The 132,728-nt window shown below is 39.4% G+C and overlaps 1 protein-coding gene across 3 annotated transcripts; it reads right to left on the bottom strand.

Moving 5' to 3' along the window:
• Window positions 1-19,015: 19,015 nt before the first annotated feature.
• NRP1 (neuropilin 1) lies at window positions 19,016-127,855 on the bottom strand. 3 transcript variants are annotated; one of them, XM_030445779.1, is made up of 18 exons: window positions 127,662-127,746; window positions 126,969-127,452; window positions 123,521-123,695; window positions 81,870-82,051; window positions 76,924-77,151; window positions 70,031-70,186; window positions 68,281-68,447; window positions 50,848-51,003; window positions 47,900-48,044; window positions 46,200-46,531; window positions 41,592-41,736; window positions 38,599-38,703; window positions 35,679-35,738; window positions 28,384-28,521; window positions 26,194-26,468; window positions 25,600-25,693; window positions 23,994-24,050; window positions 19,016-22,749 (listed from the first exon to the last, which is right to left on the bottom strand). In XM_030445779.1, exons 2-18 carry the CDS (start codon window positions 127,033-127,035, stop codon window positions 22,460-22,462), a joined length of 2,772 nt encoding a protein of 923 aa, XP_030301639.1. In that variant the 5' UTR covers window positions 127,036-127,452; window positions 127,662-127,746; the 3' UTR covers window positions 19,016-22,459. The 3 variants fall into 3 exon arrangements, with proteins under 3 accessions (XP_030301639.1, XP_030301640.1, XP_030301641.1); XM_030445780.1 differs by having other exon boundaries at window positions 26,194-26,465; XM_030445781.1 differs by having other exon boundaries at window positions 19,087-22,749; window positions 26,194-26,465; window positions 38,620-38,703; window positions 127,662-127,855.
• Window positions 127,856-132,728: the final 4,873 nt, after the last annotated feature.

Here is a 132,728-nt window from a genome sequence, read left to right as displayed (position 1 = left end):
GAGCCCCACAGGAATTCAGCAGTAGGTGCCAATTAAAAGATCAAAGAGCAGAGATTCAAGTGCCAAAATTAGGTGATGATATTTGAAACAAAGAGTGATTAGAATTGTGAGGTGTTAATTTATGCAGCTGAAAAAGAACTTTAGAGAACTAATGGGTAAGGGTGAAATAAAAGTAATTAAAATTATATTTAATGAGGGAAGCAGGAAAGCAGGTTAGCACTGTTTGGTCTCTGAGGAAATTAGAAGGAAGATAAATGAAAGTGGATTGAGAAGATAAAAAAGCAAAAAAAATAGTTTGTGGAGGAAAAATAAAAATCACTAATTTGTTTCCTTTGTCTAATTATTAAAAGAAAAAAGAAAAATATAATTGTGACATTAGGGGAGTTTCATATTCCTTGCTGATACATCAGTCTCAGTTCCAGGAGTATTTGATCATCTGGATAGCTATCAGTAGGTAAAACATTTGTCAAAATTAATCAGCTTTAATAAAGCAAGATTTAAAAATAGTTCTGTAGAGGCTCATGTGTAGTGGAGGTAAAGTTTGCTTTCTCTGGCTGTGTAGCACCATATTTCTGCCAATATGTTGTGGAAAAACATCTGGCTTACTCTTGCTCACAGAAAAGGACACAACAGTGCATTGTATTGAATGGTTAAACTACTGATTTGAGCATTTGTTGTAGTTAGGGGGGTATTTATTCAAATGTTAATATCAATGCCATATGGCAAATAAAGAGTTCTTTGCTCTTAAAACTCCTTGTATTTATATGGTGCTGGTCAAATGTAACCAGCAAGTTCTTCCAATCTGTGCAAGTGCTACAATCTTCTGTATGCAGGAGGAAGGTGAGAGCGGTGAGATGATGCTGATGGCACAGAGGGAGGGAGTGCCAGAACTGGGATGAAAAGCTCTTGGTTTCCTGACTACCATGTATGGTATTGATTGACTTCCTACCTTGGGAAAAAAGTGACACAAAGATAACTGGGAGGTTGAAATAGCAAAATCAATGCACTATGGCAAATTTAAAGTTATTAGTATGAGAAGGCAGTGGGAGAAATGTCAGGAGACAATGAGCTGTTGTACATTTCTCGGAGGTAGATAAAATCCTTTGCAGACACACAAAGGTGTCCCACATAGCCACAGACACTCTTCCACATCTCATCCTTACGCTCCCAATAGCTCCCTATACCCTGAGGTCTCATCTCTGGATACCACCTGAAGAAGGTGTCTTATTCATCAGAGGAGGCCGTGAATTTCCAGTAGTGTCTGGCAATGCACTTGCTCAAAGATAGTGTGGTACAGGCAGTGGTGTATGCATACGATTGCTCAATGCAAATCCTTAGAAAGCATATCTTGTTTTTAGCAGTGTCAGTAGCTGTCCTTATCTCTTAAGCACCAGAAGGCTCTGCAGCTCAGGCTTCCAGCAGCATGGGCTGACATTGCTGCCTGCCAGCTGGCCAGCAAACAAGGAGCACAGAGGCCTTTACAAGAACTTCTTTGTTTTTTATTCATATTCAGCTCTCTATGAGGTGACTTGCTGTCTTCTCCACACTCTCCTGGCTCGGCTGCAGCTGCCTGTCTCAGGCTAGATCTGATGTCTTCAGAGAAGATATTTGGTGCTTCTAGTGAAACACCCTGTGTGTACCTGAAACATGGTCATCCACAGTGGTCTGTTTGTCCAGTAAGAATCAGTGTGTGGGAGAAGGAAGAATAACTAAGATGAAATTCATGAAACATGAGGCACTTTCCTTGAGCTCTGCATCTATGTTTTACTTGGTGGCTTCCTGCCAGTGTGTTACCTCATGTCTCTTAGGAAGAACAGAGACAAGTGCAACATACTCTTAGCTTCATTAGAATTATATAAAATTTATAACTGGCATGTTTTAAAGTATAATTCAAGATCCAATGTGATCTGTCAATGATCTGTCTAGAATCACTATGTCTATCACAGAATAGCCTTATTAATATATAATTAATAAAGTTAGATACTAAAGAACCATGAAGGCTTTTGTCGTGGCTAGAGGATTCTGAAGAAGGAAAATGTTTGCAAAGTTAAATTTATTATTGTCTTTCCTGCTACAGGAGCTTATCAGGTGTGAATACAGATTGTCATACAAAAATACCAGTGTAAAAACCACAGTTTAATAACAACTATATGCACACGTGCATTTTTGTATGTATGTGTGAAACCATACCAGTGATCTTAGAAGAACAAAATACAGTGTAATTTCCTGTTTAGAAGTAGGACAACTAAGGGGCTATCAGTCATATACAATATATATGCACACAAATACTTTACATTAAAAAAAAATCAAACATTTTAAAACTAGAGTAAAATGCTTGATAATTGCAGGTATTTTACTTTCAGGAAGTATTAGGCCATATTAGTAATAGGAATTGGACTGTGTACAATTATAGTATAATGTTGTTACATTGATGGCTTTCTATAATTTTAGATGAGATCTCAAATTTAGATCTCTTTGATTTTAAACCTACAAGAGCCTTCTCCATTTCCTCTCTCTCACAACTGAATTTACCTTGCTGGGTTAAATAACAGCCTTTACTGTGTTCAGAAGAAGGCAGTGAGTCAAAGTTGACAGCTTGTGGATAAGATGGCTATCTCTGTGTACAGTTCCATGGCTGCTAAAATTAAAAATTCTTTGCTTTTTATTTTTTTTTAAATTTAATTTTAATTTAATTTAAAATTTGTTTCTAATTTTAATGCTTTTTAATTTTAATGCAGATGAGCTTGAACACAGTTTCTATTTATCATGATAGTTTTTCACCTGCAATAATATTTTTTTTTTCAGAAATGGAGAATGATGGACATAGAGTACTGTCCACTTCAAAACACTTTGGCCAGTTAGAGGGACAGAGGTTGTTCCCAGGTCTGCACCCTTATGAAGACTGATTTCTCTCATGCTCCATTTGGCACTGATAAGTTTCTCATGAGTCCTCAGTCATTCTCTGCCTTTCCCATGTCTTTTTCCATGCTCCTGCTGATGCTAAACCATCTTCTTACTCAGTCTGGCTTCCATGCACACGTCTTCCGTGTTTCTACTAATGCGTTTATTGGCCTTTGGAGATTAAATGGGTCACAAGTAGCACGTATGACTTTTGGAGATGTATTCCTCTATTTTGGCACCATTTAGACCAAGGTTTATATATCTGAGCTCACGCTGAATCAATTTAGCATACTGGTATGAAAAACCCCACAAGAAAGCAAAATTCTATTGTTACTTTACTGACTTGATTTGTTAACAAACTAAAGAATCTTGTTTTTAATTTATACTTTTTTGGTGCTCATTTGAGTCTTCAGGTGAAAAAGTCCATCTTTCCTGGGGTTTCTTCTCTGCCAGGAGATCTGGAAGTGTCCCTGTGCAGTGTCCTAAGTCCAGCAGCTGAGATCCAGGGAGAAATGCCAGATGTACGAGGCATGGTAAAATGGAGAATGGAAAATGGTACTAATTAGGCCAATTTAATTAATACCTTATAAACCCCAAGAGTTTACAAAATGAAGTATGTAATTAGGACTAATACCAGTCCTTTGAAATCCTGGCCTTGAGAGGCCTGGTTGTTCTGTGGTATAACTAGAAAACAGGACTAGGATCATTAATAATATTCCTAAAAGAAAAGGCAAAGCAGTGAATGGCAAAGTCCAGGCTCAGAAGGTGGGTACAAGTGCCTAATGGTCAGGACTCAGAGCCCTGCAACTGTGTTCAGTGAGTTGAGCAAATTGAGTGTGGGAGTCAGTATGAGGCAGCAGTTTCCTTGTGTCTTGGAACTATTTAAGCTGTGAACATTCAGCCTGAAAAATACATGTTCACAGGGATCCTGTGGGCTTTGAGTTTATCATCTGGGAGGTGCAGCAGGTATTGCTGGCAGGAAGCTGTGGTATCCTTTCTAGCTTCAGTATGATTTAATGGAGGCAGAGATTTCTTCTGCAGAGGTTTAGGCTATCAGTGTTTGAGTGGCAGCGAATTGGGCCGAGATTTTTGTTTTAAGTAACACTGTTGGTAGGGTAATTCACAGTGGAAATCACTGGTGCAACAATATTTTCTTTTTGACACCTCTCAGTGCACAGCCTGAAAACTGAACTTTGGTTCAGTTTCCTTGAACTGCCATGATAATAAACTAGCACAGGAAAGTCCTGTCTTTGGCTATCTCTGCTGCAGAATCCTCTGTTTCTAGGATGCATGTAAAATACATAAAGATCCAAACAACCATGGGCTTTTTCTACTCTGTCAGTCCTTGTCTTTCCCACACCAGATCACCTCAGTTCAAGGATTTCCTACCTTCTTGGTGCGGAAGGGGAGCTTTGCCACTCTCCCTTTGCAGTTGCTTAGCAACACAAAATAAAGATCTAAACAAAAGGACAAAGCAATATGATTTAATTCACAAGACAGCCTGAACTGCTTTGGAGATAGTTACTTGGTACTAGTCTTTCTGTGGTTTGGCTTATGCTGCAAATTTTGTTCAAAACAGTGAGACACTCCCAGTTACCACCGGTATGCCGAAAAACCCCTTTGCTGCAGACACACATATGGCTACGGAAAAGACTGTTTCCTGGCTTGGTTCTTGCTGTCTGGGGAGGAGGTGTAAATAGATCAACAGGAAAATGCAGCTTGGTGGCATATATTGCCCCTATCCCGAGGGCTCTGACAGCAGAGTCCTCAGCTACTCGGTGCCAAATCGCTCTCCCAAGCATGTGCCTGCTGTGACCCCTCATGTCCCTGCTCCTCTCATCTCTGGCCAGGAGAAAACATCAGAGGCTGATACATTCATGTCTTCTTGCTGTCCCCAACGCGGGGTGACATGTCTCATTATGTACCCTGGTGGCACTTGGCACTTCCACTCAGTGCTGGAATGAGATGCAAGTCCTCACAAGGCACGTAATGTATGCGCGATCGGTGCCAAAGTGGAGCCTATCTCTTGTAAAATGGCTTTGATACGTCGATAAATGGAGCTAGCTGACAAAATTCCTTAACAATGAAGTATCATTTCAAATCCAGTATTTTTTTAGAGTGCTGAAGGTAGAAGGAGCCCTAATGACTAACAGAGGATCGTTATGTATGCAGGTGAAAAAGAAAGATGACAAGGATTTTAAATCAATCTATCACATTATGCATTTACCTGCCAGCAGTGAGTTTTTCACCTCTTTCATTTTCCACTGCCAAATACCACAGATTCAGGCTGGTAAGCAGAGCATTTGGGGGCAGAATTTACATTAAAAATGAACCTTTTACATAAATTATGACCTCTTTTGTTTCCCTGCTGACTGATGCACTTTAGCTGTCACATGCCCATTGTAGAGGGACTATTCTTTCCCTGATGTGTGCATGTAATTCTCATTAACATCAAAGCGACTTACAAGTACTCATTTGGGAAAGACAGAACCCAGAGTGCCTTACAATGCTTATGACAGAGGTGCCCAGATTTCCAGGTCCTACGAGCCACAATCCAAAATTTTCATCTGTCTGAGAGCCTCTCCCTCCCCACTGTCTCCCTCAGCCACCCCATGAGGCCCACTGCCCTAACTCAGATGTCCCTGTATGCTCAGCTGCAATTCCCTACTGCCTCCCGGAATCCTCCCGAGATCCCGAACTGTCTCTCTCCGTCTCCCACCTCTCCAAGAATCCTGGGACATCACACCTTGCAGCTGCCAGCCCCACCACCTCTGCTTAGATCCCTGCTGCTGCCTGCTTGGTCCATCAGAGGCTGTGGCACCAAGGAGCAGACAGCAAGCAGGAGGGAGCAGGCAGGAGGGCGAATGCAGCAGAGAGCAAGGAGCAGGCAGCACCTCCAGCACCAGCTGTGCCACACCTGGGTCCCTTCAGGTGCCCCATGGCTCTGGCATGCTTTGCAATCTGCCATCTTATCTCCCTGTGTGACTCATGGAGCTCCCTGAGCTGAATGAGGCAAACCCATGTGAACCCCTCCTGCTTCCAGTGGGCCTCCATGGGCAAAGGGGCTTCCTTACCACCTGCAGCCTTCCTTGTCCCATGGCCTGAGCCTCTGCTCTCTGCCTGGCTGTGGTACATCTGGTGTAAGAAAATGTGAGTGAGCTGGGGGTGGTGGCAAGCAGCGTGTGGATCACAGGGTTGTTTGGCCACCCCTGAATCATGGTCCCAAAGTGCTGGGACTGCAAAGCAAAGGTGTCACTGTGGGAGGTTAGCTCTGAAAGTGTGGAGATAATTTGCACTTCGAGAAGTGCTTTCATCCTCATGCACAGCAAGCACAATCTCTGTGTTAGGCAGAGGCAGGGAATCTGGTTGTTGGCGAATTTTCTCATTTCCACATCCTCTTGCAGCATGAGTGCTGCCTCAGAAGGTGTGGGACCAAACCCAAGCCTCCTGCAGACATAATGGAATGGGTAAGCAGGCAAGGAGTGGAAACCAGTGGAAAATTTCAAGAGCAAGAGAAGGATGACTGATGAAAGTTTGATAGGACTCATGCTCAATGTCTGTAACTTGTTCCATGGTCTTGGTGGGTCGAAGATCACAGAGACTTCTTAGGTCTTCATTTGATTAGGGTTATCTGTTTCTCTTTTGTGACATAAAAATGCTTTGAAATAATTTATCTAGACATAAATGATAAATTGAGAGGGGCATTCAGATGGTCTTCCAGCCTGAAATCTAGTCATAACAATAAAGTAATGCACAAAGTAACAAGATGTTTGCAACACAGTATGGAGGAGGGAAATGCTTTGCTGAGGAAAAGAACTTCCTGACACTGGCATTGGTGTTGAAAGGGTCATGAAAGAGAAAAGTATAACAAAACATAGACATGGATCATTGCAGTGAAATAACCACTCTCTGGACTATGTGTCAATATGGAGTTCAGGGTGTTTCCTGGCAGCGTGGGGTTATTGGCCACTTGAGGTTCAAATGAGTTTACAAGGTACTTTCCGATCTCCAGAATTTGCTCAGTGTGAAGCCTTGTGCATCTATCAGCTTTTGCATACTCTAAATTAAAACAACAAAACAAAAGATACCTCTTGCTATTTTGTAATTTTCTATAAGGATGAATCTGGGCGCATACAACTTTGAGTTAGCCATTTGTCTCCTGCCAGGTAACTGAATGCATTTAGTTTCATAATGCTGGACTCAAGTAAGCTCAGCAAGCCACAGTGCACATTGTGGTATGATTCACCACAATTACGCAGTTATTTTCAGTAGGAAATGTCTTTTCTCCTGTCCCTCCCACCTCAACCCTCCCCCCCAATATCTCCTTCTTGGGCACTAATGTTGCCTGGCAAAAAGTCTTTTTAACGGCAGAACTGGTAGAGAGGGCAAACCGAAAGGGGCAAATGCTTTTCAGAGAATGAAACTGGCAAGTGCCTGAGAGGTTGTACTGGTATTATGTGGCAAAACTTTCAGGCTGGTAAACATGTGCATTTCTTAGTATTTGCTTTCATGTGGGGAGGGGTGTAGTCTCAGTATCTTACATATGCCAACTAAGGGGAAACAGCCATCATATTGGTACAGACCAGTATCTGTGTTCAGATGTGTCTCATTTTCCATAGTTCTAAAATCTAATGGATCACATGCTCTGTGCTCTCTCCTTCCCAGCAGTATTTTCTCCAGAAGTTCAAATGTTTCAACAGTTTTTTTCCTATGCCTGAAGAAGGGAGTGAAAGGATGAGCAGAAACAGCAAGATGTGAGAGAGGATTAGGGCTGTGGGAGTGGTGAGCAATGCGGATGGTGACATTTCAACTCTAATTAACTAAGAAGCTTGGAGTCAGTGGTGGTGTGTAGCTACATGGCTGCTGGAGTACACTGGGGATTTGTCATTTCCTAAGATAGAAATTCAAGAATTGTGAGCTGAATTGCCATCTGGAAGTGCCCATCTCTACTCACAGAAGGAAACTGGCTGGCTAGCTTAGGCCTCACTTTTGGACGACTAGAGAGAATGCAGATGAATCTCATTGCTGTAACTCTGCACTTGATTTCTTTCTCTGGTGTTTAGCAGAGAGGATGTTAGCTTCCTCCTTTTAAGTTTTCTGCTTCGAAGCCTCTTTGCTTGCTTCCTTCCACCCTTGTCCTCTCCATTTCTCCATTGATATGCCAAAGCAACACTTTGACAAGAGATCAAATGACCAGAGTTTTTGTTACAAGAATAACGTCAGGGTTTAAAAATCATTGCACTCAGTGGAACAAAATGAAACCTCCATTTTGTGTAGCTTTATTTTCTTTTTGGTGAAAGAATGACAGCCTGGTGACTATACTTATCTACATGATTCCGAGCTCTTTCCACCATTACATCAGTCAAACTACACCTTGGGTCATGCTCACTTCCTCTCCACTACTTGGAAGTTTACGACTCCTAGACTACTGGCATGACTTTTAATAGCATTAGTTTTTTAACTTCCTTGTTACAGCCCCACCCCCAAGAAATCTACTTCTCTGAAAGCTTTTGAGTTTAATTAGTTACATTTTTCAAAGATGAGTAAAATGAAGCTGCAAAATACTTCCCACCTTCAATGCATTCAGGATTTTGACTTCATCCTTTCTGCTACTCCAAGTGGGAAATCTCTGTTCTCTCTACAATTCCTAATGAAATCACTGCAGATTGTATAAACTTGTCCAGTACAGTTCTGAAGTGATACCTTTGCTCTTGGTCACTGTACAGAGGATGCCTTTCCAAACTACTTGTAGTAATCTGCAGTGAGGTCCGTGCACTGCTGCACCATCACACTCAGTATGAGATCAAAGTGTAAACACAACTGCCTGCCTCAGGCAATTTGAACACGTAAATGGTGTGACACTTCAGGCTTAAATTGTAAGTTTGATGCTACATCCCTTTATTTAAGAGTCTCTCTGTATTTGAGGACTGCCTTTATTTGTGCTGAAATGCAATGGGAGAACCAGTGCTGTGGTTCAGTGGGAGCAGGCAACAGTAATGTCAGGAGCAAGATGGGAGGAGAACTATATCCAATTGAATCCAGACAGGTGGATTTATGCCAAGCTAGAATTTAATTAAAACACTGGGATTAAATCCACTTCTCCAGTAGCACCCTCTTTAATTAAGTGCTGGAGGCAGTAATATGGCTAAATTGTGTATCTTCTTGTTAGGCTTTCAGTGCAGTCTTCAGAAAAGATACAGCTGAATCTGTACACTGAGCAGTTACAGAAACTGGACAATTTGCCACAGCCAAATATTCTGTTTTAGTGAAAAGCCAAGAGTGTTGATGACAACTGTTTCTATTTCACAAGCAAAAGAAAACAACAGAAACAGAAAATAGAAATAGTTGTCTGTGCAGAGATGAAGACATGTTAGAAAACTGCACTCAACCTCTTTGCTTAATGAATTACTTCACTTTTCTTTAATCATCCTGTCCATGGAGAACCTAGGGTCACATATAAAATATAAAGTATTTTATTTGCTCTTCAGTGAATCCTTCAATATACTTGAATTTGTGTTCTCACACGTTTTAAACCAAGCTTTAAAAATGTTCTCAGAATGACAAACCCCTGCTTCAGGCGATCATTTAATCTTGATTGGCTGACAAGATATGTTTTCATTCAGTCCACAGAGCTAGCTTGTTTTAAAGGTCTAAAAATACCCATGATCTTTGGAACATTCATTCTCAGAGTTGGTCCTGCGTTGCTCTTCAGTGTTTGGAAAAGAGTGAAGTCTTTACAATAAAAGGATAATGATGTCTCGGAAAGTAGAACTTGAGCTTCCAGCAGCTGCACCAAAGTTCAATTACTCTAGAGATGAGATGAAATTTAAAAAGACAAGTCCTGTCACTACCAATGGCCATCAAATACATTTTACAGTCACATAGTTTTGTTGTGTGTGAAATATTGACATGATGCCAAATCTTACAGATGTATTTTAAAATGTTACTTATTTATGCTGCTGCACATGATGGCCAACAGGTTCTTGGGTCAAAAATCTTGAACAGATCCTATGTGCACATTAATCAATTGCCTATGTTTTAATTCTTTCAAGTGCAATTAAGAGCAAAAGAGTTAAAGAAACCCTGAAAAACTGCTAAATGATCACAATGTATTTGCCAATAGCAAACAAGCCAGCAAGTTCTTGAGATTTTGGCTTACACTGAATAGTAATTTACAGCTGAAGTTGAGCATTGGAACTGATTTGGGGTAGAGGAGAAAAGTAAACTTGTATTATAACATTTCTTTTGTATTGAGAGAAATAAACTCTCACAGACCACAATTCAGAACAGCTAAATTGAACATTTATTGAGTTGTATGAGTTAGGTGCCTCAAGTGAACCAGTATCTGCATGCAGTTATGCACCTAACAACATGTTTAGGGGCCAGAAATTATTTCAGCTGCTTGAGGAGTGAAAGCTTTAGGAAATTATATAAAAAGTTGCTATATGTATATTTGTTAGTAACAGTATTTATATGAAACTTTTTGTCTGAGGTTTTCTCACATTTTGGATGTCCCATACGAACTTACAGGTCCTGGTTTTCATATGGTAGCATCAGCTACTATACTGCATTTAAAGTAAAAACTAGTTTCCATGCTGGAAGCTATATGTAAGGTGTTATGATAAAAACTGAATTTGTGTCCTTTGCAAAAGTCAGTGAAAAATGTGTATTTGAAAACGTGTGTGAATGACTAATGACCAGTTTTTCCTGCTTCTGCAATTGGTTAGCATTTATGTTGCATTTCAAAAGTTTTTCTCCAGTCTCCTTTTCCTGTGTCCCTTATTACCTGTCTGCTAATAATCCTCTAAGACAGTGGCCTTGTTTTTCAGCTGGTAACAGTGGGCAGTGTCCCTGAACATTTCTTCTTCAAAGTTCCATCTGATTGTTTTGGCTACTTGAGTCAGGCCCATGGAATTGGTTCTGGCAGCACCATTAGCACAAAGAGCAAGGACATCTTGATTGCTCAAAGCTTTTCCCAGTTCAGCATGGCTTGGCAGATTTTGTGATGTCTACTTAGTTCTATTTAAAGGATTTGGAAATGATGGGCCATTTCCCATTTCTCTATCATTTGCATTTGTTTATACAATATCTTCCAGCCATTTGATAACATATGTACCTAGGGGATCACAGCTGTCTCTTGTATGCATTTGTATTTGTTATAGAACTTGCACTGACCTGAGGCAATAATTATAAAAGAGAAAAAAAAGACATTTTTTTTAGAATGATGGAGGAGAGCAGCAACAAATCAATATCTTCATTCTGCACAGTGAAGATGGAAAAACAGAAAATGGGCTTGGAAGTGATGAAAATCAAAGCCCTTTGAAATGTGGAGATTCCTAGATATATTGAAAAGTAGCATGGAGATAATATTCTTGTCTCTGTCTCTTTGGTGTAGCAAGCACTAAAAAATCAGAACAAACTTCATGAAGATGGTGATTTAAATGACATACTGGGGCTTGTCCTGTTTGCCCACACAAGTGCAAAAAGGGGGAAGATGTGTCATGACCTTTGTGTTAAAATGCATATTCAGATGAGAAATATGAGTTTTCCTAGTATGAGGTTATAAGAAAAGATCTTGGGGTTCACTGCAAGCACAGTGGTGTCAATAACAATTTCTATAATAATGCTTACTGACACTTCTGATTGTTTCTTCCAGGTCATTTCAAGGTTCTGTCAGGTTTCATTAATATGTCCTGTATCAAAAGCAGATAGTGATTTTGGGTCATCCTTCATGCTGCCTGTCATGTGTTTCTTGCTGAGAAAAATACTTAACAAACCATCTAAAATAATGTTTGAAATGCATGAGAATTTATGAAATATAGCTATAAGTTGCAGAAGTTTGAGACTTCCTAGAGAGAACAAAGAGGAGCACTTCTGACAGATATGCTTTGTATTCACTGAGTCAGAAGGAGTACCAGAGAATAAAGTCGCAGGTAGATCAAATCTCCTAGAAAAAACCCTATAGCTGTGTGTGAAGTTATACATGTAGGTTAGAGTGAAACCAAAACACAAGATGGAAGTAAGAAGATTAATAGATCTTGAGGTAGGCAACGATCAGTCTAAACTGCAGCACAGTAGGAATACAGTATAATTAGCTTGTAGTCGCCAGAGCAAAACCATTTTAAGAAGCAAATTTAACAAGCCCTTAAAAATCCTTGTTTAATTCTTATTTCTAGACTTGGAATAAGACACAGCCAGATCCAAGTCTGTCTAAGTATGAGGATTGATTAAGACTTCTTCAAGGCATATCATAATGCTGTAGGTGATAATTAAGGAACCAATATTCTACCTACTCCCACACTGTGTATTTGCCTCCATTACTGAAATCAAACCTGTGAGTTTTGAGAGTCCTACTGTAACCTAAATGGTTTTCTTCTGCTTCTGCTAGTGGGTTAGCAGGTGGACCAATGAGAAAAATCAGTCAAAGTGATTCAGATTTTTGGGAAACTGAACAAAACCACAACTATTTTTTGATAACTAGAAACAGTAAGGAAATTATTAATTTGATTTGACCCACCCAAAATATATAACTTTAAATCTGAACTATTAATTTAGACTGTTCTATACACAAGAAACTGATACTCTAAGAGAAAATTGCACCCCATCCTGAGACAGGTGTCAGAAGCAGTGCATATAATTTACAATTTGGAGATGATGTCCAACTTAGCCAGTGGTAGATGAGCTGAATGCTACCCTTAAAGGCTAATTGGTCACATTTGTACTACATTCCATACTTTCCATGTATTGCTCTTAAAAAAAAACCAACAAAAACAAACAGCAACAGCCCTAGAAGATACATGAGACAGAGCTGGCGATAAAGGTTGCACTCAGAACCCTCTATGCTCATAGCAGCCACATTACAGTTCCTGCCTGTGAGGCACATTATCTGTACATTAGTACATTTTCTGTAACTTTTCATGTTGTTTTGCACTACAGGACCACAATTTTGTCATCCCGTAGGCACTATCCCAATATAAACATTAAATACAAGTTCCTTTAGCTCAAAAAATGTTGTGTGCATGAAGTAGCGGGGGAAAATATTTGCTGAATATTAAAGATTGTTTTCAGTCTACAGAATCTGAGCTAGGAACTGAGCTAGAAGTGCAACATGAGAGCAACTTGAAAATAGTTCTGCCTGTAGAGAGCTCTTTGCATTTCTAAGTGCATTACCTTGTCTCAAGGAATCCCCAAACCTGAGTATAACCTTCAGATGTTTGATGTCACAAACCTTTGATCACACAAACCTTTACCTTTAGGCAAACTCTCTATGCTAGTACTTCTTCACTTTCTGTTGTAGGATCGTGGTTGTGTCTCAGGAGATATGTGTATCTGTGTGCTTATTGTATTTAATATGCACACTGTTATTGCTTAGAATTTATCTATTGCCAATCATCAGCAGCTGAAAGCTCTCTTGCTGTTGGTACCTAATGAAGTGCCTTCAGTGAGTATGTGCCCATATAGAACCACAAAGGTCAGACTTGTGCTGAGCTGTGCATTATATCTGAAGCCCAGAAGAAACTGCAATCTGTATTACAGTTCACAGCCTGTGTGAAATGAGACTTTATTAAAATAATATAAGCTGTTAGCTCTGAGATGGTTCTTTATATGAAGAGAACAAAACTCGCCACACATAACTCTGCAGTATAAAAACCACTGAAATCTGCTCATATGCATTTATAGCAGTGCTTAGCATTGCAATAAAACACATGGTTCAGTTATAATGCGGGGTCAGTAATGCAAGGAGCAAGAAGAATAGCGTTAAATTAAAGAAAATGAGAGATCTGACTGACTATCAGTTTAGCACTATTACTCATGATGAGAAGTAAAATGAAGTTCATGACCCCATCTACTCTGCTTCTACTCTCTGCTCCTTCATGTCCTTTATCAGAAGGCACTTCCTCAAGGAGATTCATAAATCCATAGTTTTCTCCAGTGAATTGACACACACTTATTCTAACTGTTCTAACCACCATACTTCTATAAACAGAAAAAGAAGAGCTGCTATTCTGAGGGAAGTTACTACATCCCCTGCTTTTGACTTACAGATGTTTGGTGTTTTTCTGAAGCTACTTGGTGACAACTTCACACCTTTTCTTCAGTCTTGTTGTCTATGTAGTGCCATGCACATTTACAATATTACATACAGTACATGACAAAGAACCAAAAATAGTCCTTATATTCACGTAAACTGTTTACTACACAGTGTAATAAGCTGGTACCAGTTTATTTCAGCCTGGAGAGTAACCTGATCTTTTCCAGAAGGCAGCTACCACTTGACTTTTCAAAAGCAAGAGTGCTAACAGGATCTGTAGTAAGACACTTATGCTATAGAGAAATCCATCTTCTGCAATAATAGCTATTAAGAGCCATAAACTAATTGTAGATAATGGCCTACCATTCAGCAGCAGTAATTCAGCCACTTTATCAAGATATATGGGTTTAAGTTGACCACTTTAAGACCTCAGGATGCATGAAGAAAAGGGAATAGATTGTGAAAAGACTCATTAAAAGTAGTAAAGATGATCCTTAGTTGCCTACAGATTATGGCACTGAAATAAGAGCCTAGATTTAAAATGAACTTTCAGTAACCTCCTAGAGCAAACAAGGTAGTGGTGCAAAACAACCATCAGGGCAGGGGGGCTGGGGCAACAGAGCAGCATTAGCTGAGCAAAGGAGAGGTCTGGTCCCTCACTTGCATGGTGCAAGAAAGAGAATTTGGAGAAGCATGGCTTATTTGGAAGGCTTTTTCATAAGAAAAAGAAGGGCCAAAGACATAGAAAAGGAAGACAGTATGGCAAGAAAAAGTGCGTTTTAATATGTGGGCAATGGTATTCAATATGTGGGCAAAGTGGTATCACTTCCTGCATGTAACTGTTCTGAGGACATGCAAAGGACCTGGCGTTGAGGGTCAGAGATCTTTCACACAAAGGGTGGTGGCAACCAGCTTCTTGCCTCAGTCTCAGAGCTGCATGATAACAGTAGGACAGGAATTAGTCAACATGAGCTGTAGGTGGGACTGAGTTGTACTTGAATTCATTCCTTGCTTTGCTTCCTGCCTTTTGAGGAGTGGTTAAAAAGGAAACTAGTGGAACCTAATATAAGGAGGTCCTTTCTCATCTGTTCTTAACACTAAATATTTTCCTGCTTTTCTTCCAGTTTGTCAGCCATTCTTGGACTAAACCAATATCTTCATTGTCTGACTACTTCAATGATCCTTTGCTCCCATCACTTTGTGGAACTGTTGAACCTTTCCAGATGTTGCAGCACAGTTTTCAGAAGGCTCCAGTGGCTGATTCCTTACTGCTTCCCAGGGATCTCAGACACCAGCTCCAACCAGTCTGGTTGCTTTCCTCTTTAGTTCACAAAATAACAGTCCAGGAGAAAAAAAACACTGTTTTTTTTTTTTTTTTTTTTTTTTTGCATATTCAGTTGATCCTTTCAGTCACATAGATAGAAAGTGGACACACCTATGCCTTCATTTTAAGTTTTCTCAGTTTTTTTCCCCTTGCTTATAGAGCTATGGGAAAAAGTTATATTAGAAGGTTAAAAGGAGAGAAAGATAAAACATTGGGATCTAGTTTGTAGACTTGAAATGAAAAATGAGTGTGACTCCCTCTGGTATGCTAACAGTTATGAAGCTGGTAAGTAAATATTTGGTAGGAAGATTGGTATTAATATTTAATTAATGAATTAATGCAAAGATATCAAGACTGATGTAGAAAACATTGAGGGCCCCTGAAAGGTAGATTATTTATTAAAGTCATAGTGTCTGGGTCCCTAACTTAGAAAACACAGCCCTGGCAGGGATGTGGAAAAGGAGGGGTGGGTCTAGGTGGGCTCTTCTCTTATCTCTCACAGTGTGTGAGACACTGGGTAAGGCTATTTCATGCTATGCATACCTTAGTAATGCACAGGGAAATATTTATAAAAGTATTTGAGCACTGAGGGAGAATAAATTGCACTAAGGAAAAATATATTAACAGTAGGAAGTAATAAAAACCCAGTAGTTCAGCCCAGGCAATTTACTTTTGAAACAAATGGCATAAAACAACATGTTAGAGATGAAAGGGAAGGGAGTAGAGGAACTCAGGATAAAAATGGTGCCTAAAGAATGCCAATCGTATAGTCCTGAGGTGCTGCCTGGGTCTTCAAAGACATGTCCACACCTGTTGCATCTGAGTGTAGAAAGCCACCATGTAGGTTCAGCTAACAGGAGGATTGGTACCAACACTCCCTTCTTCTGTGCCTGAGGATGTAAAAGTACATAACAGTTGCCAGAGACATTTCTATTATGAAATTTTTTTATAATTGTCAAGTAATTTTTTTTTTGAGGGAAAAATCAAAGTACTAAACATTGGAGTTTTCTGATCATTACATTTGCAGCTCATGTTACTTGAAATACTTGTTTCCTCAGGCAAGCGTTTCATCCTCCAATCTCTCATGATTAAATCCCTCATTCTTTGTCATGGAAACACTTGCCAAACCCTGCAAAGCCTCCTCCATACCTTCTTCCCTTGAGAGCACTGCCTGACCTCTCTGTCTGGTACCAATGATGCTCCAGTAAGACTGTAATTCCTTTTTCAATTTGACCCACCTCACTATGGAAACACAACTGTCTGTAATAAAACACAGTGAATGGTGCACGGTGATGCTGTACAATGACGGGGACATGAATCAAATGTCTGAGAGATGAATAAAAACAATGTAAATTTAAATAGGAGAACATGATTATTGAGGGTGGAATTAGGTTTGGACACATTATAAGACTCCATCCATCTGTGAAAAATACCAGAAGATTTTTTAATAAGATTTTCAGTTATAAATGTTGAGATACCATCAGTCCTCAGGTGATAAGATTAGAGTTTGATTGTGTGTAGCAATGAGAATAGAAATGTATATAGAGAACTGACCTACTGTAGAAAAGTAATTAGGGTCTGCAGGGGGATTAATCTGCAAATAAAACAGCTATACACAGTATCCCATAGCAAAAAAAACCCAGATAAATTTTATAATTTAACAAACACTTGTGGATAAATTTATGATTATGGGTGACTTGAGGAATCAAATAGTATAAAGAAATTCAAGCTCTAACAAATTAAGGTTGCTTGCACCAATATGCTATAATGCACTGCAAAAGAAAATTAAGGAATGGGAAGAGTAATTTCTTCCGGGATCTAACATCCAGATGCCATGATCTGAAAATCAAAACTAACTTCAACATTTGACTTTGCAAAAAGGGGTAGGGGGTTGGCTTGGAAATAGACTAATTGTACAGAGGAAAAAACTTACAAGGGTCAATTTTAGTGCTATACTAGTATGCATCTGCTAAGTCCTCATGTGCCTCATAAAATGTAATTTATGAGGACTGAGGAGCCTTCATCTCTACTGAGACAGGCACCTCTGGTCCAGCAGCACGTTTGTGCAGTCAGGCACTGCTGTTGTTTCCATTATGCCAGAGGGCCTTACATCTGCTGTGCTGCCCTTGCCTCTCCCATGTATCTGTGTTTTGTGGTATAATTGTATTTTCTGTACTGTCAAAAGGCAAGGAAATGGGTCTGGGCTCAACACTGTGACTATGTAGCTACTGGTATATTTGATTGGTGAAATAATAATAGACTTTGTTTGTCTCTTCCTGTCAAAGACCCTCTTTACAGGCTGTGACCCTAATATTTGAGCCTCAGACTTATACACTCCTGGCACTCCTGTCTGTAGCAGACCCACCTGTTAATTCCATCTTCCCTTCTTTTTCTTTCAGCTTTACAAGGTACGTTCTGAAATGTACTTCAGATCTCACTGTACCACTTTTGTCTTTCCTTTATGCAGCCTATTAAGTGTGGAAAACTGCAGGTTTAATGCTAAGTAGTTGTTAGCTTCTAGGCTAATTAATTTAGCCTAAATGAAAGAAAGAGAATTTTCTTATCTTAAAAATACTTGTCTCTCCTTTCTGAACTTCATCCTCAATGGATTCACTTTACAGATTTATTTTTTTCACTAACTAACTCCATTGCCATTGATTTTTCCTCAAAGAGCCCCATGGCTGATTATCACAGAAACAAAGGGCAATGAAGTGGATACTAAGGAATTTGGATTTATTGATTATATGGACAGCAACCTTCACTTCTGTCTTCTGAAAGCGATCCCTATACTGACCACAAAGCCAAGTTTTGCTCAGGAACATTGCTGTAGTTCCATTTAATTCTTCAAACAGGTGTCCATGGCACCACTATCTTGAGGAAAAAAGGCTTCATACTTTGTCAGCAATCATCAAATCAGTGCTAATAAGTACATTATTTTTTGCCAGGAGATTTAAAGTAGCTAAAGTAAAATTTTTGTTCATGAGAATTTAACCTAGTCACATACTGACAATATTTGCAGTATTCATATGTGAAACATAAAGAAAAGGCCTGACAAACTTTAATGTGGAGATTGCACAGTATTGAAAAGAAACAAAAAGGCAAATATTGCATAAAACTAGAAATGTGCAATTTAAAACTTCTGGTCTGGGTGCAAAATCCTTGACGGTCTCCCTATCGATGAGCATATGTTCCACAAATTAGTTCAGTACCCAGCTGAAGGCCAAATTAGTCCCAGTGGATCACTCTTGCAGCATTTGCTCCCAACAGCAACTTTTATGCTTTGTGTTAGGAGATTTGGCCATGGTTGGGTAAGTCTTGATGACTTCAGTGGAAATTTGGGGGAGCTCATCAGTACAAACATACTAGTAGCTACCAGTATTAGTACCTACCTACCAGTACTGCTGGAGCAGAGGCTCAGTGGAGCAACTTGGCAAAAATGGACCTTACTCCCTAGTAAAAATCAGCCCTCTAAGAGCAAGTCACAAGGGGTGTATATGACACCCAGAGGGTGGAAGGTTTGGGCTGCTTGTGTCAGTGAGGTGAACTGCAACCCAAGAGTGGTGGTGGCAGATTTGTTCTCATAAATCCTTCCTAAAAGTAAGGCTTGTAGTGGGAATGTCTTCTATCAGGGAGAGAGAACTGGGGAGGTTGAGGGTGAATTCCTCCATCCTAAACCCTGAATGGTCCCACCAAGGTGTCTGTTGGAGTTGCCTACCAACAAATGTAACTCTGAATAAAACAACAAGCTTGTTGCAAGATGGTAAATAAAACCAGCCATTTAATAAAACCAATCCATTTTACTATAATAAAATACATCAGGTATGGGATATTTTATGAAAATGTTTAATTCAACTGTTTCTTTGGAATGTAGTAGTCATAGTTTGGAAATTTAAGTTACAGTTCAGTTCTATGTGATTTTTTTATGCTACTCAGTGTCTGAGAGTACAAATGTCATTTAAAGTTAAGGCTTCGCTGTTCATTTTGAAACAATTTACAAGTGTCATATTGTCATAGAAAATAAAAATTTCTGTAAAAAAAATTTGCACAAATTTTTATGATGGTACAAAACATGAAGCAATAATATACCAGTAAAATGAAATCATTTTACTACAGAAGATTTTTATAGTTTTTCAATAAAGAAAAAAATATGTTATTTTACACTTTAAAAATTATGAAACAATCTAAAACAATATAAACTGAACATTTTGTAACACTGCCTTTACAAATTAATAACTTTATAAACATATAATTTTCTTAAATATATTTATCAGTGCAAGATACTTTTCAATGTAAAGTTGCAGTATCATTTTTCCTTTATTTGAAGGGCAACTTTCATTCTCTTACCTTCAGAGAAATCAAATCTTCAGTGCTAGATCCTCATTATTATAGTAAGGTCTGAAGACCACAAAGGAGATATATTTCTTTTACGTTCCCTATTATTAGTATGTTAAAAGAAGAAAAAAACCCACCAGCCACCATCTTTACTGTTCAAATAGATAAGACCAAGAGCTGGTCCAGAATCTATTGAAAACCATGGGAATATTTCAAAAGGTTTTGGCCTTGGGCTTTCAGTGGGATTTTATCTTCAAGGCAACATCTGCGTGTAACTCACAGCCAGGTTAGTGGACTAGAAGTTTCCTTCAGCTAAGAAGAACAGACCCTAACACCTGAATCACATGGTGGTGGTGTGCTGAAAACAGTTTTGAAAATCCATGTTTTCTTTGGGTTAATTAACTAGCTGCTGCGATAACATTATGGTCAAATTACACTGTTGGATACAAATGAAAATTCTGCCTCTGCCAAAGTGAGTTCATCACTTGGGACATTTTGTGGGCTAACTTTTAGGCCTAACTTTCAGGCCTTAGCTGCTCTGTCTTACCTTATGGAGGACCTGGGGTCCAAACCCTGGGGTAGCTCTTCCAATTCAGATATCTAAATGGGTGTTTGAATATTCATTATAGTCTCTGCCTTTAGAACCCATTTGAAGTAGCAGTTGTCCACTGTTTTTTCAATGAAATACTCTCGGTTTCCAAACTCATATTTTAATTTCCAACTACCCTCCCTATTCTTAAATTTCTAAGTTACTGGTGAATTTTCTACATGCTTTGTGGGTTCTGTTGCTTTAGTAATGCAAGGTTGAATTAGCCCTTCTTTAGTCCTAATCCTGGACTGGCTTCTTCCTTGCTCTACTACATAAGCAATTTTGGAAAACACTAATTCAGAAAGTCACAATCAGTTCCCTGACTCTGTCAGGGGATTCAGTGAGGAAACAGGAGTTCAGCACTTTGCAGGAGATTCCTTTCCCCATGTTTTCACTGTTTTTATATGCTGGTTGGTAGACACCCAGGGGAAGGTTAAAGCTGCCTTTTTCCTCCCCAGTTATGGCTGTGCTGTGTGTGGGAGCCCACAGAAATCCAGGGGCTCCCCTTGCATCTGTGGGAGGAGAGTGATCCCTCTGGGCCCCTGCCCTCTCTGCACCCTGGAGGGCAACAAGATCTTGTTTTTTTTTACCCTGTTGGACCAGCTGCATAGGCTGTTGAATATTATTTGTCCAACAATATTTGCTCTAAAATATTAAGAAATTGCCACATAATTGCCAAACACATTTTTCTGTCAGCTTGCACTACTCAGCTCACTGAATTGTCACTATCTGCAGTTCTGGTCAAACAAAAACCTCCTGGTATGCCAATGGGATGTATCAGGATGGTAAAACATATCCTACATACACTGTGGGATTTTATTCTGCTCTCAGTACTCATGTGTAAGCCCAATTAGCATTGATTAGCATAAAAATACATGTTTACTGAGAGAACAGAACTCTGGGTTCAGGTAGGGGCAGGAGGAGGAAAGTTTCTCATTTTAAAGGCAATCTCTGCTGTATGGGAATAATTTTCCCTCGTGTAATTAACAGGAAAGCTGTTCAGGATAAAAGAGATGTTTCATGACTTCAGGAAAAAAGATACTGTCACTTTATGCTGTTAAGAAGAAACCCAAAGTTCGACTTTGGAGGGTAAAGTTAAGAATTTTCCCTTATTTTTTATCACAAACTCTAATAAAATCCTTTGCCATTACCAACAAGTTAAAGCTGCAGTTTTCTTTCCTTGGCAATGGCAAATGCTTATGCAAACTACTCAGAGAGAGGAAGAGAGAGAGAGAGAGACGAGAAAAGGAGAGAAATTTTACATTTGAAAATACATTCTATATGAAAGAACAATAACAGGGGCTATTGCAGCTTTATACAAAAGGGTCAAGAGACATGAAGTTGAAATACAGAAAGCAGAACAATCGAGCCATGTTGTCAAATGTGATCATTGCCTTGCTGAGGCTGCTTTCTTACACTAAAATATACTTTTCTTTTAGTCAATGAGCCACCAGAATATGATTAAAGACAAGGGCGCAACTGCCGAGAAGCAGAGCTGGAGTTAATGTTAACACAATGAGAAGCAGTACAAACAAAAAGGCACTTGAGAGGACATACACTAGCCAGTGCCAAGGACTTCTTGTTTAGTTTTTAGGCAGTACACTTGGTTACCAGTTGTGTCTGATGATGGCACATACTCTTTTATGGAGTTCACAAGCACAAAATTTAGTACAACACTGAAAAACATCAATAAAATTTGACTGTATTGCTTCGTAAACAGAGCTGACACACTATACCAGTACTGATGCAGCAGTACTTTCAAAAACATCCTAACCCTTCTTTGCCTATGCACAACACGAGCAATTATACACAGATACAGGTGCAGGAGTCCACTAAATTGTTGTTACTCCATATTTTCTGGGCACTGAGCTACAGACAGCATGTCCATCCAAAGGACCCCACTGAATAAATTTTGTGACAGCATCTTGGATTTTGCACAGTAAAACCAAAATTATCCATTAATGGAAAACAAAAGAGAGGGAGAGAAAGAAAGACAAAATGAACTCTAAATCAATCATACTTGGTCTCAACACCAGCGTTTGATTATTTCAAATAAAACCAACAAAAAAAGCAGACTGTACATGATTCAGATTGTTAACACAAATTGTTGTCCATGTTTAATCGGTTACACACTCATTGAAGCTCCTGAGAAAAGCTTGGCTCAGTGTCATCAATGCACTTTTCAGCCTGTACAGTAAAAGAAGATCAACAGTTCCCCAGCACGACCGAGCTATGTCCTTCCATCCCGATTCTCTGAAATGTCTCCAGTTGCTTTATACCTTCATGCTTCCGAGTATGAATTCTGTGTGTTTAGTTTATCTTTTTTCAGTTTTACACCATCAACCAGTTCAAAATTGTAATTCTCCAGTGCAGACAAGTTCCTCTCTGACATCCCATTGTGCCAACAGGCACAGTACAGGACAACTCCACAGATGGCTCCTAAGAGCACCCCGAGGGCACTCATGGCTATGATGGTAATAAGGATTGGATCTAAGGTCTTCAGGACATTGCCTGGTTTCCTGGAGATGTTATCATCATAGTCATCACCTGTATTGTATGGAGGTGTAAACCCTGAAATGGAGTAAAGAATTGCAAAATGTTCAGAACTGGTTCTAGTTAGTACTTTGATGAGCTGGGATTTAGGAGAAAGGACAGAAAGCTTTTTGACATAAGTTTCTACATAATTTGAAAGCCTAGCATCTTGGAGATAGTCATAAATAGCTAAAAACTATAATGTGACCCAAATAGTTGTTGATTTTTTTCACACTGTTCTCCAATCCTTGCATCTGCTGCTTGTTAGTGAGGGTCTGATTCTGCCTTGGATTAAGTGGGAGTCTTGGGAATGAATAACCAGACTTTTTGATTATATTTTGCCAGCTTGCAGTATTTAGCTCAAAAATGTTAATTAAATGTTATTTAGCTCAGGCTGAATGTTTATAGCCTTAGACATTGGTTTGGAACCCCTAGCTGGTTTACATTCATCTCCACTTCACTGACTTCAGGATTGGTACTTGAAATGGAAATAGTGACAGGACTGACACAGAAGAGCCCTCTGCCCCCTTGTGTAAACACTCACTGGGTATTGTAACATTTTCCCTCAACCCTTTCAGTTTATGAAATAGATCCAATAAGCTTGAAAACTCTGCTAATCATTGGCAGGAAAATCCAAAAAGCCTTTTTGGACAAACCTGCTTTCACTGAAATCAATGATGTTGACTGTAACAGGAAAAAAATTGAAGTTCATTGCCTTACAAATGCAAGCGTATTTTATTATTGGGACAATATGAGAATTATGATCTATTTAATGATCCGTTTACAGCTATCATCATTGAAAATGATAATGCTTTGGTAGACTGGTCATAAAATGACATTTTCAGCCAGGTCTGTGAAACAATTAGCCTAAGGAGTATTCAGCCTAATTAACTAGACACTGCATGGGTCATAAATCATAAGATATAATGATAGCTGTTTCTTCAGCTGTTGACAAGCCTTCTAGATAACAAAATATTAACAGGCCATAGTGTGCATGGATATATATATATATATATACAATGTAACAAATGATGCATATAAAATCAGAAAGGTTTGAGACAGGTATAAATAATAAAAACCCCAGAAGCTTATAAGACACAGAATAAAACTATTGCATCCTTCAAATTAATGTAAGCCTTTTTAGCATCTGTTCTAGATAAAACAAAAAACCTTAATACAATATTCAGTTAGAGAACCAATCTAAACATAAATAGAATACACAAATTTGCATGAAAATGCACTTTAGAATTATTTTCTTTTAATAACAACAACAGATTTTTTACCTGTTTGATTACTTTCTGAGTCTTCTTCATTTATTTCATTCTCCACATCAGTTGATTCTAATGAAGCAAAGAGAATTGACATTGATTATTAGGGTTACAAACACTGATTGACTATCATGCTGGCAATAATGGTATTGCAGATTTTCCTGTGTCAGAGCATCATTATGTTAGCTTGACAGTACTGCTCATTATGAAGGACTCTGAAAATTAATGGAGAGAAAAGAAAGATGAAAAAACTCCTCTCCACCTAGTCTTGGCACAGTTTTAGTTATCAGCAGGGGTTTCCCATGCCTCAGAAAGGGAAATCAGTGTGATGAATTAGCATCTCATTCATTGTATTTACAAATTTGGAGCCCAATTCCATAACACTTCATCAGCATAGACAGAGTTAATCACAAGAATAGTTTCACTCACTGCAGTGAGACCACTTGTGTTTGGGCTTCCGACTGAGCTCCCTTAGGCTTTAGCTCCCTTAGGCCAAATTTTTTTCTCAGCATTTCATTTGAACAAGCAAGACATATGGAGGTAGAAATGAAGTTACTTTCTTCTCTCATTGTGGAGTCAGGTAAATACCCTCACTGTGTTCCCAGCACCCTTCTTGTCACTGAGGACATAGAAGGAGGACCAAGCTATGTGTCCTGCTTCTCTTTCCTGGTAATTGTCACTCTGGTGACATATGATGAACCCCAGGAGATGTACTGTGTGATAAAAAGAGACTGTGCAGCCTTTTCATCTTGAGGTGAGAAATCTGTCATATTACCTTCAAAATGATATCAGCGACAAAATGTGAGGAAGAACCTCTACTATTGCTATCAGTTGTGCTGTAAACTTGCATGGTGTAAGTTTATATTTGTAGTGCTGAGGGTTCCCATTTCTATCCTCTCTCCTACATAAGTCATTGCTTCATTTCCATCATGGAGGACAGGGTTCAGTTGCTTGTGTTTATCTGGGGTTGCTGCTACTAAATTACGTGCAGTATGCAATGCACTTGTGATCAGCAAGACTGGCCAGAAATAAGATATCTCAAGTAGTACCACAGGAATAGCCTTGCTTAGGTGTGGAAAAGGCCATGTTGTAACTTTAGATCCTGTCCCATGTATCTAGGAGGTGAAACCCAGCAATCTCAGAATTACAGGGCAGCAGAGGAGAGAGCATAGGCCATTTCACCCTATCTGTGTATCTTGTAAGGGTCCTTTAAAATAGAATTCAAGTAGGTCTGGTATTAAGTGATGTAAAAAGAGTGAAGAAATAAAACTGAATTTTGAGCACTAGTTAAAACAGGGAAGAGCATTAGAAAAAGCAGAGAAATTTAAAAAGGGCAGCAATGTAAAATATAAGGAGACATGAGAGAATGTCAACATTCTCTGACTCATGTCAGTAGGATGCCAGTTCTGATCCAAAAGATGACTGTTGCTGTGGTGCTGAGGTAACACCAGTGGCACTTACTATGAATAAAGCTATGGGCCAGGTCATGATGTTTTAGGTGCAAAACTTTTTATATAGCCAGTAAGTATCCATCTCTCTCTCACAGATAAAAACAGCTATTAAAACACAATAAATAATATTTTGGAAGAGATTTCTATGTATTTTCTCTATTCATACTTACTTTTGCAATCCTCTTGTGCTACGTGACTGTCAATTTTAATATCATCCACAGCAATTCCTCCAGTTCCTTTTCCAATTTCTCCCTCAATAACCACCTGGCAAAATAAGATAAGGTTCACATTGTTTTCCTATTAATAATACAATTGCAACATTCGGGATATCTTAGTTGTTAACACATATATTCAGTTGTCATGATGCTACATCTACATGTTCTTTGATCATGGCCTGCCAATTTGCACTGCGAGCCTTTATGAGTTATTTCTGCAAATATGAATTTATATAATGTCATAACTTCACTGAAGACTTTTACAGCTGCAGCAAAACTGTGGCAAGGATGTAGTTTTGTGACATATGAGAAATGATTTCTAAACTCTTTATTTGGCCTTCAATAACAAATGCCCTGTATCACTGTCATCTGAGACATCATGAAATATATCACTATTATTACTGTCACAGCAACAGTACCTCATCTGTAGGAATAATACTGTCTACATAAATCCTTCAGTGACATTTTCTGCTACGGTGCATGAAACGTGACCAGTAAAGTCTTACTGGCCTTGGCTCTGTAGTTTTCAGTGGAAGCAGCCAAGCTCACCTGGTAGTGTTTCACTGACTTATGAAGAAGAACACGTCCTTCCTTCCAGCAGTTCGCCTGATGCCCACTTAGGGTCCACAGCACCTGGTCATATTCATCGGGCTTTTGGTACCGCAGTTTGATCTTCAGGGTGCCAACATGTGCACCCGACATGTGGTACCAGAAAGTCATGCAGTGGGCAGAGTTCTGTGAGTAAATCACGGGGCTCAGCAGTCGGGCAACTTTTCCTTTCTGGCTCTCGTCAGCTTGCGAGTAAATGAAATTGCCATCTCCTACTGTGACAGAAGGACTGTGTTAGGAACAGCAAACCACTTCCATATTCCTTGTTTGCCTAAGAAGCCTCAGCCACCTCTGATCATTTTACCTTCTCTGGTGTTGATGGGTCAAACCTCACAACTCAGGGAGTTGGAGGTGTTGGTTTGAGAGCTCTAGAAAAACTGATGTGCTCTCAGGGGCTTATTTCTTTGGACGGAAGATCATTGAGATGTTTTGTGCTGAGAGTGAACTGTAACATGTTCACTGCATGGCACACACAAGGCATTTTGCTCAGGGAAGGAGGCAAAAGCATGTTAGGTGTGACAGCGTATGCTCAGTTAGTCACCCTGCACCTCCTGGAGAGAGCCAGCGCTAGTTCAGCAGGCTAGACAGAAGCTAGCCTGCTGAATTATTTTTTCCCCCCTATTTTTCTATCTTACTGCAGTATCAACTTGTTCTGCTTCCTCAACAGCAGTGTATGTTGTTTCCAATTTTGCTTCTGTGCAGAGGGCAGCATATGTGCAGACCATAAAAAAATGGTGATAGGGAAATCGAAAGGGAGGAAAAAAGAAAAAGGATCACAGCATTAGGATGGCTATCTCAGATGGAAGACCTAACTCTGGCCAGATTTAATCCAGCATATCCCGCTGTCACAAAGCCATTGCTGTTGGACAATACTTCTATGGAATTTCTTCAGATTTATACAAGTGCGGCAGAGAGCAAGATGTGCTGGGAATTGCTCTTTTGATTCTCTCAGCATCCAGGGTGGCCTTGATGTCTAATGGTGGGGCTGAGGGGCTCGTTTGGGACAGCAGCGCTGATCAGAGTGCTTGTGGTGTGTGCTCATACCCACTCCCCTCACTCTGTACCTGTTGGAAGGCGAATGGCAAACTCAGCAGGTGAAGATGCCCTTACAGGTGAAGGAAAATTTTGTCAGGTATTTCAGGTCAGCACAGTAAGCATCAAAAGGGGCTGCTTGTAAGACTTACTGAGTGAGGCTACAGCTACTGGATCAAACAAGTCTTCTGCACTACTAGTACCCATCGGAAACTACAAAATCTCATTTGAAGATTATAATTTCTTCATCTCTTGATGGAAGATAGGTTCAGTCCCTCTATAATCCTTGGTGGCAAAGGGCAGATAGCTCTTATTTCCAGAGTATTATTGCAGTGCTAGGTCAGGAACTCTGTCTTCATTGTCTTAATTAGAGCTTTACTTATGCATGCCTTTTAGATTTTGTCAGTCTCTGGCTAGCATAGCTTTTAACCTCCTTTCAGTGTCAGATCCTACTGAGCCATTTCACTTTACATCAATTTTTCCACCATTACAGCCTTCATTTCAGCTAACTGCATTTAGTTAATTTGATGTCATTTATTTGTACAATGCCATTTATAGTCAAAGTATTGTAAGTTTTTTTTTCCCTGAAACTACCGTACTTGTCTTAAAATTCAATTTAAAGTGTCTTAGAATTTTAAAAGTCCAATTTTATCTAATTTCCTTGTCATTCTCATTAGGCAAAGGGGTTGCAGAAGTGGGAAGAGGGATTAATCTCAACACATTTGATTAATCTGCACATATGCAAGAGAGAATACTAAAGCAAGAGGCTGTGCAGGTCATGCAGTGCCCTCCATTCTCCACTAGCCAGCAGCATATTTATTGCCTAATTATGCAAAGCTAGGAGTTAAGATACTACAAAACTAACCAATCAGTTTCCCAGGGTGATATGTCTGGGAAAACCATGTGAGCAAAGGGATGGCTATAATTTCCCAACTCCTGCTGGATACGAGGAAGGCATGGAAATACATCCACTTGGGATGTTTCACTTAAAAGACCTACACATATAATGAGTATAGCTCTGGTTTTGAAAGGCACGTTTACATGAAACACAACCACCTCTTCCTGTGTGAAATGGCTAAATCATAAAGTCATGATTACCTGTGTGGTCTTGGATCGGTCCAGTTTTGCTGGTCAGGATTGCCCACTTTAAATCCACCTGGTTGTCATGCTCCCAGTGGCACAAAGTCTTTTGGGATCCCCAGCCAAAGGCACAGTTGAAGTTGTATAGTGGCAGCTCTGCAGGGGAAGAGGGAAAAGGAGAGAAGAAATGTGATTAGCAGTTGCATAATTCAGATTTTGTACTTCAAAACTGAATGCATGCATTTGGCCACCAACAGAGCCATTCCTACTTGAAACTCTGAGGAGCTCTAGCAAGAGCAGCCCTGCTGGGAAACAGATGAAGAATGACTATTTCTAGTAATTGATGTGGTTGTTTCTTGACTCCTTATGATCCAAATTTGTTTTTTTTTTTTGGTTATATTAATTCTTCTGTTTTGCCCATATTAGCTGATAACTGTGCTCTAACATACATGACTCAAAAGGAAAGCTCTGCCTTATGTATCAAATATATTTGCTGGTCATTAATATCTATTTGTACCATCACTGTGCAATGTTTTGCAACAAACCACAATAAGATTTGGACAAAAATAAGGCTGGGCAGAAATACTAACTGAATGTCCTTGGCAGGAAAGGATTTCTGCTGAAATGTGTACTACATAGCTTCAGAAAGGAACTTATTTCAAAATCTTCCAGACAGTTGAGTAGGCCCACAAGATGGCAGCATTGAAATGGACAAATCGAGACAGAAAAGGGACAAATGTGGCTGATTGCCAAATGAACTCAAAATAAGCTTCAAAACAAGCTCCGTGTAAAACAAGGGAAGTCTGGTATTATGGTCAGGATGAGATCATATCTTGATTTCAGCTTCAAATCTGCCCAAAGGTTTAATACATAGTAGCTTATTTTCTTCATTAGAACTTGGAATTTGAGAGGAAAGATTATACAAAGATAGCATATAAATCCCTTGCACTTCTTATTTTCAGAAGCAGTTTGAAGTCTTCTGGGCTTTTGGTTCCTACCCTATTGGCATGAACATTTACCTCACCTTGAGGAATGGCAGCTCCCAGAAAAGCAACACCCTTCCCACAGCAATGTGACCAAATCCTGAAATCTTTTCTCAGGCATGACGCACGCCTTATTAAAGCAATAACTTAGGTTTACTTTAATGGGATGTTTTGTGCAAGTATGAACTAAGAACAAAGGACTCTGTGCTCCCATCAATATCAGCTCTAGGGGAAGAACTGTGTTATTTTACTTTCTTGCCCATTATTTAAAAGAGCCAGGAAAGATAATGTGGCCCCTAGAATGTGTTTTGTTTTTTGTGGGAAAATATGAAGAAATATGGGAAGTGTGTTGGGACCTGTGGCTGGCCAGAGCTTTGAGGTGGAGCGGTTCCAGTCTGAAGAAACAAAGAGCTCCAAGCAGTGAGCTGCCTAGGGAAGGCTGGAAAGGCTTTTGAACTCACAACCCAGATTTTAATGGAAATTAAAGCAAAATAATAATTTTATCAGCACAGAGAAAACCTCAGGTGAGAAGGTTGAGACAGGGTGGATATAAAAAGGGTTCATCTATCATTCTCTCCTTGCCTGCTGTGTCCTTGTTCAGAAGGTCTTTGCTCCCAGACACAGTTTAATCTCAACTCACTGGATTCCTGCATCACAGCCACTGTGCCCTCTCCCCTCTGGCCCCTAGAAAATTTCTTTCTGTCAGCACAGAGGTCTGAGCATATGGCAGCTCCTGCCCCTCTCCTCTGCCTGTCAGTGCCTCGGCTGTGCTTGCAGCATCCCTCGTGCTGAGCCCTCATTCTTTGCTCCTTCCTTTCATCTGCCTCCCCCTCCCTCCCGCTGCCCTCCAGAGGGGTCTACTCCACATTGTCACGAATACAGCATCCTAGCTGGGAACAAATGAATTAAACAGATAATGTCTGGCACAAGAATTCAATGTGGAGAAAACGTGTTTCCTGGAGGACTCTGAGCCTTTCTAGGAAAGGGGCAGATCGCAGTGAATAATCTGTCTGTGGCTCAAAATGTTGAAGAAGCAGAACCCAGTCTGTGCACACATGAGTGCAGGGAGGCAATCCATTATGTTTCTTTCTTCAGTATACCTTTTTTTTTTCTTTTCTTTTTTTTCTTTTTTTTTTTTTTTTTAGACAATAGGGCCATGATCAAAGACATCTTGCCCAAAGGGGGACATCTGAAAATCAAGGGGAGTTTTTAAAGAAACAGAGTGACATTGAAATGAATTAAGGGGTTTTAAATTTGTGAAAAATAGTCTTTCATTGTCAAGGAGGCCTAGGGAGAGCTATATTGCATGGCTTTGACATCAGAGCCATGAAACAGAACTTTAGAAAGGTCTTGGAAAACATAAAACAAAATTAATCTTATTAATCCCACAGGATTATATCATGCAAAGGTAGTGATAGCCTGTGTGGTATTCAAAGCACAAGAAAGGAGAACAGTGGTAGATAGATCACATCAATCTGAAGATATCACACAGCATAAATGAGCACAAAGCAGAAAGAAATTGAAAGGACTGGTATTGTTCAACTTTGAATAATAATAAATAGCAGAAGAGACAGTAGAAGTATGTAAATGGGTGAAGAATCCAGAGAAGGAAGATTACATATTCTGTTTTCTTCATTTCATAGACTGAGAACTGTGAGATATCTATTGAAGTTCAGTGTGGATTAAAGGAAAAAAATTTCATATATGCTGTGAGCGATACTTGCTTCCCTTGAATGCTGCTAAGGCTGAACACAATTCAAAGAGAACTGGACACTGAAATGGATAAGGAAATATCCAGAACTTAATTGTTAATTCCAAAGCACAAGGAGTGACAGAAGCTTTTTGCTTCATGGTCTGAAGCCAACTCTGAACATTTAGATTAGAAGGAGAGTTTCAAAGCCGAACTAAATTTCACAGCACCATCTATTAAAGAATTTCTTACACTTTCATTTGAAATATATAGTGCAGGAAATTGGCGGAGAGCCTAAGTCTGATATGCTTTGGCCATGCCTGTGTTCTTTTGGCTTTGGACTCAAAGACAGCATGGTGTAGCATAAAAATGAACTTAATTTCCATACAGAAGTTAATGATAATCCCCTGAAATCAAGCAGATTTTGACCAATAACCTGCTTGTTTTCTTAAAGGTGATTTAGTTAATATGTTCCTGAGACAAGCACAGCAACAGGACTGAAGGTCAAAGGCAAGGCATTTCAGAATGCTTTTATTGTATGGGTTCCCTAAACATGCCATCTCTTACTGTCTGTTCTTATGTCTCTCCCAATGCTTCTCCCAGGGACCCATAAAAATTAAAAATAGACCTGCTAGTCAATTAGTAATAGACACTTGTAGCATCAGGATGGGTTCTCTAGTTGTACAGATGACAGATCTGCCCCAGCAAAAGACAGAAGAACTCAACAATAGTTGAACCAGTTGAATAGTTCAACCAGGGAGCTGCTGCAGTAGCCTGAAGTACGCTACAGGCAATCTGTTCTCTTCTTTGTCCTTGAACTATAGCTTTGGCAGCTCTGCTAGAAGGAAGAAAAGTAGGGACAAGCAGAATTTAGTGGGCTCTGTAGCGCTGGCCCATTTCCCTGCTAGCACAACTCTCCTGCCAATAAGATGATTGATCTCTGGTTTGTGCATATCAAGACAATGAAGAAAACCAGCTAGTATGTAATCAAATAGCAGTGGTTCAGATGAGAATCTGAGAGGGAGGTGTGACGAAATCCCATATGGCTTTTTCTAAATGTAGGGTACGTGATACTGAATTAAAACAGACTTATCATCTCAAAGAATAACCAACAGCTGTACTTCTTGACCACATCTTGCTCACAGCTGGAACCATTACTGCACATGAACAAGAAAGTCATTTGAAAATCTAGTTGAGTGAGTTTCTTGTGAGTCCATTAATCTTTCATGGCCCACAGACTTTGACATAATTTTAAAACTCCTCCAACAAGAGGCAAGAAGGAGCATGATGGCATTAAATATGCTATGAAAATTCTCTACAGGATGCTTCTGCCAAAAGGTAAATCAATATTAAAATGGGAAATTACAAACATAATTTGGACCACTTCAAAGTAGTACATTGGGTCTGATTTCTATTTGCATTTCACCTCTTTATACCGTCTATGCTGGCAGAACAGAATTACCTTAAATGATAGTAAATGATAATTTAAACTGCTTTAATATCCCTTTCTTGATGCAAAGTCGTCCTACCATAAATGAGACTCAGATCTATTTTGTATTTAAATGATTTCTTAACATAGATTTTAACCTCACGATTTCTTAGTTATATTTTTCTGAATTAGCTATTACATGTATGAAACCCAAGATACTTTAAATTTTGAAAAGTCTTCTCTACAAAGGGCTGAGCTTACACGCTGAGAGCACATAATGTAAATAAACAGCTTGCTTTATATGTAAATAGCTAAGAGTCAAGCATTTCAAGTAGTCCTTTGGAACTGAAAAAGATGTATTCAAAAAGACTAGATGCTGGTGACTCTTAGGACTGAGAACTGAATGGTATTTACCTCGACAGACAGATTTGCTATCAGCATCTTTTTAGTTTTGAGGAGGAAAGTAGATAGATCCTTTCTTAAAAAAAAAACCAAAAACAACAAACCCCAAACCTTTTAACATTAGCAATTTGAAATCATTATTCTTTTTTATTTTCTTTTAGTTCAGTCCCCTTGAAACTAACTGCAAAAGTCTCCTTGATGGAAAGCTTGTTTATACACGGAGACTTTTCAGCTATTTGTTCTTGACTGCTTCCATAGTGTAAGAAAGCTGTCTGGAATGGGATAATCTCAGGCTTTGCCACACACAAGCATGTTCGTCTGGGCTAATAAGATTAGGGGTGTTTGCAGGCTTGAATGCAGGCAAGAGGACAGCAATACATGACATTAGGACCTATTGCAGAAGTGCCTGGGCCACAGCAGGTGCTACTACTGAGAGGGGTGTTAAATCTCTGTCCCCAGCCACCTCGGCACAAGATGCTGCAGCCAGCACTGCCATGGTGTAAATCATGTAGGGTTACCTGCAACTGACCTGGAATAGCTCTTTGACTTGGAGCTCACCATGTACCCCAAGTTGTATTAGCATCTCAAGGTAAACAAGCCTGTAGAGGGAATTAAAGCTGAAGCTCAATGCTCAGTTCTTGGTGTGTTAAATTCATTCCTTGTTCAGACTGGGAATAGCTGAAAGAACTGGAGTGAACTGATCTTCAGCTAGCGGAGGACCAGGGGAGCCCTGAGCACCTCTGTAACTTCAGGGACAGCTTAAGCTGTTATTCATGCTTGCTGTAGAGGTCCCTGCTGCATGGCCCCTCCCTCTGAGATGCTGCCTTGTGCCAGCCAGGTCCAGCAGTGCCCCTTCAGCGGAAGAAAATGCTTCCACTTTGTGCCAGTGGGGTTTCCCCATATTGAGTGAGGGTAATCCTGGTTCATTTTTGGGAGTTTTCTGGCAGCTTTTCAGTGAGGGATTAAGAAGCAGCTGGAAACCTTTATGTCTTGAACTGGAGATTCTGGAAACCTTATTCTTATCTATTAGCATCTGACTGATCTTTCTCTCTGATCTTTCCAATGTACTGCCATGTGGGAGACTGGAGCCTGGGATGTGAACTTGTCCCTTATTCCCCGGAAGGAAACAGTTCCTACCAGCACAATGCAGGGAAGTAGCATGGGCATGCCCTGAAGGGAACTCAGAAACTCTTTTAGTAGAGAAAACACTTGGCTCATCATGGAGTAAGCGAAGGTGGTGCAGGAGGGAAGTAAGGAGAGAAATTGAAGATGTTTTAATCTCTGGCAGAAACAGCCAATCTATTGCTGAAGAGTCCCATCCAAGCCAAAGGTGTTAAACACAACCTGCAAACGCAACTGGCACCAGGGAGGAGGGAGGAAAACTTGCACACAGGTACATCTGGAATTCACAATTTGTTTAAATGCAAGAAGGTAGTTAAAAAAACTGTAAAAAAATCCTTTGTTTCAGCAAAACAGAAAGCTACAATATTATTTCTGACACAAAAATGTAAATGTTCTACTCTGAATCCACTGCACAGCATCCTTTCTTTCCTCTGCATCCCCTACCTTTTCCCAGACTATGGGATCAGCAGCAGCCCTGTAGCCCTTCAGCAGCCCTGGCTGGGGAGGAGCAGTGGGGAGCAGCTGCCCTCCTGGTTCTCACTGCACCCCTGCTCCACAGCCTCCCTCTGCTCATAAAGCAGGGCAGAGCTTGGACCAGTGTATGCTGACTGAGGCAATGGAATGACCCTGGGGACAAATTTTTAGGGGAGTAAAAGTCTTTGCCTGTGCAATATCAGAATACAGAGTCTGAGTGGGCATAATGTCTGAAATAAGTCAGTTCTGTCTCTTAATCAGGCTGACACCACCAGTGTCCTTTAGGAAACTTTTGCCTTATTAGTTTTTTTGTTTTTTTGTTTTTTTTGTTTTTTTTTTTTTGTTTTTTTTTTTTAACTTCAGGCAGGAGTGAATTGTGTCACATGGCTGAGGAAACAATGATAAACACTTACCCACCCTGTTAATAAATCACTTGCAAGACTGTGCCTAACTGTATTTAATGGAGGAAATGGGAGTAACTGAAAACTGACCTCTTTACTGCTCCACAAGTATGAATGCAAAGGATTTTAAACTAGTGCTCGTAGTTTTTGGAGTCTGGGTTTTCTGCCCAAATCTGTCCCCTCCCACACTCCCAGTAAATTGTACAGGATATTAAAAAATGGTATGAAAGCTGTGGAAGCAGCAAACTAAGGATTTTAAAAGCTGCTAGTTATTGTATTGATTAAGTAAAAAGAACCTGCTGCCAGTGACAACTTGTTTTTCCCTTTTCAAGTTCATGGTAGCAGCTTATGTAACCCCATTTTGGGAACACGTGCTAGAAAACAATATATTAAAACTGCCAGCTCCCTGGTGGAGAAAACTGGCAAACTTACTTGTCTTACTTTTGTAAAACCATGGATAAAAATAGTGAGTAGGCCTGTGTGGCTCTGTTTTTGTTTTCCCAGAGTTTGGAAACACACTTTTTGTCAATGACATGCCACATTTAAACAGAGTGCACTATGTGATTAAGTTAGTTTAATTTTGTCAGTATTTGGCATTTGCTGATGCAGAAGGAAATCTTGTTCTCTGCTGTGTCTACATGTGGATGAAAGGAATAAAATATTTACTGTACAGAGCTGAGAGACCAGATGCTTCTTTACTTCAGAGACTTTTAGGGAATGGGAAGTCAGGAAGTGCTTTAATTCATGATTTTGTCTCTGATATGAAATTCGGGTATGGAATTTATTATGTTTTTGATAAGAATTTTTTTTACCTGGTTGTAATGTATTGTCTATTACAGTTGGCTTTTCTGTATTCAGCACCGTAGTACCACCTGCAAAAGAAATTATGCATATCATGATACATGGGACACAACAAAGGACACATCAGTCATTAGGAATATCCTATATATAAATCTGAAATATTGCCATGTACATCACTGAGTATGTGAGCTAAAGCATGAAAGTATGACAACATATGGTTTCCTTTATCAAAAGAGAAAGCAAGAACTCAGCATTAAATAAAGCTGTATATCTTTGGAGACCTTACAAACACCAGTTAATTAATGATCACTATGCCCCTGAGGCTGTCCTTGTTTTATAGTCCCAAATTTGCTCCAAATCACATGGGAATTCAGCATCTGATCTCTGTAGCACCATTCACCCCTGATATGTTTCTGATATCAGGGACATGAGACCAGCTCACAAGCGAGGTGCATGGGAATTGCCTGACTTCAGGTTAAAGTCTAAGGTAGGTTGCACTTCTGTCTCAATGAGCAGGAGGAATTAAAGACTTCCTCTTTGTCTTGTCCCTCAAGCAGATGAACAAGAGGTGAATGGGGTCATGGCCCCCTCCTAAGATCATTAGTTGATATTTTAAAAATACTTGACTTTTTAAAGCAAGCCTCATATTGATAAAGGAAACAAAAAGTAAATTAGCACAATTATAAATGCACAGTGGGATGCTGATTACCAGTCAATGGCTTTTCTTTTCTCCAGCAAGCAAATGCTTAAAGCATTATAGAAAGGGTGACTATGAAAGCTTCCAATGAGAGTGAATGCCCAAGCTGTATCAGCTTTATGTTTGTGAGAATGATCTGATGGGAAATGCTCTATGCCACGCAAATAGAGCAGCGCTGTATGGGGTCCAAATAGAGCAGGAAGGAATCTGGCCTACAGCACAATTACAGTTAATTGCCAGGGAGGTTTCATTGTCATATTAACATATGTGCAAATGCTATTAGGGAAGTGACTCTTAACTGTTGTACCCATGAGGATGCAGGCACTACACTCACAGTGGCAGTGGATAAACGAGGACAAAGCCCTAATGAAAAGCCCCTCTGCCCTGCCCTGTTGTCCTTAATGGGTCACAAGATTTACATGCTTTGATGAATTTGGAGGAAGAAAAGAATATTTACAATGAAATGATTGGCAAAATCATTCTGGATTTTAGCATTTTAAGTATCATCATGTGTGTAGCCCAGTGTTTCTACAGTGTCCAGAACAACTGGACGTGTACTGCTTGAGATTTCCAGGTGGTGTAGTAGTAGACGATAGCTGAGTGTCCACACTTTTGTAGAAGGACAATGTAGTAACTTTCAATTTTAGCAATTGAAATAGATTTAGATTCCCAAAAGAGCTGATGCTCAGGAAGGCTGATGGCTGTTGCCTTGTCCTAGAGATTATAAACTGCTCCCTATGCACAACCTACAAAATTTGCCAGAGGGAGTTTCTTCTGCTCAATAAGCTTTCCCTTAGGAACGTGTGGGATGCAGTTCTAAGCTCCCTGAAGTGCAGAGGCTATGAGTGAATAGAGAAGGTGCTTGCATAGGTATATCTTCTTCCTCTCACACAACCTCCATCTACATGAAATACATCTCTACCTACTAGGCTTTGCAAGCCAGCCTTGAGTGCAGGGTTTTGCAGGAAGACACAGTGTTTCCTGACCTGGCTCTTTCCTTTCAGAAAAAATAAATAAATTACTATGTTTAGTAACACTGAAATCTTTCTGAGATACCTTAACACAATATAGACTTATTTTATCAGAATCCCTGCAAGGCTGTTTTGAAAAAGAGTAAGATTCATCTGGGACACTGATTTGAAAAGCAGTGACAGGGAATGTGCAGTGTCTTTTCCACTCAAGAATTTTTCAGTTTATGGTTTGCAACATGCATTTACAGGAGACACTGGCAAAGCTCAGGATGGGTTTGATGCTGAAACCACACTTTCATTTTCATCTGCTGGCAGATGTTCTACTTGGCTGCTTCCAAAACCCCAATCTTTAACCTGCCCAATGTACTCTTGGACAGCTATTGCCAGGTTCTAATGCTATTTTATATCATGCGTGTAAGAAGAAATAAACATATATGAGATAAGCATGCCAGGCAGCAGTGATGAAATAACTTGTGTCACTGTGCCCAGATATAAGCTCAATTACTGCAGATCTGATACCAGAAAGTCTCATCAAACAGAGCTTTGTGGAGCAAGTGACCTCTAAGAAGAGACCAAAAACATAGTGGTGCAGTGTCAGCTGCAACAGTGGGAAAACATGAAAACTAGCAAGCTTCCTCCCTTCCAGCTGCAGACCCTGTTATGTCTTTCTCTCTGATTTTTCTGCTAGTGATGGCAGCTTGGAGAACATCAGCCCCCCTTGTGACTGTAATGCAGTGGTTGTGAGGAAGCTCACGGGAATATTTCTGTCCATGTATGTGGATACATACTTTGATGAAACAAATCTGCTTTGATGATGTCTGGGAAAGGTTTGGGGCTGAGATTTGAGTGCCTATACTAAATTTTAGATATGGAAGCATATACCTATCTTGAACCTGAAAAATATTTCATTTTGAGTTCTTCAGTCTCAGACAATAAACCTTAAAAGGTTTGTCCAGCTTTTTTCATAATAAAAGGAAGTTTGATTAGGACATTTGATTAGACACAATTCCTGCTCAAAGAAATTGCCCTCTCTTCCAGCTAGTCACTATGATTTGCTTCAAAAATTACATAGCTGAGAAAACAATCACAAGTATTGTCATATGTAAAAGGCAGATGCCTATGTTTTGACAGCACTGACAATACAAACTGCATACCAATGCCCACTTATATTGAGTGATTGAATCGGTGCAAATGTTTAGCTGATAACTGGTGATGGATATGAGCTACAGTGAAGCTGCAATGGAATGAGGATGGTTTCTGCACCTGTCAGTTGGTAGTCATCACCTGTGCCACTGTGACAGTTTGCCTGGTCATCATCACATTCATCCACGGGTTTGCCTTCAGAAACAGTAGGGACAGCAGTAGGAGCTGAAACAAAACCCAGTCATTCAGTTAAAATGTGCTGGAGAATCAGCATGCAATTGGCAGTAATATTTTGATGAGCACCATATGCTGCCTTCATGTGTTGTATCTGATGAAAGGAGCAACTCTACTTTGCAGGTTAGCTGGTACTTCTTTGCAACAGGATGTGTCTGTTCTGCCTTCTTGCTCCAAGGTGCTCAGCTGTATTTGAGCAAAAGAGCAACTCAAGAGCTGGTCAGCAAAGCTCTGGGCTGTATATTCACTGGCTGATGAGTGTTTCTACCAACGAAGAGCGAATGCCTGGCAAAGCAGAATAGAATAGGCTTAGGGTGGGGTTGAAAACCCCATCATTTTATTGCAGGCCAAAGTGCCTGTGAATGGACCTGTACAGAGAAGCAGGAGAGGTGCATGCTCAGAGTGGTAACTCTCTAGCACCCCCGGCTTTCCTGAAGAAACCTTGCTGCAGAGCACTTGTAAGAGAGGAAATCTCTGAGCAGAGTCCTGGTAACAGTGGCAGGAAGGCGGTGTGATGTAGAATCCCTTCGTGCTCAATGAGGAGATCTGGAAGGAGTTTCTTTTGTTTGCATTGAAGTTATAAATAAGGCATCAGTGATGTCAGTCATCCCTCCCGGCCACCTGCCTGCTTCTCATTGGTGATGACTTTCCGGTAGCTGCTGCATAACCAGTAAAATTCTGACCTTTGTTATTAGAGTTGAAAGCTTGAGAACTATGCAAGGTGCCAGAAAATATATCTATACCCTCGTATCTGCAAAACACACCACATCTGGAAAATCAGAATGCAGATACTTGAGGTTATGTTTACATTTATGTTTTATGCTGCAAGTATAGTTCTCTGACTTAAGATAACCACTGTGGGAATTCAATCCAAGCTTTTGTCCATTCTCACCTACTGTTATTTTCATTAACAATGTTTTACTCTCATTATGAACTATACAATAATGCATCCCTTCCTTGGATTCTTCTTTGCTCTTCTGCTGACCCCAGAGCCTGCTGGCCACAGATCTTATGCACTAACATCATGCCTGAAAATGTCAGGAGGGATGGTAGTTGCTGAAGTAGCTGTATTCTGAGATGAAAGACAGCCCTTTAGGACCCTAACCTAGGCTTTACAGGCACAATCTAGCCCTAGTTAAAGAAACGGGGCTGTACCTACTATGAATTATGCAAAATTTCTGTTACCCACATTTCTTAAAAATCTCCCCTGGGAGCTCCCTCTAGCTTTCTGCATCAAGTTAAGTTTCTTACCTTGATCTTTTTGCCCCTGTATAGCCTGAAGCTTGCCTACATCTCTGCCATCATTTCATATAACCCCCCTGAGATGCTTTGAGCAGACAAAACTTCCCCTTGCTCGTTACTGCTGGAGACCCGATTTCTACTCCTGTGACTACCTCCATGCTTCTTTTCTCATCTCAAATCCTTTTCTGCTCAGTAAATCTCAAGTGACTTCTCTTCATTCAATCTCCTCCTTAAGATACAGTTATACTACAAAATTTTCCTATTATGCTTTTCCCACAGGTAAATGGGAATTGACCTCACTTGTCCATGGGTGACCTACAGCTGGTCACCTTTCAGAAGCATACAAGACAAATGCAAGTAGATGTTTCCCAGGGAAAAAAGTCATACTTGCTGCTGCAGTTTGACTAAAAGTAAAGGTACTTTGACTGTCCTGTCTTCTTTTCTGGTTCCTCCATCTTACTAAGCAATGTATTCTTCTAAGATGGTCCACTGACCCAATTCTAGATGCCTAGGTGGCTACTGCAGCCCTGTGGTGCAAGAACTTGGCCCACAGGTTGTGAGTTTACATAAAGCAGGTGCTGGATTTTCTTTTTTCTGAGCAAGTAGCACAATAGTCTGCAGGAACTAAATATTCCCACAGGAAATGAAGGCTTCCTGCAGGAACTGGGAAGTTTTTTCAACCTCCCCACTTTCCGGGCTAAGTAAAAAGCACACTTATTCAATCTGGCCTTCACTAAAAAACAACTCAGAACTCATCAGTTCTCACAGTTAATGCATCCCATTCTTCCCCCTTGAGGAAGAAATGGTGTGAAAGAAATGGAGGCAAAACAGTCAGTTCTGTTAATCTTGGGAGCCTGTTCAGCTACTTCTATGCAAGGTATCATAGGAAACCCTGAATAACATGGTTTGTTATTCTGTGTACTGTTAAACTGTGTGGTTTATAAACCATGGTACTACACCATCATTCATCAGATAAAATAATAAAATACACAGTGTGATCTCTAGTTACCTATGAAGTTAAATAATTATTGTTTATATAGCAAGAATCAAAGCTTGACTTTGTGTTGCAATCCAAGGATAAATGTCTAAACTTTGCTTTTCTTGGTCTTTTACCACCTACATACTCTTGCAAAATTAAAGTTTGGTAATGAACAAATAGGCCCCTGCCTGCCCCTCCCCCCAGAAAATATCATGGAGCCTGCCCAGCCAAGTACTCATTGCCTACTGTAGTGTTATGTTTATTGCAACGCTCCCTCTGCATTCTCAGAAAACATTTCTTTCAGGGCTGTATCACAGTAATACAAAATATAAGTTCCTGTCTTTATTCTCTCTTAATTGCTCTATGCTTCTAGAAAGTATAATCATAAGGCTGCTTAAGGGAACAGAAAACCATGTGGAGACTATCACCGTGATTCAACAAAGGAATGGGAGAAAGAATAATACTTGTGCCTTGGGCATATTGAAACGTCTGCAGAGAAGGAACTGATTAGGCCAAGAAACAGCACTAATGGCATTCATGGACACAAGAGCCCGATGTGCTGCCTGTACAGACACAGCAGTATTCAGCAACAGTAGTCCCAGTGGAGAATGCATTTATGAAAATAATAAAGCCCATTCATCTCTAGCAGAGCAATTACCTTCGAGTTCACAGCCCAGCAGCTCCATTCTCAGCCCCAGTCCTCCGTGTGTGGCTCTCTCAGGGTAGACACGGATGAATCTCGTCGATACAGGTTCAAAAGTCCTCAGTTCAGGTGTGTCATAGTTGGTGTTGCCTTCAAAAGTCTGCAAAACATGACAAATGCTACTTGTTAAAAATAATCTTTTACCCTTCATTCTTAAGCCTTTGAATTATGTGAGTAGTGGACCAGGTTCTAACTGCTTAACAAGTGTCAGGCATTCCTGTTCCAAATAGGAATGGAAAATACATGGTTAAAGCTTCTCAGAAAAGTAATGCATTTCATTTTTAGAATATTCAGTAGCAATCAATCCATCAGGGTCATAACAAGAGCTAAGTGTTTAATGAGACATGTTTTTAAATGACACTCTGATCTGAGGTTTAACTGGGTGACATTTGCAACACTTCTCAGGGAAAAAATGGCTGAGGTGAAGATTCTGTCACCTTTAAGTGGTTACAATAATAATCCAACTATTCAAGAGAAAATTTCAATCTGATTTCCCCCAGTGATGGAGTTTCACAAGTTGTAGTTATTTCAAAAGGCATAAATTAAACTCCAGGAACAGTAGCTGCAAGAGTTCTTCCAGTGTGCCTGCTATTGAATAAGAATGAAAAGAAAGAAAGAAAGAGGAAAGCTGCTTCCTGACAAAACTGCAATATAATCTAATGGGAAAGACAGGTCAGCAAATGTACATTTCAGACAAAAATCTCTCCTCTGAGTTGCACTCCAGGTTCTTCAGCCATAATGCAGCTCTCAATGGCATTTGTTTGATACCTTCAGCTTCTCTTGTCAGTGATCCTTTGCATATAAAACAAGTTCTAATTTGTACTTATAACACCACCTCAGGTGCCTCCACAGAGAAGATTGGTTCTAAGAATGAATTAACTTTACAAAGAAACAGTCCTTGCCAAGAAAAGTTTATAATCCAACAGAAGCAAGAGGAGCTATTTTACCCTATTTTATGAAAAATTCCACAAAACTTTAGAATATCATGTAGAGAAAAGTACTCTAAAGTATAAAATCTGAAAATGTATATAACAAAGAAGTAAAAGTGAAGTATTTTCAACATTTATTTTCTATGAATTAGGTAAATGAAAAGAAAAAAAAAAAAAAAGGATTAGAAGTGCTATTTGATACTTCCAACACATAGCTGCAAAGCCTGAAGCCTTCTTCAGATAGAAACCACCACTATGAGGGTGGTAACACTGGAACAGATTGCCCAGGGAAGTTGTGAATGGTCCCTTCCATCTTAAACTATTCTATGATTCTACAATTTTCAGTGCAGTCCTAAAAGCCTTGCTTGTTTCTGCTCTGTACCTCTAATCATGGTCCACAACCCCTTCTGGCTTTTGGTCAGAGTGCCAGTCACAAAAGCCCAATAATGAGAGGAGACTACGACCAATTATACTAAAAAAATAATTTCAACATTAATACTTCTGGTCCTATTTCCCAGGGGAGATTGTACTTCCAAGGTGGTGGCTTCAAGGGGCAATGGCTGACCTGGTCTTCTGCCAGTGCTTGGAAGACAGTTGTCAAGAATTTACATGTAGGAAGCCTACATGTCAGATCTAATTAACATGCAATTATACACTATTATATTTGAATAGCAATACAGTGCAAAAGATCAGGATCAGAAAAGCTAGCTACCATATAGGAGAGAATGGATGCCATTTTATGGGTAAAAAGTAGACAGACACATGTATCTGAGGAATCTTTGCTTCTTTTTTAATAGTAGTCTTAATAGCAACATATAATAATGAAAACTGTTTTACAAAAGACATCAGTACTGGAGTACTGACACATAGACATTAGAATTCAATAGGCATCTAGAGTTATATTGAATCATAATTATATTGAATCATTGTCCTTTGTGGTGCAGAGCTGCCTCTGATTCAATTTTGACTGTTCATTTAAAACACGTACTGCTATTCTTTGTGGAGGAGGAGAGAGGAGCATATAGCAAAACTTCATTTTGTGAGTGTCTTTTTATACAGGTGATGCTTTATTTTTGTTAAAAAAATTATAATAAGTAATAGCTAAACAAAAGAGAAGCTAAACTGGTGAGAGGAAAAAATATTTTCAAAATTAAAAAAAAAAAATCAAAAATAAAAATGGTAGAAAAATTTAAAAAGGTTGTTCTGAATGGCAGGCTAGTCAGAAGTTTGTTGTACCAAAAATGATGAGAGGAGGTATAAAAAATCAAAAAAAGTCATCAGTAGATAAATGGAAAGAGGAAAGAAATATGAAAGAGAAACATGGCTTTATGGAGTAAGCTTCAGTAAGACTATGGAGAAGTAATACAAATTGTGTCTTGAAATGAATATGGGGTTCTGCATGGTTGTTTGAAGATTTGAGTGATGTTCATTTCTTTGAGTGTTAGAGCTAGGCTAAAGGGGGAAACTAGCTGCACATTCAAAAATAGCAGAAAATGGGTCAGTCACAGAGGAAAGAGTAGTAGTAGTCTTAGTGAAAGGAGCTGCAGGCATGGATGACAAGATCATGTTGAGAAACAAGGTGATCTTTCATCCTTTGCACATATTCTGTTATGATCAGCTTGAAATTGCTCTTTCTTTTCCCAAAATGCTGTTGTTTGTTTATTGAAAATCAAGACTTTAACCAAGTGAAACGATGTGTTTCATTTCATGTAACAGGGTTGCTCCTAATCCACGTTCCTGCTGTGCCTCATTATAGCATGCTGTCCCATCCAGCTCTACTTATGTTTAGAAATATTACATTCCATTATTAACATTTTAAATCTCTCAGACTCCCAAATCATAGGATTTATCTGATTCTCTTTAAAGAAAACTTGTGCTTTGGAAGAAAGTTTCTTAAATGTATCGAATTTTTTGGAAGGATTATAATTATGCCACAAGAGATTTGAATTCCAGCCCTCTCCATTCCATTAATCTTGAAAGTTAATTTCTGGTAGTGATGAAAGCTGAGGATGGGCTCAGTGTGTTAGCACACGAGTTTTCTTGTCAAACTGCTAACTTCTGACAATGATGGCAAGTGCTTGCATTAGGAAACAGAAAGCCATGCAGCAGACGGCACACTGCTTTGAAAGCATATGGCATTATTTTTTTCCCTCGTTGAGCCACAGTGTAGAAGTACATGTCAAAACAACATCTATTTTAGAAAGAAAATGGTTAGATCCCATTGTTGATTTACACTCTCTTCACACTTTATGATAAAGTCAAAACTCATGGTAACAAGAGAAAGGAGCTGACTGCAAAGGCTGAATTAATTTAGTTTTAATCCCTAAAAACAAATGATGAAAAGTGATGAGAAGTGAGAAAATGCAGACATATTCAGTGAGATTAAAACAGGAGAGAATGAAGTCCAATATTTACCAAATGTGCCTGGAAAAGCTACATCCATGGGCCCACTCAGCTTTTCCTTTAAGGAAACACAGGTTTGTCCAAAGGATGAGTCTATATAGCAAAACAGCTTTTATATCTAATTTTCAGACTAACTCAGCTGAGATACAGAGCCACTCTCAGGATACCCATCTGCCAAGCCCTACATCAAGCTGTCTTTTGAGACAATATTTTTGGTATATGACTCCCTGGTCATCCCAGTACTACAGCACTGGCTGCTGAAGAGGATTCTATGCCCACTGGTTTCCTCAAGGAACAGGATATATATAATTATATATATAAAACTAAACATTGGTTATGCTTCTCAAGGCAAAAATGCACTTACTGAGCAAGTATAACAGAAAATCTAATGAATGAGATTTGGGGTAAATAAGCTAAACAGTCATGTCCTTGAAAGCCTACATTCAAAAACAAACCAAAATGTTTACATTCCCAGAAAATTTTCTGGGCCATACTCCTTTCCCTTGGCATCTAATCTAACAGTTCATTTGTCCCTCCTCTGTAAATGTCTTGCAGGTTCTGCTTTGGAGCTATGAACCAGCTGATCTCTTTTTCCCAAGTTACCTCCAAAGTGCTTCACTTGTGGCTGCCCAATAGTATTTCTCACTCAGGATGGTATAACAAGTCAAAAGAAGAGTCACTTTCCCTCAATGGGGCTTGGATCAGATCATTACAGAGGAGCTGTGAAGCTCTCAGAGCAATCTACAGGTAGCTCAGAAATGCAACAGGTACCCCATTGAGTTAAATAACACCATTCTCATTATACAGCTCAGGAAAAAAAAAAAAAGAAGCAAAGGCAAAGTGTTCAGTGTCTCAGTTAAGTTCATTCAGTGTCAGTGGAAAAACTGCAGATCAAACTCTACATTTTTGTGAGTGTTGCATATTACTTTACATGGGATTTTAGAGTAAACTAGGGCCATAGAGGCACTGCCCTTGTCAGAAATGAAGTCACAATTAGCTGTTGAATGAGCAAAAACTTTGCCACAGAGGGGCAGCTCCTGCCCTCAGGCATGGTACTTTTCTGGGAAGTACATGGGCATGTCCTGGGAGTCCTGCTTGGCTTCACCTGAACTGTGTTCCAACGAAGGTCAGAGGTAGAAGTGTAAAAAATTAATGGAAGGTGGGGTTTTTTGTTTTTCTTTTGTTTTTTTGTTTGCTTTTTTTGTTTTTAGTGCAGGTCTGTCCTCCTTACCTTTATCTTTTTCTTGCTGGAATCCATGATCATTTTCCAATCTGATCCATTATTGCTGTATCCAATTTTGAATTTTTTCATGAATACTTTGTTTTCTCGGTGCTTGCCTCCTTGGACAATTATGCCTCTCACTATTTTTTCTTCACCAAGGTCAATTTGAAGCCATTCATTTGTATATGGATGAGTAGTTGGTGGCAGTGCCCAACCTGAACGGCTTGTTATGAGGCGAGCATTTTCTGGGATCCAGTTTCGATCTACTTGAGTAGATGCAGTAATCTGAGAGTCAGGAATGAGCCCAGATACCATACCAAGCATCCCAGAGCAAGGGTAATCTACAGAAGAAAAAAAAATAAATTAATCTGAACAAGCACCAAAACAGAAACAGGACATATCAGTCAGCTCAACCTTCATAAGCAATTACTTCTTTCTTGTATCCAAAATAATCTTTTTGGATTTGTATATACTTTTCATTTGCTCAAACTTGCACATCCTAGTTTTGGCAGGAAGTACCAAAATACCACAAGTATTTCTGGCTTCATGGGAACCAAAAGGATCACAAAACTCTATTCTATTCTTGTTTTTTGTTATTCTTGCTCAGGCAAAAAGTGCAAGAGTCACATCTGAATTTGTGAATATTGCCCTAGAGAAAACTTCCAAAATGAGTCAAAGCTTGGTTGCAGATTACTTAATTTTGGTAACATTGGAAATTGAAATCTTTTATACATTCTGCAAAATACAATTTATTGCTGTGTTTGATATTTCCCTATTGTATTTCTTTGGTTTATATATGTGTCCCATGGTCCCAGATAAATAGAAATTAGAAGCTGAAAAAGCTGCTAATGAGGAATGAAGATTTCCAATATCGGATGTAACAGGAGTTCTCCTGATATTACCTTTATCTAATCTCAAAAGATTTTATAGAATGACCTCGATATCTATAATGTAGTAATCAATAATTTCATTTTCCTGCTTCCTGGAATACAGTCCTAAGAGACATTTCTAAGACTAAAGAACCACTTTAAGGGAAAAAAAATTCCATAGAACTATTAAAATTTTGTGCAAATGAATTCTATTGCTATAAAACAGCACTAGATACATTTAAAGAAAAATCAGCTTTGTAAAAAATATTAAATAATGAACATTTTATTTAATCTAAAAATTGTATTTTTTACTTTAAAAATGCATCCATTCTGTAGGAGTTACAGAAATCCTAAACCTACAAAAGGACTTATAAAAACTTTCTACTTCTGCCTACTTCCTACTTTTTTTTTTTTCCTGAGATAGTATTTTGATGATAATGAATGGCTTCTGCTGTTACTTCAGGAAGCTCATTTGAGTTATTTTGGTACTTAACTCTTCAATATAAAGGAGATACATTCCAATACAAGTCACTAGCTGGAATCTGACTATAAATGTCTGCCTGCTTGACTATGCTGCAGATCTAAGGGTTTGTACCTGGCAATGCTTTTAAATCTAATTATGTATCTTTGTTTCTTTAGAAACCCGTTGAGAACTATCTACAAACAGAAGGCATGAGTGAGGGACTGGAGGGTTAGGAAGGAAGATAAGATGGGAATTTGAAAGATACCCATATATCTCATGTGTTTTGCACAAAGCTGTAAAATAACTGCAAGAAAAAAACCTTGTTTGTTTTTCACATAAGAAATTCCCTTGGCATTCAAATCCTTCCCAAGACCTACCTGTTATCTTGCAGCCATAAACTTCAAATCTCAGTGATACTCCATTTTCCCAAGACACAGGTCTAATTCGCACAAACCGAGTTAAAACTGGTTTGGCAAAAGGTCTGTAAACAACATCAGTGGGATTGCTATTCCCTTGAAACACCTTTGCATGGAAAGAAAAAGTATGTATTTGTTAGGGTTTCTCTTTAATGGTGTTTATAGTTCTGTGCTTTACAAATAGCTATGTTTCAAATCTACCCAGGGCTTTTTTTTTTAGGAGGGAATGAGACAAAAGATTGCAAGGGAAACTATTTCATTAAAGTCCTATCACAAGTTTTACAGACAGATAAGCTTTGTTTTGAGAAGAAAAAAAGAAGACGTAAGGTAATGATACTAAAAAATACTTGACACTTGCAGAGCCCCTTAATACACCATAACACTGCAGAGTGGACCAGAGAGATCAGGGACATTTTGAGAGCAGGAGCTCACATGATTGCAATAAGATTCTGTCTACTCCCTATGCTGGTGTGTTCCTAATGCCCAGATGTATAGGCAGGAATGGCATACACTGGTCTTTGCCACCCAAGGACTGTCATATGCTGGAAGAATCCCTCAGTGCCCAATTAGGACACTTTTATTCCCTGTAATTCATAGAATGGTGTAAAAAAGCTACAGAGCCTCCAGTCTGAACTAAAGGTTTGGATTTCAACTAGACCATGTAAAAATCCTATATGGAATTAGGATAAAAACAAATGTTCTTTTGCTGTCCTTGGGCTTCGGAGTTTGCAGAGTGTATCGTGCAAACCCTTCTTTGTTAACCTTCCATTTTTATGTCCTTCTTAACAAGTGCTCAGTCTTTCTTTCTTCTTGGATACTGAGATGGAAGACTATTTTAAATCTACATAGCAGGCTCTATGATTTTCTTTGTGTCCCCTGAGGCTAACAGTCAAATTATATGAACAATGAGACTTCCACAAGAAGGGACAAGATTGTGCTGTGCTTTCATGTTGAGGATCCTGCAGACATGCTCCTTCCTAGCAGAGCTGAAAGCTTGCAATGTTCTTGTCCAAAGAAGGTGATTCAGTTTCCTGCTTCTTCCTCACGTAGAGAGTTCCAATTTCCTGTTGTTTGCCATGGATACAAACCCCTCTCCTTTTATGGGAGATTCTCCCATTTCTTACACATGCTGTCTACTTTCCTGTTTGTTACTTGCAATAACTGCACTAATTTGGAGCAGGGACCAGCAGCACACAGCTGTCAACTCATCAGGTTCAGTTATATCTCAAGTAGTTTAATAGAGTCTCCTATCCAGAAAGAGATTTTAAATTGAACTACATTTCTTTTCAGCAACATTTTTACTCTGGAAGGACCTGCTATAGATTTCTCAAGGTCTGTATCTGACAGAGGAAATGAGTCTTTTCTCAGAAGTGCAGAACTTGTCATGCTTAGTGCAACACTCTTCTGAGGCTGCCTTGAAGAGATCTGGGCTGCCTGACTTTGTTGTTCCTTCAGTAGCCAACTCTTCTTAACATTTCATTTGAATAAAGATAGTAGTGGGTTTTTTCTTGGTCTGATGAATAGCAAAATGTTTTAGAAACCTGTTTTTTTTTATAAACCCACTGAACAAATAAGACAGGCTTAGAAACTGTTCTTAATAATTAAGGACATCATGTACAATATAAATGAATGTAAAATACACTCTTGGAAAGTTTATAAAATGAAGCTAGTAATGAAAATCAGGCATGGTCTGCTTTTGAAAGAGGCATTTGTTCAGATTACTGGAACCAGCCACAGTGTTGGCTCCTCTTGTAACTTAGGGCAAGTCAGTTATTTTACCTTTATACATCATTACACAGTGCCCACATTGTGGCATTTGACCTCCTAAAGTTCACTCTCTGTAAAACCAGGATAATACCTGTCAAAGAGAAGCTTTCAAGATTATTTTTTTTACTGTTTGACAAAGGGCTTCAAAGAAGAAAGATGTATGTGTTAAACACTGCTACCATTTTGATTAGATAAATGTGGTGAACTTGGCATAGCACTTACAGATGAATCAGGGACAAACCAGTAACCAAATATTTAGAACTAGATATGGTTGCACTGATAAAGTTTGATATGACAAATATCTGGGTCCTCACAGAAGAGTCACAAAAAAAGGGTGTTTTGAAGGGAGGCACCACAAAACCTTTCCAGTTGCACCAGTCCCTAGCAGTCTCTGGGGATGCTCCTGATCATATCCTGATTGAGGTGGGATGGGAGGGAAAGCCTCACTGGGACTATTTATATAAGAGTTGGAGCAGCATTGACTTGTCAGTAATGAACTGTATTTTCATGGTAATGGATACAAGGATTTTTATTAGGAGTGTCTAAAGCTGTTTCACTGGGAAGTCATAAAGAGCAAATATGATGATGAATGGAAAGGTGATAAAAATCTATAAGGATGGAAAGATATGCCTAATTATCTGCCTGCATGACCTCTATCATTAAGATACTTGAAGTCTAACAAACTTTCTAGCACTTCTGCAAGACAGCGTGGCTATGGGCAGGGAGCTGAGGTGCTGACACACTGTATATGCAGATGAAAAGAAGAATTCTTATGCATATTTTGCATATATGCATGTTTCAATTTTTTTCCCTGTAATGTTTTTCTCAAGGTCACACAGAAAATCTCTGGCAAATTGGGATTGGGTCCAGGGAAAAGACCCAATCCACTCAAATTGCAAAGGGTACAAGAGATAGGGCAGCATCTTGCACCCTTTTTAGCTGCTCTGGTCTTTGGACAAACAATTTATGTGGCCCAGTGCTACTGACACAATATCTGCCTTTTAGATTTGGTATATTGTTAACCCTGATCATGCTGATTCAACCTGTGATACCTTAATTGTCTTTTTAAAACATCTTATAGTAATTAAACTGGTCAACATCTTATTTCTTGGCTGAAGAGAGGTAAAAGACAAAAGACTTACAACAGGTTTGTTTCCCTCCTTCAGTGTAATCCAGTCCTCTCCATTGGAGCTGACATCCACACGGTATGTTTTCAGATAATATTCTTTCTTTGTTTCTTTTGAGATGGCTCCCTGGGTCCCAATTCCAGAAACAAAGCGGAGAAGGCCTAGATCTACCTGTGGCAAGGAACAAATTGGGACATGAGGACAACATGGTAAGAGAAAAACAGTAATGCAGAAGAGACACGCCCTCTTCCACCCCATGTTTTACAGAGATAACAAGGATTTCATATGAAGGGAATTGCAGCATATTGTTGGTAATAACATAGCCTTATTTTCCTCTTTTGTAACTAGCTTCGTCACAGGAGACAAGGACATTTGCCCAGAGAATCTTTCATCTATGGTGGAGGAACCATAGAGCCTGTCAGTGCGAGCAGGAACCACCAGGCTCCAGACAAGTTACTAGAGAAGTTCCTCAAGGACCAGTCTGGTGAACAATCTTACTTAATGCTTCCATTAACTACCTTGCATAGATGCTGAAGAAATTCACTGAGGACACAAAGCTGCAAGCAAGGTATTGTGAATACAGAGAAGAATCAAGCAGTGAGAACTGAATGACACTGAGGTCTGGACAACTAGAAATAGGATGAAACTTTATATTAAAATATCAAAGTCATGCCCTTAGGGAATGGTAACAAGAATTCTGCTAAAACCCAGGAACTCATCACTTGCAAACAGAAGAGAGAACAGAAGAGGAGAAAAGAATCCTGTGGTGTATTAGTTAGGCACAAGATAATCAAGAATCACGGTGTGATTTTGTTGATAAAAAAGCAAATGACCTGCATGTACCATATGATGTATTTGAAGAAAACAGAAAGAAGTATTAACACAAGTTCAGTAATTCTGTTCCAACTGTCAAAGGTAGTGAACTTCACTTATTAGAAAATAATGGCATTTTGAACTTGCTGGAGAAATGAGTGCTGTGGTGTGCACATGAATGTATGTTAGAGACCTCCTTTTTTCTTCACTCATTCTCCACCTTTCTCCTTCTCACATGAAGTTACATTGCAACTAAATGGACAAGTATTTTGGTTTAGCCTTATCTCCCATCTCTGTTTCTTCATCTGGTTTATCATGTGGTATCACAAAAGATGTATTGGCATAGTTGGGAGGATGATGTAGAGTGCAGGAGTGCAGCTACTCAAATCAGTTCTGCTGTCAAAAGAAAGCTTTGTCCTTGTCCACAAAACCAGATGCCAAATGCCTGAAACTAGGCACAAAACTTCCTCACAGCAAGGTTGGTGACCATAGTTTTGAAACACCTGCCATTTCCTTAGAGCCTTTCTTTAGCCAGAACAGCAAAGCAATTATAATAAAATTTGTCAACCTCTTTCTCTGCAACTAGATCCTTCTGCTTGTTTCCTAAAGCAAATAATTTAATTTCAACATAAAACGACAGTGTCCGCAAAATATGAATCAGAGTAATTTATTCTTCATTTGTCCAGTCTTTGGTAGGATAATAATATGTTGAATTAACTCTTCTCAAGTGAGTGTCCCAGGAATGTTTCAGGCTTTTTCATTGTTTCTAAAGTAGGCAGGATGGAGAATATACATCCCCTGTGTCCCACAGGCATCCTTGTTCCTGGATATATGTCATATATCCAAAGGCAATGGAGCAGTTAAATCAACACACTCTGCATTCTCTTTCAAAAAGCTGAAGGAAGTGCTATTGAGGACAGACTGGCTGGTCTCTCAATGCCCATGTCATATGCAAGGCATTTTGTAGTCTTCCAGCACAAGAATAACAGCCTTGTGTGTGACAGAGACAGTTTTTAGGGCAAAGCCCCTGCCCTGGTTTTAAAGGCTGGTAAAGCCTGGATAAAACATTTTATCATTTTATCCCTTGTCATTTTGTTGTAAATTCAGTCTTTAAAAAGAATAAAAGATATATATATATATAAATCTCAGCACCACCTTACAAAAACAATCAAGTGATTTAAAGTAACTAGAGAGTCTCAGATGTTAGATTGTTGCAATCTGAAAGTTAATGGGGGAATCTGGGCATCATTGCACTGAGCAATCTCAGCTTAACTTCAAATGCTCTCCAAACTGTACTCTGCTGATTATAAAGTGTGCTGCACTGAGTTATGTCCAATACCACATTCACTTCCAGGCTGAAGTGCACTTGAAAATCTGGAAGTCTGAGGGAGTGCAGAGCTAAGTTATTTAAATGATCTGCTTCTCTTACAATTTGAAACAGCTCTTCAGTTTTGAAATGATTAAGGTCCCAAGCCTGTACTGTTCCAACTGATTTGAAATGATTCTAGTAGGGGCTTTTTAATATACAGTAAGTACTTCATTGTGAATAAAGTCAAGCAATGGTCTATTACAAGAGTTCCAGGTTTTTGAAGCCAAGTTAAAATTTAACATCAGGGGTTTACAGGAAGGTTTGATTAGCTTATACCCGAGGTAAAAATGACAACTACCAGCCACTGACTGTTCAGGCAACTCAGACTTGTCCCATCAAAGAACTCCAGGTACCCAAATTTTTCTCAGTCCCAAATGCTGATATTTCATATGCTCCCTTAACTCTTCGGGTACTGAATAACCGACAGCATCTACCCCACTGCCCAGAAGCAAGTCTTGGACACACGAAGGATTTAGACATCACCTTCATGCCTAAAAACTGGCAGAGTTCAAAAAGCAGGCAGGAATTCTCCAACCAGATGTTAAGAGCTCACTGGGAGAGAGAATGATTCTGAGACCTTTAATTTACTGCAGATAGTTTGGAAAGAAGCAACCTCATTAGTGCTTCTTGTTCCAGTAACTGTTTAACCCAGTACAGAAGGAAAGGGCACCTCGTGTCACTGGGGAGAACATCTCTTCACATAGAAGTGCTCTCTCCAGATCAGCAAATCTTTACGTGCATCTTGCAAACTGGAGCTATGTCAACAGCAGATCTCTCCTGGAGCCCCTGGAGGCTGATGGCTCGAGTGTTCATCTGCATGTAACTGCTGTAAACTCCTAGCAAAAGGAGGCTGTGACCCCCAACTTGCCACATGCCAGGGGGTGTTTGCTCACAAGCTCATAGAGGAAAAAAGAACAACCTTTGCCCATCAGTGTTTTGTGACAAAGGAGCAGCACAAACAAGCAAGGTGGGGCTAAGCAGCAGAGAAGCAGAAGGGTAGGAGTTTTTAAGTACTAACTCTGTCTTGGTTCAGGGGTCCACTCAGGAGAGAGGTAGAGCTTCCTCCCTTTGACAGTTCTGTGCAGTGGCCTCTAGAGTAGCTGCTCCTCTCCAGGTGCAGACAGAATTGCAACACTGAGCACCCCTCTGAGGTACCTAAGTATGTTTGTAAACCAAGCTCTAAATTTACCAATCTTCTTCTCTAAGTAAGGTGATAGAAATAAATTATATAGAAGACTAAGAAATAAATTATGTAGAAGACTGCCATGGAAACTGCATGACACATCTTAAGGGGCTGTTAAATTCACCTTCATTAATCACTTTGTGATGTATTTTATTTTCTTTGCAATGTCTTTTGAAAATTACCTTCTGTGAAATGCAAAATTGTGCTTAAAATATACATTCTAAATGTCACAAGGGCTGCTCAGAGCTGACCTTCAGCCATATCAAAAGCCATTAACAACTGAAACCTGAAGGTATCAGAATGCAGCTGTGGTAAGGCACAGCTCTTCTGTACTAAGCTGAGAGGAATTGTTGCAAAGGATAGCAGCTCTAATACAGATGTCTCACCAAACAGCCAGGAGCTTACGTTTTTTTTGAGGTTTATGCTTCTGGACTCCAGCTATCTGCATAATTTCACATCAGCTTAGTATGTCCTGCCCACAGAGGTCTCCAAGTGTTAACCCCTTTTCTTCAGTCTAGTCTTCTCCAGCTGAGATTATAATACAAATCTTTAAAAACTATTTTTTTCTTTAGGGATTCTTGTCCTTCTTTGTTTCAAGCACTTGTGTTTCATGTTAAAATGAACTATGGAGAGAGGTGGTGATGAAATAGAGCACTTTTGAAGATGAACATCAAATGCATATCCCTGCAATTATTTGACATTTAACTTTCTGCACATATGATGAACAAACATCTGGCATTTATTTAAGAGGATGCAAGTGATTTTGTGCATTTATTACATGCTGTATGGCTGAGATAGGCAGCTGTCTCCAGACCTGAAATCTTGCCATTTCATTTCAATGACCAGAGTTTTAGCTTTGACTAACTGCAGTGTGTTGCTATTTCTTTTTTTCACATTTTGTTCACTTTCATTCAGATTAAAAAGCATCATTTCTTCTGAAAATTATGCTCTAGGGCCTTATCCAAAAACACAGCCTTTGATAATTGCCTGTATTGCAATGTAATCGCCTTTATTGGTTAGTGCAAGACTGAGAGCAGACTTGCCTATAGGAACTAGCCCCTAACTTACAAGAAATGAGGAATATCTCAAGTGTGCATCTTTTTCCAAGGGAGAAGTGTTCATATAAAAAAAGCCCTGTTTGTTCCTATTTCTAAAATCAATTTCTGTGAAAGCATATTGCAAAGCTCTCACTGTTTCTTCATTTGAATTACTTCCTCTCTACTTATTCTGCAATGTATTTTAGCATCCAGGGAAAATATTTTTATTGCTGTCTTACTGTCTCTGAAAAATGTGGGTGGGTGACACATTTTTAAGACAAGGATATGGAAGGAGTGGCATACACATTTTATTAGAGAGCAGTTAAGGAGAAGGAAAAAGAATTAGCTCTGCACAATACATCATGTAGCAAATCTAAGCAAATTGCTGGATAAGGAACAACATACAACATGCACAACTTGAAATTAATCTTGCTGGTTCCTATTGTCATACATAACCATGTCATAGTATGGAAGACCTTATTTTCTGAATGAAAATCTGCCTTGTTAAATGAAATAGTCATTGATGGAGCTGCAGCAAGGGAGCAGTTTTACTGGCTCTAACACTCCTAACACAGATCTGTTCAACATCCTGAGAAAATAAAGGACAAAGTGCTGGAGTTTGATTAGCACCAGGAAGCTTTTTGTTGTGGGCATCTCTTGTGGCTTGAAAAGCTGTATAATCCATCATTTGACACAACATACCAAAGTAAATATTTTTAGAGAACTGTGTCATTTCCCTAGATAGCATACAGTGCTCTGGGTCAGATTAACTGTTGTGATGCTTCACTGCTCTTCTGTCAAATATTTAATTAAGCAAGAGTTGATCTTTTTTATTAGGTGTTGCTGTTGATTTAACCAATCATGCTTTCAAACATACAGCTGTCACTTCATTCTTTCATTTACTGGGGTGCATGTAAAAAAGATTAAAATGCTGGTTAAAAATGACACACGTTCTAGTAGAAATTCCTAAAATACTCTAATTAATATGCTTGGAAATTTATTTCCAAAAGTCTTTGTCCTTGAAATGAGTAGTCTTTAGAAAAGCACAACTTGATTAATAACTGGGTGCAAATATTAATCCTGAGCTTAAGTGAAAACAGTTAAGGCTGTAAACCATCTCAGATCTTTGTGCAAAATTCACAGTGATGTTTGTGGCAGCTCCATCAAGAAAGTGAAGAGAAAATAAATTAGTAAGATCTCTCCTGAGTCACTTAAGTCTTTTTCATTGACCTTGATAGCAACATCCTGAAATTTCTGGAAGAGGAAGCAGCTAAAACATACTTAACTTCTAACACAGGTCTGTGCCTGACAACTGTCCTCAGCCAGTGTGCTTTACTGAACTGCTGCTTATGGGGCTTGGCAAAATGGGGAAGCATGAAAGAGAAGATGAGCAAACATTAATGCCAAAGAAATAGGAATGTATGGCAGGAAAAAGGAAATGAACTTTCTTTAGCAGGTGTATCTTTCTTTACAATCTTCACCTTCTGCCCAAATCCTTTTCTGCAGCAGAGAAAATATAAGTGTTAAGATTCCCTCAACTGAAACCAAATAGACTCAAAGGATGCTATCACACTGAGATACTGATACTGGGATCAGACAATTGAGCACATAATCTTTTTTAGAGGCAGATCATTCAGTTTCTACAAGAGAAAACTTAAGATATGAAAAAGTGTGACTAATGAGCATTAGAAAACCCCAGTCATCATTATGGAGGCAGTTCAAAAAGGAAAGGATGCAGAAAGTGTAAAGGAAATGAAAGGTAGAAACAATAAGGAAAAAAGAAAAGACAAGAAAAATGAAAGAAAAGGCCTCTGTGTGTCTGACAGGGAAAAGATAATGCTTGTGTGGGCTGTGTTGCATCTGGATTCATGGCACATTCTCCCACTCTTATGTTAATTTTTTTTTGCATAAATCAGAAGCAACTAATTAAAAAAGAAATATTTAATTCTGACATGTTCTTTGAACTGGTGTTCCATCTGGTTCTGTTTGAATAGTAAAATCTGCTGTAGTTGTAAAAATTGGCAAGCAGCACTCTGGTAAAGAGAAACAAAAGAGGCTCAGTACAGCAGGTTAATACACTAGCATTTCAACTTGAGACATTTCCAGAATCCAGCAAACCAAATCGCTCCAGTATGGAAACTATAAAGATCAAATGAGAAAGAGAAATGCTGCAAGAGGGCTGGGGGAAGCACTGCCACTGGTACACATTAGTTGTGTGTGATATTTTTAGTGTGAGTCTTTGAAGGAATTTGGTTTAAAAGCAAGGGCAAAGCAGTGCTCCCCTGAAATGGGCTCCACTGTACTGTATGAAATGCATGGGGTGCACACACAGAGATAGGGAACGATCCTTCTGTTACCCACCTTACAATTCCTGTGTTGCTCTGATGTAACATGGTCATGATTCAAAAAACTCAGAAAATAACTGCTTCCTAATTCATTTATTTTTTTACTTGAAAAGTGTTTAAAAGCTGAACACCATGATACAATAAACTCTTGAAACAAAAGGTGGAAAATGCAATTGTATTGGGATTTCTGTAGGCTCTGGGATCTAAGTAATCAGCATCTTACACTCTTTGAACCCTCACTGTGGCAATGGTGAGAAAGCCTGATTAACTCCTAGTGCTTTAGGAAAGAATTGCAAGACCGTATCTTGCTGTGAAATATTACTTCCTTAAAATGAAAACCTTTGCTTTGGCACTACATTAACTTGCAAATGGATAACCTAAGACACGTACAATAACTTGGTCAAAAAAGGAAGAATGTGAATGGCCCCTTTCTCCAGCTAAGATATTTAGGAACCCTTGCTGAGCAATAAACGAGTCAGGAATGTAATAGTTTTAATTAACGTTTTCTGAATACTTATTTGTAATTTACATTTAATTTTAAACCTGAGCTTAATCCTCTGATCTGGATTGAAGACAACTATTTAGTGCAGTTTGAATGTAACCTTTCCCAGTTTGTGTTAGAAACTATAGAAAAGGGAAACTCTATAGCAATACTTGCAGAACCACTCTTTTCTGACAGAAGGACATAATTGCAGGACTTTTTTACCCCAAGTGTACTGAGCAGCTAATGCACAAATGGGGGACAAGCTTCTACCTCCCAAGCTTCTCTGAGTGCTTCACGTGTGAATAACTGGCCTTTGAGTAGAAAACACTCAATTTTTGCCTTCTGCAGCTTTTTTTTTTTTTTTTTTTTTTTTTTTTTCCTGGCTACTGTCCTGCTGGAATCAGAGGGCAGAGGCAGCAGGGCTTGATTTATAATACATGTTGGTATTTTGAATATAAGTACAATATTACACATTCATAAACATACAGAAATAACCTCTGCTTCTTCCTGTTTCACAGCATACCTATGCTAATTGGCTAGGAAGCTGGGAAGGGAGGGTCTGATATACTATGCAGAATTTAAACTTCTGCTGTTTCAGGCTGCACATCTTGATGGTGTAGGTAGATCTGAGTGTACAACCACTGCATTCAGAGAGAGTGCCACTAAAATCACTGGAATTCAATACACTTAGATATTTTTGAAAGCTTAGGCTTTGAGTTTTAATAGCAACAAAGGGGAAAAAGTGCCAGGGTCTAAGATTTAATACTTTTTAAGCCTAATTTAACTGGCAATTGGAACTGGTGTATAACCTGTGTCATTACAAATATATTTACTTTCCTATGATCAGGTTTCTCATCTTGGAAAATAGTCACAGTCTCTTTAAATAAGTCAGTCATCCACAAGAGTCTGCATTCATTTATTCTCTGTTAAATGGAACTGTCAGTTTTGTTGTACCAAAATTCGATTTTCTATTTCATACACATTGTGTATGATGATTCTAATTTACTACTGGGTCACCAGGCAAGTCACTGCTTTTTTAAAATATGAGTTTCTGCTACCTTCTAGAAAAATGTGGTGAGGATACTGTAAATGCATGGGGAAAATAAGAGACAAAGACTATGTACAAAAAGATCATTTGGCTTTTTCCTTGGCGTGTCCCTCACAGCTCTGAGGAAATGCACACGTAGAGATGAAATACTTCTGAGGCTGTGATTTGGAAGTCTGGCTGCTGAGGGCAATGCTCTTGTCTCGTGCCAGAGGAGGAAGGGGGACAGCAGAAAGGATGGTGCAGGCCAGTGACTACAGAGACAACTTCCCCTCTGGTGCTAAGACAAAGCAGGGAGAGTGGCTGCACCTCTCAACAAAGTCTATTCTATCTTCAGTCATTGGGTTTTCATTTCCAGGGTATTTTTTGAACAAGGAATAGTGTTTGGTTTGTGTAACCCTACTTGGCCTCTCTGAAAGTTACTCTATCTCCAGCTATGTAAAGAGCAAAGCTATCGATTTTTAAGTGCTGTGGTTTTTTAAAATAAACACAGGATGTATTTTCTTAGTTAAGCATATCATGAAAGGGAGGAACGTTCCTATGGAGAGTTAATTTTTATGGTCTGATAAGAACATTTTAGAATTACTCTGTGCTATGTTAGGTCTTCATCCCCTAGCTTGAAATTAAGAGGGTTTGTAATGGAAGAGTCTGCTTCTGTCTGTGTTAAAGCAGAAAGACCCCTCAGTCTATAGTACAAAAACCTATAACCTAAATATGACCATTTAAAATATGCCCTGGTTTTATTTGTGATAGGACAAAAGGATCTTTTCAACATCTTCAGAAGATCAACACCACAAATTATTTTGGCTCAAAGTTTTCAACACAGGAGGCTGCAACAAGAGAAAGAGCAGACTGCAGAGGTACGGATGATTGGTGGAAGTTCTGTGTACACAGTTCTTCTCTGATGAGATGCCAGTTGTTCCTGAAAACAGAGGAACCAAACCTCAGCCTAATGTTCGGTCAACTGTTTTTCTGCTAGGAGATTTTGTTTATCAGACAGCTATGAAGTTTACTCTGATGCCTTTTAAAGAGTTTTTCAAAGGAATGAATGAAACATTAGAGGTAACGCAAAATGGAAGCATTTCAGTTCCTTATTCTTTTCTTGTTTTTTCTTTTTTTCGTGGTGTGAAGACAAATTGCTTTCTGAAGGGCAGATATTTGCCACTTGAAAGAAATCTCATTTATGCTTCCACTTTACCTATTTTGCTACTGCTGTGAAAATGTCACCTAAGGGGCAGAACAGAATTAAGTGGGACAGTAAAGCAGGATGACACAAGAATAGGGGAGGCAAATAATTTGCTCAGCAATAGAAAATCTGGAGCATGAATGCTGGGATGGGGACGGGCCCATAAGATGCATGAACTCTTCAGGTTCATACTACTGCACAGGTGTGGAAAGAGTGAATAAAAATGCACAATTGCCTCTGCAAAGCACTTAGCAGTGCACCCATCATCCCCAGCCCAGAGTCTGCCCCCTGAGAGCAGAGAACTTTAGCCTGGTAACAACTCTGCTTATTATAATGTGCCTCAGCTGTGCATTCCTACCCAGGGCTGTGTTTGTAACCACTACCCCTAACTTCTGGCCTTGAGTTCTGCTTTATCTGCAGTTTGACACCTGCTTAGTCTTGTAGATGAATTTATTTCTGCTGGACTCAGAAAAATCTCCTTTTGAGCTACGTTCCTTCACATCTGCAGAAAGTCCTGGCTGTGGTGGAGCTGATGTGTTGCAGTGCCTGGTAGATGGGTGGGCAAGGCTGCCTCAGCCCTCCCCAGGGTCTGCAAGCCATCTGGGAGAGAGCTTCTCTATCAAGCAGAATGGCACAAACAACTCAACTGACCTTTTTGCTCGATGGCAGTTTAAAAATCAGCAAGCAATAACAAATATTTTAAAAGTCAAGCCAAACATGTGAATTAGTGAATGGGGGAAAAAAAAAGACTGAAGGAAAATTTTGCGTAGAGTTTTTAAGAGGCATTTAATTTCTGTGAAAGAAATTAGAAGAAAAAGATGTGATTAAAAAACCCAAGAACTGTGGTGTTTAATTTAAAAGTATGTTTAAAAGTTTTAATTTCTATCCCTCCTGGAACCAACTAGTGAAAGTGAGATAAATTTACAAAATTATTTTAGTTGTTGCTGAATCAGTGCTTTTGCTGGACACATTTTCAATTCGCTATCTCAGCTCTAAAGGGCCATCTGTCTTGCAGACATTGAAGGGATGTAGGGCTGGACTGGGAAGTGCATGCATAGGTAATTACAGAGTTATATACAAACTACTCAGATCTCTGCATAATGGATCCCTTGAAAGAACTGAAACTATTATAATGATTAGGCTGGTACTGGAGGCTCATAGGGGCTTTGCTTCTGCTGCTCCTCCATATGTTGTGTGTGGGACTGCTTGAAGCCACACAGGACTCCCCTCTGTATTAAGGCTGATGCTGAAACATGTCAGGGGGAGGTACAGAGGATTTTCTCCTAAACTGCATTTTGCACCTGCAGTTCTGGAGCAATAAGGCTGACAATGTTTTGCACAGTTCTCTGAGCATCTCTTCAGCCTCCCCAGAGTGATAAAGCTACGGCTGGGAACTTTTGTGGTACTAAAATAGCTCTTAAAGCACTTTGAATAATCAAAAAACCCTTCATACTTTGTACGGCCCTTTTATTTCTCCCTCTCCCTCTTGTCTAATTTCAGTACTTGCCTTTGTGAAACTCTACCATTTATTCCCATGTCACAGTAAATAAAGGTACGAATGTATCCTGCTGGGTCAATTAACCCCAGTTCTGCACTGTGTCACAGTTTGTACTGGCTGTGATTTCCAGAAAGGAATATTCTTTTGTCATTATTTGCCAGTGTGCAAAGTATGTTAAGACCGTAAGATAACTGTAACACTTTTCCACACAAAGCTAACTCTGCTTTTTTGTAATTTCTGGAGTGCAGTTATGAACTGTAAAATGACATGAACCAAATACATGACTTGCATTCTAAAGTGGTAGAGAAGACAAAGGACTGGCAGGTTATGTGATTTCATGTCAGAGTGCTCCCTAATGATGGGCAAGCCCTGCCACAAAGCCTCTGAACTTCAGCTCTCAGGCAGTCCTTCAAAGGCCAGGAGAACTGGGAGGCTGTTTCCCAGGCCTAATGTTATTCTATGCAGTAATATGATGCACTTCCCTGCAATATCAAAATCCAAAAAAAGCACAAATAATAAGAATAAAAATAACAGACACTGTTAACTTGCCCTTCCTTGAGCTTTCACGTGAACTGTTTGGATAAGCTGGATTGATAAAGTCAATCTAAACAGCTGCCTGATGGAAGAATAAATCTGCTAATGAAAGAGATGAGCAGTGCAGCTGCATATATAAATACTGACTATATTTTTAAATTAATACCTGATAAGGAAATTAGCTATGACACAGATGAAAGGTCAAGACTCCAAATTATGAACTGTTATTATTTTCAGAAGTGCTGCAGGAATAAATCTGTACTGATCTACATACCAGTTTACATCAGCAATGCCTGATTGTGGGTTTTGCTTACAAGGGAGCAAATAATGAAGAAAGCAGGTTACTGCAAATGTAAGGGAATGAAGACAAATGTGGAAGAAAAATTCTACCTCAGAGGTCCCTCTCACTCTGGTGAAATAGTGTATACATAGAAGTGTTTTAAATCAATGGAAGTGTATTTTCCTTGTATGAAAGAGTTAGTGTAAAATAAACAACTGATATTTTAATCAGTGGAGGCAAGAGGAACTCCCAGGTTGCTTTTTGAGGAGGCCTATTCCTACCTCTCTCTGGCCTTTCTCCAGATCCCTAAGTAATGCAAGATGCAAAGGGAGAATTTTGTACCAGGTCAGCTGATATTCCTAGGGCTGGATGGTCAAAAGGTCAAGAGAATTACTCTTTAAGAGTCATAGGTGCCAAAGGGATGGGTTGGGGATGAGATGGAGATGGGCAGGCAGAGGCCAGAGGGAGCAACCAGACCTTCTCCTGGTGCCAATCTCTGTCTCCAGCTGTTTCCACGTGATGTCAGATCTGTGTCCTGTTGAAAACCCAGCAGTACAAAGTTGGGCTGCATTAGCCATTTGTGTGACACTAGCCAGGAAACACAACAAGCAGTTCATCACAGTGTATTGCCTTATGTCAACAGCAGAATGACAGATCATACCCAATCCAGGGTATATTGTCTATTTATGTTACCCCCCTATTAACCTTTTTTGGGCAAATTTAACTGGCAGAGTGTGTTTATATCAGACTTGTGCTTTTTGTTTTATGGCTGCAAAGTTTTGATCTGATACTAGTATTCCTAAAGCTGGATTTATGGTTCTGTCCAATCCCATCCATATTATGAATGTGTGAAGATCTTGTGTTATTAACAAATATGCTTTACTTTTTGGGCAAATTTGGAGGTCTCACTAAGTGTCAAATGAGAGAATAATTATGCCACCCAGAAGCTATCATCCATCTTGATGGGAGTGTAAAGATTAGTGTTACATGCATTAGAAGAAACATTTTGATAGAAAACAAACAGATTCTGCAGTGAAAGTACCCAGAAGGTGTTCCTCCTTGTGGGTTTGAAAACCCACACCATTATGAGGATTAATGATAACACAGGTTCCCAGTGACCCTGCTAATAAGTAATCAGACTCTCTTCAGAACCACACACACATGGGTCTCAAGTGCCCTTAGCTGATGGCACCCATCTGTCCAGGTGCTCCCTCCAGAGCTGCCCTGAGGGCTGCTGGCCACCACCCATTGGGCTTTCCCTGAGGAACAAGGGCTTGCCATGCACAGCAGCCTGTGGCTTCTGCTCAAAGGCTTCATATATAAGAAGCAACAAGTTCCCTAAGTATAAAAATTTTGCATGTTACTTGTTCAGATGAGTGTAAAGGTAACTGCTGTTCTTAAATGCAAACATTAAATCTACTCTGTAAAAACACAATTACTGCTGCCATGGAAGAAATCGGTCGTCTCTTTTGAAGGAATGCCTTGAAAATGCAATCATAAAATCCCTGCACATTATGGATTTCATTAACATTGTACTCCCCTAGGATTCCCAATTGCACAATAACAGGAGTTCTTTAAATTTTAAATACCACAGAAAGGAACAGTTTCACTAAAACCAGATGTGAAACCCTTGCACTGGCCTTCTTACTGGTTCTAAGTACTGAAACTGGCTGGTAATTGATACCTATTAACATGTTTGTTGTTCAGATTACAGAAATGGAAACACTATACTATTTTTCCTGTGAAAGGATACGTTAATGAGGGACAATGACTTATGCTGTGATGGCAGTTCCCTGCTCTTGATTAAATTAAGGGGCTGTTATTATTTTTTACTTTAAATTCTGCTATTACACACTGAAGGGCAGTTGAGTGTGTGAAACATAAGTGTAATAAACCAGTAGGCTGAGCTTTAGGTTAAGGAGCTAATAACATCCCATATGACACTAAACTAACTTCAAGCTTATTTTTGGCATCCCTTGCCTCATGCATATCTTCATTCCATTCACATCAGAAAATCCAGACTTTATTAATGTGCTTTTAAAGAAGAAATTCAATCTGGAGTGACTCTGTTTCTGATTATGGAGTGACTCCAAATTTCAAGTTAGTTGAGAATTTTCAAATGTGTGTTTGAGGGTAAAAATAAAATTGAGAAAGTACTGTGCAGACTATTATAGCGTGACTGTGCTATGGATATTTTGAATCTAAGCTTTGACATGTATTTCAAAACAAACAAAGAAAGGAACTGACAGGCAGCTTTCACTTAGCAGATGAATTCAGGAGTTAGTACCTGGTCAGCCACAAAAGAACAATCTAGGTTTTCCACCAAGGAAAACCAAGGTTTCCACCAAGTTTTTCCACCAAGGTTCCACATCCACAGGTGGAATACATGCCAATCCATTACTATGAGCAAGCCAACACTATTTTCCAAATTATATTCAGCAAAACGGTCCATAAGACATCAGCACCTCAAAGGAGACAATCATATTGCATGACCTCTAGATGTCCTCTATAGATACAAATGTCACCTTGCTGATACTTAACTGAGGTTTTCTGTTGCTTTTGTCTTAGCAAAAACAACCTTGAAGGGAGGCGTGAAAGGAAGGGGAAGGAGAACTATAATATTTCCCTTCTTAAAAAAAAAAAAGATACAACAAAAGAATTAGTAATTGGAGCTGAATTTTCATGCTGCTTTGCCCATGTATGATTGTACATATCTCATATATATTCTCTAGTTGTATATGCATATTAGTAGCTTAAAGGTAGCCATTGCTACTTAACCATCTGCAGCATGTGTGCAGGTATGGAAACCTGCAGTTGTGAAAAGATTAATGAATACTGATACAAGCAAAGTCTTTGTCTTTCAGAGAAGGGCATACAGGCAGATATTTTCACTTTAGAAGTTCCAAGTGCATTGCTGTATCCTTCAGACAGTCTTTTGCTGTTGAATATTTTCTAGTGTTCTTGCACTGTACAACAAAAATCCATGTACACTGTACTGCACAAAAGCAAATACTTGACATAAATGACTAGTGTCCAATAGCATAAAGAAAGAAACAAAACAAAGTGACCTCTGTTCTTCATATGAGTGACTTCCTCCTTTCATAAAATATTACAATTTTTTTTCAACGGGTAATTTCAGAGTATTTTATTAGTTGCATGTCCTTGGTTGTTTGTCTGTAAGCTCTTATGGTGATGAACATCTGTTCCTGGGTATATTTGTACAGAGGAAACCTGGAATTTCAATATTTTGTCCAGATACAAACTCACAACATGTGCATCCTGCCAATGGCATCAAAACTGTGTAGAAGATGGCAGCTCACCTGTGGAAGGACCCTGTTGTTGAGGTGTCTGATGGTCTGAAGAACTTAATACTTGTCTCAGGGTTGTCAATGAAGTTTAAGAGGAATGAACATGTTTGGAAGTCTGATTTAGCAATGTTAGTATTGAATTAAACTATAATAAATATGTGTAAGAATTAATATACTCCTGACACAAAGGGGGCCAAAGGTGACTTTAACTGTTGTACCTTGTGAAAATCCAGGGGATGGCATACTCAGCCTCCAGACTCCATTGCATCTCTTACATAGGTTGAGTGGTAGAAAGGATTAATTCTTCTGCAATAAATGCAAAGCACACCTATTCCATCTTCAAGAAAGACTTTATTGGCTCAGTCTTGCAAACAAGACCCAGCTCTGCAGTGAAGGCTGCTACAGCCTGTTGCTGTCATGAATTCTGCCCTCAGGGTGGTGGTCCCTCCACACAGGCCCTTGGGCAGTGGAGGAGATGCCCTTGGGCAAGGCTCCTCAGGGAGTTCTTGCTGACTGTTCCCAAGTAGGTGAGGTCTGCAATGTGAGCATGCAGCATACTGATAACCAACAACGTCTCCTCTGGTGTGGTAGCTGGAGGCAGCATAAAGCTGCTAAAAATTATGCTCAGTGCTTATTTCCACCCCTGAGCACCCTGGTTTACGGCAGAAGGCAAAGGTGGCTGAGAAATTAATGGGCAGAAGCCCTTAGGTACTCCAAGCTATTTTAAACATAAACCCCAGAGTAGCTTGGATTTCATTTTGTATTTGTTATTAAAAACATTAATGGCTAAAATTCACTTTGAAACTTTTTCTCAGAAAGATCTAGTTCTAAGAGATAGGATTAAGCTATATATATATATGTATATATATATGCAGTCATTATAAATTCATAAAGTTAATAAGCACAAAGTACACAGGAATGAGATTTGAGTAACTCTAGTTTTGATTATCCAGTCTTAAATGTGTAAATGACAGTAGAAAAGAAGGAAAGAAAGAAGTGGTGGCTATCTGACCAGATGAAACACAAGGAATTTGATTTGGATGCATTCCACTCTTCTTCCATGTGCGTTCCATGGATTGCAAGTGGCAATGATTAATACCAAAATTCACACTTAGATAAGGTTAGAGAGATTTTAACATTTATTCCAAAGAAAAAGAAAAGGATCAACCTATTTTTTTTGACACTCTGAATTCTGATTAAGCCCTTCATACATGATTATCAATTTGCCAAGGGCTCAGGATGTGTAGGGGCCCCTAAGCAGGACACCTGAGAGTCCCATTGTGTGCAAAAGATCAGAAATGTAAGATTTCTCTCTCTCTTCCCTTCACTAAATACTACTCAATATGTTTTTAAGCTTTCTTGCAGACAGCAAACCTCACAGGAAACACCAATGTGAACATTCAAATGGACAGCTAATAAGGCATTGTTTTTATATGTCAGTTAGTAATTTCCTATAGAAAAAACCAGAAGCAGGGGGAATGTTTCAAATATATGAACAGGTTTTCAATATTGGTAATATTGATCTAATATACTCAAGCATTTCTCAGCTTTTGCCAGCAGAAATAGAATCTAGGTCACAACTAAGAAGTGTAAGGCAACTTGCAATTCAGACAAAGCAGGTTTTTTCACCTACCGATATTAATACTTGTGAGTTAGTATAGATTATTTGTATACAGTAATTCATATGAATAATGTTAACATGTTCAGGAATCATGCACCGTTAAGCTATGGCCGTGATGGCAAATTGCAAACAAAAAGCCTAAGCAGACAAACAGAAATGAAGGGGTCTCTTCAATGGGGTCAAATGTTTGCAGGATTTCTCCTGCAAACAGACCAAAACTAAAGTGGCTAATGAATTCCATGACTCAGGACATGGAAGAATAGATACTAGACAAGGATCACTAAACTAATTTCATATGTAATATATTCTGTAAGGGACGTAGGTCTTCTGAGGTGAAATCTGAGTTCATGAAAAAAACATGCTGTATTAATGCTTAACTGTAATCAGCTAGAGACATTGCACATGCTCAGTTTACTGGGACATTCCACTTTAAGTGCATGTTAAACTAATATTGACTTTTCCACTAAACCAAAATCTCTGTTATTTGTGCCCAGAAGACTGAAAAAACAATAGACGTGGGAAGCAGAAGAATTAGCCTTCTTGACCTTTTCTTTTTTTTATACACTTGGAGACCAGGTTTTTTTTAATGTCTAATAGGGAATGTGTGCTATTCACTTGCAATGATTCTTAGATCATGTAGAAGTACTTTACTCTGCTATTATTTTTTTCTCTCTTTCACATTCTTCACATTCAATAAACTCCACAGAGTACTATTAATAATATCTTTAAAACGTTAACTTTTTACCTGTATCCATTCTCTGATAGAGTCTTCCCCTGGGGTCCATCCATTCTCAGGGTAATTTAGCCGGGACCTTTCTGAAGACCAGATAGCGCTGTACTGGGAGGAGACAGTGATTTGATCAGAGTGAATTTCTCCTGACTCCATACCTAGTGGTTCCATGCACTGGAAATCTGAAGAAAAATAAATTACCATCATTACTGTGGTCAGCTTTTTGATTTAGACTTTGAATAATGAGAACATTTTCCTGCTTTGAATATGAATATCTAAAGCATTTTTTTTATGTGACTTTGAATTCTTTAGCAACTTTAAGCGAGGCAGCATTGGCCTTATGGTGTCATTCTTAATACTGTCATTTGAGTTGCCATGGCAATTCCTGTAATAATACTATACAAATATTTTTAGCTCAGCATTGTAGCCATTTCAATATAGGACAATAGAATTCTCTTTTCTGGGGTAGCACAGGCACTTCTGTGGATTCATGATATAAACCAGTATATATTCAACTCATAATTATGCTCAAAATCAGAAAAGACAAACCAGATAACTATATAAAATAATTTTTAAACTATTTAATACAAAAAGTATGAAATCTTAAAAAAAATTAAAATTCTAGCCATTCTTTTTTTTTAATCCTGGACACCAGAAAGAAACAGATCAACAAAATTTAAATACAAGCCAGAATTACCACCTTTTCTGTAATGTGCTGTGTTTTAAATGAGTTTATCATCTCCATGAAGTCACTTTTTGGTGACACAAAGATTACCTAGGTAATTAAGAATCAATTCATACCCTGATCACTATAGTGAGTTCAAAGGTTGATAGGGCATGGAAAAAAAATTATTCTCTCATAGAAAATAAAGGCTCCAACCCTCACTGAAGCAAGAGAGGCTTTAGATGGATCCTCACACTCAGCTGCTGATGCACCTCCCTTGAGGTGCTTAAAGATGTGTAGATGTGGTTCTTAAGGACATGGTTTATTACAGAACTTGGTAGAATCAGGTTAATGGCTGGACTCCATGATTTTAAAGATCTTTTCCAATCAAAAAGACTCTATGATTCTAAACAAGTACACCAAATCTTGGTGAATCAACCCAAAACTCACTAATTCCCAGAAATGAGAGAGAATTTGATTTAAAGTGTGTGTTTTATCATCAAGCAAACCAAGGAAATCTTCAAGGACATGCTGTTACACAGCCCATTAGTTTCCTGTGTCTCCCTTACTTCATTTCATTCTCTATCCAAAAGGTAAGCATGAAAATGAGGCAACTGGGGAAAAATATAAGACAAAGAACAAAGCTTAGATATCTTATGAAAGAGTTTAACAAGAACCCATATATGAAGTGGGTTCTTTGTGTACAAGAAATTGATCATCTAAGTTTACTCCATGTAATAAAAAATGACTTTGGGTAATACATTCATTGTTCATGTTTGTTCTAATGCAAGTGTTCAATTGCTCTTCATTCCTGCATTTCCTTGGTCAGCGCAGTTTTTGACAATAATTATTGCAACTTTCTGGCAAACCTGCAGAATAAAACTCTAAGAATTCTGCTTCTTGCACTCTTGCACTGCTTTTCAAAGGGAAGCTATTCTTAAAAATAAAGAAAAAGAAAAAGAAAAAAGAAAACAGAACCAGGTCTTCCCTACCATCTTATTTATTTAAGGTTTCTTTAAAGTTTCATGCAACACCTGGTGTGCAAGAAGACATAACAGAGAATATTTTTCAGGAACCTTGGCAGGATAGATAAATACTGACCTTCTGATACACTGCTCTGTGACACACTGTAGTTTGCTGAGAATCCCTCTTTTGCTATTGCACTGTCAGTATAAAATACCATTGAAAGAATCCCTGTTGAAGACCGGACACGTCCTGGGTTGTTCTGCCCACAATACCGCCCGATGTGGGGGCCAACTGCAAAGAGAGAGGATATAATAGTAAACCATCAGTTCTGCTGCAACAATAGATGCCACTACAATAGCCTCCTAAAGAGAATCCCTCAGCAGGAAGCAGTGAACCTCTACAACAGTTCAAATCACAATTTCATCAATAACTTAGCAGTGAGCAATAAATTGTTTATCCTACCGTAGTAATCTTATTTCTAAAACATTTCAGATAGCACCCCATAAACCTCTGGAAATGTAAAGAATCAGGATTTCAAGAAGTGTCCTCTAAAGTGTGCAGAGAAGGAAATGATGCACAAAATTGCATGTACAAAACATCAAAAGTGTTTTCCTAACTGTGATTTAAGCACCTCCTATGACAAGGACATCTGAGTGGCCTGATTTGCCCACCCAGTCTACATGGTGTTCTGGGAATACAAGTTCAAACAGCACTTTCCAGGATTTATGCTAAATACTGCAGATAATATGTTAATTCTATAATACACTTAGAAAAACATTTTTGCACTTCTATTGAGGCTGTGACCAATGACTTTTCATCCCATCCTATTTAGGCTTTCCATACACTCTCATCAGTCTTTTGCCCAGGTGCTTCATATTAAAGAATGCTGTAAAATCTTTAATCCTTTCAAAAGAGCAAGGATTTCTTTATAGTATATCTCTATGCCACAGAACACACACACACACACACTCATACATGATCTCTTTTAGTATTAATAATGTATAAACTAGCTCCTGATATTTTTCTAGATTTCCTGAGCAGTGAGATAATCTTTTTCCTTAATTAAGCTATTCAATTCACAACCAACATATGTGGCCTTCTAGCACTTGAGCATTCCCTGCAGATAGGTCCCTCAGCTGTTGAATACTGGTACATCTGTGCTTACAAACAATAAGATAATGGTAAAACCCATCCATGGAGTCAATCATGAAAATAATCATTCAGATGTCATTCTAATGCTTACACCACTGGTTTTCCAGGCTTAAATTAACACCTTGTCATTTGTCTAGGAACTCCATTTAAATTTCAGTTTAAAATATGAAATGTTTATATATCCTAATTATTCACAGTTCAAAGAAAATCTTCAGTTAACATAATTTTGTAGTAATTTATTGGCATTTCCCAACAAGTAAAACAGTTCCAGCTTGAAATAGATTTATTATGTAAGCTTCACATTTTTGTAAGTCCTTAGAGTTGCCAGAAAGAGGAAGCTCAGATGTTATAGCTCTTGCTGCCAGCATGTGCTTTTCTACCCATATTGTGGCCATAGTTAGTCTTCGGTTTCCTTGGCAATACCATGGCATTTAAAAGACCTGCCAGTTTAGCCCTTTTCCACCAGGGCTCTTCAATGCATTATTGATAAAATGAAACACCCTTTAGAGGACATAGAAATATTTAAAGCTTTGCAGTTATATTATTTGGAGTGAGAAAGTTGTTTTAGACAGTTACTATAAGTGGCTTTTCTATAAACTAAAAAAATAATGCCCCCACTCCAATCACTAGAGATTTTTTTTTTTTTATCTTTTGCATTTTTTATGTACAACCAATTCTAATTCTGCTCTTTTCTTTGATGGCCTTTCAACATTATAGGTGCTGATGTTTCTGTGAACTGCAAGAAAATAAAGACGATAAGGCCACCATGTTATGGCACACTGAGTGTCCCTCCTCCCATTTCCTGTAGGGAAGCCTCTTTGAAATGACAAACAGAAGAGAACTTTGTTTTAAGCAGACAGCCTTTAAGATTCTTCATGACTCACTGGTTTATAATTTTTAAGACCTACTTTGCGATTCTGCATTTCAGTGTTCTACAGACTGGCCCTGCTATCTTCTTGTTACTCTCTTTGCTAGTTATGTAGATGCAAAAGCCAAAAGCTAAAAGAATATGACATAAAAAGGTTTGATTTTTTTTGCACAAAATGTAAACTGTAGCCTACTGAGCTAATACGGTATTGATCTGAGCAGAATAATGAAATAAACTTTCTTATTCTTCTTACATAAATAGCTAACAGAAAGTTCTCTTTTTCCCATTCGAGCAGTGAAAATTTCAAATGATAATAAATTATCAAATGTTTTGGGATTTACCACATCAAATAAATGCTGTGTGGGACCCATCATCTGAGAAGTCATTCAGGGGATGATATTGATGTCTGCTAGGGAGGCAATGTCACCGTTTTTTTTACCATATTCCTGACACTTCCTTACAAACCAAGATGGGCTTTTATATCAGACCACATACAATTCCAAATGGGAATTTTAGGGTACCAGGTGCTGAAAATCCATTAGGTCCAGAAAGCTCTTTGCAGCCTCTACGTGCCCACCATCATGCCATTTTGTCAGCATCCACCAGGAAGGCTTACTCTGGATATGAGTCACTTGGAAATGCCCTCACTCAAGGACACTTCTATATTGCCAGAAGAGCAGAGGCATTTCAGTGAGACAGCTACTTCACTTGACATCCCATGGTGCAGCTACTTCTGGGACGTTGGCTTCTCTTTCCACTGGCATAGTATGATACAGTGGAAAACAGAGTGACTTTCAGATTAAAAGATGGATGGGCAACCAAGAAACCCATTTCGCAAGCATATCCCAAAATGCAGTCTAATTCTAGAACTTGAACAAAATCTGGATTATTATTAGTACATATGTTTGAATGTTTGCAGGACTTGAATACTTAGGGTATAGAATATGGGTGCTGGTTTAACACTGAACAGAAACCTTATGATTACAAATTCTTTTATTTTCTTTTCTGCTACTTCCCCTTCTGGCCAAAGTGTCTACATATCAGGAAATTTTGAGGCTTATTGAAATACACATTTGCCCACCCAGCTGAAATCTTAGCTCTTGGAATTAAGTTAAAAAAACCTCGATTAACACACAGGCAAGCAAAAATGGTCTATTATCCTTCTAAAATATTGAAAGAAATGTTACATTAGCCAACCATTTTGCTAAATTTAAAAACTGTTCTTTAAAATGTGCTGTTGTGCTGTGAACAGTATTCTCACAGCACTGTGGTCATTGTTGACAAAGCATTTGCACACAATTTAGCATGCTAAAAGGGAAAAGAACTGAAAAATGAATCTTGTCCTTGCAGTTCAGTAGTCACTTTCACTGAGCCTGTGTATACTCTTATATATTAATAGCTTCTCACAGGAGTGCAGAGTGCAACCACGAGAGAGGAGAAATACACCTAAATTAATAGCTACCTTCATTTGCACTGATGTTAATGACTGAAATAAAGTGTTCTGTTTTGCTCAGTAATTCATTGGAAGCTCTTGTGGTATTGACCAAAGCAGCAATGCTTAGTTTGTGGTTCTCAAACCATATGTAGATGTCTTTAAATTACTTCTGAGCCCTTAGTAGACAGTATATAGAGCTTCAAAGAGAGCAGCATGATGGATACATGCAATCCATCACTTCAGCTAGTGCTCATTTTGAGTGGGCAATTTTTCTTCATTCATCAATGAACCGTTCTCAGCTGCAGCTGGCTGAGGTGTATTTGTACCTTGGGCAAAGACATTTTTGGTGTCCAGTTTATTTATACAAAATCATATATTTATATTCTGTTATCTACTCACTTTCATGCCCTAACTTCACCTGTTATCTTCTGCAAACCATGTTCCCTTTTCTGCACAATACTTGCAACATGGATCTGTAGTTCCTGAATATTCTCCAACAGGGTTTGTTTCACTTGGTACCTTGTTTTTAAGAGACCAAAGGGCACCTCTGGCATGCAGGTATGCAAAAACAAAATGCCAGGTTTGAAGCATTCTTAAATACCTACCATTCCCTTCCTGAACCAGAAAAACACTTACAGTAGTGTTTAACTTCAGACCTGCAATGTCCTCAGTGAATTCCTTTTGAAGTCAATCAACTGCTCACATGCTTCAAAGATAAGCACATATTTTTCAGAATCAAGAAGCAAGTACTCAGCACTTGCCAGATTCAATCCATTACAAGGACAGCCAGGTAGGCTGAGGACTCCACGGCTTTGACAGAGCATTTCAGCATTAACATCTTTGTGAATGACTGCTGCAGTTACTGGCAGATTGTCTAACAGAAAATTGTTTTCCATCAGTAAAATGGCAGTTTATGTATAAGCAAAATGTAAATGGAAGCATACTGACTCTGACATATCCTTTTAAACAAACATCATAGTGAAAATTTAAGAGAACTTTTTTTTTTTTTTTTTTTTTTTTTTGCGTGGGAAGGAAGCAAAAATATTACTAGGTAAAAAATCTAAGTTATTCAAAGTTCATGTTTGAGTTAGCAAAGATCCATAGCTCTCAGTACTGTCAATGAGATTAGCACCTCCAGAGGTTCCATCAGCTGCCCTAGAGCAGATGTCTGTGACAGATCAGAGTGGAGCAGACTGCTCTCTGCTGAGAATGTGAGAATGGAGGATCTGACAGTGCCTGGTACCTGGCTTCTAGAGCTAGATGAGAGCAGTGTGTTCAGGAGGCTGGCCATCTGATTCTGCCTGGTTGTGGCCACAACTATTTTCCTTCAAATTGTCCTATTAAAATTCTGCCTTTTTTTTTTTTTTTTTTTTAGATTATCTGGATACTGTCTTTTTGATATCTAGAAACTTTTAATTTCTATCTTCAGTTTATGGCCACGTCATTTGTAAATATGCAATCATTTCTTCTCTGCCTCTGTAGTGTTAAGTTAAACAAGAAAATGACTGCTGGTTTAGGATTGTCCAACAGTGAAATGATGCAGATAACATTTCCCTACAACTGCTGCAATCTCCAGCAGTTTGCATCTAAGGAAACATTTTTTTTCTAGGCTACAAGTTCAGCTGAATATTTACAAAAGCATGTAAACACCCTTATTAGATGCCAGGATCATTTTGGATTTAGAAATTTTGTAAGAAATTGGAAGACTTATAATGCCTGTTGTTAATTGCTCTCCAGCATGGCTCAGTCACTTTCTTGAACCAGAAAATTACTTCTTTGAAACCCTCTGACACTAACCATAATACATTTCTTTTTTGGTAATATTAAACAAAAGTTGATTGATTGGATCATCTTTTCACATGCCAGTTTAAATGCAAGTTCTACAGGAATTTAGCCTGGACAGATTTGGCCTATATACAAATAAACCTATTATTAAATGTTCCAGACATCATTGCTGTAGTGTAACAACACTGTTTTTCTAACCAAGACTTTAAATACTAAATAGTCTTTCAGCTACTGTTATGGCTCTTCCTTCACTGCTTATTGGAGTGTCTTGAAAAAGCCATGATAAACCTATTAAGCATAAACCAAAAAAGGAAACCCAAAATTTCATTGAAAAGCACATACCTATTTACTGCAACATCAATAAATGTTTTAATTAAAATGATACTGGCGATTTATCTAGGAAAACAGTCAAATTTAAATGTGTTAGTAAAATATGTTAGTTGTTATATGTTTTCATTTAAATGATATGTTAATGTAAGATTAGCAGTTTGTAGAAACTGCCACTGCTGTTCATAAAAGCAAGGGAAATATCTATTAATAAGGGCTATCACACCAGTGGAAAACTGAAGCAGATGTAATTAGTGCCTAACACAAACAACATAAATCTTCAGCCTTTGAATTTTGCTACAAGTTACACAATTAAGAAGAAAAAGGACAGCTTCAAGATGCTTCTCTTTATCAGCTTGTGCCTTACATAGAAACAGTGAAAAAGCCATTAAAACCAATCAATTTTACATAGCTGTTTGAACAATTTGTATAAGTATTTGGGCACTCTAAAATTTAGCATTCATCTTGACCAGTCTTTTTCAGGCTGGAGCTGCAATCTATTGAAATGAGATCCTTGGAGAACCAGTACATGGCTGTCCTACCTACAGGGGTCTTGGGTCTTGTGGACTCATTAATGTACATGAAAAAAACCCCTGAAATAATGCAGCTATTTTGTTCATCAGTCATAGTAAAACAGGGATATGAGATTGTGTGGAGGGTGAAACAAGGGCTCTCTGACCCTATAGGCTTTGCTAATATCTAGATATGTGCTTAATGAACATGCACAAGGTCAAGAGTGGTTAACAACTAAGCAGAAAATTGCTGAGATAGCAGAGAAGTAAGTTCCAGAAGGGTACCCAACAGACTCACCCTGACACTTGTCCTCAGCTAATCAGAGATTATAAATTAACAAATTAAGATAAAGCCTGATGGAAGACAGGGCACTACAAGGGAGGAAACCTGCAGTGCTCTATCACTGAAGCCACCTGAATGAACAGCTCCATGACAGTTTACTGACCTGGATAATCATGCAGTCACAGTGATTTAAGTTTTACGGACACCATATTTTCTCTGGCAAAGTAATTCTCTGCTTTGACAGATGGTCTGTAGCCTGGTTCCTCCACAAGCTGGAGGGCTGGCACCTGACTTCCAGTTTGTGCAAGTTGTTGGAAATTTCTAGACAATACTCATGTTCACTGTGAAAGTCTAGGGACCCATTCTAAGGCATCATATTTCATTTATTTTAGTGTAGGAGTTCCATAACACATTCCCAATATGTTTCCTCCAAACCAAGTGTTCAAAATTAAACATATTTCATTAAAAAAAAAAATAATTCATACTGTGATATGCTTTACTGAATGAATTTACAGAGCACTTTCCCCATTTCTCTTTAATTCAACTCATTTCACATAAATCAAACGAGGATCTCTCTACTATGACATTTTAAAAAAATGAGAATATGCCTTCTACAACTCACTATGGAGTAGTGGTTATGCATGTCAGAGTACATTTTTCTCTTACCATCAGGGAATCCGTCCCAGATTTCTAATCGGTCATAGCGACAGAAAGCTCCCCCTGGAGTATTTGAATCAGGTTCTAGCTCAAAGCTTTCAAATTCCAGTATAATCTCTGACATCTTTGGTGCAAAGATAATATAAGTGCATTCAAGGCTATTGGGATATTTTTCAGGGAATCCAGGGGACTTTATCACTCCACTTGAAGAAGTAAAATTTCTGGAACATTCAGGTCCTGTAAGAGAAGGAGATACTGTTAACCTGGGTTAATACCATGCTACTAAGCAAAGTCATTATCTGGAAAACAAATTAGGTCAAATTGTCTCTCCAGCAGCAAAAGTGGCTTTTCAATGAAACACCTCATTTTAATCACTGTATTAATCATTCGGCCACCTTGTTCCTATTATTGATAGGTTTAAAGCACAATTCACATATACTGTTTGATCTCCAATTTTCATTTTGTGTGGAACAATATGAAAACTTGTACCAACTCTAGAAAAAATTATGACAAATACAAACTCATGTGGGAACAATGAAAGTATAAGCTGTAGAAATCTCGACAGAGCCCTAGAGAAATAATTATAGCCCCTTCAAGCTCAAATCCTTAAATCTTACATCTGACAGGCTTTTATTGGTGAAATAGATTTTTTTATGAAAGCGGGTGAGTGAATTCAGTAGAGGGAGTAGTGGTTTCAGATTCCTGGAGCACTGACTCAGTAACTCTGCCAGATGTGACCTATGCCTTCTTGACAAACTAAACGTGAAAGGTAATTCGTACATGTACCAAGGGTGAGTGACTCATTCTGAGTGGTGTTGACACAGGTGCACCAGTAAAATGTTGCTGTTAGTGCAGGCATGATAAACTGTGTGATTACAGGCAGTGTTGCTAGAAGTCACCTAATGTCAATGTTGACACACCAGCTTTCCCTGATGTCCCCACAATGGCATATTGGGATGCTCCAAACAGGGCTCTTGGTGGAGCAGGAAAAAGGCAGTAAAGATGCAAGGATATAAAAGGCCAGATCGTTGGATTTGCCTTTTTGAACACCAGGGACTAAAACTGCAGTTTCTCTCTTGCTGACACGTCTCCTTTGTTTAGGTCCCTCAGGAATCCTAATCTCTGCACATCCCACGTCTGCAGGTGTGCTCAGAGCCAGCCACAGGCACTGCCCACACATCCCCCTACAAGATCAGAGGTAGCCCTCTCTCTCTGACTTTTGACACTCCTAATTAAATGGAAAGGGATTTGAGGCATCAGTGGACAGCAGCTGACCCAGGGAGTTTGGGTGGGATGACAGATTAATGCCTCTGGACAGAGAGTGTAGGCAGGACACAGGTGACAGAGTTTGGCTGCAACAGGTTGTGCTGGAGGATGAGTGTGTGTGAGGTTTCAGTTTGGATGAGGATGCCCAGCATCCTTAGAGACTGTAGTTAGGAACCTTAGAGGATTTCCAATGCTTGACACAGATCATTGAAGGAAAACAGTCTGGCTTGTTGCATATATGAATACACTTATTTCACGATAGAAAATCCTTTCCTTGTGAATGTGACAAACACATTACCCCCCACAGATTTGGCCACTTCCCAGCTAAATTAATCATGTGAGAGAGAGATCTGAATGAATTTAGTTAGTTCAGGTGTTTCTGTCCTTTAACAGACACTGATAGGAAATGCTTGAGCTACCACATCAATATTCAGAGCACTTCATGGCGTATTTTGGAAGATGTAGGTATTAGTGCTCATATAACCTGACCCACTCCAATTTGGAAAATTGCATTTTGCCCATAATTAAATTGCTCCCTTACACATCAATCAGATATTTCTCTTCTGTCCCTGTCACTACCTCGTCTCCTCATCATACATGGGGGTTATATTCTGGTTGTTGCTCCTTGCTCACACCAGTAGCTGCTGTTTCAGGACAAAATAGCTTTGCTGTGCCATTCATAGCATAAAGTGCTCTGTACTCCTTTTGGAATCCAATAAAAGATGCAATATAAAATGTAAGCCAGGATCATTATTGCTTTATTAAATACAGCCAGATCCTGGCTCTGTGAGCACACAATCGTCAGGCTCCTTGCACTCACACATGGTATCTCAGTACCAGCTTGCTTTATTTTAAACATGTTTGAGCCAAGCTGCTGCAAGAAACAAAAACTGTTTTCAGAAGAGCTGCCTCACTAGAATGCCCTCTACAGATTTTTACCCTTTGTTGACATTGTGAAGGAACTTCAAGAATTAAACCAACACTGAGGCCACAAGAAACTCCATGGAGCGATTCCCACGGAAAACCAGCTGCAAAGGTTCTATCAGTGACCAGACAGAACAGTTACTTCCGAGGTGGAGAAACTACATGCATGCATTGTGTATGAAATAAAGGGAGAGAGATGAGCTGAAGGAAACAGAGAGGTGGCAAAAGAGGGAGCCAAGGAGGAGATATGACACTGGATATTTCTCCAGCTTTCTGTTGGTGGCACTGAGCCAGAAAATCATTTGCCTTCCTGGTTGGCACTGTCTTTTTTTTTTTTTTTAGTTTACGCTGTAAATTTAGTCAATGAAAGTTGGGAATGTTGAATGTCAGCTCTGTAGATCATTTTCCAGTGAGCAGGCTATTCATTCATCCTAAGATTGGCTGGCTGATGGAGCCAAAAGTTTGAACATTTCAGATGGGATAAATGTGGAACAACATGGATTTCATGTTTTAGTCATGTTTAGGTATTCAATTTATTCAGAGTCTTTCTCACTAAGGAACTGGATGAGAAGTGAAAGCAGCTTCTATTGTTAAAGCCCATACTACATTTATCACAGTCATTATGTGTGTTGGTCTCTCCTTACAGTTTTCATGGGATTTTAAGCATCGGATTTAGAATTCAGTTTAGGATACAGGCCAAGTAATGCAGTTTTTCTTTTAAAAAATAAGGATACTCTCACAAGAATAATGGGCAAAAAGAAACTGTGTCTATTGAATTGCAACTCAGCCTCCAGCTCAGCACAACAGGACCTTGGGTGAGGGATCATTTTAATACTTCTCATACCTAGGAAATGATTAGCCAAGTTGTGAATATGCTAAAATGAAGCATATTAGTCTGGTGTGAACAACTGAGCTTCACCTGTGTAACAGGGTAAACTGGTCATCTTTATTTATTATAGAAATTAAAATGTAAATTTGGAATAGAATATATGCATTAACTCAAAAGTTAAAAAGGGCTGTGTTCCCACAGTGACTATAACTTGTATCCTTTGTGTACACACAGCATTTCTAACATGGTACCTGGTGATAACTTTCCTGCATTAATATACAGTTTACGTGGAATGAACTAGAGTTAAAGTTGCTCTGGGAGCCATAATTTTGAGTTTCCTGACTTTTGTGTGTGCAAGATCACATTAATAATGCCATCTTAACGTGGTTAATGTGTATCACTGAGAGATGTAAATGACCACACAAGGAAATAAGCACAACATTCCTGTCAAATCTCTGAGATGCTACTATATGACTAGGTAACAAAGAAAATTTTTTTTCTTGAAAATACTCATTTGCTAAAATAGATTGTCTCAAACCCCGTTCTTTCACTTGTTCTTAGGTTTCAGCCTTGTTCTTTAGGAAAGATGGTACAGTATACATAATTACTGAGAAACTTCAGGACACATTTTCAAGTGTTTAGCCTCCTAAAGACACCAAAATAAATAGAGATTTTTTTTTTTTCAGGAAAGCTTGGTGTCATTTGGATGCTGAATTCTTTCAAAAGATGTGACCCTGAAGGTCACCAAAAGAATTTCTGGAAGCCAAGAGTGGATTTACAGACAGGAGAGATGGTGAACAAGAGGTCTGTGGCCCCAATTAGCACTGTGCAGAGCAGCAATTGCAGCGATAGAAAAGAGACTTCACTACTGTGCTTCTTCTCATTAACAGTACAGCTGCCACCAAGTGTGTGTGCTGAACACATCTGAAAATCTGGCACTGGTTTAGATGCATAAAAGGACTTGAGCTGGTTTTGTAAATTGGGCAGTATCTGGGAGAGCACTGGAAATTTGGATATTAGAGCTTCTTTTGTGAATACAACCTTAAACATTTATGATTGAGTCAGTATTTTTCTCTAGAAAGTTAAGCTTATTGTGTTTCTGCATATTATGGGTTTTGGTTCTCTATTCTCCAGGCACTGAATATATGAATTATTTATCTGCCTCCAGCTGTAGGGAAGGTGTATTCCATAAAAACTTCTTACTCCCATCTTACTCCCCTTCTAGCTATTAACTCAGAAAGAGAGTTATTGAAGATGGTCTGTGGGCTGTGTTTCTCTGGGCTTTTTCTGTGCCTATACAACTGTTTGTGCTCACTGGCAATGAATTCCTGGCACAGGCATTCAGCTGGACATGCCCGTGTACAGTGTGAGCTTCTGCACTCCTGTACCTCCCAAACACGATCTGTGAAAGCAACAACAACATCATCTGCTGCCCATGTGTACTCTGGTATTTTCTGAGCCCACAGCCACCTCTTGGGAATGCATAGCAAAACACTAACCAAAATAAGTCAGGGTCTCAGAAGGTTACAGTGCTGTTAAAGCAGCAAGATTGAAAATCATACAGCAATTATTCACATTAACAAAAAAAAACAACCACCAAAATACCCACCCCCCCCCAAAACAAAACAAAACAACCAAAAAAAGGGAAAAAAAAGGGAATAAAGGTAATGGTTTGAAGAAGGTTGAAACAAACAGCTGATGAAGACTATCACATTACACCCAGAGGAGTCACTCCTCAGATGCAGCTGTGCCACTGTATTCATAACAATTTACATCCATTGAATACATACCCCACCCACCTTGGAACGACAAGGATAACACAATTTCTCCTTAAAGCATTTTCATGTATTCCCCACCCCCAAAGAATTACAGTGAACTTTTTGATGAAAGCAAAAATTACAGGTTACGTGCTATATAACAATGAATTGTTTCTCACCTCTTTTGAAAACTTCATAACGAATAGAAAATCCTGCTCCATGTGTCTCATAGTCAGAAACAAATTTAATAAAAAGATATGGTCCTGAAGACACTACAGGAGGGGGAGCAATTTTTCCACAGTACTTTCCCCATAAACGTCCTTCAGCATTATCTCCATCAATCACTTCAACGTAATCATACCTGGTAGATAAATGGAAGGAAGAAACTTTTAACTTCCAGGAAAGAAGGAGACCTAATTAATTTAGAAACCATAACACAACATAGATAATCAAGAAAAATGCTAGCTTGCTTGGAAAGTGCATTATGCTGAAAGATGTAAGCAAAATGAAATAATTAAAATGGACTACATTATGTCTGTAGACATCATCTGGCAACATGGAACTATTAGGAAGAATGGTGTCCATTATGCTTGCAGACAATGTCAGCTAAAGTAACCAATTAACAAAAAAAAAAAAAAAAGGAAATCTCATGAGCACAATTCTGTATTATTAAATTGTGTTCCTTTGTCTGTGCAGTGTTGTTATCAATACATAATGCATAGCATTCTTTTCAAACTGTGAAGTCCTGTTATGAATTCAAAAATGTCTTTTTGGCTGGAGCTCTTAATGAACAATACTTTGATTTCCATATGCTGTCCTTCAAACATATGTCCACAGAATAACAAATAAATCCCTAAAAATTAGATTTTGTTTAAAACTCTACCATATTTCAGATAAGTGATAGAAAGATCTGTTATTTTCCTTGCAAGCTGGACAAATAGTTTGGAGCAAATCACAAAATCCACAAGCCAGTCATGGCTCTTGTTTTTTCTGAGACAAAATTTGTTTCATTATAAATCACCTTTGCTTAGGTATTTGAACCAAGTGCACATTATAGTATTCATCCTTGTACATCGTGTGATTACTGAACAAGCTGGGCAAAATCCTCCCCTGGTTACTTGCTTGGTTCCTAAGAACTTGATGAGAAATTTTATATAACACCAAAAATTATTGGTGGTTTATGTTTGCCTGGGAGCAGAAGTCATGTTAGGGTTCCTCAGCCCTGGCACCAGAGATGCCAGTACTTGGGCCTGGTTTGATTAGTTTGGTTTCAGCAGAGCCCAGCATCCCAGTGCACTGAGCCAGCAGGGAGAATACAAATGAGAATAAAAGTCACAGAGAGGCAGAGCTGCAGGTGTGGAGACTGGTTTTCAGTTTTATTAGCGGATGATTCCACCCAACCACAGACAGGAAAGAGGAGGAGATACAATTTGTAGAATCATTTTAATCTTTTCCTAAAAGACAGAGGCATTTGGAGCCTGGGTTGAGCTCTGGGCTTCTTTCGGACAGTAGCAAAAAAATTTTCTCTGCCCCTACATCTTTGTGTCTCAGCTGTGCTGCTGTTTTACTTAGCAAGTTTCTGTTAGCCAGAGAATCTCATTTACTTTTCATTATCCTACTATGACTGACGTTAAAATGTTGCCATTAATTTGTTTAGACCTTTATTCCACTGTTATGTTCACTGAAATGTTCCAAGCATATTAATCTAAAAGGAAGAGCTAGAAATGACAGGACAATAAAGTATGTCTGACATTTTTAAACAGATCAAAGGAAAAAAAAATGTCTTCATGATGACCAATGTCATTTTTAACAACTCTGCTCCAAACTGTACAGGGCACATTACTTATGTTTACATGAAGCCTCATGAGACAACTGCAAAGATGATATCACTAGTTAAAGTGGATGGCTTAAGACTCCTTAAATTGAAAATGACATTACCTCATCAGTAAAATTGTGTGCCAGCTTTGGTGTACATCAAGTAGAAAATAAAGCTGACACTGATGGAACTGAAAGCATTAACATATGTGAAATATTGTGTTAACTACATTTCCTCTTTAAGTATTTGATTTTCCTAGTAGCAATTGCTCAGCTAGTTAGCTTCACTGTCCCAGTTCAGATTTGTGGAAATAGAAAGTGGAAATGTTTACTTCTGAGACAATTTTACGGGTACTTCAAGTAGCCTGCATTTTTTTAAAATTAGACTTCTGTTCTTCCTGTAATTTCTTTATGGTGTATATATAACAGGATTTAAACATTGGAAGAAGAGTTATAAAAGGACTTCAGAACCATTTTTTTTTCTTTTTTTTTTTTTTCTCTTTTTGTTTAGAACCATCTTTAAGAATACTGGCTCTAGGTTCCCAGCTAAACCTATTGGAGGTAGTCAGGAATGCGGGCTGCTAGTTTTCATGTTTCAGGGGAAAAAATAACATTCAGAATTTTTAACAGTCTTTCTCAGAATGACTAACTCCTTCTTAAAGAGAAAGAGTAGCCACATAAAACCACAGTGTCTGTATGACAGTCTCCTCTTCTTTCCAGGATGACATTATTTCACGTTTCCCAGTCACCATTCACTGATCAAGCCTCAACAGCAGTTAATTTTTCAAATGAATATCAAGAAGAATCCTATTTCTGAATTATAAAATATAAAACAAATTAACTGTAAATGCTAAGCAACTTTTTATGTTTTTTAAATGCATGTGTAAAGAGAAAAAAAAACGCCAAATGCTCTGGATTTTATTGTGCTACACATTAAAAATAAACAATCTACTGTAGTCTTGCTAAGTCTTTCATATACAGCCAAAAAATTATTACACTGTAAGTACCAATTTTGCTATTCTGTGAAGTAAATTTGTCAAAAACTAGTCAAATTCAATTCTATCACTCTCCTAGGTTTCCTCCTTTATAGCAATAGCCTGTCCACACCTTTCCATTGTCTCCTGTAGTGACAAATGTAATTTATGGTGCTCCTTCTGGCTGTGCATTTGTAAACGAAACAATTTGGATCCTAAAAGGCTGTCTTCTAAAGGATTTTGCAAACTATAGGTCATGCAGCCCTGAAGGATTTTTCAATTTTTTTCTTTTGCCTTAAAAATTATCCAAAAGACAGAAAAGAAGCTTAGCTGTAAGACAATAGGTATAAAGTATGATTTGAAAAGGGGAAACTTTAGAGATCAGCCCTACAACCTTCATATTCTACAGATCATGTCTTTTGCTTGGCAGCTAACAAATGGATTTGGATTTTCCTGCACTGGAGAACATGTTATATCTGGGCTGCTATAGGGGAGTAACTGTATTATTTTATTCTCAGGGAAATTAAATTACACTCGATTTTACTAGTTTATACTTGGAAACCAATATCCTCCTGTCATTTTTGCACTTTTCAAAATCCTACCAGAGACCATAGTGTGTCACAAACAACTATTCTTGTAAATAGCAGAAAGTACAGTCACAACTTGAAAATGGAGTTGTCGCCAAGGAAGCTCAGAAAGCAGCTTGCATCCCCCTCTGGACTTGGTAGCAGTTCTCCATAAGTTTGTCAGAAGATGCTGTGCCAGGGATGCAGTTGGCACATTAGCATCCCTGTGAGGAGACTGAATGTGTCACCTCTGAGGCACCCAGACAGTCTTGGCATGCGGCCCAGAATACTGAGTTTGCAAATTTGGATTTCCCACTTGGCAATTCTTCACTCAGTTACTGCTGGCAAATATTTCTGGTAATGTTATAGTCCTTTAGGGTTTATGGCACAGAGATGTAAATATAAACAAGGTGCTAACCACTGAGTGTAGTTTCAGGTGAAAGACTAGAGCAAGAGTTCACATGTGAAAATAGGAGATGCATGCCCAGAAGAGGGGTTGACCATTGGATATGTTGATGGAGCCACTATGCCATGATACAAAAAAGCATTCCCTCTCTGCTTGTCTGGGTCTTTCTGGATATCCCATTTTTGCTTGCTTTCTGTTTGTACCCTCTGTATTGTCCAAGGACTGTGTGTGGCTGTCAAGTGGAAGCCTGCTGAACCGCACTGGTTCAGCTTGAACACACCTCCTGCTCCTTCCAGCCAGTCCCTGAACATGCCAGTACTTGACAGTCCAATTTTATGATTCAATAAAACAATGTATGGGACAGATTCCCATTGGAAAGATGAGGGAATCTAGAATTCCTCTACAAAATCTTGAAGGAATTGCAAAAAACTTAAAAACTTTCTCTATGTTTTGGTTTTTTTTTTTTGAAAGCATAAGTTACGAGTTCAAGGAAAAGGCCAAGCAATACCTATAAAATAAGCTCTGGGCAATGAAAAACATACACAGCTGAAAAATACAGATTTTAGTGAATTTTCTATTTCCAGTTTCTAGTAATTGCTAAGAGACCTTACATCTGGTTTCAGTTCTGAACATGCTGATGACCCCCGAAGTGCACCATAGCATCTTGTATTGCAGAAAGTGAAGAAGTGGCTGCTGAAGCCAACCACTCTACCAAGCTGTGTGCCACTTCACACATTTTCCTATTAGGGCAAAGAGATCTTATGCTTTTTGCCTAAAAAAGTTCCTTCCCAAGACATATGCAGAAATCAGCTGAAATCTAAATATCTGCCATTTTACCTTGTGAAGCAATCATTGAAGAGTATAAAACTGTAATTTACATCTGATTATGCTATGTTTTTCTGCAGCCTACTATGATATGCCTCTATAGGGTGGTTATAAGTATTTTGGTTATTCACCTGTAAGAATGAAAAGATTTCCATCTCTTTTTTCTTTTATCAGTCTGATTCCATTTCCATCAAGCTTCTAAATCTCTTCTTGACACAAATTATTCACTCTGGTCAAACCATCTTTGGTTCCGAGAATTTGCTTCTCAATATGTATCTTTCTTTTGCCTTTTTTTTAAAATGAAGTTTTTCTTTTTTTATTCCTTGCTCCATTTTAGCTGAACAGAAGGCATTGTGAGAGGAAATCTAAATAAAGAGTTCTGAGTTGTTCTGCACCGTGGATTTGTGCCCCATTAGTGACTGAGGGTTAGCAGTGTGGGATTTACTGTATCCCAGAGCTAAAAGCTTAAGAACTGCAGCTACTCAAGGGACACCGACCTTAATCCCAGTTTATTATCAACAAGAAAAAGGAGTACATGTGGTTAAAAATATTAAGCACATCCCCAAATGAGTTGTTTTTCTGCCTGTAACCTCGGTGTCTGTTGGGTTGCTCTCCAGCTCAGCCCATGTGCAGCCTGACTGCTCTCTGGGGCCTTCTGTGCCCACCCTGGCAGGGTGACCTCTCTGATGGGTGTTGGAGGGGCAGCTGCCTCCTCTGGAGACACATCAACTTCACTGGCAGCTCTGTACAGGTATCCTCGTGGCCTTTGGAGGGTCCTGGGTGACTGCTGTGTTGCAGAGCACAGGTAGTCCTTGAGCACTGGAAGACACGGGAGCTGCAGGGAACTGTGGGGTTGTTTTGCATTTTTAGCCCCTTCATAGTGTGTAAGGTGACCTAGGTTCCTTTGTGGTGTGTTCCTGCCTGGCTGCTTACTCTCATCAGACACCACAGTATTCCCACACACCACAGTATTCCCAATGGAGAAGTCTTTCCTCATCCCACCAACTCAGTTGGTATGGATATGTCTTTGATATGATGACTGAAAAGACCTATATTTTTTTCGTTCTTTCCGCATTTCTTTCTTTCTTTGTTTCTTAAATCTATTAGAAAGTCCAAGAGATTATTTCTCCCCGTGAGGACATGAATACTGTTGAATTAGCACTAGCCAGGCACTGCAAACTCCATGAGAAAGGGGGAGGTGAGATTGAGTGTCCATGGCAGAAGCCTTTTAAATTGGTTTTGCTTGTACAGAATTCATGATGCAGATGAAGCTCCCTAAAGGAGACAGCATCTCATCTAAATCCCACACTTCTCTAAAGTGCTGGATATTTAAATGAGCAATTTGCAATCGATTAATGATTTGTAATTTACTGAAATCCCTGTCAGTCTGGGGGGCCTTTGTTTCAGTTGGCCTTTTGTGGGCTTGTGTTTTTATGGTCTTCACCCAGGGCCAAAATTCACTTTAGTTATTCATACAAAGGTCCTGTCAAACTAAGAGATTTCTGGGAAAAAGGCCATTGGGATTTGGCCACTGTTCAGTAATTTACTAATGCCTTTAACTGACAGTGGGTCTCCATTAAGAATGAACTACTGAGGGTCTATTTTAGTACAAGACAATGCTGTAGTGAAAAAAAGAAAGGATGTAACAAAGACATCGATGAAGATCTACAGTTACCCACTGTAGCAGTTTGATTGTGACTAATGCTAGCAATGGTTTCCTTATTGCATTCGTTTCTGGAATCATCAAATGCTTTGGGATTTGCCCTTTCTCTTGAAAATAAAGCTTTTTAATTCTCTGCAGACCAGAGGAATCTGAAATACAACATATCTTAACCAATAACATTTTAACAAACAGAAGCAATAATCACTACTATTTTAAAATCTGATTATCCTTCTTTGTATCACATGCTTCTGGTTGTTTGGCTCATGCCTTCTGCATACCTGGGACTGGCAGAACTGATGATCTGAACTAAATAGGGGAGATTATATCTGCACTTTATCTGTACAGCTCCACTGAGAACAGTAGACAGATCTTTAGCTGCTGCAAATGAGATTAGCCCTTTCATGTCAGTGAATCTAAGCCAGTTTACACTGATATATGGCTAAAGAGGGTGCAAGTGGTGACAGAATATTTTACCTTGTATTTACTTAGTTCTATTCTACTTGCACCAAATAAAAGCTGGAAAATTCTTCAACAGAAATGAGAACAACAGGATTCACTCTGGGAACAAAGGTAACAGTGTCATGCAGAAAATGTAGAGGAATCATGTTGTGAGCCAGGTTTTGCCATTTTAGTACTGCAATGTTCAAGGGGATGTAGAAGAAAAATCCATCTGCTAAGGTCTTCAGCATATCTATCTGCAAAAAGCATTTTACCAATGAAAAGATTTGATCTTTAAGTTAGGACAAACTCCACTGACTTCACTTCTTGCCACACACTGTAATAAATTGTAATATAATGATCCCAGTATATAAAAATTAAAAACCTCTTCTGGGAAGAAACATTCAATTTTAAACTCCTTCAGTGAGGAACTTAATTTCATAATTTTCTGGCATAGAAAAAGGCTATCTTTTCATGGAAAAAGGTTTCTGTCTGTCAAATAAGACAAATTTACAAGCCCAAAACTTCGACTTCAAGTGGAAGAAAAAGAAACACTTAGTTTAAAGACCTCAGAGATGAAGGAGCTTTCTAGTGTCAAAATGGTAAAGTTTAGTATTTATAGGAAATTCACATGCCTCTAATTGCTCTAAACTCAGATCCCAAGTAAAATATGCCATCTGGAAGATATTAGAATCATTTACAACTTGTTCACCTCCCTTACCTCTAGCCAGCTTTTCAGTGTTCTTCACAAAAACAAAATGCAGTCTGAATTTTACTGTTGTTTCATTTTTTATCTACATTAAGCCTGCTAAGGGCTTAAGAAACTGGACTTTTTTTTTTCTTTTGATTTAAAAAGTAATTTTCTTGTTACTCACTGTACTTCAAGCTTTATATTCTTTTATATGGTCATTTCAGGTGTAAGGGTTATGTCTTGCCGTAGTTTGGTGTTTAGACAATAATTTGACATGGTTAGATTTGGAAAGCTATTCTAGGTGATAAATAGTCTAATCAGTCATCTTGCATAAGAGAAGGGCTTTGTAAAGAAACAAAAAAATATTTCCAAAAACTCAATAATACAGTTTTGGTTTTGTTTCTGTGACCCCCCAGGAGACACTCGTCAATCAGAAAACTTCTTATTAATTGAGCAACTTCATCCAAGTATGCCAATCTGTTTCTAAGTGAAGCTTTGCAACATTCCTCTGAGGTAAAGTTGTCATTCTCATTTTATATATGTGGAGACAGAAGAGAGAGACTGCGTGCCAACAGTTTTCCAGAAATTTTGCACACAGCAAGGAACAAAGGCTAGGTAGCCAGATACTGTGTTTTAAATATAAAAGCCCAGTCTAGCTCCCTCTGAAATAGTGGAAAGATTCCTAGCAGCTTCTGTGGATTTTGAATGAAGCCAAACAAGCTGAGAACTTGGATATTTTTTTAAGCTGTAGAATGACTTGAAGAAGGGGCTGCAAAGCCTCATAGTCTCAGAAATACATCTGTGTGATTTCTGTGGGAGAACTAGACTAAATTATTTGTATACGGAGACTCATGCATATATACACATTCACACTGCTGCAAGGAGTCAAAGACTGTCTGTACAGCTCTATACACATTAAACATTGTTATCATATGCTTAACTAGTTTTATGATTTGTGGTTGGGTTCATGCTGTTAGCATGTACTGCTGAATTCACTAAAAAGTCTGCTTAATTTGTATGTCATAGAAACTTCAAGTTTGCCTCCTCAAATGTCTAAAGAACAGAGGAAGTGTTGTATCTAATGAAGATCAGAACTATTTGTGAATTCTTTTTCTTTCCACAAAAGTAGCAAAGAAATGCTTTAAAGGGATGGCAACCTTAGAGTATTCCATTTGGGAGTTTTGAACTGCTGATTAATTTGTAATTATTCTGTTGGGATCTATGGGGTATGTTAATCATGACCTTAGGAACTTGACTTTTGAAAGTATTAGGTAGATGTTAGCTTTTCACAGAAACTGTGAAAGTTCAGAACATAAAATAAGTTTCCCCACTTTTGAAACTCAAATATCTGTCCCTCGTGGGCTGTCTACAACCTCTCTGAGCAACACCCATAATTAATGAGACTAAAGGAGAAAGGAAATTGCAGACATACAGATCAGCTTTGGACCACAAGTTATGGCAATTTTCTTCCATAGCAACCACGTCCTGAAGCTCTGTAAATGCAGTAAAATGATGGGTATTTTCATTTATTCCCATTTAGGAACTATATTAAGAGAGTATTAAGTATGTGGTGTTAGTCACTTGGAACTCAGTATTTCTCAATGTTTTTCCCTTTGTTCTGGTTTCTGCACCACATTCCCTTTGGACAGACCACTGGCCAACTGAAAAATCCACTGTGGGATTAGTGTTTTCACATACCTAGTCTGTATTGATATAAACGATTTCTGTGAATCTTCTTTGACTGAAAGTGTGACACAGGTAAATGACTGGATTGATTTTTGTTGAGACTGTATCTAAAACCTGTTTATAGCCACACAACTAGGCATACGTGCAAACAAGTGGAGTTATCAGAAAAAAAAATACAGCTTTGGTGTCGAAACTTCTGACTTGTCAGTGTTTGACCATGTGCATGTATCAGAGCTTTTCCTGTGTTTTTTTTAGGGGGGGGAAGAGGACCAGACATTCTTAAGCTATCACCAAAGAAAAAATATGGTGAATTACATAAAGGAGATGAAAACTTTAGATATTTTTCTGGATTGAATATCAAGTCCTTAAGTGCACGAACTGTGTGGCATTTTGTAACAAAATTTTGTCAGCATGCTGAGACCCTTAGCAGTCTGTGGCAACACTTAGAGATGAAAACCATGTCTCCTTACTTCTTTTACATAATCCAAACTTGAAAAGACAAAGTGCCTGGCCGTAGCATCTAGAAGCGATCTCTGGCATGGGAGGCACACAAAGCTGAATAAGAAGCATTTGTAGTTCAGAGACCAATCCACTTACAATGTCTGCATGTTTCCTGGCGGGCCGTTATCTCAGCACAAAATCATTTGGTTGTGTATACAGCCACTTTAGCAAACAACCCTTAAGCAGCATGAGTAATACACATAGCCGGCAACTTTAAAGAAGCCCTGGCTTTGTGAAATCTAAATGATATTTCACAAGAGCCATGCAAGGAACATTTACTCATGGCCGGTGCTTTCAAATTTCAGCCTTCTGATGTCAGAAAGTATGATTGAAGAGCTGTCTGAAGGTCCCATGGTTCTTCTGTTGTTTTGCAACTGGGATATGTGTATGTATGTATGTGTGCATGTCTCTGTATGTATGTTTTTATACTCTTTGTACAAGGATTTTATCTCTCTCTTTCCAAAGTTCATTCTCAAGCAGACAAGCAGCCTGTGAAACTTTCAACCTGGAAGGTGTCTATTTCAAAACAAGCAAAGCAAATGAGAACAGGGAAGCAAAGTGGAAACCTCTACGCAAGTTTAACTTTAGTAATTGCTACCAATCCTTCCATAATAATTTGTTGTCCAATTTCAGAAGAGACACTATGAATAAAAGCTCTGTTGATAACTTTGTGTACTTCCTTTTAGGTGTACTTGTTTTGCACACACCAGTGTGTCAATCCAGTTGGTATGGACCTCCCCATGAGTTTCTACTCTGGACATCCACATTAAGAAATTCAATAGCATCCTCAGCGTCGTTTTCTTATAAAGCACGTGAATACTTAAAATTTATTGCAGACAGATCATTCCTTCTCTTAAAGTCAGTTTAGTACAGAGTTACAGTACATTGCCTTTGTTATAGAGCTCACAGTTAAACTCCACCAATTTGAAACATCCATATATAAAAGTCTGTCCTATTGAGCAATTTTATTACCATTTTATTGTGTACATCATCGTACTAAAAAGTATATATAAACACAGTGAATATATCTATATTATAACATATACCATAGGTGTTCAAAGCTGCTAAGCCTGAAGTTAGTTCATTTGTATGCAGTATCACAGAGACTGTCACAGTTTTTATGTTTCGTGACCTTCTGATTTATATGGGTCTTGAGAAATAACTATGTGTTTAGAATGGAAGAAAACAGTGACCAATAAACATTCCCAGTAGCCTAAAAACAGGAACAGCTTGTTAGCTGAGGTCAGCCATATGACCCAGCACCTAGTGAAACTGCATTGTTATAGCTGGAGCATGGGGCAAACCAGCCACACAAAAAAACCCACCCCAGTGATCCACCACTCATAAAAATGTCTTTCCTAGAAAGAGAGGCATGTGATAATGACTTGCAGGAAGGGAAATTTGCACAGCAGATCAGCATCATCATTGGTAGAAAGTTACAGTTTTTAGTGGAGTTGCAAGGGAGGTGCATTGGCCTATGCTATTTTAAAATGGAAAACTAAGTTGAAAACCAGCCAGAATTCACAAGTATCTGCTAAGGAATTTTGCAGATTTTTCTTCTATTACTAAATACTTGTGAAAGCAAGCAGGAGAATGAACATATACACAACACAAACACATACACAGCTTGTGGGTTACAGTAATTGGGACCCTCTGCACATGGCCAACTGAAAGCCCCAGTGGGAGCTGCAAAGACGTCAGGGAAGTACTCAGTAGATGATTAGATAGAACCAAGTTTGTCTTCTTTCCACTTCCGTTTCCTCCCTCATCAGTGCAACCTTTTGAGATATACTTTTTCAGATCTGTTGAACATTTGGACCTACGCTCAGTGAAGGTTAAATCTTGTTTGGAGCTGCATGGCTGCAAGACAACCCTTGTCTTTGGAATCAGGGCATTGCCAAACCTGTCAGGATGGATACCCTCACATAGGAACTGTTTCTTTTGATGTCAGCAATAATGTTCTCCTAGATCCACTCTCTTGCACCCCTGTACTGGCTGCTTCAACAGCTGTGACTGGCAAACCAGTCTTCAGGAAAGGGCTGTTAGTGGGCCTGAGAAGCATGGGATAATGATGTTGATTTGCCTTCTGCATTTCATGGCTCCAGCCTCTGGCCTTGCTTTCTACTCAGGAAAATGGAAAGTGTGACATGGACCTATAACAATGTATTATCTGAAATATCAAGGGGATCTGTAGTAATTCAATGAATTACAAACATAAATGGTGTTGCATCTTGTTTCCTTCTGTAACCCGTGAGAGAGTGGTACTCTAAGTCTTCATTAATCAATTACAATAAATAAGCCTTGAAAGGCAATAAACCATCACACAGCTGATGAAAACACCTACTCTGAAATTAAATGGATAAAATCCTGAATCAAGGGCTTTTGTTTCATTTACTCTTCTAGTCAGGTATCTATTAATGCTTTTACTTTTATTTGTCTACTTAGTAGGGATAAGCATAAAAGAAAAATCTGTATAATACTCTGTGGTATTAAGCATCGATTCTTTCCTCTCCTTCATTCACAGCAAGCAGCACAGTAACCCAGACAGACAAGCCATGAAATATATTTGGGCTGGACTCTGTTGTACGTGCAGGGAATCTGAGCGAGATAACACCATGCTTTCCTTTGCATTTTAATAATGCAAAAGACAGGCTTTTGCACACTAGGGAGAACAAGGTTTGTTTGCCTTATGCATTCTTAAAGGTATAAATTGTCCATAACAGTAGTAGGAAGTCTGGGAAGGAAATGAGATAATGCCCCATCCCTTTCCTCACTTCGAGCCCTCTGAGCTGGCTCACAGAGATGTCTGGCTCGCACAGAAGGAACCAGGGACTCATCCTGGCAGTGTGACCCCCATCCTCCCCATGCTGTGTGTGAGGCAGTGCAGTTCCCGGGGTGCACAGCAGCTCACAAGGGGCACTTCTGGACCCACGATACAGCCAGACACTCTCACCTTGTAGCATGTTTATGGAAGGGAAGCCTGCAATTTTGTTCTCTCAGTGCTAAGATACCCAGAAAACCAAGATCACACCCATCTTTCAGCCAGATGATACTTGCACTGTGTTGATCTCCTCATTGGAATAAACCAGTTGGCAGCTGGCAGAGGGAGGATCTTTAGTTGAAGGGATCTTAAACCTTTTGTCAAAGGAACTTGTTTTTCTCAAATGGAAACATTATTTTCATAACTTTAAATACAAACTCTTCCTGTTTGAACAGCTCACATGTTTCATGCCCTTGAGCCTAGGTGTCAGCACCTAGTTCCCTTTAAAATTTTACAATGTAACATAACCTCATTTTGTTACACTGTAAACATTTCCAAGATACAGGATCCTGTTTTTTATTACAGGGGTGAAATGGCAATAATCCCCCCTCTTTCCTGAAACATGCAGAAAAATCCTCTAACAAATTAAACGTACACATTTCTCATTAGCTTTAACCTGAATTTGGTCTCATGGGCACTGTAAAGCCATTCCTTCTTTCTCTCTCTGAACAAAGGGATGTCAAGAAACTAACAGACTTTTGGAAAGCCAAAATCATGCCTGATTCACAACACCAACACATGTTGAGACATACAGATTCCTGAAACAGTTCCAGTGAATCTTCCTGAAGAGATACCATGAAGTGTTCTCTGCCCTTGTATGAATGCCACGTGTCTAATACAGGAATTGAACCAACCAGACAACTTCGAGAAATATTTCAAATCTTTGTCCCTTCCCCTGTGAAACTTCCACATGGGAATTCACAGAAATCAGAACTAGCAGAAGAATAAGAAAGTAACTGATCAAGGATTGTCTCTTTATTTCCCATAGGGATAAGGAAGAGCCTCTTATGCCAGCAACAAAAGGATATATCAGCTCAAAAGAACCTGACTAAGGTTTCTATGCAGCTTTATGCTCTGGGAAAATAACAATACTGATCATTAATGTTGCTTCTCAGAGCAGTGCTAAACTACCAGAATTGCTATTCTTGCATTTGGAAATGTGATTACAACACAGGGACACAATCCTGAACTGCTTTTACCTACAGGGTCAGGTACTAATAATGTCATAGACTCTGTTCAGAGCTGAATGTTCCCATAAGGGACAATAAACCCTATGCCACCACAGCTTTGACACAAACTGGGTAAGGATTTGGCACCACCATGGATATGGCAGGCTGGATGCTGGGAGTCATTCTGCTTTTGTGAGATCCAGTGTCTGAGAAGGCAGGTGGAAGGGAATGGGCAGGACTGCCATGCTGCCCGGGGGTTGCCTGTTTAGTCACCTGTACACTTGCCATGTTGTTACAGCTCTGTACTGCTGAAAGAGCACCTAACAGGGCCATAAAGTCAGGATGTGAAAAAGAAGAGTTAAGATTTCATGATTTGAATGAAAGCAAATGTGAGCCTAGATGGCCCTTTGTATGATGGGGTTTAGGTTGTTTAGAGAGAAGGTGGGCAGAGATTGGACTGGAAGGCTGAAAGCACTGGTTCTGTTCCTGGGTCACTGCTATTCAGTGAAGCCAAGAGACAGCAAACTTCCCTGTGCCTCAGTTTCTCAGCCCAGAAAATCAGATATTCATATTTCCCTGAAAGAATTTGAAGGCATTATATGAACTGAGATGGCTAGTGACACTGTCATTAGTTTTGTGATTTAATACATCTTTCATAAATAGATATATTTAGATGTAATTTACATTCTTGCTCCTAACCTTTTGATTTAAATTTTTTACCTTTGCACAATGAACAAGAAGGAAAAAGAACCTTAAAATACTACGTATTATTTTTGTGAGCCTCCATTTCAAAATGTTCATTGTGAAATGTGGCATTTAGTCACTCTTGCCACTACATCAAACCTTGTTCTACTAACTACATTATAACAAGCAATAACATTTCTTTATTACCTAAAAATTCTTAAGGGCTTAGTCTTGTCTGGATGTGAAGGGATGTACACAATTAATACCCAAAAGTAGTAATAAGCACTCAGCATAAAACCCTAGGTGTAGAAAGAGACTACCATACATCCATTCATAAGCTCCTTAAGACAGGTACATACAAGAAGTCTGATGAACAAAGGTTTTAGGGGAGGGTCTGTTTTAAAGCTGAAAATTGCTGCCTGACATCTGAGGGAACCAAATTAGCCTGTGCTAAGCAACCTGATGGAAATGCTCTGGAAAACTGGTTATCTGAGGCACCTGTGTCATGGCAGGGCATTATCCATAACATTATCTGCACTTGTTTTACTCTTGGCTAAATATATTGGGCAAATGTATTCAAATGATTTCTTCTTTGAAGAGTAGTATTTCCTGTACCTGAGTTCAGGTGAGAGATTGACCACCTTTCCCCCAGATTTTCTAGATACTGGTGATCATACTTGAGGCAGGAAAGCAGGATAGGAAAGAAGGAGATGCGCTGCCTCTTTAATAATCCCAGAGCTATTTTTTATTCGAATCTCTACGGATTATTCTATTTTCACCCTTTGATAATCAGCATACAATCCAGTAATTGTACTGTAAGGTGGAGTCTTTTTGCATGAAGTTATTGCAGAAAATATCTCGTTGCATAAAAGCCTGAGCCAAATTGTGTACAGGATAGATTACATACACACCATGAAGTTGTCAAAACATTGTGATTTGATTAATGAGGCTGCTAATTTTCAGACTTGTCTCCCATACAGATCTGAAACCTCTTCAGTCACATCAAGACTTGTGAGGTTAACGATATTCCCTGCCAGCCCTAGCATGAATCTGTCACTTCATAAATGATTCTCCCTCTGTTTGCTGTGTAGGAACTGTCTTAGACACCTGGGGCAACACAAGAGTAAGTGAGGATATTAGCAAACACTTCACTGTTTTTCTGAATGTGAAATGCCTTTCAGCCAGTATGACCAGTGCTCTTTATACCCAGAACTTAAGCTTGCTCCTGTCCAACACACATTTTGTCTCCCAATGCTTTCAATCCTTATGGACACAAGTCCTGCTCAACTCAATTTTGCAGTCCCCTGCCCATCTACCTTAAGCCAACACACTTCATGCAAAGAAAAACAGAAGCTGCTATAAGGTAAGTGAAAATGGTTTCATATGAACTGAACCCTAAAAATAGCCCATGCTGTTCTCCTTAATATGCAATATCTGTGTTCTTCTGTAAAAGACTTTCAAAGGCATCAATGAAAGTGAGGAAGACAGATTGGTGCAGAGACCTTCTCCTTCATTTCAGCCCATTGCTCATACACACAGATATTCAAATCCATGATTAGGAGATGTGAAACCTGAGTTTCAGTGTAATCACTAAGCATGTGTATGTTGATGACCTTTTATTTATATTTCTTTTACTTTTAGCACATCACTCTTGGCTAATTGGTGCTTTATTAGATCAGTTGCTATCCACTACTTGCATGATTTAGAAAAACTAATTACTCAGTAAGTTAGACAAGTATTATTCAAGCCAGTCTTCTAATCAAGCAAATGCTTCACCTTGCAATATCACAGACAATATCTGAGACAAACCCAAAAGTATCAAGAATTGATAGGTCCATGACATGCTCTGAGAATTGGACTGCACAGCCCTGCTTTTGCTGGTATCAGTGATACCACTCGTGCACAAGGATTCAGGCGCACAGAGGTTTCACATAAAATTTGAGAGAAAACTTTACTGTTCTGAGGTATGACATCAGGTTGGGACAGTATCAACCTCTCTGCAATAAAGCCAACATAAGTAACAGGAAAAAATCTCTACTTATACGGATTTAATGATTTCAATTGTTGAAAATGCAAAAAAACCATTTAGCTTATGTGTGTCAGAATTGCACAATTCTTAAAGCTGAATCACTGAAGAGAATTACAGATAAGACTTCCTATATTTCCTAAGTGCTTATCAGTCTCACCTAAGGCAGGTTTCAGGATTTTTGTCACATTAGTTTTATTTCATTCAATACTGGTTAAGAACCTGTTACAAATCCTCCAGAATGAAATACCTTTGAATGTTAAATTGCTTCACAAAATCATGGTTGCAATTGTTGTCCAGAGTGATGCTGGAAAGCAGAAATACAATTTCTACATGCAATTTGCATTAGCCTGTGAAAAACAGGATAAAAGGAAGAGAAGAAAACAGTCTACATGATAATTTCGCTATTGTTAAAAACAAGAGGGCATCTCACCTAATAATTTAAGTAAGACCCCGTTGCCTGACATTTTTAAAGCCTTTTGATCTCTTTCTCCTGGTTCCCTGGATTGTAGCTCTGTAGGGTGCAGTAGATGGAAAGCTACGGATTAAATTTCATGTTGCCTATGCCTTCTTTACTTCGCCAAAACCCCTATTAATGGGCAAAATGAATGTTTACTGTTATGAAGCACTGCTCCACTGGAGATGGTGGAGAACAATCTTTAGAAAAGCTTTCTAGACACAGGCTAATCTATAAAACTGCCAAGTTCAAATTTTCTGTTATTATCAAGGCAATAATTCTTTAGCTCTTTGTTAAGATGATTTACCAATTTTTGTTGGCACAAATTAGGGACTGAGACTTAACCTCCTGTAATCTGATTTTGAAAATTAATTTAACACACTGCACTCCTCAAATAATGTAGAAGCAATGCATTTGTTTTGCAATTTGCTGCACTTGGATATAATGCAAGGAAATGACAAATTTTATCTTTTCAGAGCAAAGACAGAAAGAAAGATACATTATTATCACTGGTTCAGTGCAAGCAGATAAACCTGAACAATCTGAAGATAAAAACCTCAGCAGAACAAACACCTCAGCCACAGATCTAGCTTATGCATTTCCTCACTGAATGCAATATTAACACATTTATTAACTTGGATAGAGGAAGAGATTGGTTAAAAACTTCTAAATATTAAACTTCACCAAGAAATTTGTGAAAATAAATATGAAGCAGGCACAAGAAATCATAGAGATTGGAGCAGACTATTTCACTGTTGCCACCCAATTAATTTTGAAAGAATTCTATGAAGCATTACTGCAGCCTCTAACATTTCCAGTTAGTGTAGGAGACTGTAAACTGCTCTGTGGCAAACAGCTCAAAGTATTTGCATTCAATTTACATTTAGAATATGTAATGCAAGCTGAGAACAGGCTGAAAAGTCCTTTTAGAGAGGTCCATTTTATCTGGCATTAGGCATTAACTCACAGGGTTGTCTGCAAGATTTGCAGGCACATTTAGTTTGGCAGAGATCTCAAGAGGAGCCTGGTACCCCTCCCCCCCTTTCAAAGAGAAATGCTTATTAATTATTCTCCAAACCAGTTCTGATAGAAAAGTGTCACTTCTAGCCTTGACTGTCTCCCTTGACAGCCTGCTACTTTGCTTAAGTGATCTCACAGTTACATTTTTCATAATATTTAACCTAAATTTTCCTTGCTGCAGATTAATCCCGCTCCTTCTCTTATCAAGTACAATAGCTTCACGGCTCACAGACAGTATTTCTAACACAAAACAGGGGTCCAAGCAAGGGCTCTTTCTTAGAGTGTGTGATGTCAAATTGACCTTTGACTCTCACACTTTAAATACATCTCTTGGCATCCTGTGCAAAAGAAAACAGACACCACTTGTTTCCTAAAGATTTTACAACTGGCTTGGGCTAATTAATCGGTCTCCAGCACTCACAGCTCCACGCTTACCTGTCTGGAGGAAGTGCACATCACAGGAGCAAAGCAAGGTTTCTCAGATCTATCGTTCACCAGGTACTTCATTAATTACTGAGCACACAATGGGAAATCTGTTCCTGGTTCCTTTTTCCTTTCTGCTACTGTGCAGCAATCCCATTACCCTCTTGGCTATTTCATTATACGCAAAAGTAGATTTTGGTTCCATGGCCTATTTCAATTCTTGGTGTAGTTTAGCCAAAGCCAGTGAAATTCCAGTAAGAACAATTTGGCCCACTGTCTTTAAGTATTTAACCATCTGCACAAAAACCACAAAAGAGACGCCCAAACCAAAACCACTCATTTACATAATAAGGATGTGAACCTACTACAGCCATGTGAAACTATCATTTTTCACATGTGCTTGTGAATCTTTTCCCAGGCTTTTGCAGAGGGAGGGGCATTCTGAGGGCTGGGATATATGAAGTGAAATGTGTGGGTGGGGAAAAAATGAGGGGTTTAATTTTTTTCCCCTTTTATTCTTTAAGAAGTACGAAGTAATTACTTCTGTATTTTAAAGAAATGGTAAAAATACCCAGAGGTTATAGATTGATGCTTTTCCCTAATGTTTATACAAATATAAACACACAGCTAAAATAAATAGAGAAGCAAATGGAATACACCCACCTCTACAATTACAAAATAACTTTCCCATGGGGAAATTTCTTTGTACCCAAATCTGTTAGAACTTGGATTGAACCATTATGGCTTATATCCCTTAATTATTTTGTATCATAAGAAATGTAATTGTGGATATTCCACATCTTCATTGCAAATCCTTTTTTTTTTTTCATAAAGCTATCTATGTTCTTGGCCTAGTTCTGTGTTGTGAAAATGAATTCCCAGGGTTAATTAGGTGTAACAGCATAAGCTACAGTTCCGATCCCACGGTCTCTGCATAAGAAAAATTCTCATAGAGATAACAGAACTTTTTTCCAGGCTGTGAAGAAAAGCCAAGGGACAAATGCACCCATGACAGTCTGCCACATGAGACCAGGACTTCCAAGGGAGCTGTACAGCAGCTGTCCTGTGCATGGGACTGTGGCATACAAGGCATACACCTTATCCAACAGGGAACACAACTTGAGCTTTGCAATCATGCTCTTCTCTGGAATTTAGTGGAACTCTGTGGACTTTGGTAGCAGATGGCATGGCAGTACAGAGGTTCTGCTGGTGGAGCCAAATATTCACAGGAGGAGAAAAGGTATTACCAACTGAAGGATCTCAGCTCTTTGCAATTTGAAATCTAGAATTTGAAAATATATTCAAGTCCCTCTCAGAGAACTTTTCTGGTCCTGCTTGCAGGACTTACATGGTGTCCTGGCCTGCTCCAACTCTGCTGAAGCTGAAAACTGACACGGCTCTATTAATTTAAGTGGATGTAATTTAATCCATTGAGGCCTAGCCCAAGGCAAGTCCTCCTTAGTACACCTATAAACATGTAGCAGTAGTTATATTTAATAGCTACTTTTATACCCTGGAGCTGAGATGCTGTTTCAAGTGTTCTTCCTCCAGTGAAGAATGTGGAATTTGTAGAGTGGTAGTTTGACTAAACTTGCATAATACCAGAAATCACAAACCTCTCTATGCATCCAATAAGCAACTGCACATGCTGCTTCTGACGTTTGTACATCACACTCCTAAGAGCAAAGGGAATTTATACACCTGGGCAGTAATCCTAAAAGATATTACCAGCTGATGAAAATATTTTGATGTGAAAATATGGATCTCATTATTTTCCTAACAGCACTATTCCATGACTTTCAACTAATGCCTGTTTTACAGCTGTGTCCTTTTTTGTGTACTGTAAAGCTGCATTGTCATCTTGGTCAGAAAAGACTTATTATGGCAGACATGAAAGACCATAAAGGTATTTTCATGATGGCTCAGCAGAAAGCCTTAGATCCTCAAATCCAAAGTGTTGATATAACAAGGAAGACAGACAGCCTTGCTTTAAATTACAAGGCTCTCCTGTCAGAAAAAAAGTGATGGATTTCTTATACATAATTTCTTACTGGGTATTAAATATCCTCTAATAGACTCATGATGAACTACAAAAAATGTTTGAAAAGGACATAATTTGCAATTGATGACACACACATATCACAAATCAGACATTGTATAAATAATAGTTGTTCTGTAATCATATTGCTTTGTGCACCAGAGGTTCAGCTATTCAACCATTTGTTGAAATTTTACCACTGGTCTTCTACAGTACTTACAGCTTCAAGGTACTAATACATTCCAGTTCCAGTGACATTTAGAATACAAATCAAATAACAGATCTGTGGTTTCCCTGTGTGCAAGCATGTTTTTCACCCACAAAATGAATTGACCAAGTGAGAGCAGCGGCATTTGCATTACTTGAATTTCATCTGCAATTCATTACTAAGCATGGGATATATTCAGGTGTATGGATAAGATGTGGTAACAAAAAGAGAAAATACTTTGTTTTGCTGTCAGGTAAGGAGGGAAGTCAGTACTGGGTTTATCCTCCATTCTTGAGTCAAATGGAGCAAAGGGGGATGCTCAGAGAAGGAAACCCAACACCAAGAGCTTAGCATTAGGCTGGAAGAGTTTGAAATGAGCTTCATTGTGCTGTTTGGAAGCTAGAAAAGGAAACAAAGGACAAAGGTTTCTTCTTAAGAAGAGATACTTCATGATCACTTCAGTATTATTCACCCACTTTGACAGAATCTGTGTTTCCTTGATTTGCTCCTGTCTGCTTTCACATGAACTGAGCACTGTTGAAAATATACAGACATTTCCACACAAAAGAACACAAACACATCATCTGAATGTGAAAGAGGTGATAAACAGTGCTCTCATTTAAATGATGCCTAAAGCCAAGAGACACAGAGTCTAAGATATATGAGAACAAGAAACAAAACTATCTCTACCATGTTAAAAAGCACATTTGTTTAACTACTCCATGCTGAGATTATGTTCAGTATTTTTCCCTAGGCTTGGAGTTGTTGAGACAGACAGAACATAGATGACCTTTGGAGTGGGATTTTTGTAAAATAAATAAACTGGATGGCAGAGTATAAAAGTTACAAACCTCTTTAGAATGCCATATGTGAAGATCTTGTAAACAGTCCATAAATATCACCTGCTGGGTAGGACTTGTGGAAACTGTTGCAGAATTCTCTGCTAACATCTTCTCCCCTGAAACACTGAACCATCTGGTAATGACAATTTATTCTATAGCTTTGCTGTTGGCATGTGCCCATAATTATAGAACATATTATTACCAGCCTTAGTGTGGAACCAACACCATCCCATGACCTGGGACCAGAAACACTGATACTCTAACCAAAATGCTGGGGAGGGCACTCACAGTGGCACCAGTGCAACCTGTGTCTTGCTGTGTCTTTCTTTGAAGGAAACTTTTACTGAAATTATAGGGGAACATTTTACCCAAAGAGAAAAACTGAGCTTTTAGTTTTCCTTCCAGAATCTAACTTCCTGATGAGGAAATTACCACTGAATAAAATGGGATTTTTCCACTAGCAAAGCAGAGTTACAAGCTTAATGGTGCAGCACTGGTTTTAAAACTTGGTACCATGTTTGTGACTATTTCTGCTACAACTGATTTTTTAAAATAGCAAAACCATTGGCTGCTTTAGGAGTTAATTTCTTATTGAGTTAATTTTTTAAACAAGTTTACTTTTCAGCTACAGATACGCAAAAAATGTTTTACGACCTTATTCCTTTTCAGACGTAGAACTTCCACACTACAAAATTTATGTTCTTTTATTTTAACAAATTAGGTTTAGCTATTCATTCCTTGACTGACTTTTATCCGGGGAGTGAATTTTAATAGCTGATATTTAAATCCTTGAAAATAGAGGCTTACAACAGAACATCCAACATTTTTTAAGCTACTGTACAGCAGTCCTGGCTGGTGCTGCTCCAGTTAGCACTCATTTTAATCTACTGTTTGAATATACTCATGAAGAAATACTTTAGATTTTAGTGGACAGAAGAGTTGTAGATCCTAAATGACTTGCAGTAAGAAATGGAATTAAGAACAGCACATATGGTTTAATAGCTTTATCATTGTGAACAGGCACAAAGGCTGACATTTGAAAGTCATTATCCTCTTGCACAAGCTGGTACAATTATACTTTTAATCAAGAATTTCTATTTCTTTTGTTACTTCCTGCCTTTCTGAGTTTCTGTGATATACAGTTCCCATTTTGGCCTCATCCTGTTTTGCCCTGCTTCTTGTATGTAAAGGAGTCTAGGTTTATTGTAGGCTAGCATTTTTCAAATGCAGCAGCATACAATAAACAGGAAAGATTCCCTTAGAGACGCTGTTGTTTTTAGCTGATCAAAAGGCCATTCTGACATCCGCTTCTTGCTCAATAAAAATATTATTTAAGGAAAAAGAGAAACAACTCTAGATTACCATTGTGTCATTAGCGTGGCTAAGGTCTCAGCAAAAAAAAATGCTGGTGTCATTACTGATTAACCTATTGCTACTCAAGTCCACCCTATTTTAGTTACATAAGGTAGAGACAACAGATTGGACTATAAGAGAAAAAAAGGTGTTTTCCCTGAATTTTAAACTATTCACTGTAGTTTAGCAAAACATTAGAAACTTAAGAACACTGCCCTGACAGTCTGCCAGGAATCTGTGAACTGGATCTTATTTGCATGGTTGAAGTCTGTGGGAGTTTTGCAGCAACAGGAACTTAGGGATTTGTGCTTCATAACTTGGTCTGAAACACTGGTCATTGCTTTGACCCTTAAGAAGATCTCAGACCTAAATGGATGCATGGGAACAGTCTTCTGAACAGAAGCATTTCATAGTGCCTCATTGTCCCTCTGGTGTGGCCTGCAGTGATTACAAATCCTAGCGTGCAATGCTCCATCTTAATAGCAACAGTCTTGCTTGCGTGCTGAAGCAGGAATATTTGGGTCTTAATTTAGTCATGTTACTAAGCATTTGTCTAATTGTAAGCACCTGTTGGCTACATTATATTAAGTTCAAGCATATGTTAAGCAGGGGTGAGAGTGTTCTAAAAGAAGAATGAGGAAGCTCAGCTGAATGAACTGGACTTGCTGAATTAAGCAGCCTATGTTGTGCGCAGTTACACTTTGGTATCTTCCTTTCCATTCCCTTCCAGTACACTAACACTCTGGTATTCTACTTTCCATTCCCTTCAACTTCAGGGATGTTGCTCATATTTTTATGTCTTGTCAAGTAGCTTCTTTGCTATAGAGGATCTCTAACTGCTGACAAGAGTCCTCCTGTGGTGCATGTGGTTAGCAGCAGTGACTTGGAACACCACAGACCAGTGAGCACAGGTCTGCCAGACTGCTCCACTGAGACACAAAACCACTTTTAGCCAAGCCACAGAAGCTGCAGGTAACACTGCCCAAGCAATTGAAATTTTACACTGCAAGTACCTCAACATGTGACATATTTTTAGATAGCAGTTTCAGTTCTTGAATATTTACTTCAATATGAACAAAAATAGATGTTCTTATCCTCATCTTCTGTTTTCATTTTCACTTGTAAACCAATGATACTGCTTGTTGTGCATTAAGCTTGTGACACGACAATTTCCAAATAGTCACAGGATTTTTTTTACCTCATTGCCATGGGCAATGCTGTACCAAGCCTAGCAATCAGCTCTGTGTTCATCATGACAGAAATGAGCTTCTGCAGCTATCTAAGTCTGACATCTTTCCTGGCCACCTTGGGCAGCTATTTCTGAGGACTCTGAATGGAACTTATTTCACCTCACAGTAGCAGTCTAAAACCCAGGAAGATGCTCTGAGCTAGTTATCCAGTGGTAGTCTGGGAAGAGAGATAAAGGCACCTTGAAAGAATGACTTATCCTAGTGATCAATCTTAATGTGTCAAGTATTTTTGCTGCAGGTATCTTCTGCCTCCTTGTAAGCCACAGGAGAAGCCCAGATATCCAGCTTAGAGGAGACAAGCATCTTTTGGAAGGAAGAATTAGGTGAAATTAGGTGCTCTTTCTGAACTTTGTCACTATTTTTCTCATCATTTTTCAATGACACTTGCTAATCACCCCTGCTCGTGCCTTGTACTTCCAGTTACATGGCAACTCTACAGCAAATACACTGTGTTTATTTCCTACACACTGCCTTCTGCTACATATTTCCACCACATGGTAATTAACACTTCCCAGCACTTCTCTTGCCAGGAAGAAGACTCTCTGGTGGATCACTCTTTCTCAGTTATTTAAAAGGGCATTGTTAACTTCAGTTTTGAATTGTCAGATGAAGAGAGAAAATTGCAAAAGAAAGACACACAGGAAAGTTTTAGATGTGAGCAGTGATGTTCTGAAATGTAAATTGCCAAAGCTGATATATAGATAGATGAGAAAGGTGTAATGCTGGGGAAAAAGACAAAACTTATCTTGTAAGTTTGGCTTCTAGCTCTAACTTTCATGTGTGCATCGTACAACTACTAGACACCTGTGCTTGGGACTTGAAACTTGGCTGGTTGTTGCAGCCACGTGGTGTGAAATGGCATAGTAGGACTTTGATCTAACACCGTGACCTAATCTTGCAGGAAGGACAGCTCTGGCCCTGACACTCTGGGTCTGGGTGAGCTAGGGATTTTTGTGGATGAATACGCAACAAGTTCAGAGACTTCAAAAGTGAGGGTGGCTGCTCTGACGGATGGAGCCAACAAAGGCAGGCGCTTGGCAAATATAACCAATTCCTGCCTCTCTTATCTTTGACATGCTGCCACAGCTTTACAAACACCTTTCAGAGGAAACATGTTGCAGTCAGGCCAAAGTAGCAGTGTGTGCTTCCACTGGTTTTGGCTCACCAGGGTGCTGGTTGTGCACATAAGCATGGAGGATGCTGGGCACTCCCAGAGGAGCACGTACTTTGTGGGCACCAAAGAAGGCTGAAACCCAGGAGCTGGCCCACAAAGCATGTGTTCCTGCTGTTTGCAGCCTGCAAAAAGGCATTGAAGCACTCCCAGATGGCTGAGGTACAGATGTGGGAGCTCTGGTTCGTGAGAGAGGACTCCACAACCACTCTTTCAGATAGCAGCTACAGAGATGTTTAAAGTCTGATTTACTGCAAATTGGCTGTTTGTTGTTTGGCTGTTGCGTGTGACCAAAATGGGTCATCCCTGCCAAGGGAGGCAAATGCAATTCTGTCAAATAGCATCTAAGTGCTTCCTTTGCCAAGTGGAAACAATTGCTTCTCTGCACTTTGCTGGGTCCTCTTCGAGTTCCTTAGGTGGCACTGACACAGTTCAGAAATCAAGCATGCCAGTGGTGACAATATTGAAGAAATAACTGAAGGAAATGTAGGAATGGTGTTTTTTTTCCCACAGTAAAATTTTAACTTCCACTACAGAAGAAGAGCAAGGAATATGCAATAATGTTAACATCTGTGTCACTTTATTCAAGCCAGACCCACATTACAGCTAGAACAGTGTTTCCATGCTGAAAAACTGCATCATTATTAGCAATTACCAGCATAGCTCCAGTATTAGCAATGGGATGTCTACAGCCAGTTCAGATCGTCTGTGCTGCTTTTATTTATTTTGGAGAAACAATGAACATAAAATGTCTCTGCTGGACTCAGACACGTTGTGTACAAAGGCAGATGTCTGTTGCAATCGAGAGGGCGGATAGGGAGGAGGTGACGAAGGGAACTGCTCAGCCACTAAAAGTTACTTTCATCAGTGTTTCCCTTGGCAAGGGCTGCTCAGAAAATGCTGGGGAAAAGGTGGGAGGGAGGCGAAGAGCAGAGTGAAACAGGGAGACAGAAAAAGCCAAAGATGAAAAGTGTTTTTCTAACTGTAGTTGGTTCAGAAGCTTTTCTGACAGATAATTGCTAATTATTTGAGAGATGGGGATTTTTTTCTGCAGATAACTGTCTCTCATGCTTTAAAACACTGTAGAGCTAGGCTGGAATAGCCTTCAGCACTTACTTTGAAAAACCTGAAAAAACAGCAGACAGCAAATGGTCTACTTAACACCTGAAAAAGTGGATACACTGCAAGAAAATACTAATCTCTGTTCAAATACAGATGATTTGAGAGCATATTTTTACAGTGCCTTTTAACTTGGACACCAACTTAGTTTTGTAGCTACTGGGTCAGGATGCTTAATGGCTGCATCAAGCCCAGGGAGATGCACAAGTGAAGTCCTCAGCTCAACAATGAGATCTGCTCTAATCTCTGAGTGCAGAGTTGTGACTGCTTCAGAGTTTTCCAGGAATGCATATTAAAAGAGGCTGCAGGGTAAAAAACTACAGCTGCCTGACAGACAGGCAGCAGCCTCATTTTACACAACTCGTCTGTACTCCTCTGAAATAAAAACAACAGGCTGATTCATAACTTCCAAATTATCCATGCAAGGAAAGTGGATTTTCCCCTGCTCTAATGAGAGTGTAGGAGACTCCATCCTCAGCATTGTGCGGGGCAAATGATCCACAACCTGCCCCCTTGCTTCAGCAAATTCCGACCATACACAGTAATGAAAACTGGGGATTTTGGTCCTGAGTCCTGACTGCTCTGAGCCCTGATACTGTGGTGGCTCAGCCTCATGTTTTTGGGTTTAGAAATATTTCCTCTGGTCTTATCTGAGGCAGCAGACCATGACCCAGTGGGAACCTGAAGCCATCATGTAGTCAAAGGTTGGACTGGATAATCTTGGAGGTCTCTTCCAATCAAAAACATTCTTATTTAGTGATTCTGTGACATGCTTATGGCACTACCCCTCACCCCTCCTCCTAAGGTGGATCAATCCTACATGATATTTCCATGTATTTTATAACAGAAAAAACATAAGGGAACCTTCTTTTCAAGAAGAGTGTGAAATGGAATATTTTAAAATTAATAAAGAGAGCTGGTGAGAAACAAGCATTTACTTGAACAGAAAGGCTGGGATAGGCCATGAAATAAAGGTTCTGAAATATCCTAACTAGGTCATCTCTCATTTTATGGGAACATTTGAGTTTATATGGATTGCTTCATTTTAGCTTTCCTATAATATAAAATGCCTCTCCTTTGAATAGTAAATTGGATGAGATTATTTCCTGTGGTCCTTTCCAACCCAAATGATCCTGTGATAGAATGAAGCAAGTTTAATACAGCTCAGAAAAATTCTATTCTATTTTAAGAATCAAAGAAAAATAATGAAATTAAAATGATGTTTTGACATTTTATCCTGAAAAATTGAAGAAAATTCATTCCTAAAATTGAACTGAATGCCATCACTCCTCTTTCTGGAGAAAGAGAACTGGATGGTTTGAATTTAAGCCATAGCAATTGGCCTCTGAGCCAGACAATGGACTTTGCCTGGTTTATATACTACATGCTTACAATATAACTTCCTAGTATGATTTAAATTAGCTTTACCCATGAAAATTGTCTTTTATACAAAGTTCTTCAACTAGTAGCAAACTGAGTTGCATTTTCCAGTGCAGTTCCCATACAAGAAAAACCCACCAGACATTCAAGTAACACTTTTGCTGATGCTGGGACTGAGCTGCTCTGGAAAATTGTTGTAGTACTTTTCTGGCAAAAGCTGTATAAGATCATACTTTACTAAAAATGCATTTTCTAAGTTCCTTAGTAACAATACAGCACAAAAGGTGCTCCTTGGGATATAATAAATAAGCACGTGCATGTGTGTATGTGCAGATGTCTGAGATTTTTCCTGCACAGAAACATACAGTTGAGGTTACAGCAATGACAGTTCTATTATAATCCCATTTCCACAAAGCTCAGAACTTTCTGAGCTGTATTATTTTGTCACAGAGGTTTACATTTGGCCCCAAGCTCATAGATGATATTTTTTTCAGGTTTCACAAAATCTAGTAATCCATTTTTTGAGTTACCAGAGGGTAAAGAAATGCTTTTCCTGCCTTTTAGATTCTTGTAGCCCTGTTATGACATTGATTTTTACACAGAACTCTCTGCAGAGTTTAATAGCAATCAGCAGCCTGATGTGCCTTAATGACTTCCTCTATGCGTTCAAAAATGGCTAAACTTGACAAGTTGAAACCTTCTAAGGGGCCAGTGCTCACTGAGTAATAGCTCCCAGGTCAGTTTGGGATTATTATTTTAAAGTACTAAAAGAAAAAAGACATTAAGATTTCCTTGAGTTTATAAAAAAAGTTTGAAAATTAATTTTGCCCTCAGAATAGCCCCTGAGTTTAGAGCTATATGGCCACTTCTCAGCTTGTGCACATCAGATTAGGCCCACTGCAGCTTCCTTAACTGCAGCAGGGAGAGATCCAAACGGCAAAAGAAATACAAAGTGTCAGTCACAACTTCACTGATTTCACTACAAACACGCAGGCATAAATATGGTATAGGTAGGAGGAAGATAGGACCCTTAATGCCAGTGATAGCTATTTTGCACAGTATTTTCATGCAGTTCTCTGAAAACATAAGCCTGCACAACACCTTAAAAAAATATAGCATAAGAAAAGATTTTTGGTGTCAGTCCACCTCATTTATCTCCAACATGCCTGCCAGGAGACATCAGTGGGACAGTGTAAGGATCCTGCAGCAGCCACGGTGATCTTCATCCCAAATATGCCAGCAATTTGCAGATCAGGCAAAAGTCATGCCCTTGTGTTTAATAGCTTTCAATTATTTTTTTTCTCATTGGTGTAAGTTGTCTTTGAAGCCAAGAAAGCATTTAGCCTCCATGACAACAGGACTCTCAATACTATTTTGTGTGCACTAAGAGAAAAAGGTGGTAAACTCAGAGGGGTTTTGTTGTTGTTGTGGGTGGGATTTTTTGCTTGTTTGTTTTTCTGGAAAAAAATTTGATTTCTGAAAGTTTTGATCAAGCAGTAGGGGGGGGAGAAACATAGTAAAGCAGTCAAATCAATATAAATTATTTTTTAGTTCTCTTCTCCTCCTGGAAGTCTATCACTTGAGTGGGAGTTTCAGGACTGTGACTGACTAAAGAAATAGCACCAGGAAGTTGGGACTTTAGCAAGAATCCATCATTACCAGCTCTCATGGTTTTTATCATGAGTATAATGAAACTTGGTCACAAAGTTTAAAGTATCAGCTGATGATACCAAGGTATTGTCAAATTTCTCATTTGCAGTGGAGGAATTTTCTGGCTATAACTATCACAGAGGAAATCTCCCAAAATATGCTAGGTGGAAACTGAAAAAGAAACCAAAAGTACTTTTTGAGATGCAAGATTTTCAGAAGTTTCACAATCTTTAGAGGCATGATTTATGATGTCCAAAGCTTGGAGTGAACATTACTGAGAAAGAAAACTATTGTGTTTTTCTCAGAAGAGTGTGAGCTTTCACATCACTTATGGAGAGGAGGTAGGGAAGACAAAGCATCAGGTGGAATAAGCAAACCACAGAAGACGCTGAAATGGTCTGAAAGGAGGTCAAGAAACTAGGTAGGTGACCTAGCACAGTACATCATGCACTATATGTACTCTAACAATAGAATTTTAAACTTTTATTTTATTTTATGATTTTTTGGGGTCTTTGTTCTAGTAGTACAAATGCATTTAAAAACAGATGGGCTCTTTCCTCCCTTACACGCACTGTGTGCACTGGAAGGAAAGTAAGGTCCAAACTAAGAAAAATTCTATGAGGTACACTGGTACCAGAGAAGTACTCTTCAAGAAAGATTTTCCTGGAGCCTAAAATAATGGGGTTTTTTCAGTCCAAGTGAGATTTGGCAGATATTATGCCATTGACTTGAAGGAAGCCAGAATTTCACCCTACATACAAGGACTGGGAATGCTCCCCCGACAGCAGACAGAGCAGGTCCAAAATCTTTGTGTCATCTGCTTCCACCCAGTAACAGATTTATAGAAGTAAGTTAGGAATGAATAACTTAACAGCTGCCCAAGGCGGCTCTAAAGTGCTGCTTTCCCTCACTGCACATGAGAAGACAACCATTAGCATTGCTGCTGCTCGGTTCACAACTCCTCAGGGTATGCTGCATTTGCAGAATGGCCTGGTTTTGTCCTGGCAATGTGCACACATTGGAAATTGCTTGCATTTGGATGCAGTTTGGGGCTCAGTTTTGAGTTAGTGCTGTGTCTGTTACAGATTCTTCTCATAACGGATAATGCGTCTCCTGTGAACATGAGTCCTATTCTTTATTTTTGTTTGGATAACACTTCTCTCTGAAAGTCAAAAGACTGCCATATGCATTTTTACACAGCAGCATATTGTTAAAAAAAATTAGCAGCTAGAAGATGAACAAACACAGAACAATGACAAATAACTATTATACTATACTACATTTCCACCCTGAATTCCCTAAGGACTTCACTAACAGTACTAAGAGTATACTCAGATATTTGCAAACCAGGGAAATTTTATCCTCTCTAAGGAAACTGAGGCACAGAGGTGATGATTGACTGGCCCAAGATCAAGCAGTATGAGAGTATTGGCCCTGTAAACAGCCATAGTACCCTAGCACTTAATCCTATGTACTTCTTTAAAGCTGCTAGAGGAAATAAAGGTTTGTATATGTGACAGAAGGACTTTGGTCTCTGTTCCACCTACTTTTGAGAATCTGATACTCATTCTGCAGGAGTATTGAAGTCTTATCTTGCTGAATGGCAAAACTTTAACTGGCTTTACTCTGAGTTAATGCCATTTCAGCTACAATACTGACCTTTCTTCTGAGGATTTCTTGGGAACTGTAGAAATGTAGAGTCAGCACCTCAGTCAGCTGATATAAATCAGTGTTCTCCACTAACTTCAGTAGAATGATTTTTGGACAAATTAGGAATACTGCCCATGAAAACCAGCTTCCTTTCTTTATGTATTTAAATCAAAATAATCTAATATCTTTCAGATGACTGACGCTGGGATGTGACAAGGAAGGATGTACTTTCCTTTCTATGCTGAGCATACAGGGACATGCAAAAGTGACCTGATGATCAGATGTTTATTTTCAGAGCACTCAGTTTGATTTCAGAGTATCAGATGAGCTGCAGTTATACCTATCAGCATGTTTTCACATTGTAACATTGGGGGTGGGGGAAGAAATAACTAAGAAAAGGGATAAACCACCTTGCATGTCATGTGAACTACCATGGGGTGAGAGTGTGCATATGGACAATTTTCATGGAGTAAGCAAGGTTCTTGAAGGTCACACCACAGTAATTTATCTAGCTGCCTAGTTGACAAGTTAAAAAAAAAAAAAAAGAAACCAACAAATCCCAAACTTCCTGGAAACTGTAAGTTACAGCAGGCAGAGGAACTGCTTACCTTAGACAGTTTGCCTAAGCTTTTGTTCAAAGAGTAAAAGCTGGAAAAAAAGCGGATGTGGCATTAAGTCCCCCGATATGTATACACACATATATTGCAATTTGCAACTTGCAATCAGTAGGGCAATCTCATTAATTTTTGCTAACAAATACAGCTAATACCGTATCCCAAAAGCTCTACTAGCATTTGTGACTGGGTATTTAATACAGAATTAGATCTACACATTGTTTTTAAAGCCACTTTAGCTCTTTTATATGGCTACATTTCTTTACTTCAGACACTATTATAGATAAAGCAGTGCAGTCCCAGCTACAAACTGATGACACTAGCAAGGTTTATTTCTGCAGAAGTACTGACATAAGCCATCTTTATATGAGAATACATGTATCCTCCACTGCGTGCCAAATTGCTTTATCTATGCACAAACAAAACCTTAATTGAAAGCATTAAATCATATGAAGACTAGACTTAGAAGACAAAGATTCTCAAGTAGTACAAGGGCACTGTTAATTAAAAAGTGTAAAAATGTACAGGGAAAAATATAATAGCCAGTAGAAAGACCCTAATTACTTGGGAAATGTGAGACTGGCTTCTGCAAGCAAGTTTTAAGTTTAGTTTGGGGGACAGCTATTTTTATGGGAAAGGCTGAAGAGCACTGGTTTCTTGAATAATGACATGCTATGATGGGAAGAATGAGAAGCAATTTGAGCACTATTAGCTACACTGTTCAAGAGTAATAAGGAACTTGCAAATGATGTCAGAGAAATGAGATAAAGAAGACTATTATACTATTGGAAAGCCATCATCTAGTATAGCTGTGGAGGATAAATGAAAATGGAAACCAGTCTGGAACATAATACAATATACTTATGGTATTTTGTGTTGGAGCTATTAGCAAGTGCACCACTATTGGCATCAGTGGAACTGTCTTCACTTGCTTCACAGCTCAATGTAGTCCTGTATCTATTTTATATCCTTACATTATATAGTCTATGTGCTATTGAAACACAACAGAAAACTTTTGAAATTAATCAGAACATAGGACTATATGGAGTACTGAAAATGTGCACCTGCTTTAACTGCTTCCCAGCTAAAATCCAAGCAAATGAACCTAAACTGTCTGTTGTAATTGCACGTAAAGAACTTTTGGATTTTAGCCTAGGTAAGAATATACAAATAGATAAAGTTTATAAAATTGTGACACTAAGTCTAAGGGCTTTTGTGGGAATGCAGAAAACCACTCAGCAACTAGAACATATGCCTGAGATGTTAATACATATTATGCCTCTGTCTCCAAAAGAGATTATGAAGATGGCCGTTAAACAGAAAAAGAAAAAAAGAGCTTTTATTTTAGAGCTACCTTTGCATATTTTTCCAGACTTAACTGAAGCTACTTAAATGGAGCGACAGCCTAGGATTTCTTCTAAGAAGGGTTTTTAGCATGAGGGATGTAAGCCACTCATTTTGCATCTGGCAAAGTGGAGTGATTGCTATGGAAATAGGCAGCGTAGCTTATTTCTGCATGGTGTTCAAGCTAAACCTTTTCTAAATTGCTGATCTGCTTCCCTTGTTACAGATGAATACATCAGAGGAAAGTCGTTAGAAAGTTGTCTGGCTTAATGACAAATTGGCACAAGATCCTACAACAATGCAAACTTTGGTTTTTAGCCCTGCACTTAGCAACTTGTCACACATCTTCACTACTATGAACTAAGATTCTGGAGAAGAAATGATAACTTATTTACAGTGATTTATGAATTAAGGGGACAAAAAAGAATGAAGCTGGATTTTCTACTGTATTGTAAACTACTTTGCAAGCATCTGAATTCCATTGATACAAAAAAGGAACTATTAATTTCTGTGGTGCCATAAATGTATGTTCTAGCTATTATCAGAAGTGAGTCTGCTGTTTTAATTGACTTCAGAGGGACTGTGTATGTGAATATGATGAGAAAAATTTTGGCTGTAAGAGAGCACTCCTAGAAGCTCAAGACAAAATAAGCATATGGGTGTGAATATATCTCTCTATTTTTCTCTAGGTTACCAACTTGCAGTTTAAGGAGTGTTGTAAAAAAAAAAAACAACCAACTATCACAATATTCTTTTCTGTCATGAAAAGCAGTGTGGCATGGCCCCAGTACAGGGCTGAGACGTGAGGGCAGTGCATGCCCTCCCTGCAGTGGGGTGCTCCAACCTCCCTCCCACTCCACAGCTCTGATGGACTCTGTGTTCATATGGGGGCACAGAGAGAGCAGCCCACAGTGCAAAGTGTAATGGAGCCCAAGATGCTGTGAGTGTAAGGAAGGGAGTAACCCAGACTCGCATTCAGTGTGAGGCTCGGTCCATCTGTATTTTGGGGAGGCATAGGGCATGTGGCCTCTGCAGCTTCACATTAGTGTGGAAGGCAGAAGATAACCTCCCAATTTCTCTTGTACAACAGCTGGTTACTGTGCTTCTGGGATGTGTACAGTTGCTTCTGGAAGAAATCACCATGTCAAATGGGTCTCTTTTCCACATATGGAGATATTTTCTCAATGGTCCTTTTGAGCCATCTAAATTCTTCATTTTATAGCATTACGTAAAATACTTGTAATGCTATTAACATGCAAGATGAGTCTAAATATGTACAGTCCTTTCCTGTTAAAATGAATTATGATATAACTCACACAATTCACAACCAGCTTTGTGGATCACAAAGCTTCATAGCGCCTTATGTGTGAGAAACAATCAGAAGTAATTTTTTGAGGTTATGTTTTTAAAAACCCTTACTATTGCCCATGAAAATCAATTTCCTCCATGGAAGTTTAGTGCTTGGGAAGGAGGTTACTCTCACATTTTTTGTGAACTCATAGAGAAAAGCAAATGACCTATGCTCCCCAAAAGTTGGCAGGTAACTTATTAAACTTCTGTCAAATCTCCTTCAGGAAGTTCATTAAAACTCTATTTGGAAATGGCCAGGTGCTTGCTTCCCACAGTGCAGGAGGGAAATCTGTCACTCTGTTTAAAAAATTGTTTGGTTACTTGGGATAAAGAAATAACCATTATACCAAGCTCTGTCGTTTTGTGATGGAAAACTGTGGCTTGGTGAGAAAAGAGCCAAGGTCAATGCAATGAAAAACCCACAGTGAACTCAGACCTGATTTCAGAAGTTGGTGGTGGATGGAGGCCAGGAGAACAAAGTCTTTTCTGTGGTTCACTTGAAAACACTTTCAGATTCTGGATAAAAACAACTGTCTAGCTTAGGAGAGTTTTTTTCTTGAAAACATAAATTAGGAAAGATTTTTATATGTTTTACGAGGATCACTAAGGCTGACAAAATTACCTTGTTTGACACTGGATACTGACCTAAATACTGCGGCCAAGTCAACTAACAGGAAAATAGTAGCACTAAGCCCTTTTCATTCTTTATTCTGCCAAACCACTGCCTCTTGCAATCAGGATTGATTACAAACACCCAATTAAGAGGCATTTGGAACATGATCTGAACACTAATCCTGTCTCTTTTTCTCTTTATACTGCATTATCAGCCTTAAGATGGGCATTAGCGCTTTAATTAGTAGATTTACTTCAGGAACTTCTACATAAACTAAGAAATCTATACTATATGCATGAATGTGTGTATGTATACACAGTATTAAAGAAGTACATGTAACATATATACCTACATAGCTAGTTCTGTGTGATACAGAAATCTAGACATATAATTAAGAGTGCATGTACATCCAATTTTCAAACATAATTTCTTTCTTTGGAAATACTACAAAAGAAAATAATTGAATTTGGTTTTACATCAGCTGTATAAAAATCTCAACATCATAATTATCAAGTTATGATCCAATGTTATAGATTGCAATAAACTGTAATTAAGAAGCTAATTTTCAGCAACATACACATTTTGATTTCAATTACATTAGCACAGGAGAGGGGAGGGGAGTGGAGCAGGGTAGGATGGACAGAAAACATATTGAGTGTTTCATGAGGCTAATGCCAACGGATCTGGGTGTCAATTTAGAAAGGACTAAGTCCTCTGTTGTGACTTTGTCTATCTCTGTCCAGAGAAAAGATGAGGGATTAGGCTAATGGGAATCCATATTTGACCCTCAGATTTTCTTCTGTCGGAAGGGTGTCACAGACACAGCCTGTGTCACAGGCAACACAGAATCCTCCACTTTACTGTCACTTTACTGTCTGGATTAATAGAAACACCTGTATATGATTGCGATTATAATTTTAATATCCTACTCTATAGACACCCAGGTCAAGACTACTGTGCCAGGAAAGCACCCACACACATAGACTGAAAAACCAGGCTCTGCATCCAACACCTCAGCCCTAAATGCAGGCCAGTACAGACTCTCTAGCTATGACCAGGCAGTTTGGTCATGTTTTCCCTAATGCCTTTTCCTGAGAAAACTCAAATAAAAACCACTACTGTAAAGAAAGCTATTGTTAGACATTTTGACAATAGAGACTTTCACAAGAGTTAACTGCTTAGATAAACAATGAAAGAATCAGTTTATTACACTGTGTAATCAGAAAAACAATATAATTTTCGACTTCTTTCAACTCTTAATCCCTAAAGCATAATAAAATACCAGCATTATCTTTAGACACTTGCATTTGACATTTGTACACAAATACTGAATAGCAAAGAGCGTGTACTTGTATGTACTTTCATGATCCAGAACCTTTAAGTTAAGAAAATCTAATATTTTTGTGTGTGTATGTGTGGTAACATGCTCTATGTCTACTGTGTTTTTCTTCCCTGATTCTGAGCAGGCTCTAGGCTGACTCCTTTCCTAGACCTGGCTTAGTGTATCTTTCTAGAGGGTATCAAACAGCAGTGGTCACCAGCAGGGCTGTCTGGAGTCTTGCAGCACACTCCCCATGAGACAACTTTTCATGTGCTTTATATAAAGTAGAGAAATGTCCTCAAACTGCATCCAGAAACATAAGATATCACAAGTCCCCTGAATCCACTGCAATGACTCACTCCTAACTATGCAAAAAATACTTGTTTCTTGGTTTGGGGACAGAATGAAGGATGGCCCACTTCATCCCTTTAGCACTCCCAAATAATCTCTCAGTTACACTAAACAGCTCTTGAGGGACAGATTTTTGAGAGACAAAGGGGTGGAGAAGCTGCCCCTTTGGCCTATATACACCCTTCCCAGAGCACTGGGCCCCATATCCTGCTCATGGCTGTGTCGAGGTGTGTGGGCTGGGTGATTTAATTAAGTAAAATCAGATCAAATAAGGGAGCATGGCTGGTCCTTCACCAGCCCTCAGCGGTGTGGAGTGGGCATTCCCACCTCTCTTGGGTACCACGCCCTGAGGCAAATCTCTCAAAGCCTGTTGCTGATTCCCAGAGCAGCAGGGCCAGACCATATTTCTGCTGGAAAGCTCAGAGGCTCAGTCTTCTTCAGACTTCCCTGATCAACTAAGGGCAGGAGACAGTTCTGTGGAAGCAGAGGGCAAAATTCCCATTGTTTTCAATGACAAGGGGGCTGCACTGTGCCCAGACCCTCCGTCACTTCTGAGATGTCCTTGGTGCAGTTCGTGGGAGTAGTTCAGGGCTAGGATGGCTGGAGTCAGGCTCCAGCTGCACCTCTGGGCCATCAGAAGGCAACTATTGTATGTGCAGCCATTCACAGGACCCTGGCTGGACAGGCAGCCCAGCAATGTCCTTTACAGGCAGTCCTCTGGATGGGCAGCTAGGACATGTGCACTCTTACTGCCATTGGCTCAACCCAAAGGGCTCAAACTGCTCCTGCACATGAGAAAGAAGAGGCACAAAGGCTGCACAAAGCAGACCTCACTGCATGGAAGAATACGAACCAGGATTTAGACAAAAGCAAATGAAAGCTTAAACCTTGCAGAAACTAAAGAAAGGCTGAGCCATGGATTGCCTTGCTCCTGTTTATTCTACCAGCCTCAGTTTGTTATACCTACAGATTTATAGCATAAATCCATTGACATTATTTAGAAAGAAAATGGATGGATGATTTTCTGACATCATTAAGGTCTATAGGAGTTCTATGGGGTTACAGTTTCACTCTGTAGGTCTGGATAGCTAATCTTCCTTACTCAAGAATCTGGAGGAGCTGTTTTCTCCTATATAAACAAACATAGGTATTTTTTGCTCTTTATTCTGTAACTGACTGCAATTTCTATACAGCTCTAATCTCATCAGTGCAACTAATCCCTGGCAAATGCAATATAAAGAGTAATTATCTATGACATCTCCCCTTCTACAACTTGAATGTTTCCAAAATGGGCAATTTTTCCATTCCAAGTGATTTGACATCATTATGTAAACACTCTATAATTGTCAAGCAAGGATGATATTTACTCTCTACGTCTATAAATGATGGCCAATAAAACAATTGTGCTGTGTGGTATATCTATGAAAACCTTGTAAAACAATACAGTCAAGTCTGGCAACAAAGTCAATAATTTGTCAGTAAGGAAACCACTATTGGGCTTTCTCTACCCAACCCTCCACCTTTCTTAAGCCCTTTTCTACTGAAGCCTCACATTCATTTTCTTAATGTTTTTAACCTAGTGTCTGTGAAATTTTTATTGCTCCCTAGATAATGACATCTGATCTGAATGTAACCACACACCTCTTTGCTCAGCAACATTTGTCACAAACCATTATAAATTATCATGCTGATAGTGTGCATTGCTGGGAAACCGGAAAAGTTCCATACATTCAAAGTACTGTATCAGTGACATTCTTGTTTATCATTGAGGTATAAAGTTTTACTAGATTCAAGATGGCTACATTTACACAGTAGGATACTTCAGCAACACGAGACTTGTACAGCTTGAGCTAAGTGCTGAAAAGCATTTACCACATGCAACAAACACTGGAGCATTTTAACTAATATGTAGCCATATGTTTTGTCTCTTCTGTTCATTTTAACCGTGTTCCTGACTCCAAAAATTCATGGCTATTACTGGGTCTTGCTTGAGAAAAGACAAAATGACAAACAGAAAATACTTTTCTCTTAAAGCACAACCATAATTTCTGTTTCTTGGCCTCCTGAGGAGGAGGCATAACAGTCTTTAAAGTTAAAAGTTGAAAAGAGACTGTGTATTTTTTCATTATGTATATCCTTGATAACAATCTGTGGTTAACATGATTGTATACTTCCCGTCGAGACCCAGTATTCCTATTACACTGGTGCAGTAGTTCTGGCTAGAAGATTTTTTATTAGATGAACCTAGCTTGTGTGAACATATTTTTAATTATTTGCGTGTCTTTATTCTTCAAAACTGTGAAAGTTGAGTCCTTTGGAATGCCTCCAGAGAAACAGGAATTTTCACCATGTTTGCTTTAAATTTAAAACAACTTAAAGGGTTCTGATCATCAGAAAATAATACATATATGAATATTATTAGGATTCATTTGAGAAATACTTATTCATTAAAGGATAGCATAATAAGGAGGTAAATCAAGGGCATATTAAAAAAATTAATTCCAAACACAAATACAAAGAAACTAACTGGGAACAGCTTCAGTACAGCTAATGTTTAAATATGCTGCTTTTGATTCTCCTCTGAGAATCAACCTTTCACCAGTTTTACATTTCAATACAACTAGCCCTCTATATAGAGTAATATTTTAAAAAGTTAGATAAGGTCTCTTGATTTTATTTCTGGTATTACAGAACAAGAAAGTAACCTGTCCAAAGTCACATTGTTTCCCTCCCTAGGCTCAAGGGGTTCTTGTTATCAAAGTTGTTTTCAACGCTAACTAAGGTCTAAGATGCAATGAACAGCATTATAAAGAGGAGTTTGGGAGCTAGGCCAGCAAGCTAATCTTCTCTTCTAGTCTACTCTAATTGTATGGGGCATTTTTTGTTCCCAGACACGAATTCCCCTATCTCTCATTTTCTATCTGCATTTCATATTTAAGTGCTTATTAATTTCCAGTGCTAAACCTTTCAATAAACTAGAGTGTAACCTAAATTGCACATTTCTACATACCAGACCGAGTTGCAAATAAACTAAGTATATTAAGAAATCAAAATGTACTTAGTGGCAAAACTAAAAAATATTGTGATATGTTTTATTGCATTAATCATCCATTGGACTCAATATTTTGTACAAAGAATGTGAATTTTGTAAGCAGACACTGAAATTTCAAACCACAGTGACTGTTGACAAATTCCTGTTGCTGAAATAATTTTCTATTATTCTGGTCCCAAGTTTTTGGCACAAATACAATTCCTCTCAAGTTAAAAAGAGCAATTTTAAATGTAAGTGAAGTAGCAGCTGAGTAATTTAGCATAGCCTAGAAGATTAGCATTTCAACATAGACCAAATAACGGTAAAGTCATAACCATTGCAGGCTGCAAAGACAATGTAAACAACCCTGCTTAGAGACTTTCTTCCATCCACTACCATCTCATTACTGCACCGAACCCCCTTTCAGGGAAATAAATAATGCAGGGAGGGAGAGTGGACAATGAATATTGAGAAGGGAGCAAGGGAGTGAGGGAGGGAGTAAATCCCTTCCCTGGACCCAGTTCAGCTCAGTCTTGCACTGTTTAGCACAACATGATGGCACAAAGATCACTTGTTCTTCAAATAATTGTATGCTTACAACACACTACTCCTGTCAAAGACCATGTTGGTTTTACAGCACTGGAAAAACATGTATTCTAGCAGGAACAAAAAAGATTTGACACTGAAATATCCTTGATTTAATTTACTAATTTCTATCCAAGAGACAAAGAGAGTCAAACATTTCAAAGCATTAGCACTGTCCCACAGACTGAAATAAAAACTTGTATTGAGAAGACACAGGGAAGTGAATTGTTGCCTGAGTACAACAAATTAAAAATTAAAGAATGGGAAGTCAGCATGTGAACATATGGTGTGAATATGAGCTGCAGCTCCAACACCACAGTAAAAACTCATTTTAATGAAGAGTCAGTTTAGTTTTATGAGCACAGGGTTTTCCTGCATTATCACTCAACTACAGTACTGAAATGCTGATGTATAAGAGATTATAAAAAACAGCACAAAAGCAATGAAGCACCACACTGCATTATGGAAGAACTTAATTATAAGGAAAAACAATAATTGTGATCTAAGTAAACAATTTATGAAATAATAGGAATAAAGACCTGCATGGTAGAAATTGAATGCTTAGTACAGTTGTTCTGCCTCTCTGAGTCCAACACTTTAAACTCATGGTCTGTTACAACTGCTGTTGATGACACTGAACATCACTGTATGGGGCCAAGACCTGTAAAATCCTAAATCTTGAATCATGAAATGCCAAACACCAGTGGCTATTGAGTTTAATCTTTCTGACAGGCAGAGGAAACCTTGAGTGGTAGCATTAATGTATAATGACTGTCTCTTGCAGTTGTCAGAAGGGCAGGAAAAAACACAAGATATTCAGGAAATTTTTAAAAAATGAATCACTAAAATATTTTCTTCATGAAACAAACAGGCTGAATTTAGAGGCATGCTGAGGAGGGGAATGATTTGACCAGGTCTTACATCATGCAAGCTATGTGGTTTCCAGACTTGGGAAAAAGTGGAGAACAGCTTCTGGGAGGCTCTGACTTCCCTTCTCACTCTTGGAAATAGGTGATCACAGGGAATGCCAGCACAGGGGAGAAAAGGGAGCCTCAGCTATCCCCTTCCTCTGCCCAAGACACTGTTGTATTACAGGAGGAATGGAAGGAAGAGCTACTGGATGTAAATCAGCAGTAAGGGGAGAAAGGGAAAAATACAGAGTATCAGTCCTGCAGCCCATTGCCCCTTAACGGAATGGGAATGGTGGTAATAAATGCCAGAATAACATTACATTAAGAGGATTTGGCAGCTTATAAATTGCCTGTTTCTGCCATAGGCTGTTTGTAGCTATGGGGACACAAAATGTAATGGAACCATTCTATTTTTTTTTAAACTCTACAGACTTATTCCAAAAAAGCAAGCAGGCCAACCAACATGCAATGCTGCCTCACCCTAATCACATGCCCACCACATGCCAGCATCACCATCATCCACTTGCCTGTCCTGTCAGGTGGTCAGAACTCAAATATACTTTATAAACGTCAAAAAGTCCCAAAGATCTTTTTAAAACACACACAGACACGCCCTCCCCCGCCCCGAAAAATGCTCAGCTCAGCGCTTCCTGCCTCTTGCCGCAGCAAGCACCGGCATCGGAACCTTGGCAGCGACGGGAACCGGCCCCGGGCGCGGCGGCGGGGCGGGTGAGGGCGCGGAGCCCCGCGGGGCGCAGCGCGGGGGGGGATAGGCGGGAATCGGCGGGAACCGGCGGGGAATCCGCGGCCGATCCGCTGCCGCGGGGCGTCGAGGCGCCGGCAGGTGGCGCCGTGGCGCTCCGTAGCGCGGCAGCAGCACTTACTTGCAGTCGCGGTCCTCCAGGTCGAAGTGGGGGTTGAAGTTGATCATGATCCTCTGGTAAGGTTCAGGAGCCTGGATCAGCCACTCGCATTTTTGGCTGGGGTGGTAGGACTGAGGGTAGCCAGGAGAGGTGAGGTACCCGGGGTTTACAATTTTGATCGTGTCGCCGCACTTATCTGCAGGGGAAGCAAAGAGATCGGCCCTCCTCAGTTTCCCCCGGCAGGCACCCGGGTTCAGCCCGCAGCAGCGATCCATCCGATCGCCGCGGGAGCGCTTGGGAGGAAGTGTTGCCGCCTTCTTCAAGTAAACTTTTGCTGCATCCTTATGCCTTTAACGTGGACAACTCAGTTACTATTTTCCAACGGAAAGGGACCTGCCTCTCCTTGCCCATCCTTAGCTCCTGCATCTGGACAAGCAGCAGGTAGCAGAAGATACTCTATTTATAAACTACCTTTTTTAAGAACTGCCCACTCTGAGCAAACAGTGCCCTTTAAAGTATTAAAACCTTGCATGCTCACAGCAGCGTTAATGTTGACTCAGAAGGGTGTCTAAGACTCACTTATTGCCAAATACACAATCTTCTTAAGTACAAAGTTTTAAGGAAAGCTGGGAGGAAAGCTAAAAGGATGCTATTTGACCCCCTGCCTAGCTATGAGAGAAGCCTGGTCTGTGTCACTGACCACTGGGCTTGGCTCAGTGGATTCAGGCTCATTTGCAGCAGACCATCTCTTTATTTTATCAGTCCATAAATCTAGGCAGGATGAAACTATCTGTACTTTTCAAACCCAGGATAGCAAAGAACAAAGTGGTTTTAGTGAAGCAGAAATCATCCAGTATTTATTCCTTCAAGGAAGTTTGTTCATGCTTGGAGACTGCATCAAAGTAATGGAGCAGAACAACATCCTTTCCTCCTCTCTCTATCCCTTCCTCCTTCCAACAAAAACAAAGATTTATTTCTAATAGCAAAATAGTTGCAAAAGTTTCCAGAACCACTAAGTGTGACTGTGAAATATGTTATGCTGCATCTTGCTCCACTGGCCAGCATTGTCAGGGTTGCATTTTAAGGTTTATAGGAAAAATCAAAGGGGAACAAGAAATCCAATCTACACAGTCAGTCACTTCACTATCCAGAGGAGGTTTGTGTTGCCACTTTTTTATTTCTGTGGATTTCTTTCTATAGATCTTCAGGGCATAAAAATTTTCTCTGCACATTGATTGTTTAATTTTGAGCAATAAAATTTGACAGTAAACTACAGACAGGAAGAATGTCCACATAAAAAGCAAGGCTATATATCACTACATCCCAATAATGGTATATACAGGCTGCAGTGCTGTATCTAAAACATTCTCTACGAAAGCAAAATGGCATTCCTTGCTCTCAGCATGAATTTATAAAAGTACAGGATTTTATTACAGAAAAAGCAGGTCAAATGGAAATGAATGAGGACATGCACATCAAAAATGCATAAAGCTGCACTCTTTATAGAAATTATTTGACATAAATTAGGAGAGAAGGGGATATTATGTACTCAGCTATATGGTCAAAACCCAGATATTGCTAAAAATGTTGTTGGGAAAGGCTATCTTATTATTTATTTCCGCTTTGCAAATCAGCTTGTTTTCCTCTGACCAGAACAAAAGACATTGCAGCTCAAAGCTCAAAAGCTGTCATTGGTGATCTTGCTAATCCACTCTCTGGGGCTCTCAGGGAATTTCACCTTTTCCTCACTGTATAAGCACACTCAGAAAGTGATCCTGTCTCATTAAGCCCACTCCAGCCCTGCAAACAACATGGCAGAGTCTGGCATCTGTTAAATGCCTGAAATAAAGCAGTGCTGCTTCTAGTCACTTGACAGAGTCACTTCAGAGGACGCTGAGGTGGACTCACTACCACCAGCGCTCCTTAATCTGCGACTTCTGGGAAAGTGACAGTGTAATAAGATAATGCGGTCTGCTAGACTCCCTGGCTCTGTGCAATCTCTCTCACACTTGATTAAGAAGAGCAGTTTCTAATGACTTTGGACCATTAGTTCTAAATAAGGTTAATGAATTAATTTAGCAGACACTAGTACTGCACATAGGTGAAGGTGGCGTTAGTAGGTCTGGTAGGCTACAGGAGAGGTTAATGGCCTTTTTGACTCCAGCAGGTCCACCACATTAACCACTCACGGTATAGGCTTCTGCCCAGCAACCCACCCTACTTCTTTTAATGGCAAGAAATGATCAACAGGAGTGCAGGGTGGCCTCCTCCCACCCCTCATAGGGGGCAGTCCTGGTTTATGTGGGAGCTAGGGAAGTGGCTGCCCATCCCTTTCACCTGGGCTGGGGGGTTGAGCAGAGTACACTTCTCAGAGCATCACCAACTCTAGCACCTTCACTCCTGAGCGTCAGTGCAAGAAGAGGCAGCTCATCCTCATTAAATTAAGCAGCCTCCTCAAAACATTCTAGGAAAGAGATTAACTTCCATCATAAAAAATGCGATCTTAATACTCTCTTCCACAACACTCCACTTGCGGTCCCTTATTAAAACAATATATATATAAGTGGAGGGTGCTCTCTTTTTCTAATTACTTTGATTGAAAACCCAGTCAGGCAAAAGTAAATATTTGATAATTAGTTAATAATAATTGCTCAGGGTTTGTTGGGAAAGGAAAGCTCACATGAGCTGTTTCATGTGCAAGGGCTAAACGTCAAGCAGTCCCACAATTAGGCAGTCTTTAAAAATGCATCATGCAGTGAAATATTCACAGTGCCCTGGCATTGTTCAGGGAAGAAGGAGCACGCTGCTTTAAGTAGTTGTGTTTTCAAGGGCTACCTGATACTATACTAGCTACATTAGTCATTTGTTAAGGGATTCCTCTCCTGAAAGGGAGTTGTGAACCTTCACAGAGGAAATCAGTCTCTCTCTTGGCACTGAGCAAGTTGCATGTAAACCGCAGACTTGGAAAATGAGTAGTCTAGAGAGCTTTCTGTTTGAAGACTACCTGTGTGTGCAGGTACACACACGGAGCTAGTAAAAGGTATGATAATCTGAAATTTTACACTTTGGAAATATAAACGGGGAATGGGGTAGGGAAGTGTGGGGAGATAAAGCCTTCCCTTTAAAGTGTTTATTGTCTTTCAGATATCGAAAACAAGACTCGTTTAATTGCCTATGGGAGGAAACATTATTAGGATAATTGGCTGTCCTGATCTAGTGAAAACGACCAGCCTGCTTTATAAAGCAACCTGAAAGAGCAGAAAGTAAAGTCGGAAGGCCATGCCAGGGTGGGCGATCTTTGGGAGAGGACCCTACCGCCTCCTCCTCCAGAGGGGGCAGAAAGTTCCTTACAACTGGGCTCAGGCTGGTCCCTGCCTCACCGCCCACCATGCCCCACTGTCTGTCCCCTACTCTGACAGCCCCACAGCCTCTGCCTATGCTGAGACCCGACGTACACCGTGACACTTACCGCTTCGCAGAGCCCTGGCGAGGGTGAAGGTGAGGGCTGCACAGTGCAGGAGAAGTCCCCAATCCATTTTCCCTTCCGACAGCAGGAAAAGGAGGGGAAAAAAAATGCCCTCCACGCACAACTCTTCCTAGGTCTTAAATCCTCCAGACGGAGTCAGGAGAGGAAAGCACAGTGCGCAAGGACAGTCCCGAGGGCAGAGAGAGGGAAGCTGGCTTCTTTCTGTGCCTCAAGTCGCTCGCATCCTGTCATTTAGCTCCGGCTCCCTCTCCCTTTCCCCACACTTGTTCCTTCTCCAGGCGCCGCTGTCCCTGCCATTCCCAGTGAGACTACAAAGCCAAACGAAAACGAGGGGGAAAAAAAAACCAAAACAAAAGAGAAAACAAACCAACAAACACACAAACAAGACAGACAAAAATCCTCGCGTCTGCTGTAACCTCGGGAGCGCTCTGCTGGGGCGAGCTCCGGGAGACGGGGCGGGGGTGCTCTGCGGAGAGGAGAGAAGGAAGAGAGCGGCCGTGAGCGGGGACAAGCCGGGCGCTGGAGTTTGCCAAACTGAGTGTCCCCCCGCCTGCCCCGCTCGCTCGCTGCGACGCGGCCACGGCTCCCGCGGGGCTGGCAGCCCCGGGGCGTCGATGCCCGTCGGTGCCCGGCCGGGGCAGTGATGCCCAGCGGTGCCCAGCGCCCCGCACTCACCTGCCCCGGCGGGAGGCGAGCGGGAGCGCTGCTGCCGCAGGGTCTCCCGGCCGGGCGGGGAAGTGGGAAGCGCCCAGGCGGCTCCTGCTAGCAGCCTGAGGAAGAGGAGCGCAACTCAGCGGCAATAAGAGAGGACGAGGAGCCGCCGTCTTCCAAGCCCCAGTCCCCTCCCCCTCCCCGCCCTCCTCCTCCTCCTTCTTCTCAGCCCCCCAAGACATTGGCAGCGCGGAAGAACCAACAAACAAACACGGCAAGCCCCAGCCCTGACACTCAACCGGGGCGGGGGCTGGCTCGGGGGGACGCGGAGGGGGAGACGAAAAGCGACCTCCCTCCTCACGGCAGGTAGAGCTGATGCAGGCGGAGGCACCCGCCTGCGCCCCCCGCCCCGCGCAGCCCTGCCCTACGCGGGCCCACCGCCCCGGCCCCACACGGAGACAAACGCACCCCTGCCCACTTCCCGGCTGGCTTCCTGCGCGGTGCCCCTCGGGCACCCGGCCCCGTTCCCTCCCGGGCCTCCCCCTCTGCTGCCTCCACGCTGCTTCCACCCTCCACCCCTCCAACCCCGCTCTTTTTGTTTAGTTGAAGTGTGCAGTCAAGCACTCGCCCCTGTACTTGTCCCTCGGACTCCATGCGTTCCCCCCAGTGGGACACCACTTTCCCCTGTGATCATAAGGGCTGCTGGCCATGCTGGTGGTGTGCTGAGATGGGGGACCACCCTGTGAGGGGGCCCTCAGGTGGCAGGCTCACCTGTACCCACCGCCCTTGTCCTCTTTTAATTTCTGCACCTTTGTTGGACCTTTCTGCACCCTCTCCCTCCGGGCCCTCTTGCCCAGTCTGGCTGTCATTTCTGCTTCTCTCAGCTTCTGTTGCTGCTTCTCCTCCCTTCGCACCCCCCCTCTGCCCCCCCCTCGTCTGTCTCTCATGAAGCCTCTTGAGGGGCTGAGGATCTGCTGGAGCCTCCTGGGACTGGCTCTGCTCCCCACAGAGACTATGCCGCGCGAAATCTCCACAGTGGACTGTATGTCTGTCTCTGACCAACCCCCCACCCCCAGTGGCACCAGGGGACAGGCACAAAGCAGTGACATAGTGGGGTCTGAATCCTGCTGCTTGGACTGCACGGTCTGGTGCTCAGCAGCTATGGGTCCCCTCCCTTCCCTGCTCTATTGCCCTGACTTAGGCTGTCCCTGCGTGAGGGGTTGTGATTACTTAGATGAATGTGAGTGCTTCTTTTATGTGAAGTGCTTTGAGCTCCCTCTGCTTGGAGGCAACCCAGTAGCTGGGGCAGGAGTAGAAGGATTGGTCTAAGGCTGAAAGCTGAAACACGGTGTTAAATGGCCCCCCAAAATGGGTCTGCTCTAGGAAAATGACCTGCTGCCAACAGTGGGTGTCAGCTACTGTCATGTCCCAGAGCAGTTTGAAAACAATTTGTTAGTTGTGCACAGCCAAGGCAAACTCTGTTAATGCTTCATCAGGAAAAAGGCCTGTTAGAGGACCTACTCCACAAGGACCCTTTCTGAAGAATGCAGAGGGAAAAAAGTTGGTCTTTGCTGGGGGCAGGGTCATTTTCCAAATGCAGCCGCACCAGTAAATCCCTGTGCACTCTGAAGATGTAACTATGTTTGAAATAGTTTTCAAACATAGTTGTGAGTCTGCAGCCACACAGATTAGCTGCAAATGTGTTACATCTGTGTCCAGAAATCATACACAGAATCAGCCTCCTCCATCCCTTTTGTCTCCAGCCCTGAGTATGAGCCTTCCATCTCTTTCTCTTTTGCTGCCCTTTTGAAGCCCTACTTTAAGGTCAGCTGAAGTCTGGAGATTAAGTCTGTAGGAAATCTGTCTGCTTGTTTCTCACTGAACACTCTGTCTCACCACTACTTTCTGAGTTTTTGCCAGCTACTCCCCTTCTCTTCTGCAACTGCAGTTCTGTAATACTGTGCACTAAAGTGCAGTTGGATCCTAGTATGCTCTATGCACTTCATTCTTTCCTTTCTTAGCTTCTGCCTCTGCCCCTGTCCTTGCCCCTGCTTCAACCCATGCCTGTGTCTGCAGGCAGGCTGGAAACCAGGCAGGCTGGAACTAGTCAGACTGAGTTATTGGGTTCAGACTAATTTCCCCGTCTTTAGGCAGTCTCTGGATCATCATGTACAATGCTTATGCATTTCCTTGATTGATTTGGATGTATATTTTATGGATAGCACATTAAGCCCCCTTTATTTTTTTTCTTTAGAGAAGTTCCCAGAACAAGGGGGAAGGGGAGAGTTAACAGTGGTTTCTGATTATTAAAACCCTCATGCTGCTGGACAGTCCTTGAGATAAATTGGTTCTGTCCTGAAGCATGTTGCAGTCTGCAATTGACTGAGACACTATATAGGATTTAAAATAAAATACACCTATTTTCAAAAACAGAAATTACCTGCTTATGGTAGCTTACTAGGGAGTTACAGAAGTGTGTACATACATATATGTTCTAAAAACTCAGTCTCAAAAGCCAAGATTAATTCTGTAAGTGAAAAGTAGTAAGCAGATACTAAGAGAGCACATATATGAAAAATTACACTTAGTTTATGATAACGATGGCTCTCTTTCTTTGGGATTATCATTGTCCATTAGTCAGTTTCTGTGCATCTGCCGAGAGGTAATACTCATTCCCAGTTCTAAGCTGTAAAGATTCTCCAAAACAACCAATCAACCAAACAACCAATGGTTGTTTTTTCCATTTGTTTTTCTAACAGATTATTGAGTCACTTGCCACAGATGCAAGCACAGTGTGTTAGTTGCTAGTATGTCTCAAATAAATTCCATTCTCTGAAAGAAAAATTGAACACTTAAATGCAGACAGAACTTGTACATTAGTGAAGATGGTACAATGTGATAAATTGTAAGACTAATGATGAAAGTTGCTATTATCACCTTGGACTACCTTTTAACCACTAATTCATACACCAAGGTTTATTTCAACATGCTTGTGCCTCAAATATCAGTGCTTCTTCCTCTTGCACAAAGAGGGATGTGCACCAGGCTGCAAAGACAGCTAAACAGGAATGGCCACTCTTGTGACTAACTTGGCTCATGAAAGTGGAATTCTGCCCTTCCTTGGCACTTCACGGGCATTTTGAATTTCAAACTGTTTGTTTTTTTTTGTTTGTTTTTTTTTTTTTTTTTTTTTTTTGTTTTTTTTTTGTTTTTTGTTTTTTTTTCTGTTGAATTCTGAAAGCCTAGGAAACAGCAGAGTCTAGTATATTAATGTCCTTTCCTATCATTAAGTGAATGGCATTAATCTAGCTTTTCTACCCATCTTTTTCTCTCTAGTTTCCAAGATATAGGTGCAGCCTTCTTCCATGTATGTGAAGGCATTCTATTTGTGCTTTACATATATTTATCTGAAAATACTTAATCTTTAATCATCTTGAATATAAACTGGCATCAAATTAAACATTCAGAAATCTTTTATTATAATCCACTTCTCACATTTTAGTCATGGTATTTTAGATCCTGATCCTGCAACTGCTTTCACATTTGTTCAGCTCTCCATTTTCACATCAGTAATGGGATTTTATGGCAAGGATGAGTTACTCTTACAAAGACTGAATCTGAATCCTGTGTATGTAAAAGTTAATGGAGTGGCTAGCTTTGGGGTTTGGGCTCAGGCCCATCTTTGCTTCATAATTTGACTTGGTGCTTATAATGCTTTTTTGAAGATTGTCTGCACTTCTGTTATAAACCTGTTTCTCAAGAACTTTGTAATTCAGCCATAAAAAATATTTGCCTTGGGCTAAATCCTGTAATATAAAACTTAAAATTCCAAAGGAAAGAACTTTTCCCATTTTAACAATAGCAGAATAGAACAACTTTGATGTTTACTTCTTTACACAGTCATATAGCACATTAATGCTTTTAATTAAAAATGAAGTTTGGCAAATGATTAATCCATGGCTGAAGACACATTTATTTGGTATTCGTTTGAAAATTAAACACAACAAACTAACCCCATCCATAATATTAAATGCCTAAAAATCGAGACTTTCTATCAATATTTAATGGAGAATAGAAATATATTTGCTTTATGACTAGTACCTACTAATATCTTCATATACAGTCTGGTCCTAATTTCTAACCTCCTCTCTAATGTTTTATTTTTCTTTTACTTATCTTCCTCAACAATCTCTCCAAAATTAGGCTCCTGTGTCATCTCCTTTATTGTTGCTTTGGCCATATGATTCATTGCTTGGCTTCCTCTTTCATACTGTACTGAACCGAACCTACTCACCCTTATCTTTAAGATCAGACATACGTTTTCCCTTGTCTATATCTCTCCTCTCTCAACCCTTTTATCTCCTACATCTTTTATCCTCCTACTCAGTCTCTCACACCCAGTGCTTATTTATCCTGTCCTCTCACGTTATACTTCTTTTCCACACACACAGTCACATGCATCTAAATGATACTTCTTTCACTGTACAACTTATCCTTCTCCAAAGAACCACAGCAAATACATGTATTTTTATTAACCATGCCATCTGACTTATACAGTATTTACATTTACCTATAGCTATGTACTGAAAAATATGTTTAGATCCTATACTTCATTGGATAGAGATCAGATTTATTTGCATTTACATGAACTCTGTACTGACTACATTGTTAGGGTTAGAGTGACTTTACAAATATCTTACCAAATTCCCTAGAATCACAACTGTGCCATCTCACAAATGCTTTATCCAAACATGTTCATCATCCTGTCTAAACATATTCCACTCCAACAAATTGGCACAGCCTAAGGCTTTATTAGCTGATTATCTGATTATCAAAAGTCAAATGTTTTCAACTGAGTCAAAGGGAAATCATCACACTTATATTTCTTCTCCCTTTTCCAATTTGACAACAAGTTTGTCAGGTCTCTCCAGACCTAATTCCTCTTCTACTTGCATTGATACAGCTGCCAAAATCTATGTATGGTTACCATGTTCTTACAAATTGCTCCACTCCTTCCGTTTTCTTCAGTAATATTGTATGTTCCCAGTGTAATCTGCTTTTTATCTGAAATACGAAGTGGGGTACAAATAC

Source organism: Calypte anna, chromosome 2, assembly GCF_003957555.1.
Source record: "Calypte anna isolate BGI_N300 chromosome 2, bCalAnn1_v1.p, whole genome shotgun sequence".
NCBI classification, from domain to species: Eukaryota; Metazoa; Chordata; class Aves; order Apodiformes; family Trochilidae; genus Calypte; species Calypte anna.
This window is presented reverse-complemented; position numbering and strand designations above follow the sequence as displayed.

Coding starts and splice junctions, on each gene's coding strand:
- NRP1 (XM_030445779.1), bottom strand. CDS start 127,035: ATGGATTGGGGACTTCTCCTGCACTGTGCAGCCCTCACCTTCACCCTC. Junction 38,704..41,591: donor GCTGGGCTGTGAACTCGAAG/GTAATTGCTCTG, acceptor GTTTTGTTTCAG/CTCCTACTGCTGTCCCTACT. Junction 28,522..35,678: donor AGACAATACATTACAACCAG/GTAAAAAAAATT, acceptor CTTCCCCTGCAG/AGCTGCCACTATACAACTTC.